Source organism: Oncorhynchus masou, chromosome 9, assembly GCF_036934945.1.
Source record: "Oncorhynchus masou masou isolate Uvic2021 chromosome 9, UVic_Omas_1.1, whole genome shotgun sequence".
NCBI lineage: Eukaryota > Metazoa > Chordata > Actinopteri > Salmoniformes > Salmonidae > Oncorhynchus > Oncorhynchus masou.
This window is the reverse complement of record NC_088220.1, coordinates 1,354,514-1,458,180: the sequence shown is the minus strand read 5'-3', so window position 1 is coordinate 1,458,180 and position 103,667 is coordinate 1,354,514. Positions and strand designations below refer to the sequence as shown.

At 45.0% G+C, this 103,667-nt stretch overlaps 4 protein-coding genes and 1 pseudogene across 7 annotated transcripts; 3 read left to right on the top strand and 2 right to left on the bottom strand.

Annotated features, from left to right (window-relative positions):
- Positions 1-15,976: 15,976 nt before the first annotated feature.
- LOC135545387 (protein starmaker-like) lies at positions 15,977-17,677 on the top strand. Its single transcript, XM_064972994.1, has one exon. The coding sequence runs from the start codon at positions 15,977-15,979 to the stop codon at positions 17,675-17,677; it is 1,701 nt and encodes a 566-aa protein (XP_064829066.1).
- Positions 17,678-27,941: 10,264 nt separating this feature from the next.
- LOC135545428 (glutamine amidotransferase-like class 1 domain-containing protein 3, mitochondrial) lies at positions 27,942-33,176 on the top strand (annotated as a pseudogene).
- A 7,406-nt stretch (positions 33,177-40,582) lies between these two features.
- On the bottom strand, positions 40,583-67,553 carry LOC135545427 (uncharacterized). 3 transcript variants are annotated; one of them, XM_064973033.1, is made up of 11 exons: positions 67,471-67,553; positions 66,798-67,010; positions 64,340-64,892; positions 63,668-63,880; positions 62,480-62,556; positions 48,251-48,451; positions 45,306-45,603; positions 43,936-44,027; positions 43,164-43,303; positions 42,081-42,185; positions 40,583-41,394 (listed from the first exon to the last, which is right to left on the bottom strand). In XM_064973033.1, the coding sequence occupies exons 6-11, from the start codon at positions 48,378-48,380 to the stop codon at positions 41,311-41,313; spliced, it is 849 nt and encodes a 282-aa protein (XP_064829105.1). In that variant the 5' UTR covers positions 48,381-48,451; positions 62,480-62,556; positions 63,668-63,880; positions 64,340-64,892; positions 66,798-67,010; positions 67,471-67,553; the 3' UTR covers positions 40,583-41,310. The 3 variants fall into 3 exon arrangements, with proteins under 3 accessions (XP_064829105.1, XP_064829106.1, XP_064829107.1); XM_064973034.1 differs by lacking the exon at positions 67,471-67,553 and having other exon boundaries at positions 64,340-64,462; positions 64,664-64,892; positions 66,798-67,443; XM_064973035.1 differs by lacking the exons at positions 64,340-64,892; positions 66,798-67,010; positions 67,471-67,553 and having other exon boundaries at positions 63,668-64,049.
- Positions 67,554-68,230: 677 nt separating this feature from the next.
- Positions 68,231-82,039, top strand: LOC135545426 (uncharacterized). 2 transcript variants are annotated; one of them, XM_064973031.1, is made up of 10 exons: positions 68,231-68,455; positions 68,657-68,779; positions 69,239-69,451; positions 70,523-70,599; positions 74,532-74,732; positions 75,589-75,886; positions 77,869-77,960; positions 78,542-78,681; positions 79,635-79,739; positions 80,146-82,039. In XM_064973031.1, the coding sequence occupies exons 5-10, from the start codon at positions 74,603-74,605 to the stop codon at positions 80,227-80,229; spliced, it is 849 nt and encodes a 282-aa protein (XP_064829103.1). In that variant the 5' UTR covers positions 68,231-68,455; positions 68,657-68,779; positions 69,239-69,451; positions 70,523-70,599; positions 74,532-74,602; the 3' UTR covers positions 80,230-82,039. The 2 variants fall into 2 exon arrangements, with proteins under 2 accessions (XP_064829103.1, XP_064829104.1); XM_064973032.1 differs by lacking the exons at positions 68,231-68,455; positions 68,657-68,779 and having other exon boundaries at positions 69,073-69,451.
- Positions 82,040-89,519: 7,480 nt separating this feature from the next.
- Positions 89,520-98,751, bottom strand: LOC135545425 (glutamine amidotransferase-like class 1 domain-containing protein 3, mitochondrial). The gene is made up of 5 exons (XM_064973030.1): positions 98,646-98,751; positions 97,002-97,114; positions 92,675-92,846; positions 90,549-90,750; positions 89,520-90,445 (listed from the first exon to the last, which is right to left on the bottom strand). The coding sequence occupies exons 2-5, from the start codon at positions 97,107-97,109 to the stop codon at positions 90,253-90,255; spliced, it is 675 nt and encodes a 224-aa protein (XP_064829102.1). The 5' UTR covers positions 97,110-97,114; positions 98,646-98,751; the 3' UTR covers positions 89,520-90,252.
- Between the last annotated feature and the right edge of the window lie 4,916 nt (positions 98,752-103,667).

The following is a 103,667-nucleotide window of genomic DNA, read 5'->3' as shown; positions in this document are numbered from 1 at the left end:
TAATTATGTCACTCTTTAATTAAAATCTAGAAGCAATGAATCATGACAATATGACAGCAAAGTTGATTGGAGGCCCACAGCCATTAAATAACTCTAGTTATGTGACAGGTTGGCAGGTAGCCTAGTGGTTAGAGATTTGGACTAATAATTGAAATGTTGCCAGATTGAATTCCCGAGCTGACAAGGTACAAATCTGTTGTTCTGCCCCTGAAGAGGCAGTGAACTCACTGTTCCTAGTCCATCAATGAAAGTAAGAATTTGTTCTTTTCTTTTCATTTATTTTACTAGGCAAGTCAGTTAAGAACAAATTCTTATTTTCATTGACAGCCTAGGAACAGTGGGTTAACTGCCTGTTCAGGGGCAGAACAACATATTTGTACCTTGTCAGCTCAGGGGTTTGAACTTGCAACCTTTCAGTTACTAGTTCAACGCTCTAACCACTAGGCTACCCTGCCGCCCCACTTAGCTGAATTGCCAAGTTAAAAATAAATAAAGTCTTTACACGGATATTATGTTATTACTGTAAGAATGAATGTGTGACTTTCCTTGTTAATTAAATAAACTTCCTGAATGATGTCACTCTTCACAGGTACTGGTCTTCCTCTCATCACAACTGGCCTACTTATCAAAACATTGTAGATATGTGACCACAACAGCCCCAAGAGCCTCTCACGTCAAAAATAATTATTTCAATATTTTTTTTGAGATTCCAGAAGCAATGAATCATGACAATATGACAGCAACGTTGATCAGAGGCCCACGCCCAAAAATAACTCTTTTGACAAGTCTTTACACGGATATGATGTGATTACTGTAAGAAAGAATGTCTTCTTCGTGACTTTCCTTGTTAAAACTACTTCCTGAATGATGTCACTCTTCATAGGTTCCGGTCTACCTCCCACCAAGATGAGCCTCCCCGTCAACATGTTTTGGTGTTGACGAGTGTTGTGAAGGTGCACAGGAAAGGAGGAGAAGATTCATCAGGGTAACACAAAGGACTTGTGTAACAATGTTGTACTTCCTGTAAAATGAATGACTGACACAGTAGTTGATATCGCTCTTCTTCCTCCATCCGGAGCAACAATAACACTCTTCAAAATTATTTATGTAGGTTTTACGTGATTATACCATTCCCACGAGCCTCTCTCACCTCTCAGATGGAGACATATCCCATTTAACCAATAGTCTCTGTCTCCTCTCTTTCACCTCTCAGATGGAGATATATCCCAGTTCAACAATAGTCTCTCTCTCCTCTCTCTCAACTCTCAAATTTAGACATATCCCAGTTTACCAATAACTATCTCCTCCCTCTCACCTCTCAAATGGAGACATATCCCAGTAACCAACAGCCTCTATCACCTCTCAGATAGAGACATATCCCAGTTAACCAATAGCCTCTCTCTCCTCTCTCTCACCTCTGAGGGAGACATATCCCAGTTAACCAATAGCCTCTCTCACCTCTCTCTCGCCTCTCAGAGGGAGACATATCCCAGTTAACCAACAGCCTCTCTCACCTCTCTCTCGCCTCTCAGAGGGAGACATATCCCAGTTAACCAATAGCCTCTCTCACCTCTCTCTCGCCTCTCAGAGGGAGACATATCCCAGTTAACCAACAGCCTCTCTCACCTCTCTCTCGCCTCTCAGAGGGAGACGTATCCCAGTTAACCAATAGCCTCTCTCACTCTCTCTCGCCTCTCAGAGGGAGACATATCCCAGTTAACCAATAGCCTCTCTCACCTCTCTCTCGCCTCTCAGAGGGAGACATATCCCAGTTAACCAATAGCCTCTCTCACCTCTCTCTCGCCTCTCAGAGGGAGACATATCCCAGTTAACCAACAGCCTCTCTCACCTCTCTCTCGCCTCTCAGAGGGAGACGTATCCCAGTTAACCAATAGCCTCTCTCACCTCTCTCTCGCCTCTCAGAGGGAGACATATCCCAGTTAACCAATAGCCTCTCTCACCTCTCTCTCGCCTCTCAGAGGGAGACATATCCCAGTTAACCAATAGCCTCTCTCTCATCTCTCTCGCCTCTCAGAGGGAGACATATCCCAGTTAACCAACAGCCTCTCTCTCCTCTCTCTCACCTCAGATGGACATATATCCCAGTAAACCAATAGCCTCTCTCTCCTCTCTCTCACCTCTCTATCACCTCTCTCTCTCCTCTCTCTCACCTCAGATGGACATATATCCCAGTAAACCAACAGCCTCTCTCTCCTCTCACTCACCTCTCTATCACCTCTCTCTCTCCTCTCTCTCACCTCAGATGGACATATATCCCAGTAAACCAACAGCCTCTCTCTCCTCTCTCTCACCTCTCTCTCCCCTCTCTCTCCTCTCTCTCACCTCTCTATCACCTCTCTCTCTCCTCTCTCTCACCTCAGATGAACATATATCCCAGTTAACCAACAGCCTCTCTCTTCTCTCTCTCTCCTCTCTCTCACCTCTCTCTCACCTCTCTTTCCTCTCTCTCACCTCTCTATCACCTCTCTCTCTCCTCTCTCTCACCTCAGATGGACATATATCCCAGTAAACCAATAGCCCCTCTCTCCTCTCTCTCACCTCTCTATCACCTCTCTCTCTTCTCTCTCTCACCTCAGATGAACATGTATCCCAGTTCACCAACAGCCTCTCTCTCCTCTCTCTCCTCTCTCTCTCCTCTCTCTCTCCTCTCTCTCACCTCTCTCCTCTCTCTCTACTCTCTATCACCTCTCTCTCCTCTCTCTCACCTCTCTATCACCTCTCTCTCTCTCCTCTCTCTCTCCTCTCTCTCACCTCTCTATCACCTCTCTCTCTCCTCTCTCTCACCTCAGATGAACATATATCCCAGTAAACTATGGCAGTAAAGGAATGTGAGGACTGAATAGAACAATAAGGAAACATTTATGAGTGAATTCAGTTGATTGGGGGAAAAGCCCATGGCCAACAAACATGTTATCTTGTCTGTTGACCAGTCTTTCCACAGGTAGAGTAGAACAGGTAGAGTTGAGCCAATTAAAGGCTCTTGTTTGACCAGCCTTAGGTGTCATGACAGATGAACTTCCTTTCAGAGTGAGTGATGTCATGCTTCATCAGTCCTTACTGGCATCATATTTCTCCCTCTATCCTGAGCATCAAGAATGTTTAGTGTCCGTGACAGTAGCCAACCATTCAACATATTTCCTTAAACACGTTTCCTGGACATCATTTCACAAGTCCCGGTCATCCTCTCATCACAACTGGCCCACTTATCAGAACATTGTATAAACGTTTCATGTGACCACACCAGCGGTTCAGTCGGTGACATCACTTGCTCTGAGACCTTGAAGTAGTGGCTCCCCTTGCTCTGCGGTCTAACGTTATACTGTTACACACACTAGTATTTTTTTTAACCTTTATTTAACTAGGCAGGTCAGTTAAGAACATGTCTTATTTTCAATGAAGGACTAGGAACAGTGAGTTAACTGCCTTGTTCAGGGGCAGAACAACATATTTGTTTTGATTACTTGTCCAATGCTCTAACCACTAGGCTACCCTGCCGCCCCAGTATCTCAACTTGCACATCTATCACTCCAGTGTTTAATTGCTAAATTGTAATTACTTCGCCACTACGTCCTATTTATTGCCATACCTCCCTAATCTTACATACCTTAAGGGAACATTTTCTGTATGGTTAGTGAAAAAGTCCATATTGCAAATGTACCGTCCCCTTACTAGACGTCCGAAAACATTTTTTAAATTCGGGGACGGCGTCGGGCCGAGCGGCAGGGCCAGACCTACCTGGAAGTCATCAAATGAACTTTGTCAGACATTTGGTTTTCGTTTTATAAAATAATCAAATTTTGGTCATTTTTCCGCTATCCCGGAAAATCCCACAAGAGGGCATAAGCAATCATACTGCAATTTGACAAAACATCACGAATCACGACGGGCCTTATCTCGAAAACTGAAAATATTTCGAAGCCGAAACTTGGTGAGCATAGGTTTGGCATAATGGGCAGTTGGCCCCGAACAAGATGGCGTCTAGGCCTCAACGGTTTTTGAGTTATGGCCATTTTTCTGGGATTAAAGGTCCAAAATGAAAATAGAGAAATTATTTTTTCACTTCACGTCAAAGTCAAGGAGCCTCCGGTGTCAATAACAAAAAAATCAGCCATTTATCTATCGTCATTTAAGAGAAATCGTACAATGACAGATTTGTGATGTTCAAATATAGGTTGTTTTTTTTCAACAGTTACAGATCCAGTTGCAGGGTGTTCATACGAATATTTTTAAAGTGTGCTGCGGAGCTCTGCGAGATTTCTGTGATTTTCTACGATTTTCTGAAATAACACACACTCACTAAACCCTCCGTAAATAACTCAGTTCTTAACGTAAAGCCTTAAAACTCAGGATTCTGTAAAGGCATACCCCAATGAGGATATGAGTTTATTTATAGCTTCCTGTGCCAACCGGAAGTGCCTTAAATGGTGTCAGTGGCTGTATCCAAGGGCTAAAAAGGTCAGATCTTTTCAAAACTTCATATTTGTGATTAGGCAACCCTCCTGAACTGTAAAATCAGTCATTTCTCCCAACAGATGTCAACGAAAAGCTCTCGCACACACAGCAAGGATGGAGTGACAAAGCGCAGTGTTTAAAGACACAGAGAGCAGGCAATGGCATAAACATAATCCCAAGGCCGTGCCGAGTTCAACGAGATATCCCGCTTGACCGTAGCTCGCTCGGTCTAAGCGCAGCGACCATTAGAAAAGTAGGCCCAAAATGAAGCCTGCACCAGAACGTGATTTGATTTTGGATGACAGCGGCGGAACCGTTAGGTTTAGAAGGACAATTCAAACACAGGAATGTTCCTAAGGTCCTCCCGATCTGTGCAAGCCTAACCTTGACCGTGTGGCATTAACCCTTCACAGGTAAAAGAAGGTGTTTACATCAAACAGTTTGCACTGACTTGTCTCCCCATAGGAATACATTGCCTGCTCCTCTAAATTCAACCTGAGGCCTATGTGGGTTATGAATGCCTTATGAACCTGTCTTTGATGACAGTCAATCAGGACACTATGAGGTCTACCTGTGTCGATTCTAAGCTTTCTGGACCAACCGGAAGTGCTTAAAATCACCCTAAAAGTGTATATCCATACCCTGCCTGCAATTTGATAGACATAGTGCATTGAACCCTGTGTAAATCAGTCAATTCTTAAGGTAAAGACTTAAAACTCAGGATTCTGTAAAAGCATAGCCCAATGAGGATATGTGTTGACTTGTGTCAACCGGAAGTGCCATAATTGGTGTTTCAAAGGGTTAAAAAAATCAGATCTGTCCAAAACTTCATATGTGTGATTAGGCAACCCCCATGAACTGTAAATCAGTCATTTTTCCCATAAAAATTCAAAGGAAAACTAAATCACACAGATACACAACTTGGATGGAGGGACGTATTGGGGTGCGTAGAGGCAAACACTGCCTCCAATAGTTAGCTTTGTTTGAGCTACAAAAGAACCGTCAGACCTAGAGTTCCGAAACTTTAGAAACCTGTTCTAGACCTCAGGTCGATAGTGCGTGGTGAGTTAGTTGGCTCTAGAAGGTTCTCAGACCGAGAAACAGCCTCGTACATTTGCAATGACTTCAATTCATTTTGACCATTACGAAAATGGCGACATTTAGAAAAGTCTCAGAGACACAAGACTAGGTGCATTGAAACCGGCTCGGCCCATAGAGACGGACCCCAACGTTTCTGTCAGATAGCTCATTCAAGGACCCCGTAGCAAGTCATGGAAAAAAGTGGATTTTCAGCACCAATTAGGGTTTTACTCGGGCACCGAAGGACCTATCGAGCCGAAACTCGGGATTCGGGGTCGCCTCACATAGGACTACACATAATGTCCGAACTGGACCCGCAGCTAGAACGTAACTATGTGTTTTACGTTTTTATTATGTTTTAAACTAATTGCGCAGTGAATTATGGGCCTGCTCTGACATATGTGATAGTTGGCTTCTAAATGAGTTGGAAAAAGTGGGTTTGGTGTCAATTGATATCAGTTTGGTGTCAGAATGACATCTAATTGACTGATGGACACTGACTTGCTAGTTGACTTTTGTTAATTTTCAATATGTTTAAGCGGAGAGGGACCATCACCAAAATAGCATTCTGAAATCAACACAAAAAATGGCATCACCATAGTGTCCAGACTGTGCCGAGTCCAACGAGGCGCCCCGCTTGACCGTAGCTCGCTCGGTCTGAGTGCAGCGACCATGAGAAAAGTATGCCCAAAATGAAGCCTGCATCACAACGTCATTTGATTTTGGGTGACAGCGGCGGAACCGTTAGGTTTAGAAGGACAATTCAAACACAGGACTGTTCCTAAGGTCCTCCCGATCTGTGCAAGCCTAACCTTGACCGTGTGACATTAACCCTTCACAGGTAAAAGAAGGTGTTTACATAAAAACAGTTTTCATTGACTTCTCTCCCCATAGGAATACATTGCCTGCTCCCCTAAATTCAACCTGGAGCTTATATGGGTTATGAATGCTGTATGAACCTGTCTTCGGTACCAGTCCATCAGGCCACTATAAGGTCTACCTGTGTCGATTCTAGGCTTCCTGGACCAACCGGAAGTGGTTAAAATCGCCCTAAAATATATACCCATATCCTGCCTGCAGTTTGATAGACATAGTGCATTCAACCCCGTGTAAATCAGTCAGTTTTTATGGTAAAGACTTAAAACTCAGGATTCTGTAATAGAATACACCAATGAGGATGTGTGTTGAGTTATAGCTTCCTGTGCTAACCGGAAGTGCCATAATTGGTGTCTCATGGGCTGTTTCAAGGGGTTAAAAAAATCAGATCTTTCCAAAACTTCATATATGTGATTAGGCAACCCCCATGAACTGTAAATCAGTCATTTTTCCCATAAAATTTCAAAGGAAAACTAAATCACATACACACACAGCTTGGAAGTAGGGACCCATTGGGGTGCGTAGAGACATACACTCCCTGCATTAGTTAACCTTGTTGGAACTTTTAAAGAACCGTCAGACCTAGAGTTCCGAAACTTTAGAATCCTGTTCTAGACCTCAGGTCGATAGTGCGTGGTGAGTTACATCACTCTAGAAGGTTCTCGGACCGAGAAACAGCCTCGTACATTTGCAATGAGTTCAATTCATTTTGACCATTACGAAAATGTCGACATTTAGAAATGTCCCAGAGTCACAAGACTAGGTGCATTGTGACCGTCTCGGCCCATAGAGACAGAACCCAACGTTTCTGTCCGATCATTCAAGGACCCCGTAGCAAGTCATGGAAAAAAGTGGATTTTCAGCACCAATTAGGGTTTTGCTCGGACACCAAATAACCTATCGAGCCGAAACTTGGGATTCGGGGTCGCCTCAGCTAGGCCTACACATAACACAAGAAATGGACCCGCAGCTAGAACGTAACTACGTGTTTTATGTTTTTTTTATGGTTTGAACCGAAGGCGTTGTGAATTTTGGGCCAGCTCTGAAGTATGTCATAGTTGGCTACTAAACGAGTTGGGAAAAGTGGGTTTGGTGTCAGTTTGTATCAGTTTGGTGGCAGAATGATATCAAATTGACTGATGGATGGTGACTTGCTGGTGACTCTTGTCCATTTGCAATATGTTTAAACGGTGAGGTACCATCACCAAAAGTGACATTCTGAAATCAACCCTAACGAGCGATGGAGAGGTACCAGAATCACTGCCCAGCCATCCCGAGTTCATCGGGCCAGTCAATTTTGCATTCCTGCACGATTTTCAGTGAATTTGCAAAAGTGAGAAAACATTTGCAATATGTTTTAACAGTGAGGTACCATCACCAAAAGTGACATTCTGAAATCAACCCTAACGAGCGATGGAGAGGTACCAGAATCACTGCCCAGCCATCCCGAGTTCATCGGGCCAGTCAATTTGGCATTCCTGCACGATTTTTATAGCATGACAAATTCGTGATGGTGAATGCCCAGTTAAGCATATTGCAAATGCACAGTGACTTTGCAAGAGTGAGAAAACATAAACAAATGGACATGATGAAATCAACACCACGACTGATGTAAGGGAATACCCCCTGAAATGGACAAAAATGAATGGGAAACCATTGGCATAGTACAAACCATGTACACGATGGCCAATACCACCGAAATCGGCGTTGATTCATGCAAAATATTTTGCAAATGCCATATGGCAATTGCCAGTTGTAACACTTAAAAAATCCAACAGGTGGCGTGTGCGCTCCACCGTGGTTTTTCATATTGAAAATGGACCCCAAGTCAACATCCAAAAGCCATATTTTGAAAAAATGGATTTTTTGTCAAAAACTTATCACCCCTTAAAAAAGTGCTTTCTGGACCGTTTTTCGAAATTTTTTCGCTTTTTTTTGTCAATTACACATGTGTAAGAACTATATGAATATACATTTGTCCAATTTTATTATCATAATTTTTTTTTTTTTTTACTTGCGCATTATTGCATGTGTTTTCTCCATTTGCAATATGATTTCATAGGAAGTCAGAAGTCAAAAGTCAATAATTGCAAAATTTCATAAAAAACTTCACACACCCCTAAAAAAGTGCTTTCTGGACCATTTTTCGAAATTCTTTAGAATGTTGTGTCAATTACACACGTATAAGAACTGTATATCAACATACTTTAGTCATATTTTATTATCATATTTTTTTTTTTACTTGTGCATTAGGCATATGTTTTCTCCATTTGGAACATGATTTCATAAGAAGTCAAATGTAAAAAATTGCAAAATTTCATAAAAAACTTCACACACCCCTAAAAAAGTGCTTTCTGGACCGTTTTTTGAAATTCTTTAGAATTTTGTGTCAATTACACACGTATAAGAACTGTATCAACATACTTTAGTCATATTTTATTTACATTTACATTTACATTTAAGTCATTTAGCAGACGCTCTTATCCAGAGCGACTTACAAATATTATCATATTTTTTTTTTTTTTACTTGTGCATAAGGCATATGTTTTGTGGGGGCCAAATGTCATAAGAAATTTGACATGCTCAGAAATCCTGCAGAAATGCAAAATTGACTGGCCTGATGAACTCGGGATTGTTTGTACTATGTCTATCAAACTGCAGGGCGATTGTAACCACTTCCGGTTGGTCCAGGAAGCCTAGAATAGACACAGGTAGACCTTATAGTGGCCTGATGGACTGGTACCGAAGACAGGTTCATAAGTCATTCATAACCCATATAGGCTCCAGGTTGTATTTAGTGGAGCAGGCAATGTATTCCTATGGGGGGAGAAGTCAATGCAAACTGTTTTCATGTAAACACCTTCTTTTGACTGTGAAGGGTTAATGTCACACGGTCAAGGATAGGCTTGGACAGATCAGGGGGACCTTAGGAACAGTCCTGTGGTTGAATTGTCTTTCTAAACCTAACGGTTCCGCCGCTGTCACCCAAAATCAAATGACGTACTGGTGCAGGCTTCATATTGGGCATATTTTTCTCATGGTCGCTGCGCTCAGACCGAGCGAGCTACGGTCAAGCGGGGCACCTCGTTGGACTCGGCACAGTCTGGACACTATGGTCATGCCATTGTTTGTGTTGATTTCAGAATTTCCATTTGGTCATGTTTTCTCACTTTTGCAAAGTCACTGTGCATTTGCCATATGGTTAACTGGGCAGTCACCATCACCAATTTGTCATGCCATAAAAATCATGCAGGAATGCCAAATTGACTGGCCCGATGACCTCGGGATGTCTGGGCAGTGATTCTGGTACCTCTCCATCGCTCGTTTGGGTTGATTTCAGAATGTCGCTTTTGGTGATGGTACCTCACTGTTAAAACATATTGCAAATGTTCCTTACTTTTGCAAAGTCACTGAAAATTCGTGCAGGAATGCCAAATTGACTGGCCCGATGAACTCGGGATGGCTCGGCAGTGATTCTGGTACCTCTCCATCGCTCATTAGGGTTGATTTCAGAATGTCCATTTGGTAATGTTTTCTCACTCTTTCAAAGTCACTGTGCATTTGCCATATGGTTAACTGGGCAGTCACCATCACCAATTTGTCATGCCATAAAAATCATGCAGGAATGCCAAATTGACTGGCCCGATGAACTCGGGATGGCTCGGCAGTGATTCTGGTACCTCTCCATCGCTCGTTTGGGTTGATTTCAGAATGTCACTTTTGGTGATGGTACCTCACTGTTAAAACATATTGCAAATGTTGTCTCACTTTTGCAAAGTCACTGTGCATTTGCCATATGGTTAACTGGGCATTCACCATCACCAATTTGTCATGCTATAAAAATCATGCAGGAATGCCAAATTGACTGGCCCGATGAACTCGGGATGGCTGGGCAGTGATTCTGGTACCTCTCCATCGTTCGTTAGGGTTGATTTCAGAATGTCGCTTTTGGTGATGGTACCTCACCGCTTAAACATATTGCAAATGGACAAGAGTCACCTGCAAGTCACTGTCCATCAGTCAATTTGATATCATTCAAAGCTAACTATTGGAGGCACTGTCAGTCTCTACGCACCCCAATAATACGTCCCTCCATCCAAGTTGTGTATCTGTGTGATTTAGTTTTCCTTTGAATTTTTATGGGAAAAATGACTGATTTACAGTTCATGGGGGTTGCCTAATCATATATATGAAGTTTTGGAAAGATCTGATATTTTTAACCCCTCCAAACAGCCCATGAGACACCAATTATGGCACTTCCGGTTGGCACAGGAAGCTGTAACTCAACATACATCCTCATTGGGGTATTCCATTAGAGAATCCTGAGTTTTAAGTCTTTACCATGAAAACTGACTGATTTACACAGGGTTGAATGTACTATGTCTATCAAACTGAAGGCAGGTTATGGGTATATACTTTTAGGGCGATTTGAACCACTTCCGGTTGGTCCAGGAAGCTTAGAATCGACACAGGTAGACCTTATAGTGGCCTGATGGACTGGTACCAAAGACAGGTTCATACAGCATTCATAACCCATAAAGACTCCAGGTTGTATTTAGTGGAGCAGCCAATGTATTCCTATGGGGAGAGAAGTCAATGAACACTGTTTTTATGTAAACACCTTCTTTTATCCTTGAAGGGTTAATGTCACACGGTCAAGGATAGGCTTGGACAGATCAGGAGGACCTTAGGAACATTCCTGTGGTTGAATTGTCTTTCTAAACCTAACGGTTCCGCCGCTGTCACTCAAAATCAAATGACGTACTGGTGCAGGCTTCATATTGGGCCTATTTTTCTCATGGTCGCTGCGCTCAGGCCGAGCGAGCTACGGTCAAGCGGGGCACCTCGTTGGACTCGGCACAGTCTGGACACTATGGTCATGCCATTGTTTGTGTTGATTTCAGAATGTCAATTTGGTCATGTTTTCTCACTTTTGCATAGTCACTGTGCATTTGCCATATGGTTAACTGGGCAGTCACCATCAACAATTTGTCATGCCATAAAAATCATGCAGGAATGCCAAATTGACTGGCCCGATGACCTCGGGATGGCTGGGCAGTGATTTTGGTACCTCTCCATCGCTCGTTTGGGTTGATTTCAGAATGTCGCTTTTGGTGATGGTACCTCACCGCTTAAACATATTGCTAATGGACAAGAGTCACCTGCAAGTCACCGTCCATCAGTCAATTTGATATCATTCTGACACCAAACTGATACAAACTGACACCAAACCCACTCTTCCCAACTCATTTAGGAGCCAAGTATAACATACTTCAGAGCTGGCCCAAAATTCACAAGGCCTTCGGTACAAAACATTAAAAAACCATAAAACACATAGTTACTTTCTAGCTGCGGGGCCAGTTCGGACATTATGTGTAGTCCTATGTGAGGCGACCCCGAATCCCGAGTTTCGGCTCGATAGGTCATTTGGTGTCCGAGTAAAAGCCTAATTGGTGCTGAAAATCCACTTTTTCCATGCCTTGCTACGGGGTCCTTGAATGGGCTATCGGACCGAGATGTTGGGTTCTGTCTCTATGGGCCGAGACGGTCACAATGCACCTAGTCTTGTGTCTCTGGGACATTTCTAAATGTCGCCATTTTCGTAATGGTCTAAATGAATTGAAGTCATTGCAAATGTTCGACGCTGTTTCTCGGTCCGAGAACCTCCTAGAGCGCCGTAACTCACCACGCACTATCTACCTGAGGTCTAGAACAGGATTCTAAAGTTTCGGAACTCTAGGTCTGACGGTTCTTTTTTAGCTCGAACAAAGCTAACTATTGGAGGCACTGTCAGTCTCTACACACCCCAATACGTCCCTCCATCCAAGTTGTGTATCTGTGTGATTTATTTTTCCTTTGAATTTTTATGGGAAAAATGACTGATTTACAGTTCATGGGGGTTGTCTAATCACACATATGAAGTTTTGGACAGATCTGATTTTTTTAACCCTTCCAAACAGCCCCTGAGACACCAATTATGGCACTTCCGGTTGGCACAGGAAGCTATAAATACACACATGTCTTGACTGACATAGAAACCTACGGAATCCTGAGTTTTAAGTCTTTAAGTTGAGAATTGACTGATCTACACAGGGTTGAATAATGCAGAGGCCTTTTCACCTTTCAAGTTGATGTACATCCAAATACCTTTTGGGTCAATTTAACCACTTCCGGTTGCTCCAGGAAGCTTAGAATCGACACAGGTAGACCTCATAGTGGTCTGATGGAATGTCATAGAAGACAGGTTCATACAGCATTCATAACCCATATAGACTCCAGGTTGTATTTAGGGGAGCAGGCAATGTATTACTATGGGGAGAGAAGTCAATGCACACTGTTTTTTTGTAAACACCTTCTTTTAACTGTGAAAGGTTAATGCCACACAGTCAAGGTTAGGCTTGCACAGATCGGGAGGACCTTAGGAACAGTCCTGTGTTTGAATTGTCCTTCTAAACCTAACGGTCCTGCCGCTGTCACCCAAAATCCAATGACATTGTGGTGCAGGCATCATTGTGGGCCTATTTTTCTCATGGTCGCTGCGCTCAGACCGAGCGAGCTACGGTCAAGCGGGGCACCTCGTTGGACTCGGCACGGCCTTGGGATTATGTTTATGCCATTGCCTGCTCTCTGTGTCTTTAAACACCACGCTTTGTCACTCCATCCTTGCTGTGTGTGTGTGTGAGAGCTTTCTTTGACATCTGTTGGGAAAAATGACTGATTTACAGTTCATGGGGGTTGTCTAATCACACATATGAAGTTTTGGACAGATCTGATTTTTTTAACCCTTCCAAACAGCCCCTGAGACACCAATTATGGCACTTCCGGTTGGCACAGGAAGCTATAAATACACACATGTCTTGACTGACATAGAAACCTACGGAATCCTGAGTTTTAAGTCTTTAAGTTGAGAATTGACTGATCTACACAGGGTTGAATAATGCAGAGGCCTTTTCAACTTTTCGAGGTGATGTACATCCAAATACCTTTTGGGTCAATTTAACCACTTCCGGTTGCTCCAGGAAGCTTAGAATCGACACAGGTAGACCTCATAGTGGTCTGATGGAATGTCATAGAAGACAGGTTCATACAGCATTCATAACCCATAAAGACCCCAGGTTGTATTTAGGGGAGCAGGCAATGTATTCCTATGGGGAGAGAAGTCAATGCACACTGTTTTTATGTAAACACCTTCTTTTAACTGTGAAAGGTTAATGCCACACAGTCAAGGTTAGGCTTGCACAGATCGGGAGGACCTTAGGAACAGTCCTGTGTTTGAATTGTCCTTCTAAACCTAACGGTTCCGCCGCTGTCACCCAAAATCAAATGACATTGTGGTGCAGGCTTCATTGTGGGCCTATTTTTCTCATGGTCGCTGCGCTCAGACCGAGCGAGCTACGGTCAAGCGGGGCACCTCGTTGGACTCGGCACGGCCTTGGGATTATGTTTATGCCATTGCCTGCTCTCTGTGTCTTTAAACACCACGCTTTGTCACTCCATCCTTGCTGTGTGTGTGTGTGAGAGCTTTTCTTTGACATCTGTTGGGAAAAATGACTGATTTACAGTTCATGGGGGTTGTCTAATCACACATATGAAGTTTTGGACAGATCTGATTTTTTTAACCCTTCCAAACAGCCCCTGAGACACCAATTATGGCACTTCCGGTTGGCACAGGAAGCTATAAATAAACTCATATCCTCATTGGGGTATGCCTTTACAGAATCCTGAGTTTTAAGTCTTTACGTTAAGAACTGAGTTATTTACGGAGGGTTTAGTGAGTGTGTGTTATTTCAGAAAATCATAGAAAATCACAGAAATGTCGCAGAGCTCCGCAGCACATTTTAAAAATATTCGTATGAACACCCTGCAACTGGATCTGTAACCGTTGAAAAAAAAAACACCTATATCTGAACATCACGATCTGGTCATCGTACGATTTCTCTTAAATGACGATAGATAAATGGATTTTTTTTTTATTGACACCGGAGGCTCCTTGACTTTGACGTGAAGTGAAAAAATCTTTTCTCTATTTTCATTTTGGACCTTTAATCCCAGAAATATGGCCATAACTCAAAAACCGTTGAGGCCTAGACGCCATCTTGTTCGGGGCCATCTTCCCATTATGCCAAACCTACGCTCACCAAGTTTCGGCTTCGAAATATTTTCAGTTTTCGAGATATGGCACGTCGTGATTCGGGATGTTTTGTCCAATAGCAATATGATTGCTTATGCCCTCTTGTGGGATCTTCCGGCATAGCGCAAAAATGGGCCAAAATTTGTTTATTTTATTAAACGAAAACCGAATGTCCGACAAAGTTCATTTGATGACTTCCCGGTAGGTCTGGCCCTGCCGCTCGGCCCGACACCGTCCCCGAATTTTACAAATGTTTTCGGACGTCTAGTAAGGGACCGTACAGTTCCAATAGGGACTTTCTCACTAACCATACGGTGATTGTCAAAATGTTCCCTTAAGGTATGTAAGGGACGGTACATTTGCAATATGGACTTTTTCACTAACCATACGGAAAATGTCGAAATGTTCCCTTAAGGTATGGAAAGGAACAACAATCACTGCCCGGCCATCCCGAGTTCACCAGGCCAGTCAATTTTGCATTTCTGCAGGATTTTTGAGCATGTCAAATTTCTTATGACATTTGGCCCCCACAAAACATATGCCACTTTTTAAGGGTGTGTGAAGTTTTTTATAAAATTTAGCTATTTTTGACTTTTGACTTCCTATGAAATCATATTCCAAATGGAGAAAACATATACCTAATGCACAAGTAAAAAAAAAAAAAAAAAATTATGATAATAAAATATGACTAAAGTATGTTGATACAGTTCTTATACTTGTGTAATTGACACAAAATTCTAAAGAATTTCGAAAAACGGTCCAGGAAGCACTTTTTTAGGGGTGTGTGAAGTTTTTCATGAAATGTTGCAATTTTTGACTTTTGACTTTTGACTTCCTATGAAATCATATTGCAAATTGACAAAACATGTGCCTTATGCGCAAGTAATAAAAAAAATGATGATAATAAAATTGGACAAAAGTATATTCATACAGTTCTTACACATGTGTAATTGACAAAAAAAAGCAAAAGAATTTCGAAAAACGGTCCAGAAAGCACTTTTTTAAGGGGTGATAAGTTTTTGACAAAAAATTCATTTTTTCAAAATTTGGCTTTTGGATGTTGACTTGGGGTCCATTTCCTATATGAAAAACCACAGTGGAGTACACACGCCACCTGTTGGATTTTTGAAGTGTTACAACTGGCAATTGCCATATGGAATTTGCAAAACATTTTGCATGAATCAACGCCGATTTGGGTGGTATTGTCCATCGTGTACATGGTTTGTACTATACCAATGTTTTCCCATTCATTTTTGTCCATTTCAGGGGGGAATTCCCTTACATAATTAGCACACACTGTAAATAGATTTTTTTATATTGTGTTATTGACAGTAAGTTTGTTTATTCCATGTGTAACTCTGTGTTGTTGTTTTTGTTGCACTGCTTTGCTTTATCTTGTCCTGGTCAAAGATTTAAATGAAAACTTGTTCTCAACTGGCCTACCATGGGGACTCTGACAAGCATGAGGACTCTGACAAGCATGAGGACTCTGACAAGCATGAGGACTCTGACAAGCATTGGGACTCTGACAAGCATGGGGACTCTGACAAGCATGTGGACTCTGACAAGCATGAGGAGTCTGACAAGCATGAGGACTCTGACAAGCATGAGGACTCTGACAAGCATGATGAGTCTGACAAGCATGAGGACTCTGACAAGCATTGGGACTCTGACAAGCATGAGGAGTCTGACAAGCATGAGGACTCTGACAAGCATGAGGACTCTGAACAGCATGGGGACTCTGACAAGAATGGGGACTCTGACAAGCATGAGGACTCTGACAAGCATGAGGACTCTGACAAGCATGAGGACTCTGAACAGCATGGGGACTCTGACAAGCATTGGGACTCTGACAAGCATGGGGACTCTGACAAGCATTGGGACTCTGACAAGCATGGGGACTCTGACAAGCATGAGGAGTCTGACAAGCATGAGGACTCTGACAAGCATGGGGACTCTGACAAGCATGGGGACTCTGACAAGAATGGGGACTCTGACAAGCATTGGGACTCTGACAAGCATGGGGACTCTGACAAGCATGGGGACTCTGACAAGAATGGGGACTCTGACAAGCATGAGGAGTCTGACAAGCATGGGGAGTCTGACAAGCATGGGGAGTCTGACAAGCATGAGGAGTCTGACAAGCATGGGGAGTCTGACAAGCATGGGAACTCTGACAAGCATGAGGACTCTGACAAGCATGAGGACTCTGACAAGCATTGGGACTCTGACAAGCATGGGGACTCTGACAAGCATGAGGACTCTGACAAGCATGAGGACTCTGACAAGCATGAGGACTCTGACAAGCATTGGGACTCTGACAAGCATGGGGACTCTGACAAGCATGTGGACTCTGACAAGCATGAGGAGTCTGACAAGCATGAGGACTCTGACAAGCATGAGGACTCTGACAAGCATGAGGAGTCTGACAAGCATGAGGACTCTGACAAGCATTGGGACTCTGACAAGCATGAGGAGTCTGACAAGCATGAGGACTCTGAACAGCATGAGGAGTCTGACAAGCATGAGGACTCTGACAAGCATGAGGACTCTGACAAGCATGAGGACTCTGAACAGCATGGGGACTCTGACAAGAATGGGGACTCTGACAAGCATGAGGACTCTGACAAGCATGAGGACTCTGACAAGCATGAGGACTCTGAACAGCATGGGGACTCTGACAAGAATGGGGACTCTGACAAGCATTGGGACTCTGACAAGCATGGGGACTCTGACAAGCATTGGGACTCTGACAAGCATGGGGACTCTGACAAGCATGGGGACTCTGACAAGAATGGGGACTCTGACAAGCATTGGGACTCTGACAAGCATGGGGACTCTGACAAGCATGGGGACTCTGACAAGAATGGGGACTCTGACAAGCATGAGGAGTCTGACAAGCATGGGGAGTCTGACAAGCATGGGGAGTCTGACAAGCATGAGGAGTCTGACAAGCATGGGAACTCTGACAAGCATGAGGACTCTGACAAGCATGAGGACTCTGACAAGCATTGGGACTCTGACAAGCATGGGGACTCTGACAAGCATGAGGAGTCTTCAACCCCGTTGGGGATTTGGACCCCGATCTCTTGTCCACACGACACAGGGATTCTTTAGCTCTATACCCCGGTACTGTACTGCTGACCGCCACGTTGTACAGTGCCATATTTTCCTTTCCATCCTAACAGAAACCCAGAGGGTTTTTCATTTTTCATGGAATAGAAACACCATCATATTGATTAAATGAATTAATCAAGTACCAGTCGAACATCTGGACACACCTACTCATTCCAGGATTTTTCTGTATTTTTACTATTTCCTATATTGTAGATTAATAGTGAAGACATCACAACTATGAAATACAACAGGTCTCTCACGTGTCCCGCATTCTGTATGGCCTGCTCTGCCTTATAGACATGGCCTGCTTTGCCTTATAGACATGGCCTGCTCTGCCTTATATAAGGAATTAGGCACTTTCCCATGTTTACTACAGTATGTATTGTAGACTTCACAGTAGCCTAAAAAACAAATACACATTTCGTTAAAAGAATTATGATAAAAAATATTGTTTCAAAATGCAGATGTTGATTTAGTTATGGATCCATAACAAATTACTACGGGAATAAGCATCGCTGATTTACAGAAATATTGGAACACAGTTGTCTAATGAAGGGAAACAATGTAGAATCCTCCTGTAACAGTTTTGGAAACTAATAATATGCATATACTAGCAACTGAGACTGAGGAGCTGGCCATTAACAATGGGCACCTTTTCATCCAAGCTACTCAATACTGCCCCTGCAGCCATAAGATGTTAACACAAAAAAGGTTTTAAAGTCTCTGGTAATTCCAATACGGAATACTATAAAACGCTTCTAAAAGATGCCCTCTGGTGGTCAAACTAGAAATAACTTGGCGTAACAGAAAAAATGGCTGACAATTTAATGACGTGCCACAGAATGCTCCAGCAGCATGCAAGGTGTGCCGCAGTATGACACAACTTTTAATGGAGGAACCACTGTAGGTAACAGGGTGCCATTTAGGAGTCAGATCAGGTCAACACCACTGCTCTCCTTTAGAAGGATCAACGACAAAGGACTCAGTCCCAAGACAACAAAATGTAATAAAACTGATGAACAAATAGTCTCTTTTGTTTAGATGAGATCTTGAACTTTGTTGAACATTCTGTTCTGATGGGAGCTGTCTGACACTGCTGAGTCTGGGAGACAAAAGGTGCCTTTTTGCTACACTGAATAAACATCTAAAACATGCCTTATGCTAATTATCTACACACACTGACAGTAGCTTGTGATGTTGTTATTCCCAAAGGGGAAAGGGGAAGAACAGGTGATCTGACATCGATGGGTGATAAGAATTGGCATGGAAGCTACAGTGGCTGGTCAGATCGTGTGGCAAGGCATTTATCAATAAAAAATGATAGAAACACCACATACATTCTGATGTTGATTCAATGATACTTTCAAAGTGACAGGAAACAAATAAACAGAACAACGTTATCAGACTTATGACTGGCAAGGTTAATCGACGGTTCAGCATTCATGCTCTCTTCACACGAGGTCTATAGGTCAAACCCATTCTCATGACGAGAGATGTAGGATCTCAATTTGACCAATATGCAACATTAGGAAAATAACCCTGCAGCAATGTGAATTCTTATGTGGATTATAATTCAAATATATTGTAGGGGTTAAAACATTTTTCATGAGGCAAATCAGATTCAAATTACATCTAAAGGTTTATTCATTAAAACTAAAGGTTGATTAATTACATCTAAAGGTTGATTCATTACATCTAAAGGTTGATTCATTACATCTAAAGGTTGATTCATTACATCTAAAGGTTGATTCATTAAAACTAAAGGTTGATTCATTAAAACTAAAGGTTGATTCATTAAAACTAAAGGTTGATTCATTAAAACTAAAGGTTGATTCATTAAAACTAAAGGTTGATTCATTACATCTAAAGGTTGATTCATTAAAACTAAAGGTTGATTCATTAAAACTAAAGGTTGATTCATTAAAACTAAAGGTTGATTCATTACATCTAAAGGTTGATTCATTAAAACTAAAGGTTGATTCATTACATCTAAAGGTTGATTAATTACATCTAAAGGTTGATTCATTAAAAGTAAAGGTTTATTCATTAAAACTAAAGGTTGATTCATTACATCTAAAGGTTGATTCATTAAAACTAAAGGTTGATTCATTACATCTAAAGGTTGATTAATTACATCTAAAGGTTGATTCATTAAAAGTAAAGGTTTATTCATTAAAACTAAAGGTTGATTCATTACATCTAAAGGTTGATTCATTAAAACTAAAGGTTGATTAATTACATCTAAAGGTTGATTAATTACATCTAAAGGTTGATTAATTACATCTCAAGGTTGATTAATTACATCTAAAGGTTGATTAATTACATCTAAAGGTTGATTAATTACATCTAAAGGTTGATTCATTTCATCTAAAGGTTGATTAATTACATCTAAAGGTTGATTCATTACATCTAAAGGTTGATTCATTAAAACTAAAGGTTGATTAATTACATCTAAAGGTTGATTCATTACATCTAAAGGTTGATTAATTACATCTAAAGGTTGATTCATTAAAACTAAAGGTTGATTCATGAAAACTAAAGGTTGATTAATTACATCTAAAGGTTGCTTAATTACATCTAAAGGTTGATTAATTACATCTAAAGGTTGATTAATTACATCTAAAGGTTGATTCATTATATCTAAAGGTTGATTCATTCTATCTAGAGGTGGACATTTTCATTATAGAGGTAGATATGTCTAGAGGTGGAAATATTATATCTAGAGGTGGATGTATTCTATCTAGAGGTGGAAATATTATATCTAGAGGTGGAAATATTATATCTAGAGGTGGATATATTCTATCTAGAGGTGGATATATTCTACCTAGAGGTGGATATATTCTATCTAGAGGTGGATATATTTTATCTAGAGGTGGATATCTTCTGTCTAGAGGTGGATATATCTAGATGTTGACATATTCTATCTAAAGATGGACATTTTCTTAATAGAGGAATATGTATTCTAGAGGTGGAAATATTCTGTCTAGAGGTGGATATATTCTATCTAGAGGTGGAAATATTCTATATAAAGGTGGATATATCCAGATGTGGATATATTCTATCTAGAGGTGGATATATTCTGTCTAGATGTGGATATATTCTATCTAGAGGTGGATATACTCTATCTAGAGGTAGATATATCTAGAGGTGGATATATTCTACATAAAGCTAGATATATCTAGATGGGGGTATATTATATCTAGAGGTGGATATATTTTATCTAGGGGTGGATATATTCTATCTGGAGGTGGATATATTCTATCTAGAGGTGGATATATTTTATCTAGAGGTTTATATATTCTATCTGGAGGTGGATATATTCTATCTAGAAGCAGATATATATATCGTTTGATATATTCTATCTAGAGGTGTATATATTCTATCTAGAGGTGGATATATTTTATCTAGAGGTGGATATATTCTATCTGGAGGTGGATATATTCTATATGAAGGTAGATGTATCCAGATGGGGATATATTCTATCTAGAGGTTGATATATTCTATATGAAGCTAGATGTATCCAGATGGGGATATATTCTATCTAGAGGTAGATATATTCTATCTTGAGGTGGATATATTTTATCTTGGGGTGGATATACACTGCTCAAAAAAATTAAGGGAACACTTAAACAACACAACTCCAAGTCAATCACACTTCTGTGAAATCAAACTGTCCACTTAGGAAGCAACACTGATTGACAATAAATGTCACATGCTGTTGTGCAAATGGAATAGACAACAGGTGGAAATTATAGGCAATTAGCAAGACACTCCCAATAAAGGAGTGGTTCTGCAGGTGGTGACCACAGACCACTTCTCAGTTCCTATGCTTCCTGGCTGATGTTTTGGTCACTTTTGAATGCTGGAGGTGCTTTCACTCTAGTGGTAGCATGAGATGGAGTCTACAACCCACACAAGTGGCTCAGGTAGTGCAGTTCATCCAGGATGGCACATCAATGCGAGCTGTGGCAAGAAGGTTTGCTGTGTCTGTCAGCGTAGTGTCCAGCCCTCCATTTGCTCACCAGAGGTAGTCTGACTGCCATTAGGTACCGAGATGAGATCCTCAGACCCCTTGTGAGACCATATGCTGGTGCGGTTGGCCCTGGGTTCCTTCTAATGCAAGTCAATGCTAGACCTCATGTGGCTGGAGTGTGTCAGCAGTTCCTGCAAGAGGAAGGCATTGATGCTATGGACTGGCCCTCCCGTTCCCCAGACCTGAATCCAATTGAGCACATCTGGGACATCATGTCCCGCTCCATCCACCACCACCACGTTGCACCACACACTGTCCAGGAGTTGGCGGATGCTTTAGTCCAGGTCTGGGAGGAGATCCCTCAGGAGACCATCTGCCACCTCATCAGGAGCATGCCCAGGCGTTGTAGGGAGGTCATACAGGCAAGTGGAGGCCACACACACTACTGAGCCTCAATTTGACTTGTTTTAAGGACATTACATCAAAGTTGGATCAGCCCGTAGTGTGCTTTTCCACATTAATTTTGAGTGTGACTCCAAATCCAGACCTCCATGGGTTGATAAATTAGATTTCCATTGATCATTTTTGTGTGATTTTGTTGACAGCACATTCAACTATGTAAAGAAAAACGTATTTAATAAGAATATTTCATTCATTCAGATCTAGGATGTGTTATTTTAGTGTTCCCTTTATTTTTTTGAGCAGTGTATATCTACTGACACATTGATGAAAATAATCATGGCCTCTAAACCTTCAAGCTGCATACTGGACCCTATTCCAACTAAACTACTGAAAGAGCTGCTTCCTGTGCTTGGCCCTCCTATGTTGAACATAATAAACGTCTCTCTATTCACCAGATGTGTACCAAACTCACTAAAAGTGGCAGTAAAAAAGTCTCTCTTGAAAAAGCCAAACCTTGACCCAGAAAATATTAAAAACTATCGGCCTATATCAAATCTTCCATTCCTCTCAAAATGTTTAGAAAAAGCTCTTGCGCAGCAACTCACTGCCTTCCTGAAGACCAACAATGTATACAAAATGCTTCAGTCTGGTTTTAGACCCCATCATAGCACTGAGACGGCACTTGTGAAGATGGTAAATTACCTTTTAATGGCATCAGACCGAGGCTCTGCATCTGTTCTCGTGCTCCTAGACCTTAGTGCTGCTTTTGATACCATTGATCACCACATTCTTTTGGAGAGATTGGAAACCCAAAATGGTCTACACGGACAAGTTCTGACCTGGGTGGATCTTATCTATCGGAAAATAGATTTCAGTTTGTCTCTGTAGATGGTGAGTACTGACAAATCAAATTTATCCATGCTCTTGTCACTTCAAGATTAGACTACTGCAATGAACTACTTTCCGGCTACCCGGATAAAGCACTAAATAAACTTCAGTTAGTGGTGAACACAGCTGCTAGAATCTTGACTAGAACCAAAAAATGTGATCATATTACTCCAGTACTCTCTACACTGGCTTCCTGTTAAGGCTAGGGCTGATTTCAAGGTTTTACTGCTAACCTACAAAGCATTACATGGGCTTGTTCCTACCGATCTTTCCGATTTGGTCCTGCCGTACATGTAGGCAATGATCAGAAGACGCAGGCCTCCTTTCTGTCACGAGAATTTCAAAGCAAACAGCTGGAGGCAGGGCTTTCTCTGACAGAGCTCCATTTTTATGGAATGGTCTGCCTACCCATGTGAAAGATGCAGATTCAGTCTCAAACTTTAAGTCATTATTGAAGACTCATCTCTTCAGGGGGTCATATGATATAGTGTACTCTGGCCCAGGAGTGTGAAGGTGAACGGAAAGGCACTGGAGAAACGAACCGCCCTTGCTGTCTCTGCCTGTCCGGTTCCCCTCTCTGCCTCTAACCCTATTACAGGGGCTGAGTCCACTGGCTTACTGGAGATCTTCCATGCTGTCCCTAGGAGGGGTGCGTCACTTGAGTGGGTTGGCGCTCCCCCTTGACACACCTAGCTGACTATGACTGAGATATGGCCCACCTAGCTGACTATTTTTGTATATTTTTTTCACCTTTATTTAACCAGGTAGGCTAGTTGAGAACAAGTTCTCATTTGCACCTGCGACCTGGCCAAGATAAAGCATAGCAGTGTGAACAGACAACACAGAGTTACACATGGAGTAAACAATTAACAAGTCAATAACACAGTAGAAATAAAAAGGGAGTCTATATACATTGTGTGCAAAAGGCATGAGGAGGTAGGCGAATAATTACAATTTTGCAGATGAACACTGGAGTGATAAATGATCAGATGGTCATGTACAGGTAGAGATATTGGTTTGCGAAAGAGCAGAAAAGTAAATAAATAAAAACAGTATGGGGATGAGGTAGGTAAAAATGGGTGGACTATGTACAGCTGCAGCGATCGGTTAGCTGCTCAGATGCAGATGTTTGAAGTTGGTGAGGGAGATAAAAGTCTCCAACTTCAGCGATTTTTGTAATTCGTTCGTCACAGGCAGCAGAGAACTGGAACGAAAGGCGGCCAAATGAGGTGTTGGCTTTAGGGAAGATCAGTGAGATACACCTGCTGGAGTGCGTGCTACGGATGGGTGTTGCCATCGTGACCAGTGAACTGAAATAAGGCGGAGCTTTACCTAGCATGGACTTGTAGATGACCTGGAGCCAGTGGGTCTGGCGACGAATATGTAGCGAGGGCCAGCCGACTAGAGCTTACAGGTCACAGTGGTGGGTGGTATAAGGTGCTTTAGTGACAAAACGGATGGCACTGTGATAAACTGCATCCAGTTTGCTGAGTAGAGTGTTGGAGGCAATTTTGTAGATGACATCGCCGAACTCGAGGATCGGTAGGATAGTCAGTTTTACTAGTGTAAGTTTGGCGGCGTGAGTGAAGGAGGCTTTGTTGCGGAATAGTAAGCCGACTCTAGATTTGATTTTCGATTGGAGATGTTTGATATGAGTCTGGAAGGAGAGTTTACAGTCTAGCCAGACACCTAGGTACTTATAGATGTCCACATATTCAAGGTCGGAACCATCCAGGGTGGTGATGCTGGTCAGGCGTGCGGGTGCAGGCAGCGAACGGTTGAAAAGCATGCATTTGGTTTTACTAGCGTTTAAGAGCAGTTGGAGGCCACGAAAGGAGTGTTGTATGGCATTGAAGCTCGTTTGGAGGTTAGATAGCACAGTGTCCAAGGACGGGCCGGATGTATATAGAATGGTGTCGTCTGCGTAGAGGTGGATCAATGAATCACCCGCAGCAAGAGCAACATCATTGATATATACAGAGAAAAGAGTCGGCCCGAGGATTAAACCCTGTGGCACCCCCATAGAGACTGCCAGAGGACCGGACAGCATGCCCTCCAATTTGACACACTGAACTCTGTCTACAAAGTAGTTGGTGAACCAGGCAAGGCAGTCATCCGAAAAACCGAGGCTACTGAGTCTGCCGATAAGAATATGGTGATTGACATAGTCAAAAGCCTTGGCAAGGTCGATGAAGACGGCTGCACAGTACTGTCTTTTGTTGATGGCGGTTATGATATCGTTAAATACCTTGAGCGTGGCTGAGGTGCACCCGTGACCGGCTCGGAAATCAGATTGCACAGCGGAGAAGGTACGGTGGGATTCGAGATGGTCAGTGACCTGTTTGTTGATTTGGCTTTCGAAGACCTTAGATAGGCAGGGCAGGATGGATATAGGTCTGTAACAGTTTGGGTCCAGGGTGTCTCCCACTTTGAAGAGGGGGATGACTGCGGCAGCTTTTCAATCCTTGGGGATCTCAGACGATATGAAAGAGAGGTTGAACAGGCTGGTAATAGGGGTTGCGACAATGGCGGCGGATAGTTTCAGAAATAGAGGGTCCAGATTGTCAAGCCCAGCTGATTTGTACGGGTCCAGGTTTTGCAGCTCTTTCAGAACATCTGCTATCTGGATTTGGGTAAGGAGAACCTGGATAGGCTTGGGCGAGTAGCTGCGGGGGGGGGGGCGGAGCTGTTGGCCGAGTTTGGAGTAGCCAAGCGGAAGGCATGGCCAGCCGTTGAGAAATGCTTGTTGAAGTTTGCGATAATCATGGATTTATCGGTGGTGACCGTGTTACCTAGCCTCAGTGCAGTGGGCAGCTGGGAGGAGGTGCTCTTGTTCTCCATGGACTTCACAGTGTCCCAGAACTTTTTGGAGTTGGAGCAACAGGATGCAAATTTCTGCCTGAAGAAGCTGGCCTTAGCATTCCTGACTGACTGCGTGTATTGGTTCCTGACTTCCCTGAACAGTTGCATATCGCGGGGACTATTCGATGCTATTGCAGTCCGCCACAGGATGTTTTTGTGCTGGTCGAGGGCAGTCAGGTCTATAACTGAGATATGGCCCACCTAGCTGACTATGACTGAGATATGACACACCTAAATGACTATGACTGAGATATGACACACCTAGCTGACTATGACTGAGATATGGCCCACCTAGCTGACGATGACTAAGATATGGCCCACCTAGCTGACTATGACTGAGATATGGCCCACCTAGCTGACTATGACTGAGATATGGCCCACCTAGCTGACTATGACTGAGATATGGCCCACCTAGCTGACTAAGACTGAGATATGACACACCTAGCTGACTATGACTGAGATATGGGCCAACGAGCTGACTATGACTGAGATATGCTACACCTAGCTGATTATGACTGAGATATAACACACCTAGCTGACAATGACTGAGATATAACACACCTAGCTGACGATGACTGAGATATAACACACCTAGCTGACGATGACTGAGATATAGCCCACCTAGCTGACTATGACTGAGATATGGCCCACCTAGCTGAATATGACTGAGATATAACACACCTAGCTGACTATGACTGAGATATAACACACCTAGCTGACGATGACTGAGATATAGCCCACCTAGCTGACTATGACTGAGATATGGCCCACCTAGCTGACTATGACTGAGATATGGCCCACCTAGCTGACTATGACTGAGATATGGCCCACCTTGCTGACTATGACTGAGATATGGCCCACCTAGCTGACTATGACTGAGATATGGCCCACCTAGCTGACTATGACTGAGATATGGCCCACCTAGCTGACTATGACTGAGATATGACACACCTTGCTGACTATGACTAAGATATGGGCCACCTTGACTGAGATATGGCCCGACTACCTGACTCTGACTGAGATATGGCCCACCTAGCTGACTATGACTAAGATATGACACACCTTGCTGACTATGACTAAGATATGTGCCACCTAGCTGACTATGACTGAGATATGGCCCACCTAGCTGACTATGACTGAGATATGGCCCACCTAGCTGACTATGACTGAGATATAGCCCACCTAGCTGACTATGACTGAGATATGGGCCACCTAGCTGACTATGACTGAGATATGGCCCACCTAGCTGACTATGACTGAGATATGGCCCACCTAGCTGACTATGACTGAGATATGGCCCACCTAGCTGACTATGACTGAGATATGCCCACCTAGCTGACTATGACTGAGATATGGGCCACCTAGCTGACTATGACTGAGATATGGGCCACCTAGCTGACTATGACTGAGATATGGGCCAACGAGCTGACTATGACTGAGATATGCTACACCTAGCTGACTATGACTGAGATATAACACACCTAGCTGACAATGACTGAGATATGGCCCACCTAGCTGACTATGACTGAGATTTGGCCCACCTAGCTGACTATGACTGAGAAATGGCCCACCGAGCTGACTATGACTGAGATATGGCCCACCTTGCTGACTATGACTGAGATATAGCCCACCTAGCTGACTATGACTGAGATATGGCCCACCTAGCTGACTATGACTGAGATATGGCCCACCGAGCTGACTATGACTGAGAAATGGCCCACCGAGCTGACTATGACTGAGAAATGGCCCACCGAGCTGACTATGACTGAGAAATGGCCCACCGAGCTGACTATGACTGAGATATGGTACACCTGTCTGTAAATACAAACTGTGTTTATTGTAGTCTTAGTCTAGAATAAATACATTATTTTGTAGACTGATAATATACACTGTCCATCCATCCATCCATCCATCCATCCATCCATCCATCCATCCATCCAGTGTCTTAGAGGTGTCAGAATGACTAAGCAGATTTAACATTGGCCAAACAGAGGAAGGCAGCAGCAGTTTCCCTTTCCCCTCCCTGCATCAGTCCCGTCATGACCTCACCGTACAGACACACAGCCCTTCAGCCTTCTATGTAAAGCTGTAACCCAGACCACACCTCCGTGGGCGGGGCCAGGGCAGCCTGGGCAGGAAGGGTATAAAGCCAGTAGGATTCCAGTTTCACTGCAACAGGAGACAGCAGGTAGGAGAAGACGCCACAGACGGAACAGACCATATACTACAGTAGTGTACCTTTACAAGGTGAGAGAACTGCTACTGCTGCTAGTAAACTAGTAGTCTCCTTCCCTATTCCGTTAGTATTCATGTTGTATTTAGAGTTGTAAATGTGGCGCCAGGTGAACATTGTGGTTTTAGAATGGAAATGTGGTAACGCTCTTCGTCTTTTATACGCAACACAACAGTAGTACTTTCATGGAGAATTGCAACATTTACAATATTTATAATGATCGGTGAACTGATGCTTATCTAAATCTCTGTGCTTTCTGTTCCTTTACACCGACTCTACTCTCCCTCCACTCCAGTTCCTGTTTCTGTCTGCCTCGACCAGGTGTTGTTGACTAGAAACATAGAGAGAGAGAGGGAGGGAAGAAGGGGGGAGGAGAGAGACAGAGAAAGAAAGGGAGTGAGGGAGGGAAACAGAGAGAGAAAGAGAGAGAGCGCGGGAAGGGGGAGGAAGAGAGATACAGAAAGAGAGAGAGAGTTGGGGAAGGGGGAGGAAGAGAGATAAAGAAAAAGAGAGAGAGAGAGAGAGATAAAGAAAGAGGGAGAGACAGAGAGAGAAAGAGAGAGAGCACGGGAAGGGGGAGGAAGAGAGATAAAGAAAGAGAGAGAGAGAGAGAGAGAGAGAGAGAGAGAGAGAGAGAGAGATAAAGAAAGAGAGAGAGACAGAGAGAGAAAGAGAGAGAGCATGGGAAGGGGGAGGAAGAGAGATAAAGAAAGAGAGAGAGAGAGAGAGAGATAAAGAAAGAGAGAGAGACAGAGAGAGAAAGAGATAGAGCGCGGGAAGGGGAAGGAAGAGAGATAAAGAAAAGAGAGAGAGAGAGAGAGAGAGAGAGAGAGAGAGAGAGAGAGAGAGAGAGAGAGAGAGATAAAGAAAGAGAGAGAGACAGAGAGAGAAAGAGATAGAGCGCGGGAAGGGGGAGGAAGAGAGATAAAGAAAGAGAGAGAGAGAGAGAGAGAGAGAGAGAGAGAGAGAGAGAGAGAGAGAGAGAGAGAGAGAGAGAGAGAGAGAGAGAGAGAGAGAGAGAGAGAGAGAGAGAGAGAGAGAGAGAGAGAGAGAGAGAGGGAGAGAGAGAGAGAGAGAGAGAGAGAGAGAGAGAGAGAGAGAGAGAGAGAGAGAGAGAGAGAGAGAGAGAGAGAGGGAGAGAGAGAGAGAGAGAGAGAGAGAGAGAGAGAGAGGGAGAGAGAGAGAGAGGGGGAGAGAGAGAGAGAGAGAGAGAGAGAGAGAGAGAGAGAGAGAGAGAGAGAGAGAGAGAGAGAGAGAGAGAGAGAGTGGGTGTTTCCTGTGTTGTTTGAGACACAGTCTATGGAAAAGTTTAATCAAACTTTTTTTTTTCTTTTTGTTAGTGCTATTTCTGTCTCCATTCTGTTGTTCTGGTCTAACTCCAGACCATATGGTGTGTGTGTGTGTGTGTGTGTGTGTGTGTGTGTGTGTGTGTGTGTGTGTGTGTGTGTGTGTGTGTGTGTGTGTGTGTTGCAGGAGCCATGGTGAAGTGTGTAGCCGTAATTCTGTCAGGGTGTGGAGTCTATGATGGGACTGAGGTCCACGAGGCGTCAGCTGTACTGGTTCACCTCAGCAGGGCTGGAGCTAAGGTAAGGGTGGTCTACATTAGGGTTAGGGCCTAAGGTAAGGGTAGTCTACATTAGGATTAGGGCCTAAGGTAAGGGTGGTCTACATTAGGGTTAGGGCCTAAGGTCAGGGTGGTCTACATTAGGGTTAGGGCCTAAGGAAAGGGTGGCCTACATTAGGGTTAGGGCCTAAGGAAAGGGTGGTGGTCTACATTAGGGTTAGGGGCTAAGATAAGGGTGGTCTACATTAGGGTTAGGGCCTAAGGTTTGGGTGGTCTACATTAGGGTTAGGGCCTAAGGTAAGGGTGGTCTATATTAGGGCTAGGGCCTAAGGTAAGGGTGGTCTACATTAGGGTGGTCTACATTAGGGTTAGGGCCTAAGGAAAGGGTGGTCTACATTAGGGTTAGGGGCTAAGGTAAGGGTGGTCTACATTAGGGTTAGGGCCTAAGGTTTGGGTGGTCTACATTAGGGTTAGGGCCTAAGGTAAGGGTGGTCTATATTAGGGCTAGGGCCTAAGGTAAGGGTGGTCTACATTAGGGTTAGGGCCTAAGGTAAGGGTGGTCTACATTAGGGTTAGGGGCTAAGGTAAGGGTGGTCTACATTAGGGTTAGGGCAAAAGGTAAGGGTGGTCTATCCTCTCCTCCACCCTCCTCCGACCTCCCCATCCTCTCCTCTCTTCTCCTCCCCCTCCTCCTTCCTCTCACCTCCTCTCCTAACCCCTCCTCCCCTCTCCTCACTCCTCCTCTCTTCTCCTCCCCCTCTCCTCCCCCTCCTCTCCTCCCCCTCCTCCCTCTCCTCACTCCTCCTCTCTTTTCCTCACCTTCCTCTCCCCTTCCCTCTCCCAGGTCCAGATGTTTGCCCCCAACGTGGACCAAATGCATGTAGTGAACCACTGTGAGGGGAAACCCACGGCTGAGACACGCAACGTCCTAGAGGAGAGTGCTCGAATCGCCCGGCGATGTGTCTGACCTTGCCAAGCTAGAGATCACCGCCTTCCACGCCCTCGTTATCCCAGGTGAGCATTACTCCTTCATCTAGCACCAGCACTATATATTCTATATCTCTGTTACTATATCATCTCTCCTTTATTCTATACCTCTGTTACTATATCATCTATCCTTTATTCTATATCTCTGTTACTATAGCATCTATCCTTTATTCTATATCTCTGTTACTATATCATCTCTCCTTTATTCTATATCTCTGTTACTATATCATCTCTCCTTTATTCTATATCTCTGTTACTATATCATCTCTCCTTTATTCTATGTCTCTGTTACTATATCATCTCTCCTTTATTCTATATCTCTGTTACTATATCATCTCTCCTTTATTCTATATCTCTGTTACTATATCATCTCTCCTTTATTCTATATCTCTGTTACTATATCATCTCTCCTTTATTCTATATCTCTGTTACTATATCATCTCTCCTTTATTCTATATCTGTTACTATATCATCTCTCCTTTATTCTATATCTCTGTTACTATATCATCTCTCCTTTATTCTATATCTCTGTGTCTATATCATCTCTCCTTAATTCTATATCTCTGTTACTATATCATCTCTCCTTTATTCTATATCTCTGTTACTATATCATCTGTCCCTTATTCTATATCTCTGTTACTATATCATCTCTCCTTTATTCTATATCTGTGTTACTATATCATCTCTCCCTTATTCTATGTCTATGTTACTATATCATCTCTCCTTTATTCTATATCTCTGTTACTATATCATCTCTCATTTATTCTATATCTCTGTTACTATATCATCTCTCCTTTATTCTATATCTCTGTTACTATATCACCTCTCCTTTATTCTATATCTCTGTTACTATATCATCTCTCCTTTATGCTATATCTCTGTTACTATATCATCTCTCCTTTATTCTATATCTCTGTTACTATATCATCTCTCCTTTATGCTATATCTCTGTTTCTATATCATCTCTCCTTTATTCTATATCTCTGTTACTATATCATCTCTCCTTTATTCTATATCTCTGTTACTATATCATCTCCCCTTTAAGCTATATCTCTGTGTCTATATCTTCTCTCCTTTATTCTATATCTCTGTTACTATATCATCTCTCCTTTATTCTATATCTCTGTGTATATATCATCTCTCCTTTATTCTATATCTCTGTTACTATATCATCTCTCCTTTAATCTATATCTCTGTTACTATATCATCTCTCCTTTATTCTATATCTCTGTTACTATATCATCTCTCCTTTATTCTATTTATCTCTGTGTCTATATCATCTCTCCTTTATTCTATATCTTTGTTACTATATCATCTCTCCTTTATTCTATTTATCTCTGTGTCTATATCATCTCTCCTTTATTCTATATCTTTGTTACTATATCATCTCTCCTTTATGCTATATATCTCTGTTACTATATCATCTCTCCTTTATTCTGTATCTCTGTTACTATATCATCTATCCTTTTTGCTATATCTCTGTTACTATATCATCACTCTTTCACTATGACTTCATTTCAATCATTCTACTCCCACCAACCCCAAACAAAACAAAACCACTGGTCTCCACGGTGCTCCTCTCAACTGAACTGTGTTGTGTTTTGCAGGTGGTTTTGGCGTGGCTAAAAATCTGTCTGACTGGGCTGTGAAGGGGAAGGAGTTCACGGTTCAACCCCAAGTAGAGAAGCTGATTAAGGGGTTCCACGCTGCAGGCAAGCCCCTGGCTATGTGCTGCATCTCCCCTGTCCTAGCTGCTAAGGTCCTGCCGGGGTGTGAGATCACCGTGGGACAGGACAAGGAGTGTGAGAGGTGAGTTACAATGTCTCAGGTGTGTGTGTGTGTGTGTGTGTGCTGATATGTTTTAACAGAACAAAGCAGTATGTTTTTAACCCTGCTGCTTTTCTTCTCCCTCCTGCCACTAGATGGCCCCATGCCCAGACGGCAACTTCCATGAAGGAGCTGGGCTGTAAACATGTGAATAAGAAAGTGGGGGAGGTCCACATCGATGTGAAGAACAAGCTGGTCACCTCCTCCGCCTTCATGTGTAACGCTCCCATACATGAGGTGTTTGACGGGGTGGGCGTCATGGTTACAGAACTGCTCAAACTGGCCTAGGACACGTCTGAGATTCAGAATACTGATTAGCTGTGCTTCTCAAAAGGCACCCTGTTCCCTTTATAGTGCTGATGTGATCTTCTCAAAAGACACCCTGTTCCCTTTATAGTGCTGATGTGATCTTCTCAAAAGACACCCTGTTCCCTTTATAGTGCTGATGTGATCTTCTCAAAAGACACCCTGTTCCCTTTATAGTGCTGATGTGATCTTCTCAAAAGACACCCTGTTCCCTTTATAGTGCTGATGTGATCTTCTCAAAAGACGGGAATCGGGAGCCATTTGGGAAGTGACCTCACAATCATGTTTGTTGTTGTTGTTGTTGTTGTTTGTTTACCTGGAGACCCTCCTGATCTGAATGTAATGGACACACAGAAGAAGCAGAAGAAGATAGTGTTTCTGTTGCTTTATCTGTCTGACAGTGGGATGACTTGTGTTTTTATCAACATCGTAATAAAAGTACAACCAAATTCTGGAATGAACGACTTTTCATTTGATTCGTTTTTCAGCTGACCACTAGGTTTTTATATGGTATATTATTGTCATACGGGGTTATGAACAGCTCGTTCTTTCAGTATCTTGCCTATGCTGCTCTGTACCATCACTCATTCATATATCCTTATGTACATATTCTTTATCCCCTTACACTGTGTATAAGACAGTAGTTTAGGAATAGTTAGTTAGATTACTTGTTGGTTATTACTGCATTGTCGGAACTAGAAACACAAGCATTTCGCTACACTCGCATTAACATCTGCTAACCATGTGTATATGACAAATAAAGTTTGATTTGATTTGATTTCTCCGTGCATTTAGCATACAGGTTAGATTGACAGAGTACATCCTGTTGGCACATAGTGGGGAATTCCCACCCGAGTTAAGCGGGTAAATGGAATGGAATTCACGTTTATGCACTTTTCTCTCTACACAGCAAATTGCCCCGTGTTGATTTTTCAGTGTAACATTTATAGTGTTGATTCAGGAATTAAATTCACTCTGTAAAATAACCCCCAGTCTTGGAGTTAACAACCCTGGGTTGCTCGTCTTTTCAGTTCACTGCAGCTCGTTCGCTGCACACTCAAACTGGACCGTTTTATCTCAAGTTTCTTCATTCAGAGACTCAATCGTGGACACTCTTAATGACAGTTGTGGCTGCTTTGCGTGATGTCTTGATGTCTTCTACCTTCTTGCTCTTTGTGCTATCGCTGTACATTTCAAAGTGCTGAACAAATAGTTATATTGACTACGTCCGTCATCGCTCGCTCATTAATGTCTTCATCGAAATTTCGGATTGCCTCTTATCCGCTTGTCGTAGGCTTTTGCCATAGTTTGTACATCTCAATTGTCAGTAGAAACCACATTTGTTTAAGCAAGTCAGTCATATCTGCTATGTTTTTTTTAAAGGCAGTAAATGAGGCTGAATGAGGCTCAGTAACCTGGGGCTCAGTCACCTGGGGGCTCAGTCACCTGGGGGCTCAGTCACCTGGGGGCTCAGTCACCTGGGGCTCAGTCACCTGGGGCTCAGTCACCTGGGGGTTCAGTCACCTGGGGGCTCAGTCACCTGGGGCTCAGTCACCTGGGGGCTAGTCACCTGGGGCCTCGTCACCTGGGGGCTCAGTCACCTGGGGCTCAGTCACCTGGGGGCTCAGTCACCTGGGGGCTCAGTCACCTGGGGCTCAGTCACCTGGGGGCTCAGTCACCTGGGGCTCAGTCACCTGGGGGCTCAGTCACCTGGGGGCTCAGTCACCTGGGGGCTCAGTCACCTGGGGGCTAGTCACCTGGGGCCTCGTCACCTGGGGGCTCAGTCACCTGGGGGCTCAGTCACCTGGGGGCTCAGTCACCTGGGGCTCAGTCACCTGGGGCTCAGTCACCTGGGGCCTAGTCACCTGGGGGCTAGTCACCTGGGGCCTCGTCACCTGGGGGCTCAGTCACCTGGGGGCTCAGTCACCTGGGGGCTCAGTCACCTGGGGCTCAGTCACCTGGGAGCTCAGTCACCTGGGGGCTCAGTCATCTGGGGCTCAGTCACCTGGGGCTCAGTCACCTGGGGGCTCAGTCACCTGGGGCTCAGTCACCTGGGGGCTCAGTCACCTGGGGCTCAGTCACCTGGGGTTCAGTCACCTGGGGGCTCAGTCACCTGGGGCTCAGTCACCTGGGGGCTCAGTCACCTGGGGCTCAGTCACCTGGGGGCTCAGTCACCTGGGGGCTCAGTCACCTGGGGCTCAGTCACCTGGGGTTCAGTCACCTGGGGCTCAGTCACCTGGGGGCTCAGTCACCTGGGGCTCAGAGTCACCTGGGGCTCAGTCACCTGGGGGCTCAGTCACCTGGGGCTCAGTCACCTGGGGCCTAGTAACCTGGGGTTCAGTCACCTGGGGCTCAGTCACCTGGGGGCTCAGTCACCTGGGGCTCAGAGTCACCTGGGGCTCAGTCACCTGGGGGCTCAGTCACCTGGGGCTCAGTCACCTGGGGGCTCAGTCACCTGGGGGCTCAGTCACCTGGGGCTCAGAGTCACCTGGGGCTCAGTCACCTGGGGGCTCAGTCACCTGGGGCTCAGTCACCTGGGGCCTAGTCACCTGGTCAGGTCGCAATTGTAAATGAGAACTTGTTCTCAACTTGACTACTGGTTAAATAAAGGTGAAATAAAAAAATAAAAAAAATAAAAAATTGTGTTGCCACTCTCAACTGATCATTAGAAAACGTTGAATTGTTGAAAGTCATTGCTATTGCAAAGCTCTTATTATTAAAGATGTAGTTGAGTTATAACTCTGACCTGGGACTCTGTTGATAACCAGGTGTAACAGTGGTAAGGTGTTGGGAGTCTGTTGATAACCAGGTGTAACAGTGGTAAGGTGTTGGGACTTTGTTGATAACTAGGTGTAACAGTGGTAAGGTGTTGGGAGTCTGCTGATAACCAGGTGTAACAGTGGTAAGGTGTTGGGACTCTGCTGATAACTAGGTGTAACAGTGGTAAGGTGTTGGGAGTCTGCTGATAACCAGGTGTAACAGTGGTAAGGTGTTGGGACTCTGCTGATAACCAGGTGTAGCAGTGGTAAGGTGTTGGGACTCTGCTGATAACCAGGTGTAACAGTGGTAAGGTGTTGGGAGTCTGTTGATAACCAGGTGTAACAGTGGTAAGGTGTTGGGAGTCTGTTGATAACCAGGCGTAACAGTGGTAAGGTGTTGGGACTCTGCTGATAACCAGGTGTAACAGTGGTAAGGTGTTGGGAGTCTGTTGATAACCAGGTGTAACAGTGGTAAGGTGTTGGGAGTCTGTTGATAACCAGGCGTAACAGTGGTAAGGTGTTGGGACTCTGCTGATAACCAGGTGTAACAGTGGTAAGGTGTTGGGAGTCTGCTGATAGCCAGGTGTAGCAGTGGTAAGGTGTTGGGACTCTGCTGATAGCCAGGTGTAGCAGTGGTAAGGTGTTGGGACTCTGTTGATAACCAGGTGTAACAGTGGTAAGGTGTTGGGACTCTGTTGATAACCAGGTGTAACAGTGGTAAGGTGTTGGGACTCTGCTGATGGGACTCTGCTGATAACCAGGTGTAACAGTGGTAAGGTGTTGGGACTCTGTTGATAACCAGGTGTAACAGTGGTAAGGTGTTGGGACTCTGCTGATGGGACTCTGTTGATAACCAGGTGTAACAGTGGTAAGGTGTTGGGACTCTGCTGATGGGACTCTGTTGATAACCAGGTGTAACAGTGGTAAGGTGTTGGGACTCTGCTGATGGGACTCTGCTGATAACCAGGTGTAACAGTGGTAAGGTGTTGGCCCTAACAGTTTGTGGGCACCGTTGGTCACCGTTGAAGTGCAATTCATGTACTGTTTAGTGTTTTGTGGTGTAGAGGCTGTGCTGGCATGCATCCCACATTTTTTTGGGGGGGGGAGCACCAAGATATACATGCTAAAATTGCCACTGCTCTGATCCCATATCTCCACATAGTTTTGCCAGCAGGTGTGAGCACGCTGAATGTGGGTTGATGTAGTTTACAATCAAAGTTACCTGCTGCAGTAGATCTGAGTTCTGTGCTCATGTAACGGCGTTCTTTTGTTGTTGAAGGAGAGTCGGACCGAAATGCAGCGTGTAAGTTACTCATGTTTATTTAAAGACAAAACGAACGAACTAACACGAATAACTAAATAAATACAAAAAAAAAAACAAACAGAACGAAACCTAATACAGCCTGACTGGTGAAACTAACACAGAGACAGGGACAATCACCCACGAAATGCAAAGCGAAATTAGGCTACCTAAATACGGTTCCCAATCAGCGACAACGAGAAGCGCCTGACTCTGATTGAGAACCGCCTCAGGCAGCCAACCTAATTAACACACACACACCCCTAATTAACTACCAACCCAAACACTACAAACCCCAATACGGAAATACAATACATAATAACCCCATGTCACACCCTGGTCTGACTAACTAATAAACTAAAACACACAATACTAAGACCAAGGCGTGACAGCTCAGCTCTATTTCCGCCAGTTGCTCTCGGTTTATCATACAATGCATCCAGTATGGGGTCAGTCTGGGGTCAAATCAAATCAAATCATTATATAGCCCTTCGTACATCAGCTGATATCTCAAAGTGCTGTACAGAAACCCAGCCTAAAACCCCAAACAGCAAGCAATGCAGGTGTAGAAGCACGGTGGCTAGGAAAAACTCCCTCGAAAAGCCAAAACCTAGGAAGAAACCTAGAGAGGAACCAGGCTATGTGGGGTGGCCAGTCCTCTTCTGGCTGTGCCGGGTGGAGATTTTAACAGAACATGGCCAAGATGTTCAAATGTTCATAAATGACCAGCATGGTCAAATAATAATAATCACAGGCAGAACAGTTGAAACTGGAGCAGCAGCACGACCAGGTGAACTGGGGACAGCAAGGAGTCATCATGTCAGGTAGTCCTGAGGCATGGTCCTAGGGCTCAGGTCCTCCGAGAGAGAGAAAGAAAGAGAGAATTAGAGAGAGCATACTTAAATTCACACAGGACACCGGATAGGACAGGAGAAGTACTCCAGATATAACAAACAGACCCTAGCCCCACGACACATAAACTACTGCAACATAACTGGAGGCTGAGACAGGAGGGGTCAGGAGACACTGTGGCCCCATCCGAGGACACCCCCGGACAGGAGAGGGCCAAACAGGAAGGATATAACCCCACCCACTTTGCCAAAGGACAGCCCCTACACCACTAGAGGGATATCTTCAACCACCAACTTACCATCCAGAGACAAGGCCGAGTATAGCCCACAAAGACCTCCGCCACGGCACAACCCAAGGGGGGGTGCCAACCCAGACAGGAAGATCACATCAGTGACTCAACCCACTCAACCCGCTTTGTAGGTTAGCAGTAAAATCTTGAAATCAGCCCTTGCCTTAACAGGAAGCCAGTGTATGGAGGCTATTACTGGAGTAATATGATCAAATGTTTTGGTTCTAGTCAGGATTCTAGCAGCCGTATTTAGCACTAACCATGTGTATGTAATAAATAAAATGTGAATTGATTTGATGTGATTTGTCATGGAAAGAGTAGGTGTTCTTAATATTTTGTACACTCAGTGTATGTGATGTATTATCATTAACGGTTACATTTTATTGATAACATTTGCCTACATTAGGAACTCCCTTGGTGAAGTCCACAGGACTGAACATTAGCAAATTCAACATACATGTCTCTATCACTATCACTGACACATACAGATCAGTGGTAACTCTACAATTCACTGGAAAAGGCAATGCACACCGGGAAATTATACTCGAGGTGTGCCTTATTGGGGGCATGGCTTTCAAATTGTTATTTTTGGCCACCCGTGAGAGGCAGTATCATTTTAACTGGTCTATGCTTGCGCTAATTTACATGTTATAATGTCTGCTGCTGGTTCTGATGTCTTAAATGTTTACATAAGAGCATGTAGCAATAAAGACTTGTGAGTGTAGTTTGTAATGTCCTTAACTCAACATTGACCTTGTCAAGAAATACGGACCTCTTGATGTGGTGTTTAAAACTACTATATAAGGTGTTATTGTAGAACTCCATTGGGGTAAACAATAAAGACTTCCTGGTGTTAAAACTACTACATGAGGTGTTCTTGCATGACACTGAAAGTGTTAATGCCCTAACACTGACAAAGTGTAACAGCCTCAGCACTGAGTACAGTGTTAATTTAACACTCAAAAGTTTGGACCGTAAGACACTGGTCCAATTTTAAATGCAACACTGTTAGGGTTCATGTGAAGAACAAATACTTAATTACAATGACGGTCTACACCGGCCAAACCCGGACGATGCTGGGCCAATTGTGTGCCGCCCTATGGGACTCCCAATCACAGCCTGTTGTGACACAGCAGTGCCTTAGACCGCTGTTCCACTCAGAAGCCTGTTGAATTAACACTGAAGAATTTGTTATGCGCTAATATTGTACTGTCACTAAGTTTGATCATGTTTATTTTAGTTATAAGAAATGTGAAAACTTTAGTAAGTCGTTTATCATTTGATTGTTACTATATTTAGAAATAATATCCGTCATTTCAAGCCCTATTGCCCCAGTTTGGTTGAATCTGAAAAAATCTATGATTTTCATAATATTTGTACAATGTACATCAGCCATTTCTAACTATTTTAACCAGGAAGGGGATTTCCAGCCCTTTCTAAAGCTACGCAGCACGACCCGTTATTGTTTGTAGCCTCCTCATGATAAATAATGATGTTTGGGGAAGTTTATTTAGGTGGAAATATACATTTTGCCCTTTCATTCAACTGGTTAAAATCCCAATCCCAGAATTTTTTACAAATGAAACATAGTTTGCTGTGACTTACAAAGTAATGCCCACCAAGTTCCACAGAGAAAGATGCCAGTGTATAGTGAGATGGTTTATTCAACACGTAAATCACAATAAGACACATGAAGAGGTAACATAGCATGACGTCCAGGATACATTAGCTTACATGTTCATACAGCATTTAATTTGTCCTCCTTTCACATTTTATACATGTAATTATTATCATTATCAATGCACTAAAACAGGAGATGGACTCCAGGTCAGCTCAGGTCACCTTCAGAGTGGCTTGCCTTTTTGTTCACTCTACAGAAACAGGAGATGGTCTCCTGCCCTATGGGCCGTTCTGGTTCACTCTACAGAAACAGGAGATAGACTCCAGTCCAACCCAGTCCAACCCAGATACTGTGAGCTCCACCGGTATTGGGACAGTGACACATGCTGTACGGTTCTAAACACTTCTACATGGACGTTACCATGACAACATATAGTCCTGAATTAATAATGACGAGGGAGAAAGTAAAAAACGGTTAAATGCATACATCATACCCCGAAAACAGAGGTTAGCTTTTTATATCATACCCGCAAGACATGCTAACCTCTCACCATTACAATAACAGGGGATGTTAGCATTTTATATCATACCCCCTAGACATGCTAACCTCTCACCATTACAATAACAGGGGAGGTTAGCATTTTCTATCATACCCCAAGACATGCTAACCTCTCACCATTACAATAACAGGGGAGGTTAGCATTTTATATCATACCCCCAAGACATGCTAACCTCTCACCATTACAATAACAGGGGAGGTTAGCATTTTATATCATACCCCAAGACATGCTAACCTCTCACCATTACAATAACAGGGGAGGTTAGCATTTTCTATCATACCCCAAGACATGCTAACCTCTCACCATTACAATAACAGGGGAGGTTAGCATTTTATATCATACCCCCAAGACATGCTAACCTCTCACCATTACAATAACAGGGGAGGTTAGCATTTTATATCATACCCCCAAGACATGCTAACCTCCCACCATTACAATAACAGGGGAGGTTAGCATTTTATATCATACCTCCAAGACATGCTAACCTCCCACCATTACAATAACAGGGGAGGTTAGCATTTTATATCATACCCCCAAGACATGCTAACCTCCCACCATTACAATAACAGGGGAGGTTAGCATTTTATATCATACCCCCAAGACATGCTAACCTCTCACCATTACAACAACAGGGGAGGTTAGCATTTTATATCATACCCCCAAGACATGCTAACCTCTCACCATTACAATAACAGGGAAGGTTAGCATTTTTGGAGAGTATGATGTTTTTGTCTGTAAGGTTCTCACTCATCATTAATCAAGATTCATTCAGGATTATCCGTAATCATGATAACATCCACGTTAATGTAGAAGTGTTTAGAAACATAGTCGATTATAATCTCCATTATTTAACATTTATATTGGGCACAAAATAAAATGAAACTCAACCAAAACAAACAACAAATGCATCCAACAAGTTTGTAGAGTCAAACGATTGATATAGTTAATGTGTGCTATGAACATGGGACGAAATACTAAACTTTTGACTACTTTAATACATAGAAGTGAATTTGTCCCAGTACTTTTGGTCTCCTAATATGGGGGGCTATGTACAAAAAGTGATTTTTAAACTGTTCATCTGATATCATCAAGGTGAACACAGCAGTAAGTCATCAAGGTGAATACAGTATCATGAGGTTCCTCTAAGTATCAGACAGTAATACAGTAATGGGATCTCTATGGATATGGTTGTAGTTGTGCTGTAAGGCTCATCACAGCAAGGTGGAGAAGTGACTGAACTGGTCTGATCCACTGGCCATCACTGTAGCATGGAAACGCCTGGGACGGTCTGGGTCCTGCAGAGAGAGAGAGAGAGATTGAGAGAAACATAGGGTAGACACAGGTAGAGACATATCTACAGTAGTTCTCACCTGTATAGGGTAGACACAGGTAGAGACATATCTACAGTAGTTCTCACCTGTATAGGGTAGATACAGGTAGAGACATATCTACAGTAGTTCTCACCTGTATAGGGTAGACACAGGTAGAGACATATCTACAGCAGTTCTCACCTGTATAGGGTAGATACAGGTAGAGACATATCTACAGTAGTTCTCACCTGTATAGGGTAGACACAGGTATAGACATATCTACAGTAGTTCTCACCTGTATAGGGTAGATACAGGTAGAGACATATCTACAGTAGTTCTCACCTGTATAGGGTAGACACAGGTAGAGACATATCTACAGTAGTTCTCACCTGTATAGGGTAGATACAGGTAGAGACATATCTACAGTAGTTCTCACCTGTATAGGGTAGACACAGGTAGAGACATATCTACAGCAGTTCTCACCTGTATAGGGTAGATACAGGTAGAGACATATCTGCAGTAGTTCTCACCTGTATAGGGTAGATACAGGTAGAGACATATCTACAGTAGTTCTCACCTGTATAGGGTAGATACAGGTAGAGACATATCTACTGTAGTTCTCACCTGTATAGGGTAGATACAGGTAGAGATATATCTACAGTAGTTCTCACCTGTATAGGGTAGGCACAGGTAGGGACGTATCGGATCACAAAGCCACAGCGTCTCTTCTGGGATGTGTTGGGGTCACTGGCGTGGACCAGGAACCCATCATGGATCTGATTGGGTTAACCATCAACATCAAATCACAATCCCAAATAGCACCTTAATTCTTATTGTTTGTACAATTTGTGAGAAACACAATATAGTTGTAGAAGAATAGAGAATAGAGTGTATTTCCATGTAATACAGAATGTCCAGTAGGACTTGGGATGGGAAGCTCCCTGTAATACAGAATGCCCAGTAGGACTTGGGATGGGAAGCTCCCTGTAATACAGAATGTCCAGTAGGACCAGGGATGGGAAGCTCCATGTAATACAGAATGTCCAGTAGGACCTGGGATGGGAAGCTCACTGTAATACAGAATGTCCAGTAGGACCTGGGATGGGAAGCTCACTGTAATACAGAATGTCTAGTAGGACCTGGGATGGGAAGCTCCCTGTAATACAGAATGTCTAGTAGGACCTGGGATGGGAAGCTCCCTGTAATACAGAATGTCCAGTAGGACCTGGGATGGGAAGCTCCCTGTAATACAGAATGTCCAGTAGGACCTGGGATGGGAAGCTCCCTGTAATACAGAATGCCCAGTAGGACTTGGGATGGGAAGCTCACTGTAATACAGAATGTCCAGTAGGACCTGGGATGGGAAGCTCCCTGTAATACAGAATGCCCAGTAGGACTTGGGATGGGAAGCTCCCTGTAATACAGAATGCCCAGTAGGACTTGGGATGGGAAGCTCCCTGTAATACAGAATGCCCAGTAGGACTTGGGATGGGAAGCTCCCTGTAATACAGAATGCCCAGTAGGACTTGGGATGGGAAGCTCCCTGTAATACAGAATGCCCAGTAGGACTTGGGATGGGAAGCTCCCTGTAATACAGAATGCCCAGTAGGACTTGGGATGGGAAGCTCCCTGTAATACAGAATGCCCAGTAGGACTTGGGATGGGAAGCTCACTGTAATACAGAATGTCTGTTTGCTGACATTTGTTTTTCTTAAACAGACAAGAACCCCGAGTAGGGGGGCAGTGTGACTTACAGACATCTGCCCAGCCAGCAGGGGGCAGAGTAGAGCGCTATCCGTTTGCAACAGCTCCTCAGGGATCTCCTGGTTGACTGACAGCATGTTTCCGGGGCGGGAGGCGAGGTGGTGGGGCAGCATGCCAGAGCAGTGGCTTCCTGGAGGAGGGGGGGGGAGAGGGGAGGGGGAGAGGAGAGGAAAGGAGAGGAGAGGAGAGGAGAGGGGAAGAGAGGAGAGGAGAGGAGAGGAGAGGGGAAGAGAGAGGAGAGGAGAGGAGAGGGGAAGAGAGGAGAGGAGATGAGAGGAGAGGAGAGGAGAGGGGAAGAGAGGAGAGGAGAGGGGAAGAGAGGGGAAAGAGAGGAGAGGAAAGGAGAGGAGAGGGGAAGAGAGGAGAGGAGAGGAGAGGAGAGGAGAGGGGAAGAGAGAGGAGAGGAGAGGAGAGGAGAGGGAAGAGAGGAGAGGAGAGGAGAGGAGAGGAGAGGGGAAGAGAGGAGAGGAGAGGGGAAGAGAGGAGAGGAGAGTGAACACTTTACTAACCACACAGACTCTCGTCTTCTGTTTGTCTATGAAAGGACATCTTATCACAGTCATTTGCTGCAGTCATTTCCTGCTAGAACGACAGAAAGATGCTTTCAGAACATTAACTGTACCTGGCTAAATGCAGATACATATTTTGAGGAGACATTTAAGTATTTATTTATCTTGTTGTGGCACCAATTAGAACTGAACTGGCCGTTTCTGGAAACAAAATAATTTGGTGAGTTTTAGGTGGTCAGGGGAGCTGCAGTACCTGGGATGACCTTCAGGGCTCCGTTTTCTGCCAGTGAATCATCTAGAGCCAGCCACACCGACAGGACTGGACCCCCAGCTATTCCCCAGTACCTGGTGGAATCAGACAGCTCCTGAATAAATACTTGTTATTACTCAAAACGTACTGTAGTAGTAGGAGTGGTGTAGCAGTAGTAATATTGTAGTAGTATTGTGGTAGTAGTAGCTGTAGTATTGTAGTTGTAGTAGTTGTACTGTAGTAGTATGAGTGGTGTAGCAGTAGTAATATTGTAGTAGTGTTGTGGTAGTAGTAGCTGTAGTATTGTAGTTGTAGTAGTTGTACTGTAGTAGTAGGAGTGGTGTAGCAGTAGTAATATTGTAGTAGTATTGTGGTAGTAGTAGCTGTAGTATTGTAGTTGTAGTAGTTGTACTGTAGTAGTAGGAGTGGTGTAGCAGTAGTAATATTGTAGTAGTATTGTGGTAGTAGTAGCTGTAGTATTGTAGTTGTAGTAGTTGTACTGTAGTAGTAGGAGTGGTGTAGCAGTAGTAATATTGTAGTAGTATTGTGGTAGTAGTAGCTGTAGTATTGTAGTTGTAGTAGTTGTACTGTAGTAGTAGGAGTGGTGTAGTCGTAGTAGTATTGTAGTAGTGTTGTGGTAGTAGTAGCTGTAGTATTGTAGTTGTAGTAGTTGTACTGTAGTAGTAGGAGTGGTGTAGCAGTAGTAATATTGTAGTAGTATTGTGGTAGTAGTAGCTGTAGTATTGTAGTTGTAGTAGTTGTACTGTAGTAGTAGGAGTGGTGTAGCAGTAGTAATATTGTAGTAGTATTGTGGTAGTAGTAGCTGTAGTATTGTAGTTGTAGTAGTTGTACTGTAGTAGTAGGAGTGGTGTAGCAGTAGTAATATTGTAGTAGTATTGTGGTAGTAGTAGCTGTAGTATTGTAGTTGTAGTAGTTGTACTGTAGTAGTAGGAGTGGTGTAGCAGTAGTAATATTGTAGTAGTATTGTGGTAGTAGTAGCTGTAGTATTGTAGGTGTAGTAGTTGTACTGTAGTAGTAGGAGTGGTGTAGTCATAGTGGTATTGTAGTAGTGTTGTGGTAGTAGTAGCTGTAGTATTGTAGTTGTAGTAGTTGTACTGTAGTATTAGGACTGGTGTAGTAGTAGTAATATTGTAGTAATATTGTGGTAGTAGTAGCTGTAGTATTGTAGTTGTAGTACTAGTAGCGGTAGTAGTAGTAGTGATGTAGTAGTTGCAGTAACAGTACTACAAGCAGTATTGGCAGCGGTAGTAGTACTGTAGTAGTATTTTACTATTTTTGAGATACTTGTAACTGACAGTTGTATTAGTATTGTAATAGTAATGTAGCTGTGGAAGTATTAGTGATGTACTCACCTCATATCCTGGTGCCAGGCCACGAAGGGCAGTCCAGTCTCACTCTGCTGGTCCTTCTCTGATGACCTCACTGCCTCCTCACTGGTCAGAGTTATGGCATCATTTCCTGCCTGTGTGGCTGTGGGGTGGGGTGTGGGGGTTGTTGGGTACTTGCAGATGAAGCGTGAGTCTAGCAGGATGACATCAGAGCCCAGGATGGACTGTACCACCTGTAGGATGTGGGGGTGTTTGGCCAGGCCCATCACCCAGGGGTACTTCAGGTGCACATTGTGGAGACTGTACTGGGTATACTCCTCACCTGAAGTCAGGTAGACACAGGTAGATATCAGTCAATACAGGTAGCAATCATTCAATACAGGTAGATACAGATAGATATAATTCAATACAGGTAGGTATCATTCATTACAGGTAGACACAGGTAGATATCATTCAATACAGATAGGTATGATTCAATACAGGTAGATGTCATTCAATACAGGAAGATATCATTCAATACAGGTAGATATCACACAATACAGGTAGATATCATTCAATGCAGGTACATATCATTCATTACAGGTATACAAAGGTAGATATCATTCAATACAGGTAGATATCATTGAAAACAGGTAGATATCATTCAATACAGATAGATATCATTCAATACAGATAGATATCATTGAAAACAGGTAGATATCATTCAATACAGATAGATATCATTGAAAACAGGTAGATATCATTCAATACAGATAGATATCATTCATTACAGGTAGACACGGGTAGATATCATTCATTACAGGTAGATACATATAGATATCATTCAATACAGATAGATATAATTCAATACAAGTAGATACCATTCAATACAGTTAGATATAATTAAATTCAGGTAGATATATTTCAAAACAGGTAGATACCATTCAATACAGGTAGATATAATTCAAAACAGGTAGATATCATTCAATACAGGTAGATATCATTCAATACAGGTAGATATCATTCATTACAGGTAGACACGGGTAGATATCATTCATTACAGGTAGATACATATAGATATCATTCAATACAGTTAGATATAATTAAATTCAGGTAGATATATTTCAAAACAGGTAGATACCATTCAATACAGGTAGATATAATTCAATACAGGTAGATATCATTCAATACAGGTAGACACGGGTAGATATGTTCAATACAGGTAGACACAGGTAGATATCATTCCGTACATGTCGATACAGGTAGATATCATTCAATACAGGTAGACAGAGGTAGAAATGGTCAATACAGGTAGACAGAGTTAGATATCATTCAATACAGGTAGACAGGGGTAGATATGTTCAATACAGGTAGACAGAGTTAGATGTAATTCAATACTGATAGACAGAGGTAGATATGTTCAATACAGGTAGACAGAGTTAGATGTAATTCAATACAGATAGACATAGTTAGATATATTCAATACAGGTAGACAGATTTAGATGTAATTCAATTCAGATAGACAGAGTTCGATGTAATTCAATACAGATAGTCAGAGTTAGATGTGATTCAATACAGGTAGACAGAGTTAGATGTAATTCAATACACATAGACAGAGTTAGATGTAATTCAATAAAGATAGACAGAGTTAGATTTAATTCAATACAGGTAGACAGAGTTAGATGTAATTCAACACATGTAGAGACAGGTCGATATCATTCAATACAGGTAGACACAGGTAGATATGTTCAATACAGGTAGATATCATTCAATAAAGGTATACACGGGTAGATATGTTCAATACAGGTAGATATCATTCAATGCAGGTTGATATCATTCAATACAGGTAGATATCATTCATGACATGTAGAGACAGGTCGATATCATTCAATACAGGTAGACACAGGTAGATATCATTACGTACATGTCGATACAGGTAGATATCATTCAATACAGGTAGACAGAGGTAGATATGTTCAATACAGGTAGACAGAGGTAGATATGTTCAATACAGGTAGACAGAGGTAGATATGGTCAATACAGGTAGACGGAGTTAGATATGTTCAATACAGATAGACAAAGGTAGATATCATCCAATACAGATAGACAGAGTTAGATGTAATTCAATACAGATAGACAGAGTTAGATGTAATTCAATACAGATAGACATAGTTAGATGTAATTCAATACAGGTAGACAGATTTAGATGTAATTCAATTCAGATAGACAGAGTTTGATGTAATTCAATACAGATAGACAGAGTTAGATGTAATTCAATACAGATAGACCGAGTTAGATGTAACTCAATACAGATAGACAGAGTTAGATGTAATTCAATACAGGTAGACAGAGTTAGATATAATTCAATACAGATAGACAGAGTTAGATGTAATTCAATACAGATAGACAGAGTTAGATGTAATTCAATACAGATAGACAAAGGTAGATATCATCCAATACAGATAGACAGAGTTAGATGTAATTCAATACAGATAGACAGAGTTAGATGTAATTCAATACAGATAGACAGAGTTAGATATATTCAATACAGATAGACAGAGTTAGATATAATTCAATACAGATTGACAGAGTTAGATGTAATTCAATACAGATAGACAGAGTTAGATGTAATTCAATACAGATAGACAGAGTTAGATGTAATTCAATACAGATAGTCAGAGTTAGATGTAATTCAATACAGATAGACAGAGTTAGATATATTCAATACAGATTGACAGAGTTAGATGTAATTCAATAGAGATAGACAGATGAAGTTAACATTCAACAGATCCCATTAAAAGGACATGTTTAACCATAAAAGGTTGAACGAACAAGGCTGTTAACCTTCTGTTCCTAGGCCATCATTGAAAATATGAACTTGTCTAGTTACATAAAGGTAAAATAAAATAAAACCATAATCATGGTGATATTACAGATGTATTGACCTCTAACCCTAACCCCCCTCCTCCTCCTCGTCCCCCTCCACTCACCAAACTCTCTCTCCAGGTGGTTGAAGGCCTGTCTGGCCTCCCTCAGCTCTGTGTCGTCTAGGACCGGTACAGCAGAGAGGAATCCCTGCTGGTTGTAACGCTCCTTCATCTGACACGTTGACACACTCATCTCTGGGTTGGCTGCTGTACACGCCAGTCCTGACTGTGTCAACTCCACTGGGTGAAGGCTGTTTTTATAACCTGGAAAGAGAGGGAGAACAGAGAGACAAAGGGAGTGTGTCTTTTAGTTGTGCCCAGGCCATAAACAGTCGTCCTAACATAGGTATTTCTGTTTATCTTCTTAAACCTCAGAGCCCTAAGGGAAAAGACAGGGGGTCTCAGGTTAACCAGCGCCCTAAGGGAATAGACAGGGGGTCTCATGTTAACCAGAGCCCTCAGGGAATAGACAGGGGGTCTCATGTTAACCAGAGCGCTAAGGGAATAGACAGGGGGTCTCATGTTAACCCGCGCCTTAAGGGAATAGATAGGGGGTCTCATTTTAACCAGAGCCTTAAGGGAATAGACAGGGGGTATCATGTTAACCAGAGCCCTAAGGGAATAGACAGGGGGTCTCATGTTAACCAGAGCCCTAAGGGAATAGACAGGGGGTCTCATGTTAACCAGAGCCTTAAGGGAATAGACAGGGGGTCTCATGTTAACCAGAGCCCTAAGGGGATAGACAGGGGGTCTCATGTTAACCAGAGCCCTAAGGGAATAGACAGGGGGTCTCGTGTTAACCAGAGCCCTAAGGGAAAAGACAGGGGGTCTCATGTTTACCAGAGCCCTAAGGGAATAGACAGGCGGTCTCATGTTAACCAGAGCGCTAAGGGAATAGACAGGGATCTCATGTTAACCAGAGCCTTAAGGGAATAGATAGGGGGTCTCATTTTAACCAGAGCCTTAAGGGAATAGACAGGGGTCTCATTTTAACCAGAGCCCTAAGGGAATAGACAGGGGGTCTCATGTTAACCAGAGCCCTAAGGGAATAGACAGGGGTCTCATTTTAACCAGAGCCCTAAGGGAATAGACAGGGGGTCTCATGTTAACCAGAGCCCTAAGGGAATAGACAGGGGGTCTCATGTTAATCAGAGCCCTAAGGGAATACACAGGGGGTCTCATGTTAATCAGAGCCCTAAGGGAAGAGACAGGGGGTCTCATGTTAATCAGAGCCCTAAGGGAATAAACAGGGGTTCTCATGTTAACCAGAGCCTTAAGGGAATAGACAGGGGGTCTAATGTTAACCAGAGCCCTAAGGGAATAGACAGGGGGTCTCATGTTAACCAGAGCCATAAGGGAATAGACAGGGGGTATAATGTTAACCAGAGCACTAAGGGAATAGACAGGGGGTCTCATTTTAACCAGAGCCTTAAGGGAATAGACAGGGGGTCTCATGTTAACCAGAGCCATAAGGGAATAGACAGGGGGTCTAATGTTAACCAGAGCCCTAAGGGAATAGACAGGGGGTCGCATGGTAACCAGAGCCCTAATGGAATAGACAGGGGGTCTCATGTTAACCAGAGCCCTAAGGGAATAGACAGGGGGTCTCATGTTAACCAGAGCCCTAAGGGAATAGACAGGGGGTCTCATGCTAACCAGATCCCTAAGGGAATAGACAGGGGTCTCATGTTAACCAGAGCCCTAAGGGAATAGACAGGGGTCTCATGTTAATCAGAATCCTAAGTGAATAGACAGGGGTCTCATGTTAACCAGAACCCTAAGGGAATAGACAGGGGGTCTCATGTTAACCAGCGCCCTAAGGGAATAGACAGGGGGTCTCATGTTAACCAGTGCGCTAAGGGAATAGACAGGGGTCTCATGTTAACCAGAGCCTTAAGGGAATAGATAGGGGTCTCATTTTAACCAGAGCCTTAAGGGAATAGACAGGGGGGTATCATGTTAACCAGAGCCCTAAGGGAATAGACAGGGGGTCTCATGTTAACCAGAGCCCTAAGGGAATAGACAGGGGTCTCATGTTAACCAGAGCCATAAGGGAATAGACAGGGGGTCTCATTTTAACCAGAGCCCTAAGGGAATAGACAGGGGGTCTCATGTTAACCAGAGCCCTAAGGGGATAGACAGGGGGTCTCATGTTAACCAGAGACCTAAGGGAATAGACAGGGGGTCTCATGTTTACCAGAGCCCTAAGGGAATAGACAGGGGGTCTCATGTTAACCAGAGCGCTAAGGGAATAGACAGGGGTCTCATGTTAACCAGAGCCTTAAGGGAATAGATAGGGGGTCTCATTTTAACCAGAGCCTTAAGGGAATAGACAGGGGGTATCATGTTAACCAGAGCCCTAAGGGAATAGACAGGGGGTCTCATGTTAACCAGAGCCCTAAGGGAATAGACAGGGGGTCTCATGTTAACCAGAGCCTTAAGGGAATAGACAGGGGGTCTCATGTTAACCAGAGCCTTAAGGGAATAGACAGGGGGTCTCATTTTAACCAGAGCCCTAAGGGAATAGACAGGGGGTCTCATGTTAACCAGAGCCCTAAGGGAAGAGACAGGGGGTCTCATGTTAACCAGAGCCCTAAGGGAATAAACAGGGGTCTCATGTTAACCAGAGCCTTAAGGGAATAGACAGGGGGTCTCATGTTAACCAGAGCCATAAGGGAATAGACAGGGGGTCTAATGTTAACCAGAGCCCTAAGGGAATAGACAGGGGTTCTCATGTTAACCAGAGCCCTAAGGGAAGAGACAGGAGGTCTCATGTTAACCAGAGCCCTAAGGGAATAAACAGGGGGTCTCATGTTAACCAGAGCCTTAAGGGAATAGACAGGGGGTCTCATGTTAACCAGAGCCATAAGGGAATAGACAGGGGTCTCATGTTAATCAGACTCCTAAGGGAATAGACAGGGGTCTCATGTTAATCAGAATCCTAAGGGAATAGACAGGGGTCTCATGTTAACCAGAACCCTAAGGGAATAGACAGGGGGTCTCATGTTAACCAGAGCCCTAAGGGAAGAGACAGGGGGTCTCATGTTAACCAGCGCCCTAAGGGAATAGACAGGGGGTCTCGTGTTAACCAGAGCCCTAAGGGAAAAGACAGGGGGTCTCAGGTTAACCAGCGCCTAAGGGAATAGACAGGGGTCTCATGTTAACCAGAGCCTTAAGGGAATAGACAGGGGTCTCATTTTAACCAGAGCCCTAAGGGAATAGACAGGGGGTCTCATGTTAACCAGAGCCCTAAGGGGATAGACAGGGGTCTCATGTTAACCAGAGACCTAAGGGAATAGACAGGGGGTCTCATGTTTACCAGAGCCCTAAGGGAATAGACAGGGGTCTCATGTTAACCAGAGCGCTAAGGGAATAGACAGGGGTCTCATGTTAACCAGAGCCTTAAGGGAATAGATAGGGGGTCTCATTTTAACCAGAGCCTTAAGGGAATAGACAGGGGGTATCATGTTAACCAGAGCCCTAAGGGAATAGACAGGGGTCTCATGTTAACCAGAGCCCTAAGGGAATAGACAGGGGGTCTCATGTTAACCAGAGCCTTAAGGGAATAGACAGGGGTCTCATTTTAACCAGAGCCCTAAGGGAATAGACAGGGGGTCTCATGTTAACCAGAGCCCTAAGGGAAGAGACAGGGGGTCTCATGTTAACCAGAGCCCTAAGGGAATAAACAGGGGTCTCATGTTAACCAGAGCCTTAAGGGAATAGACAGGGGTCTCATGTTAACCAGAGCCATAAGGGAATAGACAGGGGGTCTAATGTTAACCAGAGCCCTAAGGGAATAGACAGGGGTTCTCATGTTAACCAGAGCCCTAAGGGAAGAGACAGGAGGTCTCATGTTAACCAGAGCCCTAAGGGAATAAACAGGGGGTCTCATGTTAACCAGAGCCTTAAGGGAATAGACAGGGGGTCTCATGTTAACCAGAGCCATAAGGGAATAGACAGGGGTCTCATGTTAATCAGACTCCTAAGGGAATAGACAGGGGTCTCATGTTAATCAGAATCCTAAGGGAATAGACAGGGGTCTCATGTTAACCAGAACCCTAAGGGAATAGACAGGGGTCTCATGTTAACCAGAGCCCTAAGGGAAGAGACAGGGGTCTCATGTTAACCAGCGCCCTAAGGGAATAGACAGGGGGTCTCGTGTTAACCAGAGCCCTAAGGGAAAAGACAGGGGTCTCAGGTTAACCAGCGCCCTAAGGGAATAGACAGGGGTCTCATGTTAACCAGAGCCCTCAGGGAATAGACAGGGGGTCTCATGTTAACCAGAGCCTTAACGGAATAGACAGGGGGTCTCATGTTAACCAGAGCCCTAACGGGATAGACAGGGGGTCTCATGTTAACCAGAGCCCTAAGGGAATAGACAGGGGGTCTAATGTTTACCAGAGCCCTAAGGGAATAGACAGAGGGTCTCAGGTTAACCAGCGCCCTAAGGGAATAGACAGGGGGTCTCATGTTAACCAGAGCCCTCAGGGAATAGACAGGGGGTCTCATGTTAACCAGAGCCCTAAGGGAATAGACAGGGGGTGTCATGTTAACCAGAGCCCTAAGGGGATAGACAGGGGTCTCATGTTAACCAGAGCCCTAAGGGAATAGACAGGGGGGTCTCATGTTTACCAGAGCCCTAAGGAAATAGACAGGGGGTCTCATGTTAACCAGAGCGCTAAGGGAATAGACAGGGGTCTCATGTTAACCAGAGCCTTAAGGGAATAGATAGGGGGTCTCATTTTAACCAGAGCCTTAAGGGAATAGACAGGGGTTATCATGTTAACCAGAGCCCTAAGGGAATAGACAGGGGGTCTCATGTTAACCAGAGCCCTAAGGGAATAGACAGTGGGTCTCATGTTAACCAGAGCCTTAAGGGAATAGACAGGGGGTCTCATTTTAACCAGAGCCCTAAGGGAATAGACAGGGGGTATCATGTTATCCAGAGCCCTAAGGGAAAAGACAGGGGGTCTCATGTTAACCAGAGCCCTAAGGGAATAGACAGGGGGTCTCATGTTAACCAGAGCCTTAAGGGAATAGACAGGGGTCTCATGTTAACCAGAGCCTTAAGGGAATAGACAGGGGGTCTCATTTTAACCAGAGCCCTAAGGGAATAGACAGGGGGTCTCATGTTAACCAGAGCCCTAAGGGAAGAGACAGGGGTTCTCATGTTAACCAGAGCCTTAAGGGAATAGACAGGGGGTCTCATGTTAACCAGAGCGCTAAGGGAATAGACAGGGGTCTCATGTTAACCAGAGCCTTAGGGGAATAGATAGGGGGTCTCATTTTAACCAGAGCCTTAAGGGAATAGACAGGGGGTATCATGTTAACCAGAGCCCTAAGGGAATAGACAGGGGGTCTCATGTTAACCAGAGCCCTAAGGGAATAGACAGGGGGTCTCAAGTTAACCAGAGCCTTAAGGGGAGTAGACAGGTGTTCTCATTTTAACCAGAGCCCTAAGGGAATAGACAGGGGGTATCATGTTAACCAGCGCCCTAAGGGAATAGACAGGGGGTCTCGTGTTAACCAGAGCCCTAAGGGAAAAGACAGGGGGTCTCAGGTTAACCAGCGCCCTAAGGGAATAGACAGGGGGTCTCATGTTAACCAGAGCCCTCAGGGAATAGACAGGGGGTCTCATGTTAACCAGAGCCTTAACGGAATAGACAGGGGGTCTCATGTTAACCAGAGCCCTAACGGGATAGACAGGGGGTCTCATGTTAACCAGAGCCCTAAGGGAATAGACAGGGGGTCTAATGTTTACCAGAGCCCTAAGGGAATAGACAGAGGGTCTCAGGTTAACCAGCACCCTAAGGGAATAGACAGGGGTCTCATGTTAACCAGAGCCCTCAGGAATAGACAGGGGTCTCATGTTAACCAGAGCCCTAAGGGAATAGACAGGGGTCTCATGTTAACCAGAGCCTTAAGGGAATAGACAGGGGTCTCATTTTAACCAGAGCCCTAAGGGAATAGACAGTGGGTCTCATGTTAACCAGAGCCTTAAGGGAATAGACAGGGGGTCTCATTTTAACCAGAGCCCTAAGGGAATAGACAGGGGGTCTCATGTTAACCAGAGCCCTAAGGGGATAGACAGGGGGTCTCATGTTAACCAGAGCCCTAAGGTAATAGACAGGGGGTCTCATGTTTACCAGAGCCCTAAGGGAATAGACAGGGGGTCTCATGTTAACCAGAGCGCAAAGGGAATAGACAGGGGTCTCATGTTAACCAGAGCCTTAAGGGAATAGATAGGGGGTCTCATTTTAACCAGAGCCTTAAGGGAATAGACAGGGGGTCTCATGTTTACCAGAGCCCTAAGGGAATAGACAGGGGGTCTCATGTTAACCAGAGCGCTAAGGGAATAGACAGGGGTCTCATGTTAACCAGAGCCTTAAGGGAATAGATAGGGGGTCTCATTTTAACCAGAGCCTTAAGGGAATAGACAGGGGGTATCATGTTAACCAGAGCCCTAAGGGAATAGACAGGGGGTCTCATGTTAACCAGAGCCCTAAGGGAATAGACAGGGGGTCTCATGTTAACCAGAGCCTTAAGGGAATAGACAGGGGGTCTCATTTTAACCAGAGCCCTAAGGGAATAGACAGGGGGTCTCATGTTAACCAGAGCCCTAAGGGAATAGACAGGGGGTCTCATGTTAACCAGAGCCTTAAGGGAATAGACAGGGGGTCTCATTTTAACCAGAGCCCTAAGGGAATAGACAGGGGGTCTCATGTTAACCAGAGCCCTAAGGGGATAGACAGGGGGTCTCATGTTAACCAGAGCCCTAAGGGAATAGACAGGGGGTCTCATGTTTACCAGAGCCCTAAGGGAATAGACAGGGGGTCTCATGTTAACCAGAGCGCTAAGGGAATAGACAGGGGTCTCATGTTAACCAGAGCCTTAAGGGAATAGATAGGGGGTCTCATTTTAACCAGAGCCTTAAGGGAATAGACAGGGGTATCATGTTAACCAGAGCCCTAAGGGAATAGACAGGGGTCTCATGTTAACCAGAGCCCTAAGGGAATAGACAGGGGTCTCATGTTAACCAGAGCCTTAAGGGAATAGACAGGGGGTCTCATGTTAACCAGAGCCTTAAGGGAATAGACAGGGGGTCTCATTTTAACCAGAGCCCTAAGGGAATAGACAGGGGGTCTCATGTTAACCAGATCCCTAAGGGAATAGACAGGGGTCTCATGTTAACCAGAGCCCTAAGGGAATAGACAGGGGTCTCATGTTAATCAGAATCCTAAGGGAATAGACAGGGGTCTCATGTTAACCAGCGCCCTAAGGGAATAGACAGGGGGTCTCATGTTAACCAGAGCCCTCAGGGAATAGACAGGGGGTCTCATGTTAACCAGAGCCCTAAGGGAATAGACAGGGGTCTCATGTTAACCAGAGCCCTAAGGGGATAGACAGGGGTCTCATGTTAACCAGAGCGCTAAGGGAATAGACAGGGGTCTCATGTTAACCAGAGCCTTAAGGGAATAGATAGGGGGTCTAATGTTAACCAGAGCCCTAAGGGAATAGACAGGGGTTCTCATGTTAACCAGAGCCCTAAGGGAAGAGACAGGAGGTCTCATGTTAACCAGAGCCCTAAGGGAATAAACAGGGGTCTCATGTTAACCAGAGCCTTAAGGGAATAGACAGGGGTCTCATGTTAACCAGAGCCATAAGGGAATAGACAGGAGTCTCATGTTAATCAGACTCCTAAGGGAATAGACAGGGGTCTCATGTTAATCAGAATCCTAAGGGAATAGACAGGGGTCTCATGTTAACCAGAACCCTAAGGGAATAGACAGGGGGTCTCATGTTAACCAGAGCCCTAAGGGAAGAGACAGGGGGTCTCATGTTAACCAGCGCCCTAAGGGAATAGACAGGGGTCTCGTGTTAACCAGAGCCCTAAGGAAAAGACAGGGGTCTCAGGTTAACCAGCGCCTAAGGGAATAGACAGGGGTCTCATGTTAACCAGAGCCCTCAGGGAATAGACAGGGGGTCTCATGTTAACCAGAGCCTTAACGGAATAGACAGGGGGTCTCATGTTAACCAGAGCCCTAACGGGATAGACAGGGGGTCTCATGTTAACCAGAGCCCTAAGGGAATAGACAGGGGGTCTAATGTTTACCAGAGCCCTAAGGGAATAGACAGGGGGTCTCATGTTAACCAGAGCCCTCAGGGAATAGACAGGGGGTCTCATGTTAACCAGAGCCCTAAGGGAATAGACAGGGGGTCTCATGTTAACCAGAGACCTAAGGGGATAGACAGGGGTCTCATGTTAACCAGAGCCCTAAGGGAATAGACAGGGGGGTCTCATGTTTACCAGAGCCCTAAGGAAATAGACAGGGGGTCTCATGTTAACCAGAGCGCTAAGGGAATAGACAGGGGTCTCATGTTAACCAGAGCCTTAAGGGAATAGATAGGGGTCTCATTTTAACCAGAGCCTTAAGGGAATAGACAGGGGTTATCATGTTAACCAGAGCCCTAAGGGAATAGACAGGGGTCTCATGTTAACCAGAGCCCTAAGGGAATAGACAGGGGTCTCATGTTAACCAGAGCCTTAAGGGAATAGAGAGGGGGTCTCATTTTAACCAGAGCCCTAAGGGAATAGACAGGGGGTATCATGTTATCCAGAGCCCTAAGGGAAAAGACAGGGGGTCTCATGTTAACCAGAGCCCTAAGGGAATAGACAGGGGGTCTCATGTTAACCAGAGCCTTAAGGGAATAGACAGGGGGTCTCATGTTAACCAGAGCCTTAAGGGAATAGACAGGGGGTCTCATTTTAACCAGAGCCCTAAGGGAATAGACAGGGGGTCTCATGTTAACCAGAGCCCTAAGGGAAGAGACAGGGGGTCTCATGTTAACCAGAGCCCTAAGGGAATAAACAGGGGTTCTCATGTTAACCAGAGCCTTAAGGGAATAGACAGGGGGTCTCATGTTAACCAGAGCGCTAAGGGAATAGACAGGGGTCTCATGTTAACCAGAGCCTTAAGGGAATAGATAGGGGGTCTCATTTTAACCAGAGCCCTAAGGGAATAGACAGGGGGTCTCATTTTAACCAGAGCCTTAAGGGAATAGACAGGGGGTCTCATGTTAACCAAAGCCATAAGGGAATAGACAGGGGTCTCATGTTAATCAGAATCCTAAGGGAATAGACAGGGGTCTCATGTTAATCAGAATCCTAAGGGAATAGACAGGGGTCTCATGTTAACCAGAACCCTAAGGGAATAGACAGGGGGACTCATGTTAACCAGAGCCCTAAGGGAAGAGACAGGGGGTCTCATGTTAACCAGCGCCCTAAGGGAATAGACAGGGGGTCTCGTGTTAACCAGAGCCCTAAGGGAAAAGACAGGGGGTCTCAGGTTAACCAGCGCCCTAAGGGAATAGACAGGGGGTCTCATGTTAACCAGAGCCCTCAGGGAATAGACAGGGGGTCTCATGTTAACCAGAGCCTTAACGGAATAGACAGGGGGTCTCATGTTAACCAGAGCCCTAACGGGATAGACAGGGGGTCTCATGTTAACCAGAGCCCTAAGGGAATAGACAGGGGGTGTAATGTTTACCAGAGCCCTAAGGGAATAGACAGAGGGTCTCAGGTTAACCAGCACCCTAAGGGAATAGACAGGGGGTCTCATGTTAACCAGAGCCCTCAAGGAATAGACAGGGGGTCTCATGTTAACCAGAGCCCTAAGGGAATAGACAGGGGGTCTCATGTTAACCAGAGCCTTAAGGGAATAGACAGGGGGTCTCATTTTAACCAGAGCCCTAAGGGAATAGACAGTGGGTCTCATGTTAACCAGAGCCTTAAGGGAATAGACAGGGGGTCTCATTTTAACCAGAGCCCTAAGGGAATAGACAGGGGGTCTCATGTTAACCAGAGCCCTAAGGGGATAGACAGGGGGTCTCATGTTAACCAGAGCCCTAAGGGAATAGACAGGGGGTCTCATGTTTACCAGAGCCCTAAGGGAATAGACAAGGGGTCTCATGTTAACCAGAGCGCAAAGGGAATAGACAGGGGTCTCATGTTAACCAGAGCCTTAAGGGAATAGATAGGGGGTCTCATTTTAACCAGAGCCTTAAGGGAATAGACAGGGGGTATCATGTTAACCAGAGCCCTAAGGGAATAGACAGGGGGTCTCATGTTAACCAGAGCCTTAAGGGAATAGACAGGGGGTCTCATGTTAACCAGAGCCTTAAGGGAATAGACAGGGGGTCTCATTTTAACCAGAGCCATAAGGGAATAGACAGGGGGTCTAATGTTAACCAGAGCCCTAAGGGAATAGACAGGGGTTCTCATGTTAACCAGAGCCCTAAGGGAAGAGACAGGAGGTCTCATGTTAACCAGAGCCCTAAGGGAATAAACAGGGGGTCTCATGTTAACCAGAGCCTTAAGGGAATAGACAGGGGGTCTCATGTTAACCAGAGCCCTAAGGGAATAGACAGGGGTCTCATGTTAATTAGAATCCTAAGGGAATAGACAGGGGTCTCATGTTAATCAGAATCCTAAGGGAATAGACAGGGGTCTCATGTTAACCAGAACCCTAAGGGAATAGACAGGGGGTCTCATGTTAACCAGAGCCCTAAGGGAAGAGACAGGGGGTCTCATGTTAACCAGCGCCCTAAGGGAATAGACAGGGGGTCTCGTGTTAAACAGAGCCCTAAGGGAAAAGACAGGGGGTCTCAGGTTAACCAGCGCCCTAAGGGAATAGACAGGGGGTCTCATGTTAACCAGAGCCTTAACGGAATAGACAGGGGGTCTCATGTTAACCAGAGCCCTAACGGGATAGACAGGGGGTCTCATGTTAACCAGAGCCCTAAGGGAATAGACAGTGGGTCTAATGTTTACCAGAGCCCTAAGGGAATAGACAGAGGGTCTCAGGTTAACCAGCGCCTAAGGGAATAGACAGGGGTCTCATGTTAACCAGAGCCCTCAGGAATAGACAGGGGGTCTCATGTTAACCAGAGCCCTAAGGGAATAGACAGGGGGTCTCATGTTAACCAGAGCCCTAAGGGGATAGACAGGGGTCTCATGTTAACCAGAGCCCTAAGGGAATAGACAGGGGTCTCATGTTTACCAGAGCCCTAAGGAAATAGACAGGGGGTCTCATGTTAACCAGAGCGCTAAGGGAATAGACAGGGGTCTCATGTTAACCAGAGCCTTAAGGGAATAGATAGGGGGTCTCATTTTAACCAGAGCCTTAAGGGAATAGACAGGGGGTATCATGTTAACCAGAGCCCTAAGGGAATAGACAGGGGGTCTCATGTTAACCAGAGCCCTAAGGGAATAGACAGGGGGTCTCATGTTAACCAGAGCCTTAAGGGAATAGACAGGGGGTCTCATTTTAACCAGAGCCCTAAGGGAATAGACAGGGGGTCTCATGTTAACCAGAGCCCTAAGGGAATAGACAGGGGTCTCATGTTAACCAGAGCCTTAAGGGAATAGACAGGGGTCTCATTTTAACCAGAGCCCTAAGGGAATAGACAGGGGGTCTCATGTTAACCAGAGCCCTCAGGGAATAGACAGGGGGTCTCATGTTAACCAGAGCCTTAACGGACTAGACAGGGGGTCTCATGTTAACCAGAGCCCTAACGGGATAGACAGGGGGTCTCATGTTAACCAGAGCCCTAAGGGAATAGACAGGGGGTCTAATGTTTACCAGAGCCCTAAGGGAATAGACAGAGGGTCTCAGGTTAACCAGCGCCCTAAGGGAATAGACAGGGGGTCTCATGTTAACCAGAGCCCTCAGGGAATAGACAGGGGGTCTCATGTTAACCAGAGCCCTAAGGGAATAGACAGGGGGTCTCATGTTAACCAGAGCCCTAAGGGGATAGACAGGGGTCTCATGTTAACCAGAGCGCTAAGGGAATAGACAGGGGTCTCATGTTAACCAGAGCCTTAAGGGAATAGATAGGGGGTCTCATTTTAACCAGAGCCTTAAGGGAATAGACAGGGGGTATCATGTTAACCAGAGCCCTAAGGGAATAGACAGGGGGTCTCATGTTAACCAGAGCCCTAAGGGAATAGACAGGGGGTCTCATGTTAACCAGAGCCTTAAGGGAATAGACAGGGGGTCTCATTTTAACCAGAGCCCTAAGGCAATAGACAGGGGGTCTCATGTTAACCAGAGCCCTAAGGGGATAGACATGGGGTCTCATGTTAACCAGAGCACTAAGGGAATAGACAGGGGGTCTCATGTTAACCAGAGCCTTAAGGGAATAGACAGTGGGTCTCATGTTAACCAGAGCCTTAAGGGAATAGACAGGGGGTCTCATGGTAACCAGAGCCCTAGGGGAATAGACAGGGGGTCTCATGTTAACCAGAGAACAAAGGGAACAGACAGGGGTCTCATGTTAATCAGAACCCTAAGGGAATAGACAGGGGGTCTCATGTTAACCAGAGCCTTAAGGGAATAGACAGGGGGTCTCATGTTAACCAGAGCCTTAAGGGAATAGACAGGGGGTCTCATTTTAACCAGAGCCCTAAGGGAATAGACAGGGGGTCTCATGTTAACCAGAGCCATAAGGGAATAGACAGGGGGTCTAATGTTAACCAGAGCCCTAAGGGAATAGACAGGGGGTCTCATGTTAACCAGAGCCCTAAGGGAAGAGACAGGGGGTGTCATGTTAACCAGAGCCCTAAGGGAATAAACAGGGGGTCTCATGTTAACCAGAGCCTTAAGGGAATAGACAGGGGGTCTCATGGTAACCAGAGCCTTAAGGGAATAGACAGGGGTCCCATGTTAACCAGAGCCTTAAGGGAATAGACAGGGGGTCTCATGGTAACCAGAGCCCTAGGGGAATAGACAGGGGGTCTCATGTTAACCAGAGAACAAAGGGAACAGACAGGGGTCTCATGTTAATCAGAACCCTAAGGGAATAGACAGGGGGTCTCATGTTAACCAGAACCCTAAGGGAATAGACAGGGGGTCTCGTTAAAAAACAAAGAAGAAAGTAAAAGTTCAATATGTGCCATGTGAAAAAGCTAACGTTTAAGATCCTGGCTCAGAACATGAGAACATATGAAAGCTGGTGGTTCCTTTTAACATGAGGCTTCAATATTCCAAGGTAAGAGGTTTTAGGTTGTAGTTATTATAGGAATTATAGGACTATTTCCCTCTATACCATTTGTATTTCATATACCTTTGACTATTAGATGTTCTTATAGGCCCCATAGTATTGCCACCCTAATCTCGGGAGTCGATAGGCTTAAAGTCATAAATAGTTCAATGCTTGAAGCACAGCGAAGAGCTGCTGGCAAATGCAGAAAAGTGCTGTTTGAATGAATGCTTACGAGCCTGCTGCTGCCTATCAAATCCGGAAACTATCATTTCGAAAACAAAACATTTATTCATTCAGTGAAATACGTAACCGTTCCGTATTTTATCTAACGGGTGGCATCCATAAGTCTAAATATTGCTGTTACATTGTACAACCTTCACCTTTATGTCATAATTATGTATAATTCTGGCAAATGAATTATGGTCTTTGTCAGGAAGATGGTCTTCCCACAGTTTGCAACGAGCCAGACGGACCAAACTGCTGCATATACCCCGACTCTGTCGCACAGAACGCAAGAGACGTGAAACAATTTCCCTTGTTCAAAGAAATTCATGTTAGCAGGCAATATTAACTAAATATGCATGTTAAAAAATATATACTTGAGTATTGATTTCAAGAAAGGCGTTGAGGTTTATGGCTAGGTACATGTTGGTGCAACGAAAGTGCTTTTTTCGCAAATGTGCTTCTTAAATCACCCGTTTGGCGAAGTCGGCTGTGATTTGATGGTAAATGAACAGGCACCGCATGATCAACCATGTGTAGTTAACTAGTTATTAACTAGTTATTATGTTAAGATTGATTGTTTTTTATAAGATAGCTTGCGTCTTAGCCTGGCTCCTTGCTGACGGGTAGTCAGCCTGCCACGCAGTCTCTTCTTGGAGTTCAATCGGCCATAATCGGTGTCCAAAAATGGCCGATTACCGATTGTTATGAAAACTTGAAATTGGCCTTACACACACACAGAAACCCACTGAAACACACACAGAAACAGAACAGAAACACCTTCTCTGCTCTGCGCTGCCCTCAGTGTGAGTGACCTGTAATTGTCTGTGTGTGTGTGTCCAGGTTCCAGTGTATGTCAAGGTACAGTACATGTCATCATGGAATGACCTTCTCACCACAGTTAGGCAAGTTAAACAACCTGACTAGAAATCTTTTAACATGTCCAGATTTATGACAAGACATATTTATTGACGTCCCTCTGAAACATATGGAAAGAAAAAACATTTTGATGAAAGAGAATCTTACCTGAAGTGGGTCAGACTTGAAGAACCACTGTCCCCTGGTGTGATCTGTCCGAAAGCCTACCACTGCTCCTGTAAAGGCTGCAGAGGGAGAGAGAGAGGAGAGAGAGAGAGAGAGAGAGGAGAGAGAGAGACAGAGAGAGAGAGAGGAGAGAGAGAGAGAGAGAGAGAGAGAGAGAGAGAGAGAGAGAGAGAGAGAGAAGAGAGAGAGAGAGAGAGAGAGAGAGAGAGAGAGAGAGAGAGAGGAGAGAGAGACAGAGAGAGAGAGAGAGAGAGACAGAGAGAGAGAGAGAGAGAGAGAGAGAGAGAGAGAGAGAGAGAGAGAGAGAGAGAGAGAGAGAGAGTGAGAGAGAGAGAGAGAGAGAGAGAGAGAGAGAGAGAGAGAGAGAGAGAGAGAGAGAGAGAGAGAGAGAGAGAGAGAGAGAGAGAGAGAGAGAGAGAGAGAGAGAGAGAGAGAGAGAGAGAGAGAGAGAGAGAGAGAGAGAGAGAGAGAGAGAGAGAGAGAGAGAGAGAGAGAGAGAGAGAGAGAGAGAGAGAGAGAGAGAGAGAGAGAGAGAGAGAGACAGAGAGAGAGAGAGAGAGAGAGAGAGAGAGAGAGAGAGAGAGAGAGAGAGAGAGAGAGAGAGAGAGAGAGAGAGAGAGAGAGAGAGAGAGAGAGAGAGAGAGAGAGAGAGAGAGAGAGAGAGAGAGAGAGAGAGAGAGAGAGAGAGAGAGAGAGAGAGAGAGAGAGAGAGAGAGAGAGAGAGAGAGAGAGAGAGAGAGAGAGAGAGGAGAGTGAGAGAGAGAGAGAGAGAGAGAGAGAGAGAGAGAGAGAGAGAGAGAGAGAGAGAGAGAGAGAGAGAGAGAGAGAGAGAGAGAGAGAGAGAGAGAGAGAGAGAGAGAGAGAGAGAGAGAGAGAGAGAGAGAGGAGAGAGAGAGAGAGAGAGAGAGTGAGAGAGAGAGAGAGAGAGAGAGAGAGAGAGAGAGAGACAGAGAGAGAGAGAGAGAGAGAGGAGAGTGAGAGAGAGAGAGAGAGGAGAGTGAGAGAGAGAGAGAGAGAGAGAGAGAGAGAGAGGAGAGAGAGAGACAGAGAGAGAGAGAGACAGAGAGAGACAGAGAGAGAGAGACCGAGAGAGAGAGACAGAGATATAGAGAGGTTAAAGCCCATAAAAGCATACCAAAGTCTTAAATACTTATTTGCTCTCCTCCATACCTCTGTCTGCTTCTGCCGGTGTCTCAGATGTCTCCGTCTGTCTGGACGGTGGTCTGATGTGTGGATGATGGTCACAGCAGAGGCTCTGTAGGTCAGTATGAACCTGTGGTAGTAGAAGTCTCGGTGATGTGGAGTCCTCAACCTGTGTGATCTCTTATATACGGTCCGGCCAGGAGGGCTGAGTCGCAGGTGGAAACTACAGACGTCAATCATCTAGAATGACAGTACAGGTGAAAGGCTGAGCCGAGGTGACATTCCCAAGGTCATATTCATCATCGTTCAGACACAGTTCAAGAGAAGGAAGTACAAACTCTATGAATGTCACCTCTCATCAGTTGACAGCTAATCTGACAGTCTAAAGACACAATAAGGGTGGAACGTACACAAAGACACTGTCAGAAATATACAGCCTACTTTCCTGTAGCTGGTACACAGAGCTGGATTCTGGCTTCTCCTGCTATAGCCCCATCTACTGGTCAGTGGATTTCAGAGCCAGACACTCATCTAAACACACCTCATCACTTCATTATCATACGGTGATGCTCTGGGAGTCTGTGTGAAGTGAACTCAGTGTTGTAAGGGCAACATCCAATGTTGGAAGAAAATTACATTTATTCAAAGAGTAGGCTTCAGTGACTTTCACATTTATAAGGAAGGGTTTTTGATAAATACCAACTCATTGTAGTTTCCCATCATCTCAATCTCAATTTATTCTGCTTCCTCCTGAACTTGGTTCTTAGAAAAAGGGGCATTGTTAAGGTGACACATCCATGAATGAATGACATGCCATCTTTCCTGGAAAATAAACGAAACGCTGTGAATTTCCGCTCTCATCAGGTGAGTCATGTGACATACTTAAGACAGTAATGTGTAGAATAAACACAAGATGAATGCCGTTCTAAAAAACAAGGAGAGATTTTAAAGGAGGAAGAGTTGAGACAAACATTCTATATTATCAAGGAAGCCTGTACAGGTGTAGAGTTCATCATGTGTCACCTCTCATCAGGTGACAGTCATGTGACATTCTGTAGTTCATCATGTGGCCCCTCTCATCCGGTGACAGTCATGTGACATTCTGTAGTTCATCATGTGGCACCTCTCATCAGGTGACAGTCATGTGACATTCTGTAGGTCATCATGTGGCACCTCTCATCAGATGACAGTCATGTGACATTCTAGAGTTCATCATGTGGCCCCTCTCATCCGGTACCAGTCATGTGACATTCTAGAGTTCAGAAAGACAGAGAGAGAGACAGAGAGGAGAGAGAGAGAGAGGAGAAAGAGAGAGAGAGAGAGAGAGAGAGAGGAGAGAGAGGAGAGAGAGACAGAGAGAGAGAGACAGAGAGAGAGAGACAGAGAGATAGAGAGAGAGACAGAGAGAGAGAGAGAGAGAGAGAGAGAGAGAGGGAGAGATATATAGAGAGAGAGAGAGAGAGAGAGAGAGAGAGAGAGAGAGGAGAGAGAGAGACGAGAGAGAGAGAGAGAGAGAGAGAGAGAGAGAGAGAGAGAGACAGAGAGAGAGAGAGAGAGACAGAGAGAGAGAGAGAGAGAGAGAGACAGAGAGAGACAGAGAGAGAGAGACCGAGAGAGAGAGACAGAGAGATAGAGAGAGAGACAGAGAGAGAAGTTGTGAACGATCTGAGAGACAAGGCAAGAAGGGCATTCAATGCCATCAAAAGGAACATAAATTTCAACATACCAATTAGGATTTGGCTAAAAATACTTGAATCAGTCATAGAGCCCATTGCCCTTTATGGTTGTGAGGTCTGGGGTCCGCTCACCAACCAAGACTTCACAAAATGGGACAAACACCAAATTGAGACTCTGCACGCAGAATTCTGCAAAAATATCCTCAGTGTACAACGTAGAACACCAAATAATGCATGCAGAGCAGAATTAGGCCGATACCCACTAATTATCAAAATCCAGAAAAGAGCAGTTAAATTCTATAACCACCTAAAAGGAAGCGATTCCCAAACCTTCCACAACAAAGCTATCACCTACAGAGAGATGAACCTGGAGAAGAGTCCCCTAAGCAAGCTGGTCCTGGGGCTCTGTTCACAAACACACCCTACAGAGCCCCATGACAGCAGCACAATTAGACCCAACCAAATCATGAGAAAACAAAAAGATAATTACTTGACACATTGGAAAGAATTAACAAAAAAACAGAGCAAACTAGAATGCTATTTGGCCCTACACAGAGAGTACACAGCGGCAGAATACCTGACCACTGTGACTGACCCAAAATTAAGGAAAGCTTTGACTATGTACAGACTCAGCGAGCATAGCCTTGCTATTGAGAAAGGCCGCCGTAGGCAGACATGGCTCTCAAGGGAAGACAGGCTATGTGCTCACTGCCCACAAAATGAGGTGGAAACTGAGCTGCACTTCCTAACCTCCTGCCCAATGTATGACCATATTAGAGAGACATATTTCCCTCAGATTACACAGATCCACAAAGAATTCGAAAACAAATCCAATTTTGAAAAACTCCCATATCTACTGGGTGAAATTCCACAGTGTGCCATCAGAGCAGCAAGATTTGTGACCTGTTGCCACGAGAAAAGGGCAACCAGTGAAGAACACGCACCATTGTAAATACAACACATATCTATGCTTATTTATTTTATCTTGTGTCCTTTACCATTTGCACATTGTAAAAACACTGTATATATATATAATATGACATTTGTAATGTCTTTATTGTTTTGAAACTTCTGTATGTGTGATGTCTACTGTTAATTTTTATTGTTTATTTCACTTTATATATTATATACCTTACTTGCTTTGGCAATGTTAACATATGTTTCCCATGCCAATAAAGCCCCTTGAATTGAATTGAATTGAATTGAGAGAGAGAGAGAGAGAGAGAGGGGAGAGATATATATAGAGAGAGAGAGAGAGGAGAGAGAGAGAGAGAGAGAGAGAGAGAGAGAGAGAGAGAGAGAGAGAGAAAGGAGAGAGAGAGAGACAGAGAGAGAGAGAGAGAGAGACAGAGAGAGAGAGAGAGAGAGAGACAGAGAGAGACAGAGAGAGAGAGACCGAGAGAGAGAGACAGAGATATAGAGAGGTTAAAGCCCATAAAAGCATACCAAAGTCTTAAATACTTATTTGCTCTCCTCCATACCTCGGTCTGCTTCTGCCGGTGTCTCAGATGTCTCCGTCTGTCTGGACGGTGGTCTGATGTGTGGATGATGGTCACAGCAGAGGCTCTGTAGGTCAGTATGAACCTGTGGTAGTAGAAGTCTCGGTGATGTGGAGTCCTCAACCTGTGTGATCTCTTATATACGGTCCGGCCAGGAGGGCTGAGTCGCAGGTGGAAACTACAGACGTCAATCATCTAGAATGACAGTACAGGTGAAAGGCTGAGCCGAGGTGACATTCCCAAGGTCATATTCATCATCGTTCAGACACAGTTCAAGAGAAGGAAGTACAAACTCTATGAATGTCACCTCTCATCAGTTGACAGCTAATCTGACAGTCTAAAGACACAATAAGGGGTGGAACGTACACAAAGACACTGTCAGAAATATACAGCCTACTTTCCTGTAGCTGGTACACAGAGCTGGATTCTGGCTTCTCCTGCTATAGCCCCATCTACTGGTCAGTGGATTTCAGAGCCAGACACTCATCTAAACACACCTCATCACTTCATTATCACACGGTGATGCTCTGGGAGTCTGTGTGAAGTGAACTCAGTGTTGTAAGGGCAACATCCAATGTTGGAAGAAAATTACATTTATTCAAAGAGTAGGTTTCAGTGACTTTCACATTTATAAGGAAGGGTTTTTGATAAATACCAACTCATTGTAGTTTCCCATCATCTCAATCTCAATTTATTCTGCTTCCTCCTGAACTTGGTTCTTATAAAAAGGGGCATTGTTAAGGTGACACATCCATGAATGAATGACATGTCATCTTTCCTGGAAAATAAACAAAACGCTGTGAATTTCCCCTCTCATCAGGTGAGTCATGTGACATACTTAAGACAGTAATGTGTAGAATAAACACAAGATGAATGCCGTTCTAAAAAACAAGGAGAGATTTTAAAGGAGGAAGAGTTGAGACAAACATTCCATATTATCAAGGAAGCCTGTACAAGTGTAGAGTTCATCATGTGTCACCTCTCATCAGGTGACAGTCATGTGACATTCTAGAGTTCATCATGTGGCCCCTCTCATCAGGTGACAGTCATGTGACATTCTAGAGTTCATCATGTGGCCCCTCTCATCCGGTACCAGTCATGTGACATTCTGTAGTTCATCATGAGGCACCTCTCATCAGGTGACAGTCATGTGACATTCTGTAGTTCATCATGAGTCACCTCTCATCAGATGACAGTCATGTGACATTCTGTAGTTCATCATGTGGCACCTCTCATCAGATGACAGTCATGTGACATTCTAGAGTTCATCATGAGGCACCTCTCATCAGGTGACAGTCACATGATGAGTCACATTCCAACCGATGCTTCGCATTGCGCATGGCGGTCTTAGGCTTGTATGGGGCTGCTTGGCCATAGAAACAAACCGTTCTTGTCTCATGATGAACTCTAGAATGTCACATGACTGGTACCGGATGAGAGGGGCCACATGATGAACTCTAGAATGTCACATGACTGTCATCTGATGAGAGGTGCCACATGATGACCTACAGAATGTCACATGACTGTCACCTGATGAGAGGTGCCACATGATGAACTACAGAATGTCACATGACTGTCACCGGATGAGAGGGGCCACATGATGAACTACAGAATGTCACATGACTGTCACCTGATGAGAGGTGACACATGATGAACTCTACACCTGTACAGGCTTCCTTGATAATATAGAATGTTTGTCTCAACTCTTCCTCCTTTAAAATCTCTCCTTGTTTTTTAGAACGGCATTCATCTTGTGTTTATTCTACACATTACTGTCTTAAGTATGTCACATGACTCACCTGATGAGAGCGGAAATTCACAGCGTTTCGTTTATTTTCCAGGAAAGATGGCATGTCATTCATTCATGGATGTGTCACCTTAACAATGCCCCTTTTTCTAAGAACCAAGTTCAGGAGGAAGCAGAATAAATTGAGATTGAGATGATGGGAAACTACAATGAGTTGGTATTTATCAAAAACCCTTCCTTATAAATGTGAAAGTCACTGAAGCCTACTCTTTGAATAAATGTAATTTTCTTCCAACATTGGATGTTGCCCTTACAACACTGAGTTCACTTCACACAGACTCCCAGAGCATCACCGTATGATAATGAAGTGATGAGGTGTGTTTAGATGAGTGTCTGGCTCTGAAATCCACTGACCAGTAGATGGGGCTATAGCAGGAGAAGCCAGAATCCAGCTCTGTGTACCAGCTACAGGAAAGTAGGCTGTATATTTCTGACAGTGTCTTTGTGTACGTTCCACCCTTATTGTGTCTTTAGACTGTCAGATTAGCTGTCAACTGATGAGAGGTGACATTCATAGAGTTTGTACTTCCTTCTCTTGAACTGTGTCTGAACGATGATGAATATGACCTTGGGAATGTCACCTCGGCTCAGCCTTTCACCTGTACTGTCATTCTAGATGATTGACGTCTGTAGTTTCCACCTGCGACTCAGCCCTCCTGGCCGGACCGTATATAAGAGATCACACAGGTTGAGGACTCCACATCACCGAGACTTCTACTACCACAGGTTCATACTGACCTACAGAGCCTCTGCTGTGACCATCATCCACACATCAGACCACCGTCCAGACAGACGGAGACATCTGAGACACCGGCAGAAGCAGACAGAGGTATGGAGGAGAGCAAATAAGTATTTAAGACTTTGGTATGCTTTTATGGGCTTTAACCTCTCTATATCTCTGTCTCTCTCTCGGTCTCTCTCTCTGTCTCTGTCTCTCTCTCTCTGTCTCTCTCTCTCTGTCTCTCTCTCTCTCTCTCTCTCTCTCTCTCTCTCACTCTCTCTCTCTCTCTCTCACTCTCTCTCTCTCTCTCTCTCTCTCTCTCTCTCTCTCTCTCTCTCTCTCTCTCTCTCTCTCTCTCTCTCTCTCTCTCTCTCTCACTCTCCTCTCTCTCTCTCTCTCTCTCTCTCTCTCTCTCTCTCTCTCTCTCTCTCTCTCTCTCTCTCTCTCTCTCTCTCTCTCTCTCTCTCTCTCTCTCTCTCTCTCTCTCTCTCTCTCTCTCTCTCTCTCTCTCTCTCTCTCTCTCTCTCTCTCTCTCTCTCTCTCTCTCTCTCTCTCTCTCTCTCTCTCTCTCTCTCTCTCTCTCTCTCTCTCTCTCTCTCTCTCTCTCTCTCTCTCTCTCTCTCTCTCTCTCTCTCTCTCTCTCTCTCTCTCTCTCTCTCTCTCTCTCTCTCTCTCTCTCTCTCTCTCTCTCTCTCTCTCTCTCTCTCTCTCTCTGTCTCTCTCTCTCTCTCTCTCTCTCTCTCTCTCTCTCTCTCACTCTCTCTCTCTCTCTCTCTCTCTCTCTCTCTCTCTCTCTCTCTCTCTCTCTCTCTCTCTCTCTCTCTCTCTCTCTCTCTCTCTCTCTCTCTCTCTCTCTCTCTCTCTCTCTCTCTCTCTCTCTCTCTCTCTCTCCCTCTCTCTCTCTCTCTCTCTCTCTCTCTCTCTCTCTCTCTCTCTCTCTCTCTCTCTCTCTCTCTCTCTCTCTCTCTCTCTCTCTCTCTCTCTCTCTCCTCTCTCTCTCTCTCTCTCTCTCTCTCTCTCTCTCTGTCTCTCTCTCTCTCTCTCTCTCTCTCTCTCTCTCTCTCTCTCTCTCTCTCTCTCTCTGTCTCTCTCTCTCTCCTCTCTCTCTCTCTCTCTCTCTCTCTCTCTCTCTCTCTCTCTCCTCTCTCTCTCTCTCTCTCTCTCTCTCTCCCTCTGCAGCCTTTACAGGAGCAGTGGTAGGCTTTCGGACAGATCACACCAGGGGACAGTGGTTCTTCAAGTCTGACCCACTTCAGGTAAGATTCTCTTTCATCAAAATGTTTTTTCTTTCCATATGTTTCAGAGGGATGTCAATAAATATGTATTGTCATAAATCTGGACATGTTAAAAGATATCTAGTCAGGTTGTTTAACTTGCCTAACTGTGGTGAGAAGGTCATTCCATGATGACATGTACTGTACCTTGACATACACTGGAACCTGGACACACACACACCAGACAATTACAGGTCACTCACACTGAGGGCAGCGCAGAGCAGAGAAGGTGTTTCTGTTCTGTTTCTGTGTGTGTTTCAGTGGGTTTCTGTGTGTGTGTAAGGCCAATTTCAAGTTTTCATAACAATCGGTAATCGGCCATTTTTGGACACCGATTATGGCCGATTGAACTCCAAGAAGAGACTGCGTGGCAGGCTGACTACCCGTCAGCAAGGAGCCAGGCTAAGACGCAAGCTATCTTATAAAAAACAATCAATCTTAACATAATAACTAGTTAATAACTAGTTAACTACACATGGTTGATCATGCGGTGCCTGTTCATTTACCATCAAATCACAGCCGACTTCGCCAAACGGGTGATTTAAGAAGCACATTCGCGAAAAAAGCACTTTCGTTGCACCAACGTGTACCTAGCCATAAACCTCAACGCCTTTCTTGAAATCAATACTCAAGCATATATTTTTTAACATGCATATTTAGTTAATATTGCCTGCTAACATGAATTTCTTTGAACAAGGGAAATTGTTTCACGTCTCTTGCGTTCTGTGCGACAGAGTCGGGTTATATGCAGCAGTTTGGGCCGTCTGGCTCGTTGCAAACTGTGGGAAGACCATCTTCCTGACAAAGACCATAATTCATTTGCCAGAATTATACATAATTATGACATAAAGGTGAAGGTTGTACAATGTAACAGCAATATTTAGACTTATGGATGCCACCCGTTAGATGAAATACGGAACGGTTACGTATTTCACTGAATGAATAAATGTTTTGTTTTCGAAATGATAGTTTCCGGATTTGATAGGCAGCAGCAGGCTCGTAAGCATTCATTCAAACAGCACTTTTCTGCATTTGCCAGCAGCTCTTCGCTGTGCTTCAAGCATTGAACTATTTATGACTTCAAGCCAATCGACTCCCGAGATTAGGGTGGCAATACTATGGGGCCTATAAGAACATCTAATAGTCAAAGGTATATGAAATACAAATGGTATAGAGGGAAATAGTCCTATAATTCCTATAATAACTATAACCTAAAACCTCTTACCTTGGAATATTGAAGACTCATGTTAAAAGGAACCACCAGCTTTCATATGTTCTCATGTTCTGAGCCAGGTTCTTAAACGTTAGCTTTTTCACATGGCACATATTGCACTTTTACTTTCTTCTCGAACACTTTGTTTTTGCATTATTTAAACCAAATTTAACAAGACCCCCTGTCTATTCCCTTAGGGTTCTGGTTAACATCAGACCCCCTGTCTCTTCATTTAGGGCTTTGGTTAACATGAGACCCCTGTCTATTCCCTTAGGGCTCTGGTTAACATGAGACCCCCTGTCTATTCCCTTAGGGCTCTGGTTAACATGAGACCCCTGTCTATTCCCTTAGGGCTCTGGTTAACATGAGACCCCCTGTCTATTCCCTTAGGGCTCTGGTTAACATGAGACCCCTGTCTCTTCCCTTAGGGCTCTGGTTAACATGAGACCCCCTGTCTATTCCCTTAGGGTTCTGGTTAACATGAGACCCAATGTCTATTCCCTTAGGGTTCTGGTTAACATGAGACCCCTGTCTATTCCCTTAGGGCTCTGATTAACATGAGACCCCTGTCTATTCCCTTAGGGCTCTGGTTAACATGAGACCCCCTGTCTATTCCATTAGGGCTCTGGTTGCCATGAGACCCCCTGTCTGTTCCCTTAAGGCTCTGGTTAACATGAGACCCCCTGTCTATTCCCTTAGGGCTCTGGTTAACATTAGACCCCCTGTCTATTCCCTTAAGGCTCTGGTAAACATGAGACCCCCTGTCTATTCCCTTAGGGCTCTGGTTAACATGAGACCCCCTGTCTATTCCCTTAGGGCTCTGGTTAACATGAGACCCCTGTCTATTCCCTTAGGGCTCTGGTTAACATGAGACCCCCTGTCTATTCCCTTAGGGCTCTGGTTAACATGAGACCCCTGTCTCTTCCCTTAGGGCTCTGGTTAACATGAGACCCCCTGTCTATTCCCTTAGGGTTCTGGTTAACATGAGACCCAATGTCTATTCCCTTAGGATTCTGATTAACATGAGACCCCTGTCTATTCCCTTAGGGCTCTGGTTAACATGAGACCCCTGTCTATTCCCTTAGGGCTCTGATTAACATGAGACCCCTGTCTATTCCCTTAGGGCTCTGGTTAACATGAGACCCCCTGTCTATTCCATTAGGGCTCTGGTTGCCATGAGACCCCTGTCTATTCCTTAAGGCTCTGGTTAACATGAGACCCCTGTCTATTCCCTTAGGGCTCTGGTTAACATTAGACCCCCTGTCTATTCCCTTAAGGCTCTGGTAAACATGAGACCCCCTGTCTATTCCCTTAGGGCTCTGGTTAACATGAGACCCCCTGTCTATTCCCTGAGGGCTCTGGTTAACATGAGACCCCCTGTCTATCCCCTTAGGGCTCTGGTTAACATGAGACCCCCTGTCTATTCCCTGAGGGCTCTGGTTAACATGAGACCCCCTGTCTATTCCCTTAGGGCGCGGGTTAACATGAGACCCCCTGTCTATTCCTTTAGTGCTCTGGTTAACATTAGACACCCTGTCTATTCCCTTATGGCTCTGGTTAACATGAGACGCCCTGTCTATTCCCTTAGGGCTCTGGTTAACATTAGACCCCCTGTCTATTCCCTTAAGGCTCTGGTAAACATGAGACCCCCTGTCTATTCCCTTAAGGCTATGATTAACATGAGACCCCCTGTCTATTCCCTTAAGGCTCTGGTTAAAATGAGACCCCCTGTCTATTCCTTTAAGGCTCTGGTTAACATGAGACCCCTGTCTATTCCCTTAGGGCTCTGGTTAACATGAGACCCCTGTCTTTTCCCTTAGGGCTCTGGTTAACATGATACCCCCTGTCTATTCCCTGAAGGCTCTGGTTAACATGAGACCCCCTGTCTATTCCCTTAGGGCTCTGGTTAACATGAGACCCCCTGTCTTTTCCCTTAGGGCTCTGGTTAACATGATACCCCCTGTCTATTCCCTGAAGGCTCTGGCTAACATGAGACCCCCTGTCTATTCCCTTAGGGCTCTGGTTAACATGAGACCCCTGTCTATTCCTTAGGGCTCTGGTTAACATGAGACCCCTGTCTATTCCCTTAGGGCTCTGGTTAACATGAGACCCCCTGTCTATTCCCTTAGGGCTCTGGTTAACATGAGACCCCCTGTCTATTCCCTTAGGGCTCTGGTTAACATGAGACCCCCTGTCTATTCCCTTAAGGCTCTGGTTAACATTAGACCCCCTGTCTATTCCCTGAGGGCTCTGGTTAACATGAGACCCCCTGTCTCATGTTGTGACTAACTCATCCACCAGAATATGGTTTTCCCATTAAGCTGAAAAAGCTGATCAAGCAGCACCTCTTCTGACAGCGGTACGGCCTGACTCCATAAACAACCCAGAATACATGTGACAGGAATACCAGAGGGAGATGGGAGAAAGAGAGAGAGAGAGAGAGAGAGAGTGAGAGAGTGAGAGAGAGAGAGAGAGGGAGAGAGAGGGAGAGAGAGAGAGAGGGAGAGAGAGAGAGAGAGAGTGAGAGAGAGAGAGAGAGAGAGAGGGAGAGGGAGAGGGAGAGAGGGAGAGAGAGAGAGAGAGAGAGAAGCTGAGGTTTAAGAAGATAAACAGAAATACCTATGTTAGGACGACTGTTTATGGCCTGGGCACAAATAAAAGACACACTCCCTTTGTCTCTCTGTTCTCCCTCTCTTTCCAGGTTATAAAAACAGCCTTCACCCAGTGGAGTTGACACAGTCAGGACTGGCGTGTACAGCAGCCAACCCAGAGATGAGTGTGTCAACGTGTCAGATGAAGGAGCGTTACAACCAGCAGGGATTCCTCTCTGCTGTACCGGTCCTAGACGACACAGAGCTGAGGGAGGCCAGACAGGCCTTCAACCACCTGGAGAGAGAGTTCGGTGAGTGGAGGGGGACGAGGAGGAGGAGGGGGGTTAAGGTTAGAGGTCAATACATCTGTAATATCACCATGATTATGGTTTTATTTTATTTTACCTTTATGTAACTAGGCAAGTTCATATTTTCAATGATGGCCTAGGAACAGAAGGTTAACAGCCTTGTTCGTTCAACCTTTTATGGTTAAACATGTCCTTTTAATGGGATCTGTTGAATGTTAACTTCATCAGTCTATCTCTATTGAATTACATCTAACTCTGTCAATCTGTATTGAATTATATCTAACTCTGTCTATCTGTATTGAGTATATCTAACTCTGTCTATCTGTATTGAATTACATCTAACTCTGTCTATCTGTATTGGATGATATCTACCTTTGTCTATCTGTATTGAATTATATCTAACTCTGTCTACCTGTATTGAATTACATCTAACTCTGTCTAGCTGTATTGGATGATATCTACCTTTGTCTACCTGTATTGAACATATCTAACTCCGTCTACCTGTATTGAATTACATCTAACTCTGTCTATCTGTATTGAATTATATCTAACTCCGTCTACCTGTATTGACCATATCTACCTTTGTCTACCTGTATTGAACATATCTACCTCTGTCTACCTGTATTGAATGATATCTACCTGTATTGTGTGATATCTACCTGTATTGAATGATATCTTCCTGTATTGAATGACATCTACCTGTATTGAATCAAACCTATCTGTATTGAATGATATCTACCTTTGTCTACCTGTAATGAATGATACCTACCTGTATTGAATTATATCTATCTGTATCTACCTGTATTGAATGATAGCTACCTGTATTGACTGATATCTACCTGTGTCTACCTGACTTCAGGTGAGGAGTATACCCAGTACAGTCTCCACAATGTGCACCTGAAGTACCCCTGGGTGATGGGCCTGGCCAAACACCCCCACATCCTACAGGTGGTACAGTCCATCCTGGGCTCTGATGTCATCCTGCTAGACTCACGCTTCATCTGCAAGTACCCAACAACCCCCACACCTCACCCCACAGCCACACAGGCAGGAAATGATGCCATAACTCTGACCAGTGAGGAGGCAGTGAGGTCATCAGAGAAGGACCAGCAGAGTGAGACTGGACTGCCCTTCGTGGCCTGGCACCAGGATATGAGGTGAGTACATCACTAACACTTCCACAGCTACATTACTATTACAATACTAATACAACTGTCAGTTACAAGTATCTCAAAAATAGTAAAATACTACTACAGTACTACTACCGCTACCAATACTGCTTGTAGTACTGTTACTACAACTACTACATCACTACTGTTACTACCGCTACTAGTACTACAACTACAATACTACAGCTACTACTACCACACTATTACTACAATATTACTACTGCTACACCGCTCCTACTACTACAGTACAACTACTACAACTACAATACTACAGCTACTACTACCACAACACTACTACAATACTACTACGACTACACCACTCCTACTACTACAGTACAACTACTACAACTACAATACTACAGCTACTACTACCACAATACTACTACAATACTACTACTACTACACCACTCCTACTACTACAGTACAACTACTACAACTACAATACTACAGCTACTACTACCACAATACTACTACAATATTACTACTGCTACACCACTCCTACTACTACAGTACAACTACTACAACTGCAATACTACAGCTACTACTACCACAACACTACTACAATACTACTACAACTACACCACTCCTACTACTACAGTACAACTAATACAACTACAATACTACAGCTACTACTACCACAATACTACCACAATATTACTACTGCTACACCACTCCTACTACTACAGTACAACTACTACAACTACAATACTACAGCTACTACTACCACAATACTACTACGATACTACTACTACTACACCACTCCTACTACTACAGTACAACTACTACAACTACAATACTACAGCTACTACTACCACAATACTACTACAATATTACTACTGCTACACCACCACTACTACTACAGTACAACTACTACAACTACAATACTACAGCTACTACTACCACAATACTACTACAATATTACTACTGCTACACCACTCCGACTACTACAGTACAACTACTACAACTACAATACTACAGCTACTACTACCACACTACTACTACAATATTACTACTGCTACACCACTCCTACTACTACAGTACAACTACTACAACTACAATACTACAGCTACTACTACCACAACACTACTACAATATTACTACTACTACACCACTCCTACTACTACAGTACAACTACTACAACTACAATACTACAGCTACTACTACCACAACACTACTACAATACTACTACTGCTACACCACTCCTACTACTACAGTACAACTACTACAACTACAATACTACAGCTATTACTACCACAATACTACTACAATATTACTACTGCTACACGAATCCTACTACTACAGTACAACTACTACAACTACAATACTACAGCTACTACTACCACAACACTACTACAATACTACTACTGCTACACCACTCCTACTACTACAGTACAACTACTACAACTACAATACTACAGCTACTACTACCACAATACTACTACAATATTACTACTGCTACACCACTCCTACTACTACAGTACAACTACTACAACTACAAGACTACAGCTACTAATACCACAATACTACTACAATACTACTACTGCTACACCACTCCTACTACTACAGTATAACTACTACAACTACAATACTACAGCTACTACTACCACAATACTACTACAATACTACTACTACTACACCACTCCTACTACTACAGTGCAACTACTACAACTACAATACTACAGCTACTGCTACCACAATACTACTACAATATTACTACTGCTACACCACTCCTACTACTACAGTACAACTACTAGAACTACAATACTACAGCTACTACTACCACAATACTACTAAAATATTACTACTGCTACACCACTCTTACTACTACAGTACAACTACTACAACTACAATACTACAGCTACTACTACCACAATACTACTACAATACTACTACTGCTACACCACTCTTACTACTACAGTACGTTTTGAGTAATAACAAGTATTTACTCAGGAGCTGTCTGATTGCACCAGGTACTGGGGAATAGCTGGGGGTCCAGTCCTGTCGGTGTGGCTGGCTCTTGATGATTCACTGGCAGAAAACGGAGCCCTGAAGGTCATCCCAGGTACTGCAGCTCCCCTGACCACCTAAAACTCACCAAATTATTTTGTTTCCAGAAACGGACAGTTCAGTTCTAATTGGTGCCACAACAAGATAAATAAATACTTAAATGTCTCCTCAAAATATGTATCTGCATTTAGCCAGGTACAGTTAATGTTCTGAAAGCCTCTTTCTGTCATTCTAGCAGGAAATGACTGCAGTAAATGACTGTGATAAGATGTCCATTCATAGACAAACAGAGGACGAGAGTCTGTGTGGTTAGTAAAGTGTTCACTCTCCTCTCCTCTCCTCTCCTCCCCTCTCCTCTCCTCTCCTCTCCTCCTCTCCTCTCCCTCTCCTCTCCCTCTCCTCTCCTCTCCTCTCCTCTCCTCTCCTCTCCTCTCCTCTCCCTCTCCTCTCCTCTCTTCCCCTCTCCTCTCCCTCTCCTCTCCTCTCTTCCCCCCTCTCCCTCCTCTCCTCTCCTTTCCCTCTCCTCTCCCTCTCCTCTCCTCTCCTCTCCTCTCTTCCCCTCTCCTCTCCTCTCCTCTCCTTTCCTCTCCTCTCCTCTCCTCTCCTCTCCCCCTCCCCTCCCCCCCCCTCCTCCAGGAAGCCACTGCTCTGGCATGCTGCCCCACCACCTTGCCTCCCGCCCCGGAAACATGCTGTCAGTCAACCAGGAGATCCCTGAGGAGCTGTTGCAAACGGATAGCGCTCTACTCTGCCCCCTGCTGGCTGGGCAGATGTCTGTAAGTCACACTGCCACTCTACTGGGGGTTCTTGTCTTTTTAAGAACAACAAATGTCAGCAAACAGACATTCTGTATTACAGTGAGCTTCCCATCCCAAGTCCTACTGGACATTCTGTATTACAGGGAGCTTCCCATCCCAGGTCCTACTAGACATTCTGTATTACAGGGAGCTTCCCATCCCAGGTCCTACTGGGCATTCTGTATTACAGGGAGCTTCCCATCCCAGGTCCTACTAGACATTCTGTATTACAGGGAGCTTCCCATCCCAAGTCCTACTGGGCATTCTGTATTACAGGGAGCTTCCCATCCCAGGTCCTACTGGGCATTCTGTATTACAGGGAGCTTCCCATCCCAGGTCCTACTGGACATTCTGTATTACAGGGAGCTTCCCATCCCAAGTCCTACTGGGCATTCTGTATTACAGGGAGCTTCCCATCCCAGGTCCTACTAGACATTCTGTATTACAGGGAGCTTCCCATCCCAGGTCCTACTAGACATTCTGTATTACAGGGAGCTTCCCATCCCAGGTCCTACTAGACATTCTGTATTACAGTGAGCTTCCCATCCCAGGTCCTACTAGACATTCTGTATTACAGGGAGCTTCCCATCCCAAGTCCTACTGGGCATTCTGTATTACAGGGAGCTTCCCATCCCAGGTCCTACTGGGCATTCTGTATTACAGGGAGCTTCCCATCCCAAGTCCTACTGGACATTCTGTATTACAGTGAGCTTCCCATCCCAAGTCCTACTGGGCATTCTGTATTACAGGGAGCTTCCCATCCCAAGTCCTACTGGGCATTCTGTATTACAGGGAGCTTCCCATCCCAGGTCCTACTGGGCATTCTGTATTACAGGGAAATACACTCTATTCTCTATTCTTCTACAACAACAATAAGAATAATAAGGTGCAATTGGTGATTGTGATTTGATGTTGATGGTCAACCCAATCAGATCCATGATGGGTTCCTGGTCCACGCCAGTGACCCCAACACATCCCAGAAGAGACGCTGTGGCTTCGTGATCCGATACGTCCCTACCTGTGCCTACCCTATACAGGTGAGAACTACTGCAGATATGTCTCTACCTGTATCTACCCAATACAGGTGAGAACTGCTGTAGATATGTCTCTACCTGTGTCTACCCTATACAGGTGAGAACTACTGTAGATATGTCTCTACCTGTGTCTACCCTATACAGGTGAGAACTACTGTAGATATGTCTCTACCTGTATCTACCCTATACAGGTGAGAACTACTGTAGATATGTCTCTACCTGTGTCTACCCTATACAGGTGAGAACTACTGCAGATATGTCTCTACCTGTATCTACCCTATACAGGTGAGAACTGCTGTAGATATGTCTCTACCTGTGTCTACCCTATACAGGTGAGAACTACTGTAGATATGTCTCTACCTGTGTCTACCCTATGTTTCTCTCAATCTCTCTCTCTCTCTCTCTGCAGGACCCAGACCGTCCCAGGCGTTTCCATGCTACAGTGATGGCCAGTGGATCAGACCAGTTCAGTCACTTCTCCACCTTGCTGTGATGAGCCTTACAGCACAACTACAACCATATCCATAGAGATCCCATTACTGTATTACTGTCTGATACTTAGAGGAACCTCATGATACTGTATTCACCTTGATGACTTACTGCTGTGTTCACCTTGATGACTTACTGATGTTTTCATCCTTGATGACTTACTGATGTGTTCACCTTGATGATATCAGATGAACGGTTTAAAAATCACTTTTTGTACATAGCCCCCCATATTAGGAGACCAAAAGTACTGGGACAAATTCACTTCTATGTATTAAAGTAGTCAAAAGTTTAGTATTTGGTCCCATGTTCATAGCACACATTAACTATATCAATCTTGTGACTCTACAAACTTGTTGGATGCATTTGTTGTTTGTTTTGGTTGAGTTTCATTTTATTTTGTGCCCAATATAAATGTTAAATAATGGAGATTATAATCGACTATGTTTCTAAACACTTCTACATTAACGTGGATGTTATCATGATTACGGATAATCCTGAATGAATCTTGATTAATGATGAGTGAGAACCTTACAGACAAAAACATCATACTCTCCAAAAATGCTAACCTCCCCTGTTATTGTAATGGTGAGAGGTTAGCATGTCTTGGGGGTATGATATAAAATGCTAACCTCCCCTGTTATTGTAATGGTGAGAGGTTAGCATGTCTTGGGGTACGATATAAAATGCTAACCTCCCCTGATATTTGTAATGGTGAGAGGTTAGCATGTCTTGGGGGTATGATATAAAATGCTAACCTCCCCTGTTATTGTAATGGTGAGAGGTTAGCATGTCTTGGGGTATGATATAAAATGCTAACCTCCCCTGTTATTGTGATGGTGAGAGGTTAGCATGTCTTAGGGGTATGATATAAAATGCTAACCTCCCCTGTTATTGTAATGGTGAGAGGTTAGCATGTCTTGGGGGTATGATATAAAATGCTAACCTCCCCTGTTATTGTGATGGTGAGAGGTTAGCATGTCTTAGGGGTATGATATAAAATGCTAACCTCCCCTGTTATTGTGATGGTGAGAGGTTAGCATGTCTTGGAGGTATGATATAAAATGCTAACATCCCCTGTTATTGTAATGCTGAGAGGTTAGCATGTCTTGGGGTATGATAGAAAATGCTAACCTCCCCTGTTATTGTAATGGTGAGAGGTTAGCATGTCTTGGGGGTATGATATAAAATGCTAACCTCCCCTGATATTGTAATGGTGAGAGGTTAGCATGTCTTGGGGTATGATAGAAAATGCTAACCTCCCCTGTTATTGTAATGGTGAGAGGTTAGCATGTCTTGGTGGTATGATATAAAATGCTAACCTCTGTTTTCGGGGTATGATGTATGCATTTAACCTTTTTTACTTTCTCCCTCGTCATTATTAATTCAGGACTATATGTTGTCATGGTAACGTCCATGTAGAAGTGTTTAGAACCGTACAGCATGTGTCACTGTCCCAATACCGGTGGAGCTCACAGTATCTGGGTTGGACTGGGTTGGACTGGGTTGGACTGGAGTCTATCTCCTGTTTCTGTAGAGTGAACCAGAACGGCCCATAGGGCAGGAGACCATCTCCTGTTTCTGTAGAGTGAACAAAAAGGCAAGCCACTCTGAAGGTGACCTGAGCTGACCTGGAGTCCATCTCCTGTTTTAGTGCATTGATAATGATAATAATTACATGTATAAAATGTGAAAGGAGGACAAATTAAATGCTGTATGAACATGTAAGCTAATGTATCCTGGACGTCATGCTATGTTACCTCTTCATGTGTCTTATTGTGATTTACGTGTTGAATAAACCATCTCACTATACACTGGCATCTTTCTCTGTGGAACTTGGTGGGCATTACTTTGTAAGTCACAGCAAACTATGTTTCATTTGTAAAAAAATTCTGGGATTGGGATTTTAACCAGTTGAATGAAAGGGCAAAATGTATATTTCCACCTAAATAAACTTCCCCAAACATCATTATTTTTCATGAGGAGGCTACAAACAATAACGGGTCGTGCTGCGTAGCTTTAGAAAGGGCTGGAAATCCCCTTCCTGGTTAAAATAGTTAGAAATGGCTGATGTACATTGTACAAATATTATGAAAATCATAGATTTTTTCAGATTCAACCAAACTGGGGCAATGGGGCTTGAAATGACGGATATTATTTCTAAATATAGTAACAATCAAATGATAAACGACTTACTAAAGTTTTCACACTTCTTATAACTAAAATAAACATGATCAAACTTAGTTACAGTACAATATTAGCGCATAACAAATTCTTCAGTGTTAAATCAACAGGCCTCTGAGTGGAGCAGCGGTCTAAGGCACTGCTGTGTCACAACAGGCTGTGATTGGGAGTCCCATAGGGCGGCACACAATTGGCCCAGCATCGTCCGGGTTTGGCCGGTGTAGACCGTCATTGTAATTAAGTATTTGTTCTTAACTGACTTGCCTAGTTCACATGAACCCTAACAGTGTTGCATTTAAAATTGGACCAGTGTCTTACGGTCCAAACTTTTGAGTGTTAAATTAACACTGTACTCAGTGCTGAGGCTGTTACACTTTGTCAGTGTTAGGGCATTAACACTTTCAGTGTCATGCAAGAACACCTCATGTAGTAGTTTTAACACCAGGAAGTCTTTATTGTTTACCCCAATGGAGTTCTACAATAACACCTTATATAGTAGTTTTAAACACCACATCAAGAGGTCCGTATTTCTTGACAAGGTCAATGTTGAGTTAAGGACATTACAAACTACACTCACAAGTCTTTATTGCTACATGCTCTTATGTAAACATTTAAGACATCAGAACCGGCAGCAGACATTATAACATGTAAATTAGCGCAAGCATAGACCAGTTAAAATGATACTGCCTCTCACGGGTGGCCAAAAATAACAATTTGAAAGCCATGCCCCCAATAAGGCACACCTCGAGTATAATTTCCCGGTGTGCATTGCCTTTTCCAGTGAATTGTAGAGTTACCACTGATCTGTATGTGTCAGTGATAGTGATAGAGACATGTATGTTGAATTTGCTAATGTTCAGTCCTGTGGACTTCACCAAGGGAGTTCCTAATGTAAGCAAATGTTATCAATAAAATGTAACCGTTAATGATAATACATCACATACACTGAGTGTACAAAATATTAAGAACACCTACTCTTTCCATGACAAATCACATCAAATCAATTCACATTTTATTTATTACATACACATGGTTAGTGCTAAATACGGCTGCTAGAATCCTGACTAGAACCAAAACATTTGATCATATTACTCCAGTAATAGCCTCCATACACTGGCTTCCTGTTAAGGCAAGGGCTGATTTCAAGATTTTACTGCTAACCTACAAAGCGGGTTGAGTGGGTTGAGTCTCTGATGTGATCTTCCTGTCTGTGTTGCCCCCCCCTTGGGTTGTGCCGTGGCGGAGGTCTTTGTGGGCTATACTCGGCCTTGTCTCTGGATGGTAAGTTGGTGGTTGAAGATATCCCTCTAGTGGTGTAGGGGCTGTCCTTTGGCAAAGTGGGTGGGGTTATATCCTTCCTGTTTGGCCCTCTCCTGTCCGGGGGTGTCCTCGGATGGGGCCACAGTGTCTCCTGACCCCTCCTGTCTCAGCCTCCAGTTATGTTGCAGTAGTTTATGTGTCGTGGGGCTAGGGTCTGTTTGTTATATCTGGAGTACTTCTCCTGTCCTATTCGGTGTCCTGTGTGAATTTAAGTATGCTCTCTCTAATTCTCTCTTTCTCTCTTTCTTTCTCTCTCTCGGAGGACCTGAGCCCTAGGACCATGCCTCAGGACTACCTGACATGATGACTCCTTGCTGTCCCCAGTTCACCTGGTCGTGCTGCTGCTCCAGTTTCAACTGTTCTGCCTGTGATTATTATTATTTGACCATGCTGGTCATTTATGAACATTTGAACATCTTGGCCATGTTCTGTTAAAATCTCCACCCGGCACAGCCAGAAGAGGACTGGCCACCCCACATAGCCTGGTTCCTCTCTAGGTTTCTTCCTAGGTTTTGGCTTTTCGAGGGAGTTTTTCCTAACCACCGTGCTTCTACACCTGCATTGCTTGCTGTTTGGGGTTTTAGGCTGGGTTTCTGTACAGCACTTTGAGATATCAGCTGATGTACGAAGGGCTATATAATGATTTGATTTGATTTGACCCCAGACTGACCCCAGAGTGGATGCATTGTATGATAAACCGAGAGCAACTGGCGGAAATAGAGCTGAGCTGTCACGCCTTGGTCTTAGTATTGTGTGTTTTAGTTTATTAGTTAGTCAGACCAGGGTGTGACATGGGGTTATTATGTATTGTATTTCCGTATTGGGGTTTGTAGTGTTTGGGTTGGTAGTTAATTAGGGGTGTGTGTGTGTTAATTAGGTTGGCTGCCTGAGGCGGTTCTCAATCAGAGTCAGGCGCTTCTCGTTGTCGCTGATTGGGAACCGTGTTTAGGTAGCCTGATTTCGCTTTGCATTTCGTGGGTGATTGTCCCTGTCTCTGTGTTAGTTTCACCAGTCAGGCTGTATTAGGTTTCGTTCTGTTTGTTGTTTTTTTTGTATTTATTTAGTTATTCGTGTTAGTTCGTTCGTTTTGTCTTTAAATAAACATGAGTAACTTACACGCTGCATTTCGGTCCGACTCTCCTTCAACAACAAAAGAACGCCGTTACATGAGCACAGAACTCAGATCTACTGCAGCAGGTAACTTTGATTGTAAACTACATCAACCCACATTCAGCGTGCTCACACCTGCTGGCAAAACTATGTGGAGATATGGGATCAGAGCAGTGGCAATTTTAGCATGTATATCTTGGTGCTCCCCCCCCAAAAAAAATGTGGGATGCATGCCAGCACAGCCTCTACACCACAAAACACTAAACAGTTCATGAATTGCACTTTAACGGTGACCAACGGTGCCCACAAACTGTTAGGGCCAATACCTTACCACTGTTACACCTGGTTATCAACAGAGTCCCAACAGCAGAGTCCCAACACCTTATCACTGTTACACCTGGTTATCAGCAGTCCCAACACCTTACCACTGTTACGCCTGGTTATCAACAGAGTCCCAACACCTTACCACTGTTACATCTGGTTATCAACAGAGTCCCAACACCTTACCACTGTTACACCTAGTTATCAGCAGAGTCCCATCAGCAGAGTCCCAACACCTTACCACTGTTACACCTGGTTATCAGCAGAGTCCCAACACCTTACCACTGTTACATCTGGTTATCAACAGACTCCCAACACCTTACCACTGTTACACCTGGTTATCAACAGAGTCCCAACAGCAGAGTCCCAACACCTTATCACTGTTACACCTGGTTATCAGCAGTCCCAACACCTTACCACTGTTACGCCTGGTTATCAACAGAGTCCCAACACCTTACCACTGTTACATCTGGTTATCAACAGAGTCCCAACACCTTACCACTGTTACACCTAGTTATCAGCAGAGTCCCATCAGCAGAGTCCCAACACCTTACCACTGTTACACCTGGTTATCAGCAGTCCCAACACCTTACCACTGTTACGCCTGGTTATCAACAGACTCCCAACACCTTACCACTGTTACATCTGGTTATCAACAGAGTCCCAACACCTTACCACTGTTACACCTAGTTATCAGCAGAGTCCCATCAGCAGAGTCCCAACACCTTACCACTGTTACACCTGGCTATCAGCAGAGTCCAAACACCTTACCACTGTTACACCTGGTTATCAGCAGAGTCCCAACACCTTACCACTGTTACACCTGGTTATCAGCAGAGTCCCAACACCTTACCACTGTTACACCTGGTTATCAGCAGAGTCCCAACACCTTACCACTGTTACACCTGGTTATCAACAGACTCCCAACACCTTACCACTGTTACACCTGGTTATCAGCAGAGTCCCAACACCTTACCACTGTTACACCTGGTTATCAACAGACTCCCAACACCTTACCACTGTTACACCTGGTTATCAGCAGAGTCCCAACACCTTACCACTGTTACACCTGGTTATCAACAGACTCCCAACACCTTACCACTGTTACACCTGGCTATCAGCAGAGTCCAAACACCTTACCACTGTTACACCTGGTTATCAGCAGAGTCCCAACACCTTACCACTGTTACACCTGGTTATCAGCAGAGTCCCAACACCTTACCACTGTTACACCTGGTTATCAGCAGAGTCCCAACACCTTACCACTGTTACACCTGGTTATCAACAGACTCCCAACACCTTACCACTGTTACACCTGGTTATCAACAGAGTCCCAACACCTTACCACTGTTACACCTGGTTATCAGCAGACTCCCAACACCTTACCACTGTTACACCTGGTTATCAGCAGAGTCCCAGGTCAGAGTTATACCTCAACTACATCTTTAATAATAAGAGCTTTGCAATAGCAATGACTTTCAACAATTCAACGTTTTCTAATGATCAGTTGAGAGTGGCAACACAATTTTTTATTTTTTTTATTTTTTTATTTCACCTTTATTTAACCAGTAGTCAAGTTGAGAACAAGTTCTCATTTACAATTGCGACCTGACCAGGTGACTAGGCCCCAGGTGACTGAGCCCCAGGTGACTCTGAGCCCCAGGTGACTGAGCCCCCAGGTGACTGAGCCCCCAGGTGACTGAGCCCCAGGTGACTGAGCCCCAGGTGACTGAGCCCCCAGGTGACTGAGCCCCAGGTGACTCTGAGCCCCAGGTGACTGAGCCCCCAGGTGACTGAGCCCCAGGTGACTGAACCACAGGTGACTGAGCCCCCAGGTGACTGAGCCCCCAGGTGACTGAGCCCCCAGGTGACTGAGCCCCCAGGTGACTGAGCCCCCAGGTGACTGAGCCCCAGGTGACTGAGCCCCCAGGTGACTGAACCCCAGGTGACTGAGCCCCAGGTTACTGAGCCCCCAGGTGACTGAGCTCCCAGGTGACTGAGCCCCCAGGTGACTGAGCCCCCAGATGACTGAGCCCCCAGGTGACTGAGCCCCCAGGTGACGAGGCCCCAGGTGACTAGCCCCCAGGTGACTGAGCCCCCAGGTGACTGAGCCCCCAGGTGACTGAGCCCCCAGGTGACTGAGCCCCCAGGTGACGAGGCCCCAGGTGACTAGCCCCCAGGTGACTGAGCCCCCAGGTGACTGAGCCCCCAGGTGACGAGGCCCCAGGTGACTGAGCCCCCAGGTGACTGAGCCCCCAGGTGACTGAGCCCCCAGGTGACGAGGCCCCAGGTGACTAGCCCCCAGGTGACTGAGCCCCCAGGTGACTGAGCCCCCAGGTGACGAGGCCCCAGGTGACTAGGCCCCAGGTGACTGAGCCCCAGGTGACTGAGCCCCCAGGTGACTGAGCCCCCAGGTGACTGAGCCCCATGTGACTAGCCCCCAGGTGACTGAGCCCCAGGTGACTAGCCCCCAGGTGACTGAGCCCCAGGTGACTGAGCCCCCAGGTGACTGAGCCCCAGGTGACTGAGCCCCCAGGTGACTGAGCCCCAGGTGACTGAGCCCCAGGTGACTGAGCCCCCAGGTGACGAGGCCCCAGGTGACTGAGCCCCAGGTGACTGAGCCCCAGGTGACTGAGCCCCCAGGTGACTGAGTCCCAGGTGACTGAGCCCCCAGGTGACTGAGTCCCAGGTGACTGAGCCCCAGGTGACTGAGCCCCAGGTGACTGAGTCCCAGGTGAGCCCCAGGTGACTGAGCCCCAGGTGACTGAGCCCCCAGGTGACTGAGCCCCCAGGTGACTGAGCCCCAGGTGACTGAGTCCCAGGTGACTGAGCCCCAGGTGACTGAGCCCCAGGTGACTGAGCCCCAGGTGACTGAGCCCCCAGGTGACTGAGTCCCAGGTGACAGAGCCCCAGGTGACTGAGTCCCAGGTGACAGAGCCCCAGGTGACTGAGCCCCAGGTGACTGAGCCCCCAGGTGACAGAGCCCCAGGTGACTGAGCCCCCAGGTGACTGAGCCCCCAGGTGACTGAGCCCCAGGTGACTGAGCCCCCAGGTGACAGAGCCCCAGGTGACTGAGCCCCAGGTGACTGAGCCCCCAGGTGCCCCCAGGTGACTGAGCCCCCAGGTGACTGAGCCCCAGGTGACTGAGCCCCAGGTGACTGAGCCCCCAGGTGACTGAGCCCTCAGATGACTGAGCGCCAGGTGACTGAGCCCCAGGTGACTGAGCCCCCAGGTGACTGAGCCCCCAGGTGATTGAGCCCCCAGGTGACGAGGCCCCAGGTGACTAGCCCCCAGGTGACTGAGCCCCAGGTGACTGAGCCCCCAGGTGACGAGGCCCCAGGTGACTGAGCCCCAGGTGACTGAGCCCCAGGTGACTAGGCCCCAGGTGACTGAGCCCCAGGTGACTGAGCCCCCAGGTGACTGAGCTCCCAGGTGACTGAGCCCCCAGGTGACTGAGCCCCCAGGTGACGAGGCCCCAGGTGACTAGCCCCCAGGTGACTAGGCCCCAGGTGACTGAGCCCCAGGTGACTGAGCCCCCAGGTGACTGAGCCCCCAGGTGACTGAGCCCCAGGTGACTGAGCCCCAGGTGACTGAGCCCCCAGGTGACTGAGCCCCCAGGTGACTGAGCCCCAGGTTACTGAGCCTCATTCAGCCTCATTTACTGCCTTTAAAAAAAACATAGCAGATATGACTGACTTGCTTAAACAAATGTGGTTTCTACTGACAATTGAGATGTACAAACTATGGCAAAAGCCTACGACAAGCGGATAAGAGGCAATCCGAAATTTCGATGAAGACATTAATGAGCGAGCGATGACGGACGTAGTCAATATAACTATTTGTCCAGCACTTTGAAATGTACAGCGACAGCACAAAGAGCAAGAAGGTGGAAGACATCAAGACATCACGCAAAGCAGCCACAACTGTCATTAAGAGTGTCCACGATTGAGTCTCTGAATGAAGAGACTTGAGATAAAACGGTCCAGTTTGAGTGTGCAGCGAACGAGCTGCAGTGAACTGAAAAGACGAGCAACCCAGGGTCATTAACTCGAAGACTGGGGGTTATTTTACACAGTGAATTTAATTCCTGAATCAACACTATAAATGTTACACTGAAAAATCAACACGGGGCAATTTGCTGTGTAGAGAGAAAAGTGCATAAACGTGAATTCCATTCCATTTACCCGCTTAACTCGGGTGGGAATTCCCCACTATGTGCCAACAGGATGTACTCTGTCAATCTAACCTGTATGCTAAATGCACGGAGAAAGAACGAGCTGTTCATAACCCCGTATGACAATAATATACCATATAAAAACCTAGTGGTCAGCTGAAAAAACTAATCAAATGAAAAGTCGTTCATTCCAGAATTTGGTTGTACTTTTATTACGATGTTGATAAAAACACAAGTCATCCCACTGTCAGACAGATAAAGCAACAGAAACACTATCTTCTTCTGCTTCTTCTGTGTGTCCATTACATTCAGATCAGGAGGGTCTCCAGGTAAACAAACAACAACAACAACAACAACAAACATGATTGTGAGGTCACTTCCCAAATGGCTCCCGATTCCCGTCTTTTGGGAAGATCACATCAGCACTATAAAGGGAACAGGGTGTCTTTTGAGAAGATCACATCAGCACTATAAAGGGAACAGGGTGCCTTTTGAGAAGATCACATCAGCACTATAAAGGGAACAGGGTGCCTTTTGAGAAGATCACATCAGCACTATAAAGGGAACAGGGTGTCTTTTGAGAAGATCACATCAGCACTATAAAGGGAACAGGGTGCCTTTTGAGAAGATCACATCAGCACTATATAGGGAACAGGGTGTCTTTTGAGAAGATCACATCAGCACTATAAAGGGAACAGGGTGTCTTTTGAGAAGATCACATCAGCACTATAAAGGGAACAGGGTGTCTTTTGAGAAGCTCACATCAGCACTATAAAGGGAACAGGGTGTCTTTTGAGAAGATCACTTCAGCACTATAAAGGGAACAGGGTGTCTTTTGAGAAGATCACATCAGCACTATAAAGGGAACAGGGTGCCTTTTGAGAAGCACAGCTAATCAGTATTCTGAATCTCAGACGTGTCCTAGGCCAGTTTGAGCAGTTCTGTAACCATGACGCCCACCCCGTCAAACACCTCATGTATGGGAGCGTTACACATGAAGGCGGAGGAGGTGACCAGCTTGTTCTTCACATCGATGTGGACCTCCCCCACTTTCTTATTCACATGTTTACAGCCCAGCTCCTTCATGGAAGTTGCCGTCTGGGCATGGGGCCATCTAGTGGCAGGAGGGAGAAGAAAAGCAGCAGGGTTAAAAACATACTGCTTTGTTCTGTTAAAACATATCAGCACACACACACACCTGAGACATTGTAACTCACCTCTCACACTCCTTGTCCTGTCCCACGGTGATCTCACACCCCGGCAGGACCTTAGCAGCTAGGACAGGGGAGATGCAGCACATAGCCAGGGGCTTGCCTGCAGCGTGGAACCCCTTAATCAGCTTCTCTACTTGGGGTTGAACCGTGAACTCCTTCCCCTTCACAGCCCAGTCAGACAGATTTTTAGCCACGCCAAAACCACCTGCAAAACACAACACAGTTCAGTTGAGAGGAGCACTGCGGAGACCAGTGGTTTTGTTTTGTTTGGGGTTGGTGGGAGTAGAATGATTGAAATGAAGTCATAGTGAAAGAGTGATGATATAGTAACAGAGATATAGCAAAAAGGAGAGATGATATAGTAACAGAGATATAGAATAAAGGAGAGATGATATAGTAACAGAGATATATAGCATAAAGGAGAGATGATATAGTAACAAAGATATAGAATAAAGGAGAGATGATATAGACACAGAGATAAATAGAATAAAGGAGAGATGATATAGACACAGAGATATAGAATAAAGGAGAGATGATATAGACACAGAGATATAGAATAAAGGAGAGATGATATAGTAACAGAGATATAGATTAAAGGAGAGAAGATATAGACACAGAGATATGGCATAAAGGAGAGATGATATAGTAACAGAGATATAGAGCATAAAGGAGAGATGATATAGTAACAGAGATATAGAATAAAGGAGAGTTGATATAGTAACAGAGATATAGATTAAGGAGAGATGATATAGTAACAGAGACATGGAATAAAGGAGAGATGATATAGTAACAGAGATATATAGCAGAAAGGAGAGATGATATAGTAACAAAGATATAGGATAAAGGAGAGATGATATAGACACAGAGATAAATAGAATAAAGGAGAGATGATATAGACACAGAGATATAGAATAAAGGAGAGATGATATAGACACAGAGATATAGAATAAAGGAGAGATGATATAGTAACAGAGATATAGAATAAAGGAGAGAAGATATAGAAACAGATATAGCATAAAAGAGAGATGATATAGTAACAGAGAAATATATTAAGGAGAGATGATATAGTAACAGAGAAATATATTAAGGAGAGATGATATAGTAACAGAGATATAGATTAAGGAGAGATGATATAGTAACAGAGATATAGCATAAAGGAGAGATGATATAGTAACAGAGATATAGCATAAAGGAGAGATGATATAGTAACAGAGATATAGCATAAAGGAGAGATGATATAGTAACAGAGATATAGAATAAAGGAGAGATGATATAGTAACAGAGATATAGAATAAAGGAGAGATGATATAGTAACAGAGATATAGAATAAAGGAGAGATGATATAGTAACAGATATAGAATAAAGGAGAGATGATATAGTAACAGAGATATAGAATAAAGGAGAGATGATATAGTAACAGAGATATAGAATAAAGGAGAGATGATATAGTAACAGAGATATAGAATAAAGGAGAAATGATATAGTAACAGAGATATAGCATAAAGGAGAGATGATATAGTAACAGAGATATAGCATAAAGGAGAGATGATATAGTAACAGAGATATAGCATAAAGGAGAGATGATATAGTAACAGAGATATAGAATAAAGGAGAGATGATATAGTAACAGAGATATAGCATAAAGGAGAGATGATATAGTAACAGAGATATAGAATAAAGGAGAGATGATATAGTAACAGAGATATAGAATAAAGGAGAGATGATATAGTAACAGAGATATAGCATAAAGGAGAGATGATATAGTAACAGAGATATAGAATAAAGGAGAGATGATATAGTAACAGATATAGAATAAAGGAGAGATGATATAGTAACAGAGATATAGAATAAAGGAGAGATGATATAGTAACAGAGATATAGAATAAAGGAGAGATGATATAGTAACAGAGATATAGAATAAAGGAGAGATGATATAGTAACAGAGATATAGAATAAAGGAGAGATGATATAGTAACAGATATAGAATAAAGGAGAGATGATATAGTAACAGAGATATAGAATAAAGGAGAGATGATATAGTAACAGAGGTATAGAATAAAGGAGAGATGATATAGTAACAGAGATATAGAATATATAGTGCTGGTGCTAGATGAAGGAGTAATGCTCACCTGGGATAACGAGGGCGTGGAAGGCGGTGATCTCTAGCTTGGCAAGGTCAGACACATCGCCGCGGGCGATTCGAGCACTCTCCTCTAGGACGTTGCGTGTCTCAGCCGTGGGTTTCCCCTCACAGTGGTTCACTACATGCATTTGGTCCACGTTGGGGGCAAACATCTGGACCTGGGAGAGGGAAGGGGAGAGGAAGGTGAGGAAAAGAGAGGAGGAGTGAGGAGGGGGAGGAGAGGAGGGGGAGGAGAGGGGGAGGAGAGGGGGAGGAGAGGAGAGGAGTGAAGAGGAGGCGGATGAGGGGTTAGGAGAGGAGGTGAGAGGAAGGAGGAGGGGGAGGAGAAGAGAGGAGAGGATGGGGAGGGGGAGGAGAGGGGGAGGAGAGGAGTGAAGAGGAGGCGGATGAGGGGTTAGGAGAGGAGGTGAGAGGAAGGAGGAGGGGGAGGAGAAGAGAGGAGAGGAGAGGATGGGGAGACGGAGGAGGGTGGAGGAGGGTGGAGGAGAGGAGAGGAGTGAAGAGGAGGCGGATGAGGGGTTCGGGAGAGGTGAGAGGGAGAGGAGGGAGAGGAGAAGAGAGGAGAGGAGAGGATGGGGAGGCGGAGGAGGGTGGAGGAGAGGAGAGGAGTGAAGAGGAGGCGGAGGAGGGGTTAGGAGAGGAGGTGAGAGGAAGGAGGAGGGGGAGGAGAAGAGAGGAGAGGAGAGGATGGGGAGTCGGAGGAGGGTGGAGGAGAGGAGAGGAGTGAAGAGGAGGCGGATGAGGGGTTCGGAGAGGAGGTGAGAGGGAGAGGAGGGAGAGGAGAAGAGAGGGAGGAGAGGATGGGGAGGCGGAGGAGGGTGGAGGAGAGGAGAGGAGTGAAGAGGAGGCGGAGGAGAGGTTAGGAGAGGAGAGGAGTGAAGAGGAGGTGGAGGGGGGGTTAGGAGAGGAGGTGAGAGGAGTGAAGAGGAGGTGGGGGGGTTAGGAGAGGAGGTGAGAGGAGGGAGTAGACCACACTTACCTTAGCTCCGGCCCTAATGTAAACCACCCTTACCTTAGGCCCTAACCCTAATGTAGACCACCCTTAACTTAGCCCCTAACCCTAATGTAGACCACCCTTACCTTAGTCCCTAACCCTAATGTAGACCACCCTTACCTTAGGCCCTAACCCTAATGTAGACCACCCTTTCCTTAGGCCCTAACCCTAATGTAGACCACCCTTACCTTAGCCCCTAACCCTAATGTAGACCACCCTTACCTTAGCCCCTAAACCTAATGTAGACCACCCTTACCTTAGCCCCTAACCCTAATGTAGACCACCCTTACCTTAGCCCCTAACCCTAATGTAGACCACCCTTTCCTTAGGCCCTAACCCTAATGTAGACCACCCTTTCCTTAGGCCCTAACCCTAATGTAGACCACCCTTACCTTAGGCCCTAACCCTAATGTAGACCACCCTTACCTTAGGCCCTAACCCTAATGTAGACCACCTATTTCCTTAGGCCCTAACCCTAATGTAGACCACCCTTACCTTAGGCCCTAACCCTAATGTAGACTACCCTTACCTTAGGCCCTAACCCTAATGTAGACCACCCATACCTTAGGCCCTAACCCTAATGTAGACCACCCTTACCTTAGCCCCTAACCCTAATGTAGCCCACCCTTTCCTTAGGCCCTAACCCTAATGTAGACCACCCTTTCCTTAGGCCCTAACCCTAATGTAGACCACCCTTACCTTAGGCCCTAACCCTAATGTAGACCACCCTTACCTTAGGCCCTAACCCTAATGTAGACCACCCTTACCTTAGGCCCTAACCCTAATTTAGACCACCCTTACCTTAGCCCCTAACCCTAATGTAGACCACCCTTACCTTAGCCCCTAACCCTAATGTAGACCACCCTTACCTTAGGCCCTAACTCTAATGTAGACCACCCTTACCTTAGCCCCTAACCCTAATGTAGACCACCCTTTCCTTAGGCCCTAACCCTAATGTAGACCACCCTTTCCTTAGGCCCTAACCCTAATGTAGACCACCCTTACCTTAGGCCCTAACCCTAATGTAGACCACCCTTACCTTAGGCCCTAACCCTAATGTAGACCACCCTTACCTTAGGCCCTAACCCTAATGTAGACCACCCTTACCTTAGGCCCTAACCCTAATTTAGACCACCCTTACCTTAGCCCCTAACCCTAATGTAGACCACCCTTACCTTAGCCCCTAACCCTAATGTAGACCACCCTTACCTTAGGCCCTAACTCTAATGTAGACCACCCTTACCTTAGCCCCTAACCCTAATGTAGACCACCTATTTCCTTAGGCCCTAACCCTAATGTAGACCACCCTTACCTTAGCCCCTTACCCTAATGTAGACTACCCTTACCTTAGGCCCTAACTCTAATGTAGACCATCCTTACCTTAGCCCCTAACCCTAATGTAGACCACCCTTACCTTAGCCCCTAACCCTAATGTAGACCACCCTTACCTTAGCCCCTAACCCTAATGTAGACCACCCTTACCTTAGCCCCTAACCCTAATGTAGACCACCCTTTCCTTAGGCCCTAACCCTAATGTAGACCACCCTTTCCTTAGGCCCTAACCCTAATGTAGACCACCCTTACCTTAGGCCCTAACCCTAATGTAGACCACCCTTACCTTAGGCCCTAACCCTAATGTAGACCACCCTTACCTTAGCCCCTTACCCTAATGTAGACTACCCTTACCTTAGGCCCTAACTCTAATGTAGACCATCCTTACCTTAGCCCCTAACCCTAATGTAGACCACCCTTACCTTAGCCCCTAACCCTAATGTAGACCACCCTTACCTTATGCCCTAACCCTAATGTAGACCACCCTTTCCTTAGGCCCTAATCCTAATGTAGACCACCCTTTCCTTAGGCCCTAATCCTAATGTAGACCACCCTTACCTTATGCCCTAACCCTAATGTAGACCACCCTTTCCTTAGGCCCTAATCCTAATGTAGACCACCCTTTCCTTAGGCCCTAACCCTAATGTAGACCACCCTTACCTTAGGCCCTAACCCTAATGTAGACCACCCTTACCTTAGGCCCTAACCCTAATGTAGACCACCCTTACCTTAGGCCCTAACCCTAATTTAGACCACCCTTACCTTAGCCCCTAACCCTAATGTAGACCACCCTTACCTTAGCCCCTAACCCTAATGTAGACCACCCTTACCTTAGGCCCTAACTCTAATGTAGACCACCCTTACCTTAGCCCCTAACCCTAATGTAGACCACCCTTACCTTAGCCCCTAACCCTAATGTAGACCACCCTTACCTTAGCCCCTAACCCTAATGTAGACCACCCTTACCTTAGCCCCTAACCCTAATGTAGACCACCCTTTCCTTAGGCCCTAACCCTAATGTAGACCACCCTTTCCTTAGGCCCTAACCCTAATGTAGACCACCCTTACCTTAGGCCCTAACCCTAATGTAGACCACCCTTACCTTAGGCCCTAACCCTAATGTAGACCACCCTTACCTTAGGCCCTAACCCTAATTTAGACCACCCTTACCTTAGCCCCTAACCCTAATGTAGACCACCCTTACCTTAGCCCCTAACCCTAATGTAGACCACCCTTACCTTAGGCCCTAACTCTAATGTAGACCACCCTTACCTTAGCCCCTAACCCTAATGTAGACCACCTATTTCCTTAGGCCCTAACCCTAATGTAGACCACCCTTACCTTAGCCCCTTACCCTAATGTAGACTACCCTTACCTTAGGCCCTAACTCTAATGTAGACCATCCTTACCTTAGCCCCTAACCCTAATGTAGACCACCCTTACCTTAGCCCCTAACCCTAATGTAGACCACCCTTACCTTAGCCCCTAACCCTAATGTAGACCACCCTTACCTTAGCCCCTAACCCTAATGTAGACCACCCTTTCCTTAGGCCCTAACCCTAATGTAGACCACCCTTTCCTTAGGCCCTAACCCTAATGTAGACCACCCTTACCTTAGGCCCTAACCCTAATGTAGACCACCCTTACCTTAGGCCCTAACCCTAATGTAGACCACCCTTACCTTAGCCCCTTACCCTAATGTAGACTACCCTTACCTTAGGCCCTAACTCTAATGTAGACCATCCTTACCTTAGCCCCTAACCCTAATGTAGACCACCCTTACCTTAGCCCCTAACCCTAATGTAGACCACCCTTACCTTATGCCCTAACCCTAATGTAGACCACCCTTTCCTTAGGCCCTAATCCTAATGTAGACCACCCTTTCCTTAGGCCCTAATCCTAATGTAGACCACCCTTACCTTAGGCCCTAACCCTAATGTAGACTACCCTTACCTTAGGCCCTAACCCTAATGTAGACCACCCTTACCTTAGCTCCAGCCCTGCTGAGGTGGACCAGTACAGCTGACGCCTCGTGGACCTCAGTCCCATCATAGACTCCACACCCTGACAGAATTACGGCTACACACTTCACCATGGCTCCTGCAACACGCACACACACACACACACACACACACACACACACACACACACACACACACACACACACACACACACACACACACACACACACACACACACACACACACCATATGGTCTGGAGTTAGACCAGAACAACAGAATGGAGACAGGGATAGCACTAACAGCAGTTTGATTAAACTGTTCCCCAGAGTGTGTCCTTACAAACCCCCTTGTTTTACCATCAACGCAGCTCACTGCACATGGAGGGGCAGGTTACATACACCACATAGCTGAGTGTCCGTGTATAATGTTACAAAAACCAGATTAATTGGGCAATGTAGTGTCGGGTACACCAAGGCTTGCCTCCCAAATTGCACCCTATTCCCTATATAGGAAAACTAGTGCACTATATAGGGAATCTAGTGAATAGGGTGCCATTTAAGATGACTTGGCCCCTCCCAGCAGCAACTATTAAACATTTAAAGGCCTCAGGTCCACCGGTGACAGAAGGCTCCTGAAAATCCAAACATGACTGAGTCTCTGGAGGACTGTTCCCAGGTAACTAACAACACAGGAAACACCCACTCTCTCTCTCTCTCTCTCTCTCTCTCTCTCTCTCTCTCTCTGTCTCTCTCTGTCTCTCTCTCTCTCTCTCTCTCTCTCTGTCTCTCTCTCTCTCTCTCTCTCTCTCTCTCTCTCTCTCTCTCTCTCTCTCTCTCTCTCTCTCTCTCTCTCTCTGTCTCTCTCTCTCTCTCTCTCTCTCTCTCTCTCTCTCTCTCTCTCTCTCTCTCTCTCTCTCTCTCTCTCTCTCTCTCTGTCTCTCTCTCTCTCTCTCTCTCTCTCTGTCTCTCTCTCTCTCTCTCTCTCTCTCTCTCTCTTTATCTCTCTTCCTCCCCCTTCCCGCGCTCTCTCTCTCTCTCTCTCTCTCTCTCTCTCTCTCTCTCTCTCTCTCTCTCTCTCTCTCTCTCTCTCTCTCTCTCTGTCTCTCTCTCTCTCTCTCTCTCTCTCTCTCTCTCCCTCTCTTTCTTTATCTCTCTTCCTCCCCCTTCCCGCGCTCTATCTCTTTCTCTCTCTCTCTCTCTCTCTCTCTCTCTCTCTCTCTTTCTTTATCTCTCTTCCTCCCCCTTCACGCGCTCTCTCTCTTTCTCTCTCTGTCTCCCTCCCTCCCTCACTCCCTTTCTTTCTCTGTCTCTCTCCTCCCCCCTTCTTCCCTCCCTCTCTCTCTATGTTTCTAGTCAACAACACCTGGTCGAGGCAGACAGAAACAGGAACTGGAGTGGAGGGAGAGTAGAGTCGGTGTAAAGGAACAGAAAGCACAGAGATTTAGATAAGCATCAGTTCACCGATCATTATAAATATTGTAAATGTTGCAAGTCTCCATGAAAGTTCTGCTGTTGTGTTGTGTATAAAAGACGAAGAACGTTACCACATTTCCATCCTAAAACCACAATGTTCACCTGGCGACACATTTACAACTCTAAATACAACATGAATACTAACGGAATAGGGAAGGAGACTACTAGTTTACTAGCAGCAGTAGCAGTTCTCTCACCTTGTAAAGGTACACTACAGTAGTATATGGCGTCTGTGGCGTCTTCTCCTACCTGCTGTCTCCTGTTGCAGTGAAACTGGAATCCTACTGGCTTTATACCCTTCCTGCCCAGGCTGCCCTGGCCCCGCCCACGGAGGTGTGGTCTGGGTTACAGCTTTACATAGAAGGCTGAAGGGCTGTCTGTCTGTACGGTGAGGTCATGACGGGACTGATGCAGGGAGGGGAAAGGGAAACTGCTGCTGACTTCCTCTGTTTGGCCAATGTTAAATCTGCTTAGTCATTCTGACACCTCTAAGACACTGGATGGATGGATGGATGGATGGATGGATGGATGGATGGATGGATGGACAGTGTATATTATCAGTCTACAAAATAATGTATTTATTCTAGACTAAGACTACAATAAACACAGTTTGTATTTACAGACAGGTGTACCATATCTCAGTCATAGTCAGCTCGGTGGGCCATTTCTCAGTCATAGTCAGCTCGGTGGGCCATTTCTCAGTCATAGTCAGCTAGGTGGGCCATATCTCAGTCATAGTCAGCTAGGTGGGCCATTTCTCAGTCATAGTCAGCTAGGTGGGCCATATCTCAGTCATAGTCAGCTAGGTGGGCCATATCTCAGTCATAGTCAGCTAGGTGGGCCATTTCTCAGTCATAGTCAGCTAGGTGGGCCATATCTCAGTCATAGTCAGCTAGGTGGGCCATTTCTCAGTCATAGTCAGCTAGGTGGGCCATATCTCAGTCATAGTCAGCTAGGTGAGCCATATCTCAGTCATAGTCAGCTAGGTGGCCCATATCTCAGTCATAGTCAGCTAGGTGGCCCATATCTCAGTCATAGTCAGCTAGGTGGGCCATATCTCAGTCATGGTCAGCTAGGTGGGCCATTTCTCAGTCATAGTCAGCTAGGTGGGCCATATGTCAGTCATAGTCAGCTAGGTGGGCCATTTCTCAGTCATAGTCAGCTCGGTGGGCCATTTCTCAGTCATAGTCAGCTCGGTGTACCATTTCTCAGTCATAGTCAGCTAGGTGGGCCATATCTCAGTCATAGTCAGCTAGGTGGGCCATTTCTCAGTCATAGTCAGCTCGGTGGGCCATTTCTCAGTCATAGTCAGCTCGGTGTACCATTTCTCAGTCATAGTCAGCTAGGTGGGCCATATCTCAGTCATAGTCAGCTAGGTGGGCCATATCTCAGTCATAGTCAGCTAGGTGGGCCATTTCTCAGTCATAGTCAGCTAGGTGGGCCATATCTCAGTCATAGTCAGCTAGGTGAGCCATATCTCAGTCATAGTCAGCTAGGTGGCCCATATCTCAGTCATAGTCAGCTAGGTGGCCCATATCTCAGTCATAGTCAGCTAGGTGGGCCATATCTCAGTCATGGTCAGCTAGGTGGGCCATTTCTCAGTCATAGTCAGCTAGGTGGGCCATATGTCAGTCATAGTCAGCTAGGTGGGCCATATCTCAGTCATAGTCAGCTAGGTGGGCCATATCTCAGTCATAGTCAGCTAGGTGGCCCATATCTCAGTCATAGTCAGCTAGGTGGCCCATATCTCAGTCATAGTCAGCTAGGTGGGCCATATCTCAGTCATAGTCAGCTAGGTGGGCCATATCTCAGTCATAGTCAGCTAGGTGGCCCATATCTCAGTCATAGTCAGTTAGGTGGGCCATATCTCAGTCATAGTCAGCTAGGTGGCCCATATCTCAGTCATAGTCAGCTAGGTGGGCCATTTCTCAGTCATAGTCAGCTAGGTGGGCCATATCTCAGTCATAGTCAGCTAGGTGGGCCATATCTCAGTCATAGTCAGCTAGGTGTACCATATCTCAGTCATAGTCAGCTAGGTGGGCCATATCTCAGTCATAGTCAGCTAGGTGTACCATTTCTCAGTCATAGTCAGCTAGGTGGGCCATATCTCAGTCATAGTCAGCTAGGTGGGCCATATCTCAGTCATAGTCAGCTAGGTGGCCCATATCTCAGTCATTGTCAGCTAGGTGTGTCATATCTCAGTCATAGTCAGCTAGGTGGCCCATATCTCAGTCATAGTCAGCTAGGTGGGCCATATCTCAGTCATAGTCAGCTAGGTGGGCCATATCTCAGTCATAGTCAGCTAGGTGGGCCATATCTCAGTCATAGTCAGCTAGGTGGGCCATATCTCAGTCATAGTCAGCTAGGTGGCCCATATCTCAGTCATTGTCAGCTAGGTGTGTCATATCTCAGTCATAGTCAGCTAGGTGGCCCATATCTCAGTCATAGTCAGCTAGGTGGGCCATATCTCAGTCATAGTCAGCTAGGTGGGCCATATCTCAGTCATAGTCAGCTAGGTGGGCCATATCTCAGTCATAGTCAGCTAGGTGGCCCATATCTCAATCATCGTCAGCTAGGTGTGTTATATCTCAGTCATAGTCAGCTAGGTGTACCATATCTCAGTCATTGTCAGCTAGGTGTGTCATATCTCAGTCATAGTCAGCTAGGTGGGCCATATCTCAGTCATAGTCAGCTAGGTGGCCCATATCTCAGTCATAGTCAGCTAGGTGGGCCATATCTCAGTCATAGTCAGCTAGGTGGGCCATATCTCAGTCATAGTCAGCTAGGTGTGTCATATCTCAGTCATAGTCATTTAGGTGGGCCATATCTCAGTCATAGTCAGCTAGTCGGGCCATATCTCAGTCATAGACCTGACTGCCCTCGACCAGCACAAAAACATCCTGTGGCGGACTGCAGTAGCATCGAATAGTCCCCGCGATATGCAACTGTTCAGGGAAGTCAGGAACCAATACACGCAGTCAGTCAGGAATGCTAAGGCCAGCTTCTTCAGGCAGAAATTTGCATCCTGTAGCTCCAACTCCAAAAAGTTCTGGGACACTGTGAAGTCCATGGAGAACAAGAGCACCTCCTCCCAGCTGCCCACTGCACTGAGGCTAGGTAACACGGTCACCACCAATAAATCCATGATTATCGAAAACTTCAACAAGCATTTCTCAACGGCTGGCCATGCCTTCCGCCTGGCTACTCCAACCTCGGCCAACAGCTCCCCCCCCCCCGCAGCTACTCGCCCAAGCCTCTCCAGGTTCTCCTTTACCCAAATCCAGATAGCAGATGTTCTGAAAGAGCTGCAAAACCTGGACCAGTACAAATCAGCTGGGCTTGACAATCTGGACCCTCTATTTCTGAAACTATCCGCCGCCATTGTCGCAACCCCTATTACCAGCCTGTTCAACCTCTCTTTCATATCGTCTGAGATCCCCAAGGATTGGAAAGCTGCCGCAGTCATCCCACTCTTCAAAGTGGGAGACACCCTGGACCCAAACTGTTACAGACCTATATCCATCCTGCCCTGCCTATCTAAGGTCTTCGAAAGCCAAGTCAACAAACAGGTCGCTGACCATCTCGAATCCCACAATACCTTCTCCGCTGTGCAATCTGGTTTCCGAGCCGGTCACGGGTGCACCTCAGCCACACTCAAGGTACTAAACGATATGATAACCGCCATTGATAAAAGACAGTACTGTGCAGCCGTCTTCATCGACCTTGCCAAGGCTTTCGACTCTGTCAATCACCATATTCTTATCGGCAGACTCAGTAGCCTCGGTTTTTCGGATGACTGCCTTGCCTGGTTCACCAACTACTTTGCAGACAGAGTTCAGTGTGTCAAATCGGAGGGCAGACTGTCCGGTCCTCTGGCAGTCTCTATGGGGGTGCCACGGGGTTCCATCCTCGGGCAGACTCTTTTCTCTGTATATATCAATGATGTTGCTCTTGCTGCGGGCGATTCCCTGATCCACCTCTACGCAGACGACACCATTCTATATACATCCGGCCCGTCCTTGGACACTGTGCTATCTAACCTCCAAACAAGCTTCAATGCCATACAACACTCCTTCCGTGGCCTCCAACTGCTCTTAAATGCTAGTAAAACCAAATGCATGCTTTTCAACCGTTCGCTGCCTGCACCCGCACACCTGACCAGCATCACCACCCTGGATGGTTCCGACCTTGAATATGTGGACATCTATAAGTACCTAGGTGTCTGGCTGGACTGTAAAATCTCCTTCCAGACTCATAAAAAAACAATCTCCAATCGAAAATTGAATCTAGAGTCGGCTTTCTATTCCGCAACAAAGCCTCCTTCACTCACGCTGCCAAACATACCCTAGTAAAACTGACTATCCTACCGATCCTCAACTTCGGCGATGTCATCTACAAAATTGCCTCCAACACTCTACTCAGCAAACTGGATGCAGTTTATCATAGTGCCATCCGTTTTGTCACTAAAGCACATTATACCACCCACCACTGCGACCTGTATGCTCTAGTCGGCTGGCCCTCGCTACATATTCGTCGCCAGACCCACTGGCTCCAGGTCATCTACAAGTCCATGCTAGGTAAAGCTCCGCCTTATCTCAGTTCACTGGTCACGATGGCAACACCCATCCTTAGCACGCGCTCCAGCAGGTGTATCTCACTGATCATCCCTAAAGCCAACACCTCATTTGGCCGCCTTTCGTTCCAGTTCTCTGCTGCCTGTGACTGGAACGAATTGCAAAAATCGCTGAAGTTGGAGACTTTTATCTCCCTCACCAACTTCAAACATCTGCTATCTGAGCAGCTAACCGATCGCTGCAGCTGTACATAGTCCACCCATTTTTACCTACCTCATCCCCATACTGTTTTTATTTATTTACTTTTCTGCACTTTTCTTCTTTTGCACACCAATATCTCTACCTGTACATGACCATCTGATCATTTATCACTCCAGTGTTAATCTGAAAAATTGTAATTATTCACCTACCTCCTCATGCCTTTTGCACACAATTTATATAGACTCCCCTTTTTTTCTACTGTGTTATTGACTTGTTAATTGTTTACTCCATGTGTAACTCTGTGTTGTCTGTTCACACTGCTATGCTTTATCTTGGCCAGGTCGTATTTGCAAATGAGAACTTGTTTTCAACTAGCCTACCTGGTTAAATAAAGGTGAAAAAAATATGTAAAAAAATAGTCAGCTAGGTGTGTCATATCTCAGT

Bases quoted from the DNA above. Each gene is read 5' to 3' on its own strand.
- LOC135545427 (XM_064973033.1), bottom strand. From the start codon at position 48,380: ATGAGTGTGTCAACGTGTCAGATGAAGGAGCGTTACAACCAGCAGGGA. The intron at 45,604-48,250 runs GTGAGTGGAGGG...ACCTGACTTCAG, and splicing joins CCACCTGGAGAGAGAGTTTG to GTGAGGAGTATACCCAGTAC. The intron at 44,028-45,305 runs GTGAGTACATCA...TGATTCCACCAG, and splicing joins GCCTGGCACCAGGATATGAG to GTACTGGGGAATAGCTGGGG.
- LOC135545387 (XM_064972994.1), top strand. From the start codon at position 15,977: ATGAAAACTTGTTCTCAACTGGCCTACCATGGGGACTCTGACAAGCAT.
- LOC135545426 (XM_064973031.1), top strand. From the start codon at position 74,603: ATGAGTGTGTCAACGTGTCAGATGAAGGAGCGTTACAACCAGCAGGGA. The intron at 74,733-75,588 runs GTGAGTGGAGGG...ACCTGACTTCAG, and splicing joins CCACCTGGAGAGAGAGTTCG to GTGAGGAGTATACCCAGTAC. The intron at 75,887-77,868 runs GTGAGTACATCA...TGATTGCACCAG, and splicing joins GCCTGGCACCAGGATATGAG to GTACTGGGGAATAGCTGGGG.
- LOC135545425 (XM_064973030.1), bottom strand. From the start codon at position 97,109: ATGGTGAAGTGTGTAGCCGTAATTCTGTCAGGGTGTGGAGTCTATGAT. The intron at 92,847-97,001 runs GTAAGGGTGGTC...TCCCTCTCCCAG, and splicing joins TCAGCAGGGCTGGAGCTAAG to GTCCAGATGTTTGCCCCCAA. The intron at 90,446-90,548 runs GTGAGTTACAAT...TCCTGCCACTAG, and splicing joins CAGGACAAGGAGTGTGAGAG to ATGGCCCCATGCCCAGACGG.